Below are 144,179 nucleotides of genomic sequence, written 5' to 3' on the forward strand. Positions count from 1 at the left end.
AGCCTGATTAAAATGTGGTTGACGATAAATCGAATTTGGCGATTGGGTCTCCTCCCTCTTCAGAATCCCTTTAAGTAGGGCAGAATACCAGAAACTTTTACTTTCCACACAGAATTAATTGGACTCAAAAAACCCTGCGGATCAAAAATTTTATGTACCATAGCCAAAATATTACGTTTACTTATCTCATTATCCATTGAATAATTAAGATTACATTTCAATGTATTGTTATCCAAATCCCATAAGATTCCAAAAAGAGAAGTTATATCTGAACTACGGGAAATACAATGACCTGGAACATTACTTTCCAAACCCCGTAGGTTAAAACATCCCCGAGCCATTACTTCTGTAGCCTTAACTATAAAATTTTCTTGCTGTTTGATATCGTGAACCCCAGTGACACAATTGTCAACATAAAACGAATGCTTTAATTTTTGGGTCACATCGTCAAACTCGGCAGAGGAATTATCCAAGAGATGCTCTATCGATGCAGAGAGTTGGAACGGAGATGAACAAATGCCGAACACCACTCTGCAGTGTCTGTAAATCATAGGTTCTTCAAGAGTTGGAAGCAAATAATCTCTATGTTCTGGGATAATACTCAGCTGAAGAAATGCTTTTTCTATGTCCGATGATAAACCAACAGAATACAATCTAAACCTGTCAATTGTATCAGGTATGAGTTCAATTAAGTTCGGCCCTCTATTTAAACAATCATTTAGGGACGGTTGATTTCTCTCTCGGGTTGAAGCGTCGAACACCGGCCTTACCTTCATTGTCTGGCTAGTATGCTTTATAACAGGTCTATGGGGCAAGTAATAACTCAAATTATCAATTTCAGTTTCAGGAACATTTTCTATTATTTTGAGGTCTTCCATTGCTTGAAAACTACCTTATAGTCATCTAACTGATTTTCCTCATTAATTCGTTGACACATTCTTTGATGCCTTTTAAAACTTATTGTTAGGTAACAGTATTTCAGATTTAAAGGGTAGTGGAAATTCATATCGGCCATCAGGAAGAACCTTTAAATTCTCTTTAAATTGCTTAACGGTGTCAGAGTGAGCAAGTTTACGTTTAACATCTTCAGTTGGATCTGTTATACCAATGGCATCTAAATTCCAGAGTTCGGTTACGTTAAGATTAGCACAATGCAACGAAACTACATTATTGCACAAATTATTTTGTAGTAATGCTGGAATAGTAGCTGAAGTAGGTTCTTTGGATAAGCTGTTTACTTTACCAATCACAGTGTATCCGAATTTAGTCTCAACTACAGTTACACCAGAGTTCAGTTTCAAAGAAATGCCAGTAATAATGTCCCCATTGGCATCTGCTCCTAAAAGCAACTCAATGTCATATTCTTTAGCTTGCAAATCAGACAAGGTAATATTTCTTTCTTTTAATACTTTTAGGGTATTTGGATCATCTACTTTTGGAACACATCCACATATTTTGTTTTGAGAAAGTACTTCAAATTTATGGTCATAAGTGCCCTCAAAATTTCTTAAATTAACATCAAACACTAAATGGGAATGAGGACTTGTCTCTCTACCCCCAAACAAACCGTGGATAATGGTTTGTTTCGATTAAGGACGCAGCTGCAAAAACGCGATAACCCTTTCTGAAAGATAAGATTTCTGAGAACCACTGTCCAAAATCGTACGAACTGTAAGTTGTCTACCCTCAAAAACTATTTTTAAAACAAGTGTTTGCAAATACACATTTTCATTAACAGTTGACTGATTAGACAATGCATGGCTTGAAATAACAGTACTGTCAGTTTCATTTGGTTTTACAGGTTCGCCATTTGAGCACATAATGGTATAGTGAAATTTAGCACATGTTAAACATTTTACTTTATTTTTGCATGCCCGTGAACTATGTCTAACTCGTAGGCAGCGAAAACAGGCGCGCTTTTGCACCAAAAGCTTTCGTTTATCTTCTAAAGACATTTTTGAGCAGAAAAACATTCGGCAGAATTGTGGGATTTCTCACAAGAAATATAACGTAAATTTCGCCTACCTATATTGTCTTGAACATTTACCAAGGCAGCAGCTGTAGAGCAACCCGGATCATCACAATGTGGACGCGAATGTGCAGAACGTGAAGCTCCCAACCCGGTACGAGCGAGCTTAATCATTTCCTCACTTTGCACTTCCTTTCGAAGAAAGCACAAAAGTTTATCCAATGAACGCGCACTATCTTGCTGTGACGCAGTATCTTCCATCGAGCGGCTTCTTTCCCACGCACGAAGAACAGTCTCGGGTAAACAGGACTCAACAAGTGGTTCCAAAAATTCTGCAAATTTTTCCTTAGTTCTACCGACGCTCTCGAGTGCCACAAGCTTCCTCTCAAGTAAATCATAAAGTTCAGCTAAATCTACTTTAATCCTACCAGCAGCATTTTTCATTACTATGGAAAGTAGATCCCGTACATAAATTTGAACCAGAAGTTCATCTCTCCCTAAGCGTTCTTTAAGTTGTGCAATCACCTTTGAATAGTTTTCTTTAGTTGGCGGAAAACTTGTTACGAGTCTTGACGTTTTAGAATCTGGTACCACACATTGTAACAGATACTGAAATTTGTCTTCATCCGCAATAGAGTTATCTATGAGGATTTTCTCAAACTGGGACCAAAAAGCAAGAAAGTCTTTCGGTTCTCCACTAAATTTCCTCAATTCAAGTTTCGGAAGCTTGAATTTCCTTTTTTGCTTGGTTGTTGTTCCTTCCGTAACCGAATCTTCTTTGCATTTTCTAACAGCGAACAGATCAAGCAGAACTTGTCACGGTACTCTTCTGCTTTCAAAAAATCTTTGGAATATCCATCTTAAAGGGCATCATCACTTAGCAACAAATTCGAAACTTCTTCTTGAGTTGTTTCCAAACGTGTGATTTTGTCTTGAATCTGCCGAAACAACGTACTGACTTCGTCACTTCCTAAACTTTTGTTTTCGATCTTCTGAGCTATATCGTTGCAGCATACCGTAAACGGTGTTCTCAGCAACTTTCGTTTTGCTTTCAAGACTTTTATATCCATATTTCATCAAAAATATAAAGCAGCGGACGCCAAATTTACTATGTTGCAACTCTCAGGGCTACAACGTGCAGGTTACAAATTAAATAATCACAGCAAGGATTATTAATATAAAGATTTAATATGGATATCTCACACAAGCTGAAAACTTTACATTACTCTAACTAGTGCATACATATAACTGAGTGAAAAGGGAATTTCCTCGCTTAGTTCGCAGTTAAGGGAAAAAATAAGAATAATAAAAAATAGTCCAATCAGATGCGGCGCTCCTTCTGTCCACTTCGCACAGCCGTTACGTAATCGTCTGTCTGCAGCAGCCGTCTCCAACACCATGTTTTAGGTTATCTTGTGCATTTTTTTTTTACACTGTATTGTAATAATTTGTTAGGATACACTCAAAAAAGACGGTTTTGAAATAAGTAAATAAAAATGCTGTTATTTATTAACATAAAAATGTCTTTACAGTTTGAGAAGGAGAGGAATGAAAGAAATGAAAAGATTTGGAAATATAAATAATTCACTAACAAAAGTAAATGTAATTTAGCAAATTAAAAGACATAAAAAATTATTTTTCCTTAAAACTATAAATATTTCACAGCTTCCAAACATTACGCAAATGTATTTTTTATTCATTTAAAATACTATGTAATAAAATGAACAGCAGATCAAAAGCCACAGAAAAAATTTAAATCTCAAAACTTTGTAAATTAAAAAAATTACAATTTTGCTGCAACATTACAGATAACGAATAATTTTCACATATTTATATGTTATCTATAGCAATAATTATAATATTTACATCATTTAATAATATTTACATTATTACTTATATGTGGATGCATAGTAAATAATATATTTACAAATAAAAGCCATCCATATAATGTTTCACAAAAGCGTAAAATCAATAAATTTGCCAACGAAAACCTCAAAACAACTATACATAGAACAACAATCATTTCTGTCTAAATTAGCAAATACTGTGCAAGTTGTACTAGTATACTGAAGCAATAATTAATCGCAATTGATAATTTATTTTGAAAAATTATGAAGTATTATCAAATAATAAGGAAACAGCAAAAAGATTAATAAATTTAAATGTAAAAGATACATTATTGAAAATATATTTGAATTCCATCATATTTAGTACACTGTTTTTAAAACATAATATAATGTCATTTATATAACACTCATATCTTTTCATCACGTATTCTTGACTTTTTTAAGTTTCCTTTCATCGATTTTTGTATACATATTATTTTGAAGAACTTTAGTATAATTGTTTAAACAAATATTTGAAATAGTGCTCATTATTTTTTTTAATTTGCTAGAAAAAGGTATTCCACACATTAAACAAGTTTCATGAACATCAAACATGTTAATGTTTTGTAGTTTTGTACATATATCTCGGTAAGTTTGACCAGTAAAGAATGTTGTTTTTGTTTAGAATTTAGAAATAAAATTTCGTAATCAGGAGATAAAAGTTTCTGAAATATTAAGAAACACACTGTCACAACAAATACAATACTTGAAGCTGGAAGTTTTAAACCACCTCGGTTAATAAGGCTTAAATAGTTTCTGTACATCACTTCATTGCTATCTGCGTGCATTTCATGATTTTCATTATCGCAAATCAAACTCTTATCATTAAAAAATAATGACTTGCATGAAAGACAGTCAATTTTCAGTTTAAACCAACGAGATAGTATACTGGTAGAGAGCGTATTGCAACCTTCAACCGGTTCCAACATTAGTGTCACGTGAGTGCTGCGCGAATTCCGAAAGTCCGGAAATAATTTACATTGCTTTCTATGGGACGAAAGACTGCTGCTCTGCTTGGTCACATAAAATTTAAGTAAAAATGGTTATTCGCTGCAGCGCCTACGGATGTAAAGAAAGTTTCGTGAAAGGAGGACTTGTAACCTTTCATAGGTAAGTTAAAACTGCATGATGTATTATTTTATTTTCAGTACTTTTGTCATTTTACTATCTCTGTTGAATTGGTTGGAAAGTTTCAGCCATATTATATAATATATGTATATGACATTTTCAGCATGTATTATTAGCATCAAAATGTATTAAATACTGTGACACTATTTACTGGAATCACTCTTTAAAAATAATTGAATGTTATATGTTTTTTCCGTGTATTCCGTTGAAATAGAAAGCTGCGCCAATTGGCGTTAACTTTTTTTCGCCAAGTCGTACGCGTTTTTATTTCATAAACAATTACTGCCTGCGATAAAAAAATAAAAATGCTATTATTAGCATTAAATTATTGAGAAAAGATTGTGCGATATGTTTACTTTGTTAAAAAAAAGCTGAAGATCTTGATTCATGCAACATTGAACATAAACAGTTAAACAGCATTATTTTAAAAAACAGATTACTTTTATAAAGCTCAATGTTTATCATTATTTTCTATAAAATCAATTAAAACAAAAAATAACCTGGATTATAATTCTGTCTCATCTACGATGCTGTTAGAAATTTATTGTAATTGAAAAAATGTGATGTGAAAAACTTACCATATTTTAAATAGTATTTAAAAAAAAAAGGAGAGTGAGAGAATTTTTAACTGTAATATCATTTTGATCCTAATAATAAAAACTGAGTTGAAGTTTGTTATCGTTTGATACATATTCAATATAAAATATTTGTTATAGTTAATAAGTATTGATCCCCGCCATGACATACAAATGAATGTGGAAATCAGTAATTAAGATTGCATTATTTTGTCCCAGTAATATAATCTCAAGAAAAGAGAGTGCATTATTTTGTTCCAGTAATATAATCTCAAGAAAAGAGAGGCAATCAATGGCATAAATACATATAATACAATGTGATTTTCTTTTTCTCTTTAGGATGCAATGCATTAAAATTAAACGAGATTTTTTTTACCTTCTCAAATATTATAACAGTAGTGCAATTAATTTTTTAACGTTATTCAAAATTAAAGTTTCCATCTCAATTTTTTATTATTTATTTTAGATTTTCTTCCTAAAATTATTTAACCTAAACATCTTAAACAATGGTGCAAATAATTTAAAGCGATTATTAAAAATATATATAAAATATTCAGGAAAAAAGGGGTTAAGTTATATCTAAATAAAACTGTAAAAAATCGAACAACCTAATTCGAGGCCGTTATCTGCTGACTGCTAGCAGACGGAAATAAAAAGCACTACCTGCCATATCAAAAGCGGGCCAAACTGGCGATGAACAGCCTAAGCTATCACTCCCCAAGAGCGCCAAGAGCATTAGTCACGTGGTATATGTTGGAGACACCCTAGCAGACGAATTCTCTGTGGGTGAGCCGTCTACCTGTTATATGAAGTCGTTGGTTTAAACACGCAGTAGCCGGACACATATGTTAGGACTTCAGCTTCAGCATTATTCACTGAATCAATATCAATATCAATTTGTATTTCTATAAATGGAGAACAGTCAATTTCTTCAAAAGGTTGTACTGCACAGACATCAGATATCAACATTCTTAACTGAATTTTTCCATATCTGTTGGAAAGTAAATGAAGAATCGATTTTATTCGCAATTTTCTCTCGGATTGAAGAATTTCTTGCACAGATACAAGATAAGATCCTCCCGACATTTGCCGATATGGGAAGAAAACCTAGATTCTAGATTATCTGTCTGAAATTTAGCTGTAAATATATATTTTGTGCCTCTGAACAAAAGATGTTTGATTATGAGAACCATTGTGGATGTTGTGTGAGTTAACGCAAAGAAAGTTTCTTCACTTAAGCTACCACGTCTGGGTTTTTGATTCAGCTTTTTCCATTCTTTCAACCAGTTCGAGAATGTTTCCATGAAAGTTAATTTTTCGTCATTTACTGATAGAAATGGTTCACATTTGTGATTTCGGAGTCTAAATCCTTTCTTCGGATGATTTACGTTCATTATGTCCCACCATTTCTTTATCAGTTTTAAAAATGATCCTGCATCGTCCCAGTTAAGAAAAGGAGAATACTGACTGGCACATATCTGTAAAGCTGTAGAAGTACTTTCATGAAAAATGTTCAGAGCAAGTTGAACATTTTGACGATCAAAGTTTGAAGGGTATAATGTTTTAAAATTTAATCGATGCGCGTATCTTATAATGGATTCTTTTTCAATGCTAAACATTTTCCTCAAGAATGAAAATTTAGGAGAAACTGTCTTGTAAAAATCATTAAAATCGGGGCACACAAAAGTTTTCTCATCATCAGTTTGGTTTATCCAATTATTTCTGATCGACTTTAATAAATGCACAGAATCAAAAAGAAGAAATAAATCCTTTGATTCATTGACTGGATTTTTAATATGCCCAGATGCGAATCCTTTCTAAGTTTCTGAAACATGTTGCGATTCATTCGGTTATTATCTGATATAATGCACAAAACATTAAAACTTGCATCTTCTAATAACTGCAGAACTTTTAAAATCAAACTATGAAGATCCATTGCAGTCATTTTACTCACTGGTACTAATGCAATGATGTCATGAAGGATTGAACAGACGTTGCTTCAACACCTTCAAAATTTTCAGCATAACCAATTAATGCTTTTCCTTTATATGTCACCTTTTTTTTCACATGAACTTCATCAATCAATAGATTCACCAGTTTTTCATGTTCCAGTAGTTTTTTAGCTTTACCTTTTACATATCTGCTATTAGCTTCACTACTTGTCGATCCATCAAACTTTAACAGGCCAAGGATTTTTCGGAGATGATCAATGGATGGAAGGCAGATTAGTTGACTGTCATAAAGGCAACAATAACAAGCAGCTGATTTGCTATATAATGAGTATGCAAAGACCAAAATGTCACTACTATACCTCCTAGCTATTTTACTTTTATTGCACATTATCATTTGTTCTAAAATAAAATGTTCTGTTCCGTAAGTAAGATTCTCAGGTGATTTTTCTTCAATATGTGCTTCCCAGTTATATACTGATAAGTCATAGTTCGATTTTTTAATGTCTTTAACTACCATTCCTTTGGCATAATTATAAATGCTTTCATATTCACTCCATAAAGTAAGTTTATTATTCTAATTTAATGTATTTTTAAATACTTCCATTCCAATAACTTCATCTCCTAGATAAACTGCTATATCCATATGAAGCGATACAAAGATACTTTTCTCAATTTTAGGATGTGGATGAAAACTGAGCAATAAAATATAAATACTATCAACAGATTTCTGTAAAATAATATTTGACGTATCTGAAATATTTAATTTATTCGGTAACATAGAAGAAAAATCCTCAAATGATGCTAATTTGTTCTTTCTCAAAAATTCATTAAAAATATGCTTCTCCATCTTAGCTCTTTTTTCCTCCCTGCTCATCCTCTGAGGTGTTGGACTTTCAGATAAGTATTTAGGACAGCCAGAAAAAATGCATGGGTAAGCATCGCTATTTAATTTAGGATGCCCTCAACACATCTGAATAAAAGTACCTTCGTTTGTTGGTAAATAATCATAGCGAATAATATCATCTTTTCGAAAATGTTTTTCACACACAACGCTGCGATCACTTGGAATAAAATTTTTCCTTGTAATTTTTTTGATCCATAAGTCTCATTTTACTGTATCTTTTGGAAATTTGAATACTGATACATATTCATTGGTGCCATCGTAATTGGATTTGCATGCTGGAACGCAACATCGTGCAGGCATGATGAAGACAGCTCTACATAGACGTCGATCGTTATTCTTGTTAAAAAATAAGTTAACTAGTAATCTCAATTTAAAAACGAAAATATCCTTAACAACATTACTTAAATTTAGCAATAAAAAAGACACGAATAATAATAATTAAAAAAAATAATAATTAAAAAAAAAACAGAACGCAATCAACGTAATAAGAAGTCTTCGTTTGCAGTGTCCACACAATGCAGTGCGAAGGGTGAAAGTTCAGACGCCTTACGTGACGTCAAATCACGTGATTCTGAAGCTGGCCAGGCCATCTAATCTCGAAGGCCATGGTTAGTCACTTAACGCTAAAAGACTGCGAAGCTATCAAGGGCCTAAGTACGGCCGAGCGTAACAATAGCTTAAGAGAGAGTAGCCTAAAAAGGCGGACGCGTACAGACAGAATAACTAATAACTCTCTCGTTAAGACGGAAGAACTTCGCGATTTAAATACCGCTCCTCCTCATTATGTATTCAGACGTGATTCTAAAACTACGTTCTGGCCGGAAGTAATAAGTTGAAGTTAAGAATTTGACAGGAAAGAAGTTTAACTCAAAATTTAACTGTTAATAAAATTAACATAATCCTTACAACTCTTCTCCCTAAACATTTTTAAAAAGTGCATGTTACAGGATTACGTGGATGATGAAAAATATATTTTACTTAAACCATCTTGTAATTGAAACATAAAAGATAAGTAGCAAATATCAGGGGCATCGAAAGAAGTATACAAATTTATACCATTATATTAGTAGTTATAAAGAAATTGAGCTTTAAAGTGTGTTATATTTATGCGATATTCTGACATTTTAAATATATCTTAAGGTATTTATTATTTTTTACATATAACATAAACATTTTGCTAAATTCTATATTTTTCTCGTTCAGTAGCTTAGAATTTTATAAAACGAATTCATAATCAAAATGGCTGTTGCAAGTTACTGAAAAATAACTAAGATGTGATTTTTACGTAAATGCCACTAACCTATACAAACTGCTATTACCCATTCAACAATGAATGTTTCTTTTATACCCCGCTTTTCGATTCGTGTGGAACTGTCGTGAGTAGAAGTACCGCTAGCAACATGCTTTGGATGTAAAATAAAATACACCCGCTTTAGAGACCAAAGCTCGGCAATACTACATCAGATACAGTGCGGGGATGGCGTTTCCTTTTATTCTTACCTCTATGACTACTCTATAGGGTTAAGGTCAGGTGATCAGACTGACCAATCCATGCGCCGAATATCCTCACTTTCCAGGTTGTCGCATTTTCTATGATAGAATTCCAATTTATGGTCTTAAACAAATTATTTGATCCAACAAAACTGGTTAAAGTTCGGAGTATAGTGACAGGTCCACTCCTTCGAGCGATGAACTGTCTGAAGGCTCGCTTGAAACTTTCAGTTGAGAAAGATGTGACCAGCTCTAAGTGAATTGCTCTATATATCGCGCAGGTAAAAATGTTTTCTGACCTCCTTTTAAATTTAAGGGGCCCGTCAGATCAATACCAATAATCTAAAAAATTAAGGCATCCCTTATTCTGTCTTCAAGTAGTGGCGCTTGAAGAGTCTTACATGAATCAGAATCGAATCTTCGACATCACACCCGTTTTCGGATAACCGTATTATCTTCCTATTCTTTATAATCCAATACTTTCACATAATTTGTATGAACATGAAAGTCTAAGTCACTCCAACGTGACTTAGCCTTTCATGTTCAGATTTGATATATCCTAATACTAACGGGGGGGAAGTGAAATTGGGTAACGAAAGTCAGCATCATCGTCTCTCTGACAGATACGTGTCTTCACTTTATAAGGTATTTACTCCCGCCTTCTTGGCATGCCTTCGTAGTGTGGTGATCTGCACGCTGGACGCGTATTCCAGAAGTCCGCGGTTCGATTCCCAGCGAAGGCGTTGCTAATTTTTCATCTTGCCTGCTTTCAAAAATACCTAATGTCCCTGTTTGGGCTCAACTGTAAAGACATTAGGTTTTAATTGGAAGCAAGAAAGATGAAGAATGAGCAACCGCCTTCGTCGGGAATCGAAACGCGGACCTCTGGAATACGCGCTTAGCGGGCAGACCATCACACCCCGAAGGCATGCCAAGAAGGCAGGAGAAATACCTTATAACTTTTATAAAGCCATTGGAGTCCATGATAGGTTGTAGTGCACGTATTATTTTATCTTTCAACCCTTCAAAAGATTCTTGTGGATCAGTCGGAAAAGCATTGTCTCACCTCTTTTTATTTCTTCTACTGAAATTCTGCCATGAGTTCTTTCAGATGATTGTACCGTTGCTTTTTTAATGAAGCTAAAGATCCAAGAGACGACTTTTATGATCTTTTCAAAACTTGAAATTTTGTCAAAAAGGTTAAATTTACCTGTATTCGTGTTATTGCTGGCTGAAAACAGAGTTCTTTTCTCTCTCTCCATTTACTATGTCTAAGTCAGGATATTCTCCATCTGAAATGGACCACTCTTCTGGGGCCCCCGACAGATCCAATCTTGTCCTTTACACCATTTGGACTTTTCTCAATTCGTTACACAGCAACCACGAGATGGCAAATCTGCAGAGTTGAACGTTCCAGGATTGTGATGCTAGTGATCTGGATTACTCAATTTTCGAATCTCATTCCCTCGATCGGCTACAAAAGGGGACTAATTTCCTTTCTGCTTTATACAAAGAGGGCATTTGTAGAAATCTGTCCAGTAAGAAAAAATGGAACTTCTTTTAGTTTCAAGTCTTTTCTTATTGTATGAGATGGTCTAGCTCCCATAGTATAAGCGAGTATCTCTAGCTGAGGCATGGTTAGTGTTTTTACAGGAGCAATTCTAGCTCTGGTTTTTATCAATTGACAAGTGACGCTACCCTTACACCTGTGTCTAAGTAAAATGCAAATGGCATAAGCATCCCTGCTTGCGTCCGAAAATACATACAAAGTAGAACTTTCGTCTATTTTGGGAAGCAGTCTGGGAATTTTGATGTCTTCCAAATATACTCATGTTTATAACTTAAGGATAATGACAGCTCTGGCAAATAAAGGTTCAGAAACAAAACAAACGTGGCTTATTCATAAAGCCCATTTATTAAACAAAAGATAAAGAACAAAAAAATGATGTATGCATGATACCATTAAAAAAAATTACGATTTTTGCTTCCGAGAGCAATTACTAAAAAATATCTTCTTACAAAAACTTTACATTGCATGGTTTGTATAATGGTTAATACATTGTATATCTCCCAAACGATTAAATACAGTCCGTACAACGCCTAGTCATGGCTGAGTATCAAAATTATAGAACTGATCCTGGGGAAGATTACTCCACTCAGCAAGCAATGCTCTCCGAAGTTCCGGTGCATTTGTAGGAGATGCTTGAAGGGCTGCAATTCGTCGGCCGAGCATATGTCCCACATATTATTTTACTTTATATTAATACTTTGTATTACCACATAAAAGATTTTCATATAAATGTATCGTCAAACAAGTCCCATTTCAATCCCAATAGTGACATGACTTCTTTAGAGTCTTCATCAGAAAAGTTCAGAATTGAAGCTTGATTTTGAAGTCTATTATGTTTCCAACCTCTCAAGTCAAATTTTGCAGTGGCCATTATTTCTCTAGATCCCTCGATAATTGAGTTCAGTTCTTCAACTAATTCCACGCTCCCTTCACAGTTATCCACACACAGCGCTTTCTTTAGCTCTGAAGCTATTTCCTGACGCTCTTTTGGTACATTTTCCAAGTAGTAGTAAATCGTGGCAGCGAGTAAAAAGGGGCTTGCATTTACGCCAAATACAATCCTTCGGTGCCGAAATATAGTCATCTTTTCAGGCTGTCCTTTCTCCCACCATAGAAAACGGAGAAAATCTCTATCACACCTATTTGCAAAAACGCTGTTCTTATATCGTAAACTACCCCATACTTTCCTCCTCGAAATTTCGTCAAAATATTTTTAATTAATTTAGGATAATTTGGTTCCTTTTCCAGGCAGTCGTTTAGAGATACCAAATTTTTCTCCTTTGCAGATGCGTCGAATACTGGTCAAATTTTGGTACTCAAAATTTTCTCGAAAAACTGTTCTATACGGAGGATAATGCCCTTTAATCGTTTCTGCCTTTAAAATATCGATAAGTTCAATAATTCCCTCTTCTAACCAATCCTTTAAAACAGTTTCATCGGCTTTTAAGGAATTCTTGGTCTGAAGGGTTCTCACGCAAGACTTCACACTCTTTCTGCAAGGATTCTATTATCTGGCAACGTAGGATGAATTTCAACCCATGGAAATGACACCTGGTACCTTCCCGCCTCATCTATTTCTAAAGTACGGATAAAATAATTTTCTGTAGCTTTATCTATTTCTTATTTTGTTTGGAAAACAGCTGGTTCAGTTATTCCGATAGAATCAAGAGACCACAAGTCACAAATTTTTCTCTCACTAATGTGTAAGGATAAAAGAACTTCATTAAAATTCTTTCCCTTACCCTCCTTCTTCCTAATACTGTCCAGCCAAGGTGTGTATTCATTGCTACTAAACTCTCCGTTATGTGTTTTATTTTCCCTGTAAAGTGTTTTCCGGTATAAACTGCTCCTACAATCATGTATATTCCATTAGGGTTTTTGCCCCAAGTAAACAGGAATTCTCATTAATAGTTACATCACTCGGAAAAACTTTGTAACCTTTTCAGTTTCTTTATGCAATCTCTATCCCCCAATTTTGGAATATGCGAACATATAGTTTTTTTTTTTTTACTCATAACTTCCATTTCACATGTGAATCCCGTTTCTGGATTACTTAAATTAATTACATATTTATTCTGATTTTCTCTTTTTTCTATCCCTCCAAAAACCCCATGTGTCATACTTTCCTCACCTAAAGGTTTTAGTTTTCATTTCTCCGCAAGAAATGCACTGATGTATGATCTGCTACTTCCGGTAGCTGGAATTATGTATATAAAATTGCTTTCACCATTTGTCACAATTAAAGTTTGCAAGATTTCATTTTCATAAGATCAATAATTCGTTAAACCCTTATTTTCAATCCATTCTTCCTAATTTCCCCCATTTCTTTTTTAAAACATATTATATTGTCGTGTCCTTGTTTACATGATTCGCATCTTATTCTAGTACTGCAGTTAATGCTGAAGTGTCGTGGATGCAAACAGCGACAAAATATTAATTTCATTTTGCCTTTCTCTCTTGTTTCCATCAGCAGTCCACAAAGATGCTTCATTACACGTTATACACTCGTGATCAGATGAGTCGTAGAAAACTCATGGAGTCCCCCCCCGCAAACTCATATTCGTTTATTTTGCAGTAGTGTGTTTCGTAATATGTCTGGTTTCACTCAGTTTGTTATGTCTCTCTGTCGCCAGAGAGATCTTTAGTTGTAGCATCGATAATGTACCTTCCCGCGCAATTAGTTGTTAAGAAAGAAATTCAATCAATCAAATTTCGAACTGTTTTATTATATTCCAAAACTAAATCTGAGGGCGATGTTTTAAGTAATATAGGTGTTAATAAAGCTCCATATGTTTCTGAGGTTATATTGTAGTGGCCCAGTTATTGCATGAGAAATAATTATTTTTTATTTCATATATTTGTTCATGTGTTTAATTATTTTATAAAATTAACTTTAATATTTTGTTAATATTCATATTTATATTTCTTTTATGCTGAATGGCAATAAGTAGTTCATATTTATATTTAAATTTCTTTATGCTGAATGGCAACTAGTTCTAGTTCTGATTCATGATTGCTAGGTTTTGGTTTCAAAACGTTGCTCGTAGCGTCGCATTTCGATAGCTGGAAAATAAAGTGCAATAACTTAGCTATTTGTTTATAATTCATGCTGTTACTAGTCTTAAATTAATTTTAAATATTAGTAGCCAAGGCTACATCGTGGTGACCCTGATTAATTTTCGAAATGTCAACAAATGACTCTTCTGAAACTGCTATGAAAGATACGATGCAGTCACCGGAGCTTCATAAGGTGAGTGTAAAAATACCTCCTTTTTGGATTGATAAACCGGAAATATGGTTTTTTCAAGTTGAAGCTCAGTTCAAAATTAGTAATATCGTTTCAGAAGAAACGAAATTTAATTATTTAGTTTCACAGCTTGAACCTAAGTTCGTCGAAAATATTTGGGACATTGTAACGAACGATAGTGCCACAAAATATTCGGATGCTAAAATTAGGTTATTACATTTATTCAAAGAAAGTGAAAATGTACGGATTAAACGTTTGATTACTGGTATCGAACTTGGAGACATGAAACCAAGCCAACTTTTGCAGAAGTTGAGATCAGTTGCTACTACAGATGTGTCTGAAAATCTAATCTAAACTTTATGGCTGGAGAAGCTACCTGACTCCATCAAAAATATATTATTAGTTAGTGATGAAGATGTAACCAAGTTAGCGTCTATGGCAGATAAAATTAGTGATATGAATCGGAAACCAGAAGTATTTAGTACTAATGCTCCTTCCGTTCCCGCAAATGATTTGTTGCAAAGAATTACCTTTCTTGAACAAAAAATTGATCAAATAACCATTCGCTCAAGACGCAGGGACTCCGATTTACGTAATTCACGTTCACGATCTCGAAGCCGATCTCGTAAACGATATGACCCTACTGGCAAATTTTGTTTTTATCACTTTCGTTTTGGAGCAAAATGCATTTCAGAGAAATGCAAGCCTCTGTGTGCTTGGGTAAAAAACGATTTCAAAAACCAGGAAAACTCGAATCTGCAGTAGGTTCAGCGGCAAACGCTGCTGCAGAAAATATGAAGGATTGTCGCAAATTTCGTTTATTCGTTCGTGACCGAAGATCAAATTTGCACTTTCTTATTGATAGCGGAGCTGACGTAAGCATAATTCCTGCTACTTCACAGAATAAATGTAAAACTGAATATAAACTGTATGCAGCTAATGGCACAGATATTTCCACTTATGGCATAAAAACGCTAACTCTTGATTTGGGATTACGTCGTGATTTTCAGTTTCCATTCATAATTGCTGATGTCACAAAAGGTATTTTAGGAGCTGACTTTCTTCACAAATATAAATTGCTCATCGATATAAATAAGAAAAAATTAATTGATGGCGTAACACAGCTTTGTGTCCAGTGTGATGTCGCTGCTATTTCCAGTGATTACTCAGTAACCACATTAAATAAATCCATAAAAATTTTCGATTTACTGTCGAAATATCCCGAAATTTCTAAACCTAACCTTTTTCCTACACAAATTAAACATGGTGTTACACATTTTATTACGACTGATGGTCAACCCGTTTATTCAAAGGCACGACAGCTCGATCCAAAACGCTTAGCTATAGCTAAAGAGGAATTTAAATTTATGCTTGACAATGGCATAATTCGTCCATCAAACTCCCAGTGGTCAAGCCCCTTGCACCTTGTTACGAAAAAGGATGGTTCATATCGTCCTTGCGGAGACTACCGACGATTGAATGCGCAGACGATACCTGATCGATACCCAATTCCTCGCATTGAAGATTTTCATCATATTTTAAGAGGTACAAATATTTTTTCTAAAATTGATTTATTCAAAGCTTATTTTCAAATTCCCATTGCAGAAGAAGACAAATGTAAAACGGCTATCATCACTCCTTTCGGTTTATACGAATTTAATGTAATGAGTTTCGGTTTAAAAAATGCTCCTGCAACGTTCCAAAGATTTATTCATGAAGTCTTTAGAGGATTAGAATTCGTTTTTCCCTATTTAGACGATATACTCATTGCATCCAGTACCCATGAAGAACATGAAAATCACCTTAAATTAGTTTTCGAAAGATTACATACATTTGGGTTAAGAATTAATGTTTCAAAATCTGTCTTTGCTGTTCCCCAAATCGAGTTTCTAGGCTACCTAATTACACCTAAGGGTTCCCGTCCTTTGCCAGAAAGAGTTCAAGCTATTACTAACTACAAACGACCAGAAACAATTCATGAACTTAGAACTTTTCTTGGAATACTTAACTTTTATCGTCGTTATATAAAGGATGCAGCGAAGAATCAAGCATTGTTACATGCGTATCTCAAGGGAGCTAAAAAGAGGGACAAATGTAAAATCGAATGGACTGAAGAAGCTGAAAAACAGTTTGAAACGTGCAAGAATGACCTGGTGAACACGGCACTGTTGTCTTTTCCCAATTCTGAATTACCTCTGGCGTTATTTACAGATGCTTCAGATATGGCGATTGGCTCAGTGTTGCAACAATATGAAAACTCCTCGTGGAAGCCAATAGCATTTTTTTCTAAAAAATTAAGTGATACTCAGCAAAAATATAGCACCTATGATAGAGAACTATTAAGCATATATCTTTCAGTTAGACACTTTAAACATTATCTAGAAGGAAGAGTATTTACAATTTATACAGATCACAAGCCCTTAATATTCGCCTTTCGTCAAAAACTTGACAAAGCAACACCTAGACAGGCTCGCCAACTTCTATACATCTCCCAGTTTTCGACTGATATCAAATATGTCAAAGGTGAGAATAATATTGTGGCAGATACATTATCTAGAGTTAATGAAATTTCATCGATAGATTATGATAAAATAGCTGATGAACAAACTCAAGATGAAGAACTGAAGAGTTTGCAAACCACTACTTCCTTGAATTTCAAGCAATGTTCTCTACCTTCGGGGAAATATTTGTGGTGTGATACATCAACTAAACATGTTCGGCCGTATATTCCTCAGGCTTTCCGACAACACGTCTTTCAACGAATTCATGGTTTATCACATCCAGGAATAAAATCGACTATGAAACTAATGACATCAAAATTCATTTGACCTAACATAAAAAAAGATGTACAGTTGTGGACAAGAACCTGCATTCCTTGCCAAAAAGCTAAAATCAGTCGGCACACCAAAACAAAATTAGGTGAGTTTGAAGTACCACCAGGAAGATTTTCTGTCATCCATATCGATCTCATAGGACCACTTCCACCATCTAAAGGGAATATTTATTGTCTTACTTGCATAGATAGATTTTCGAATTGGATGGAAGCAATTCCTTTAGACAATATTTCCGCTGAGAACGTCGCAAAAGCCTTTTATAGCAACTGGATTGCGCGTTTCGGAACACCAAGTAAACTCATTAGTGATCGTGGATCCCAATTTAAAAGTGATACATTACGAGCTTTGTCCAAAATCTGTGGCATCAATTTACAACACACTACTGCCTACCACCCCTCGTGTAATGGCAAAGTTGAGCGCCTTCATCGAACATTAAAAACAGCATTAAAAGCCCACAACAACATATCTTGGACGGACACGTTACCAACAGTACTTTTGGGTTTGCGTACTGCTATTCAAGAAGATACCAATCATTCTATTGCACAAGTAGTTTATGGCCAGAGTCTCAGACTTCCTGGAGAGTTTTTCAGCGAACCAAGTATCCAGACAGCATCGGAGACTTTTGCTAATAAACTCCAGAAACAGATGGAAGTTGTTGGACCGAGACTAATTCGTAAAAATTCATCTGAAGAGATATTTGTCCATAAAGACTTAAAAACTTGTTCTCATGTGTTTCAGCGAATAGATCGGGTAAAAAAACCTTTGGAACCTCCTTATGAAGGACCATTTCCTGTTATTGATCGCAAGGACAAATATTTTACTACTAGCATAAAAGGAAAACATGTTAATGTATCCCTGGATCGCTTGAAACCAGCATATATTTTAGCTGAGGAAAATTCTCAGTTGATACAACCTGACTACACTAATTTGCAGAGACCGGACTCAAATTCGGATGTGAATCAAAAACATTCTCGCACAGGCAGAACTATACGTTTACCTGTTAGATTCAAGGACTGACTAAATTATTTTGATAGTGGTTAACACTGCAATACTAGTTACTACCTATTTCTCCATCTTCGTAACGTAACTTAGTTACTGGTGGGGGAGTAGTGTAGTGGCCCAGTTATTGCATGAGAAATAATTATTTTTTATTTCATATATTTGTTCATGTGTTTAATTATTTTATAAAATTAACTTTAATATTTTGTTAATATTCATATTTATATTTCTTTTATGCTGAATGGCAATAAGTAGTTCATATTTATATTTAAATTTCTTTATGCTGAATGGCAACTAGTTCTAGTTCTGATTCATGATTGCTAGGTTTTGGTTTCAAAACGTTGCTCGTAGCGTCGCATTTCGATAGCTGGAAAATAAAGTGCAATAACTTAGCTATTTGTTTATAATTCATGCTGTTACTAGTCTTAAATTAATTTTAAACATTAGTAGCCAAGGCTACAATATTTAATGATTCAAGACATTGGATATGTTTCTGTGTATAACTCAATAACTTGATGGAGTTTTGAATGTCATTAGAATCCTTTAAAGATCTTATTTTCAGTAATTTATGTATATGGGCGTTTATCAACATATCTTTATTTCCAAATCTTTCTGCGACAAGTTTTACTGAAGTTTCACAATTTTCTTCGGTTAGGTCGAAACCGTCAATTGTGTTATAAGTAGTACCGCCCAAAAGGGATTTCAGATAATTAAATTTACTTATAGTGTCAAGCGTTTTATTTTGGTGTATGGCTGATGAAAGTGTTCCAAAATGTTAGCCATTCACAGCTTCCGCCATAAAATTTCGGAATAGTAAGTTTAGAAAGCTTCAGATTTTGATTTTCAATTTTAACGTTTTCTGTCATATTTTCACTTAGCTGTTCAGCGCTTTCTAACAAACTTAATTGTTTTTGTTCTGTATTAATTTCTTTGAATTATTTGTTAGCTTTGTATTTAAATGTAGTTATTCCTTCACAAGCTTCGTCAGCACCGCTAATTCCTGGTCTAGATCTTTTGTTCTTATTATTTTTTTATATCGGTATTTATTATTATTATTATTATTATTATTCGTTTGATTTTTCATTTAGGAGTTCTAAGTAAATTTCTAGTTCCTCTGTGTTCACTTCTGTTTTTAATAATTTAGTTTCGATTCGGCCAATTACTACTTTTGTAACGGCAGACCTTATGTGGCCGCGTTTCCTTTTCAATGTATCGATTGTTTCCGTTATTATTCAATATTCAATAATTCAACAATTATCATTAATTTACTTATTATTTATGATTATGTATTATCTATATCACTGATATCAATTTCGACAGTTTCAATAGTTACTTTAAGGAAAAAGAGCAGAGTTTGGCAGTCCCTGTTCGGACACCATGTTAAAATTTTATCAACTTTTTACGAGTTAAAATTTAGTTCTCTAATAGGATAAGTAAAAATTCACTTATCTTCTAAAGGACTGCCCTGGAACATGTTCATTTTCCTTTTGAACGTCCATTCCTTTTAGTCTATACTAAATTCCATTCATTGCCGACCCCTAATATAATTTTTTTAGAAATTTATTATTAACATAGTATGAAATATGTTTACAAGTTAATCAATACAAGCATTATGTTTCAGATATATACGAAGGCGGTCTATCGTTTCGACTAATATTAGATGAATCACTCGTTCAAGTAAGTACTTTTCTCTCTTCCGCCAGAGGGCGCCCGCGGTTCCTGCGTTATTAGTAGGCAAATGCGGCACAAGTAATCGTCAACCAGCTGAGCCCTATGTATATGAGCGTTGTTCTCCATTAACAGGAACCCCGGATCAAGTGCGCCCCTGAAAAGTCGGAACATAAGTCTCTAAGATCTCATCTCTATATCTAACAGCAGTCAGGGAGCCTTTATCAAAAGCATGCAGGGGTATGCGCCCGTCCAATAATGCCTCCCTAAACCACTACACCTCCATCATTGTAATGATCCTTTCCCTGATGAAAGAGGGATAGTATAATGTTCCACGCTCTTTCCAGATACAGGCACGCCGAGAATCGGTGTCCAGGCTGAATCGCGACCTATTTGTAAAAGGCACAGTACTCCATTGAAGTCTGGTCCAAGGTATACGTAGTCTAAATCATGCTAAACGTCTTTCTAGTGTGCTGCAGAGAGCAGGTCTTCTGGAATGCATCCCTATTTCATGAAGGCATCGGCCAACCGTGAAACTCAAGTTACAATGGCAGCATAAAACACACATGCGAGCTGTAAAGCTGTAACAGTCCTGTATGGCCCCACTGAAGGTGCCAAATAATAATCTTCATTCGTCTCTTAGTCGATATGAATTCAATGTTCTGAAACTGTTTCCGCAAATTGAAGACGACACTTGGCATTACATTGAGCTCTGTACCCACCTGCGTTTGTGATTAGCCTGCCTCCAATCTACTGACAGTTCTCCATCTCATTCCATCATATATACATTTGTGGCTACTTATTTTACCTTATAAAATTTACCCAACTTTTGTGAAAAGGGCGAATGTCATGGAGTACCGGCATGCAGATCGCCGGAACCTCCTCGTGCGCTGATATCCCTTCTAGAGTCACAACTTCACAGACACGCATATGTACACTTAAGTATTTAATTCTGAATGTTTGCAGAATTCTTCGCTAGCCCAACCTTTGGTTCAATACTTTTCATAAAAATTGACATAATTTGTAAATTCTCTTAATTTTACCGGCAAGTGTATATATGAATAAATACAAAGCAGTTGAAAAAACTTATTCAGTTGCACGCTGATAGCAGCATTAAGTAATAATGCAAAATAAAAAAATTTTTAAATACGTTTCAAATTCATCATAGAATCCATTCGGAATAAAACGCATGCAAAATCCAAAAAGCCAGAAGCACAGTGGCAAACTGCAATATATATAAAGAAAGCAAACACACGCTTTGTAATGAAGCAGACACACACTATACTGAAGCAAACTTAGCTCTAATTGATAGTGTAGAAATATTGATGCTGTAGAACGTTGATACATAACGAGGGGAAACTTGGCAGCCGAAGCAGATCAAATACTCATCTTTATTTTAAAAAGCATACTGTGGCCACAAACAACTTGTCACACTACTGGTACCTATTTGAACATACTTATATTTTTTATAGTCAAAAAACATCAGAACTAGAAATTTAAGTACAGCGGACTAAAATTCTTCAAAATATGATCTTTCAGCATCAACACAGCGCTGCCAGTGCGTCTTCCACTGCTCGTAGCCCTTCTGGAAGGCCTCGGGCGTCATGCTGTCAAGGGCTCTCGTCGAAGCCTGCTGGATGCCGTCGATAGAGTGGAATTGCTTCCCTTTTAGGCCTGTTTTAATTCGGGGGAAGAAGAAAATGTCACTTGGAGCCAAGTCGGGGCTGTAGGGTGGCTGCGGCAGTGTTGTCACGTTCAACTTGACCAAAACTTCGGCAGCTGCGCACGACGTGTGAGCAGGCGCGTTGTCGTGGTGGAGAATCCAATCGCCCTTGATCACCAGACGGACGTGACGGACTCGATCGGCGGAGCACTCCAGTGTAAAAGTCATCTGTGACAGTCTGTCCATGAGCAACAAACGCCTTGTGAATCCCTCCTTTACAATAAAAAAAAAAAAAACGCGACTTGCTCATGCGAGCTTTCTTGGGCTTCGGCGAGGAAGCAGTTTGCCATTCTGAGCTTTGACACTTCGACTCAGGATTGTACTCGTAGACCCAGGTCTTATCACCAGTAACCACTTTCTCCCGAAGGCTCGGGTCAACATTCAACCGCTGGAGCATTTCCTGGCAAACAGTCATGTACCGTTTCTTCTGATCCACCGACAAAACTTTTGGCAGCAGTTTGCCACACACTTTTCGTATCATCAAATTCTCTGTCACAATCCTCCACATCGTACTCTGACAGAGTCCCAGTTCATAGGCAATTAATCTAGTACTAAGACGACGGTCACTGTTTAAAAGTTCCCGCACTCTCTCCACATTTTGATCCGTTCGGCTTCATGATGGCCTCCCAGAGCGGTCGTCGTCTTCAACATTCCCGCGATCATCTTTAAAACGTTTGTGCCATATGAAAACCATTGCACGGGACATGGCTTCTTCCTTAAAGGCCTCTTGAATCATACCGAGAGTCTCCGTGGCGGTTTTGTTTAGTCGCACGCAAAACTTAATTGCATAACGTTGCTCCAAGTGCTGCTCCATTTTCGCCTCTCCCACTTTTCGATCGAGGTCAATAACACGCACTCACGCTGCAAGCGATGCGCACTTTCCAGGGTTCCGGAGGCAGCTGCCGCAGCGTCAGTTCGTTCCCTGAGACCCAGTCTTGAAACTTCTGATTCACATCGTGTATTAGTGTGCTTCACTTTTTTATGCAGGTAAAATATTTCAAACTTTTTTCCCCTTAAATTTTCTGTACCTTAGTTACATTACCGATCTTAAAAATTAATTTTAGCACTGATATGCATACTGGAAAGAACTTTGTTCACAGCATATATAAACTGTGAATAAATTCAAGTAATTGTACAATTTCTCTTTTGCGAAAAGTGAATTTTTATTGCATCATTCTGATATCATCAAACTCAGAAAACTTCAACTCAGAGACTCTCATCAAACTCAGAGACAATTTCTGGCCGTTTAATTGGTAGGCAATTAATATTTATTTTGCATTTTGAGTATTTTACCACAAAGATCTGAATTCTTTAACCTCTTATGCTTATTTAATAATATTAACTTATTTAATAAGTTAATTTTCTGCTTATTTTATTAATTTTCTTAAAAGCAGAATTTCAAGAATTAAGTGTTACAAGAATGTAATTAAAAAAATTCTCTAATTTTTAAAACTAACATAAAGAAAAAAATCATCGTTGAAAAATAAGATTCTGAAAGAAAAGAAATGCTTCATCTTTACAAAGCTCTTATCCCATTTATTAAATGCAACCTGATTACATCATAATGTAATAGATGAAATTTGACATGCAAATTTTCCAAGAGAAACTATGCAAATGATTAAAAAACCATGCCAGTAGCTGAATAGTATGGAAAATGTACATCAGAAAAGATATATCAAGGACAAAGTTTAAAGTAAAAATTTGACAGTTGAAGTATCGAATTTTAAAGGATTCTAAAATATTCCAAGAAATTTGTGAAAACAAACACAAAATATCACTGAAGGGAAGGTGATTTCTCCAGACTTAATTTTAACAACAAAAACAGAAAGACTTGCTATGATACAAATGCATAGAAGACCAACTTCAACATTTCAGATATTATGAAATTATTAATTTCATAAAATTTTCAGAAATTACGAGCAGTAATGTCCAAACTGACTACACTTGAAATATCAACAACTTGGAGTTATTATTTTTGAACTGCTGAAGTCCAGCACATTTGTATATGAAAACATGGCTTGATATATTGTGATCAACATGTTGGTTACTATGGTCAAAGTATAAAAGAATGCATTTTTTAAATTATAATAAGGTCAAAATAGAGCATAGAAATTGCCAAATGACAGACAGATGTCACCATGTAAAAGCTGAAGTCACCAAATAGTTTTCATTTATACCACCCATATACAAAGAACGTACTTTCTGTATTTTAGAAAGAAGGACTTGACTAACTAGTCAATGAAACTGAATTCAAGATGAACTTGATTTTTCATGCCAAAAACTTTGCTGTGTTTTAAATCCTTATGAATGTTCTGTTTTAGAAAGTACTCATTTATTAAATCTGTTTAGCCATTTTATCATGAAAATCAGTAAAAGACAAAAGTTAATTTGTTAGACTGTTATGACCAACTCCCAAAAATGAGTCAATTGAATGCTGCTCTTAGTTAAATTTTTCTCACAGCTTTTTGGGCGAAATTTCGAAGAATCATGACGATATTATTTGCAGATCAAAGCAAAAACCAAAATGTAAATGCAAACAGTGGGAAATATCACAATGTTGGTAAAATATTGATTGTGAAACATTGATTTGCAACTGTTCATGAAAATGATGTGGTACAAAGCTACAGAATTCACTGTAAAACATAAGGGCTATTCATTACAATTAGGGGTTTAATATAAGCCAAGTATTTTCTGGAATCATTATGAATAGTTTAAAATGGAACTTTTACGCAACAAATGAAAACAAACCACTACTAATAACTTTTTTCTTTAACTAAAATGCTTTGCAAAGATTTATATAGTTCTGGTTACATTTACATTAAGCAGCATCTACAATAATCTTTCAAAAAAAAAAAAAAAAAAAAAAAAAAAAAAACGAAATGATTGTAATACATCTACAAAATCATGTTCTAAATTAGTATTAAATTATTCTTTTCAAACACAATGTTTCTATCGATTAAATAATTATATAATTCTTTACTTTAAATTCAAAAAACTAAAAATATACAAAATAACACATTATTAGTTCTTTATTTTATTTTTCCTCTTCAACTTAGAAAATTGGGTATGTATATTTTCCTATCTTAAAAGGTCATGGGGAATAAATCACCAATGAAATTACAAAAACACACATTATTATCTTAGAATATATTTATTAGTCTGAATGATACAAAATTACAAACTTAAAAAGGGAAAAAAGTGTACAAAAATATAAAATATATATTTAAATAGGCACAATTCTTATTTCTTGAATTAAGTGTTTTAACTCAAGTAGTAATCTTGAGTCAACAGCATAATTAACTTAATTTTCCAGCATGACAGCTATGCCTTGACCACCTCCAATGCAGGCTGATCCTATGGCATATTTTGCTTTCCTTGCCCTGCATAAGGTTAAAAACAAAATGTAAGTAACTGTTGCATTAGTAAAAAAAGATTTGGAGGAGGTTGGAGCAGATTTCAAATGAAGTTTTTATATATGCAACCAACTAATCAATATTACTGGTTAAATTGCATACAATAACTCAAGATACACAAAACGTTTAGTTCACAGTACAAAAATAATCATTAATATTTTAAAATAAAGATGCTAATATAAGGTGATGAATATGCATGAAGTAAAAGACTATGCTTGACTCAAAAATTTTACAATATTGTATAGCTACTAAAACAGTTACACGATGAGTGAAAAGTCATGCACAGTATAAGTAACTAAATTTAATTCACTGGTTTAAAGCACAAACTACAAGACATACAATACTTGTTGCAATACAATAGCAAACCATATCTTTAAACATATGCTCAAAATCGCAGTTGTGCTCAATAATGTATGCACATGCGCTTTTTGTCATGGTTGAGGCCATATTCTGTGCAGCATATGTACACTGATGATGTTAACTGCCATTGTAAAAGATTCCCTTTTTTAGTCCTCAAATGTATGGGGATTATCTGTACAGACTTCTCCTTTCAGGTACCCATGGAAAAAAAAAAAAAAAAATCCACACACCACATGTCAAGAGAATATGAGGGTCATAATCCTTTAATCCTTTTGAAATGTTACTGTTGCCAAAAAGAAAACATAAGAATGGCATACTTTCTTGGATGTTTAAGAAGTGGCTCTGTTGCTAGAACCAATACTCATGTTCATCGATTCAAGAAATAAACTGCGTAATAATGTCTTGGTACATTGCATTGTTTATTTCAAATACTGTTAAGAATAAAAATTCATTACTTTAGGAAAAAATGACATATCTGCCAAGTAATACACACAGAACTTAACTACTAAATAGAGTTAGACGACAAGTCAAGTATGCAGATTATTAGTATTCCTATGCTGTCCTCTAATGACAGACAATACTATTATATCAACTGCAATTAAATTTATAAAAAGATATTTACTCGATATGTGTGAATTTCTATCTCTCTATAGATATACGTAGCGTATTCAGAAACTAAGTACCATTTCATTCTAGCGCCGTCGCAGCGCTGTGGTAGGTGTCTCGCGCATGCGCACTAGTCTTTCTTGTTCACTGATTTTCAATTGTCACCATTCTGGTTGCTCTATGTTGTGTTTTCAGTTTGCTGTGCACATTCAAAATGTTTAAGACAATTAGTTCTCCCGCTGACTGCGAGATTCGTGCTGTGATTAAATTTTTTAACACGAGGAATGTTAAACTGGCCGAAATTTATAGTCAAGTGACAGAAGTTTACGGTGAATATGCGATAAGTGATGGAATGGTGAGAAAGTGGGTAAGAATGTTTAATGCAGGTCGAACAAATGTCCACGCCAAGGCTCGGAGTGGTCGGCCTTCTGTTGTCTCCGATGATTTGGTAAGGAAAGTGGATGAAGCAATTCATGAGAACAGACGGTTCACAATGACAACTCTTTCAGAGGCATTTCCACAAATTTCACGTACTGTTTTGTTCGAAATTGGGTCTGACCGCTTGAATTATTGCAAACTGTGTTCCCAATGCGTTCCAAAAATGCTCACTGATGTTCACAAAACAAAGCGACTTGGTAGTGCCCTGACATTTCTCACGCGGTACAGTGATGAGGGAGAAAACTTTTTAAACCAAATTGTGACAGGTGATGAAACTTGGGTGTGTCATTTCACACCAGAATCGAAACAACAATCGATCGAGTGGAGACACACTCATTCTCCGAAAAAACAAATGTTCAAAGTGACAATGTCATTACAAAAAATCATGTGCACTGTCTTCTGGGATAGGAAAGGCTTTGCTTACTGAATTTCTTCCCAGAGGTGAAACCATTAATGCGGCACGATATTGTGAGACTTTAAAAAAACTAAGGCGTGCCGTTCAAAACAAACGAAGAGGAATGCTCAGTAAAGGAATTGTGTTGCTCCATGACAATGCTCGGCCCCATACTGCTGGTGTCACTCAATCGTTAATTTGACAGTTTCATTGGGAGCAGCTCGATCACCCGCTGTACAGCCCGGACTTGGCGCCGTCCGATTATCATTTGTTCCTGAACAAGAAGCGTGAGCTTGGTGGCAAGCACTTTGGATCTGACGATGACACAAAAAATGCTGTGGAGTCGTGGTTATCGAAACTGGCAGGAAGTTTCTTTGACGATGGTATACAAAAACTGGTCACCCGCTATGACAAGTGTTTGATCATTGGCAGAAACTATGTTGAAAAATAGTTTAAGACATGTATTTTCATGTAAAAATAAAATTGGATTCGAAAAAATTGTTTTACTATTTTTTTTTTTTCAAAACGGTACTTAGTTTCCGAATACGCCTCGTATATCTCCAACAGTCAAACTGTATATATTAACATTTTAAGCACTCAGCCAATTCTGCTGAACTTTCTGCATTGTAGCACTGCTACATACTACAACATAATAGTCCAACCAAGACTAATATCATTATATGAATATTTTGAAAATGATCTATTTATTAAAAAAATCTACTTACTAATAACAGCTATAAACATGAGTTTAAAAAAAGTGGAATATTTGACAAAAAGAAAAATCAGAAAAGCAATAACAAATAGTTTAGGTTAGTTGATTTTAATTAAGGCAAAACATGTGAGGGATATCTGTCTAGGAAGAGACGCCCTTATGAAGGGTTTTCTAAAGGAAACTGGCTTCTATTCACATTACATTTGGGGACACCAGAAGAATGCCCATGAAGCCAGTCTCTATAGGATCTGAACCTGGGTCAAACTTACTATGTTCAGTGATCTTTCCACTCATACACTGATAGGTCATTTTCGAAGGAATAGTGTTACAATATCCGCTATGAAAGTAATAATATTTTGTTACAACTGGGACGGAAATAGTACTTATCTCTACTTTACAAGTTTCAAAAAGCTTTACTAATATAACTGTTGTATTATTGCATTACATTATGTTCATTATTATAAATAAAATAATCATTCTTGTCTTGTATTTCCGATCATTTTCAGCTATAAATTCAGTTCCACTTTTTTTTATAATCTTATAAATTTTAAATATAAAGTTATTTAAATTTAAAATTTTAATTTTAACATATTACTTCTTGCTTTTCATACCATAAACAGTTTACAAACATGACGTATTAATACAGTACAAAGTCCGAAATCCGGACTCGGCGAATCCAGATTTGGGATTTTTCTGGATATTAGATCATCAATTTAAACCTGGTAAGATGGCATGCAGAAATTATACAATTAAAAACATGAAATCATAATTTATGAAATAAAGAATAATTATGAACTAAAGCAGGGCTGTCCAACTGGCAGCCCACAGGCAGTATATGGCCCATCAAATTATTTTTACGGCCTACAAGTACATTTTACTATGAATAAATTTATGTTACTAAATTATTATTATTAATATTAAAATTATTTTATTATGTGAAAATTTAAATCTAATTTGAATTTAAAGTAGGTAACTATTTAGTTTGCGTAACTTCACTTAACCTGGCTGAATACAGCAGCAATCCATTTGTCTGATGATGGTTGGCTCAACGTTGGCGCCACATATTATATTTGTGGTTGGTTGTTTATCTATGGTTGGCTCATGTGATGAGCACACTACCCTGTGCTAGTTGGCTGATTCATGCAATCGTGCGAGTGCAGTCTTGTCTAGAATTTGTTCAGGGGTGACTGTGTTATAATATTATTAATTTAATTTCATATTTATTTATTAATTAAAATAATTATTGAATATGAGTTCTACTAATAAAAGAAAAACAGACCTTGAAAATTGAGAATTTCAAGATCGCTGGGAGATAGATTATTTATTTATTCTGAACAAGAATGGTAAACCACAGTGTTTGGAATGTTTACAAATCATAGCTGTGTGTAAAGAATATAACTTGAAGTGCCATTATCTTTCCATGCATGAAAAAAGTATCATTCGTACACGCGAGACATGAAAATACCACTAGTAAAGAAATGAAAAAGCACCTGGATCATCAAACGATTTAATTTAATCAAGAACCAAAATTTCAAGAAGCATCTGTAGCTGCATCGTTTGAAGTTTGTTTAGAAATAGTAAAGGCAAAGAAACCATTTTTGGATGGAAAGTTCATTAAAAAATGTGACATAAAAATGGCTCAAGCATTTAATGACAACGAAATGGTAAGGAAACTTCAAACAGTATCATTTTCTCACCAGACTGTAAGCCGACATGTAAACGAGACTAGCATGCATGTCACTATTAAATTAGAAAACCTAATCAATAGTTGCTGATATTTTTCGGTAGCTTTGGATGAAAGCACAGACATTTCCGATACAAGTCAAATGCTTATCTTTATAACAACTGTAAATGAAAACTATAATTATTCAGAACTTTTAAAATTACAATCATTAAACGGAACAACAAAAGGTGGAGATATTTACAAACAATTAAAATGTTCAGTAGAGCAGTATGGCAAATTTGACAAGTGCTATTGTAACCGACGGTGCTAGAGCGATGACGGGCAAAAATATTGGGTTCGCGGGACTTTTTCAAAAAAAGGATTAACATGTTGTATGTTACACTGTATTATCCATCAGGAGGTATGTGGTTTATCCCTAACACTAAAAGAAGTAATATACAAATTACTAATTAAATTCACGGCGGAAATCGTTCTCTTACACACCGAAAATTTTAAACATTTTTGGATGAATTGAAAAGTGAGTATGGAGATCTGCTTTTACATAGTAACACTCGTTGGTTAAGTGCTGGAAAGTGCTCGAGAAGATTCCTTACACTTCGAAAAGAAGTTCATCTTTTTCTCACAGAAATTGCCATCAATGAAAATTTAACAGCAAATTTAGTTGATAAAAATTTTATTTATTCACATGCTTTCCTAACAGACATTACACAATTTAAATATTTTTGTTAAAAAATTTTATCAACTTTGTACTATTAAAATTTTTTGATCATTAAATAGATAAGTGAAAGTTCACTTACCTTCTAAATAGGGCTGCCCTGAACTGCCTTCTTTCCTTCTTGTCGATATCCGTCTCTATGATGAACTTCGATTCACTTCGAAACACAGTTATAAACTTTTTAAGAAATTTTAATTCGTATGAAAGATATCTACAAAATATTTACAAGTTATAATGATTACAAGCATAATTTATACGGAGACGGTCTATCGTTATACATCTGTTAGACGCGTCAGCCGTTCAACTGACTACTTTTAGTCTCTTTCGCCAGAGGGCGTTCGTGCAAGTAAAGTTCTAGTAAGCAAACACGACACTCCCACCTTGAGGTCCAGTATCAACAGAGGATGGACCTCAACTGACCTGTAGTTCAAGTCTTTTGAGATTTCGTCATACGTCGAGTTCTGTACCTCACTAGCATATCTGACTCAGGTGTAAAGTTGAGCTCAAGAGGTATGAGGTTCTTAGTAGGTCTTATAATCTCCCCTTGTGCAGTTTTCAGTTTCACTAATCTAATGTATCCGTCGTGGGATGGAAAAATTTCCACGATTCTAGCTAAGGGCCAGTTTATCCTTTTTTCGTTGTTGGACACAATTACAAGATCACCAACTTTCACAGAAGATGGTTCGCGGATGAATTTTGAGCTTTGTTTTAGTTGCCCTAAATATTCTGATCGAAATCTTTTTCGTAAATCTTTTCTCAATTTGGCTCTGTAAAGGTATCTTTTATTGATGGATTTAGAATCCAAAAGATCTAATTCAGGAACTCCAGTCTCTGGAATTTCTGTTAGAAACATTGCTGGGGTGAGAGCTCTTAAATCCTTTGCGTCTTCTGACAAATACGTGAGAGGACGGTTGTTCATAATGCTCTCGCAGTCACAAATGATTGTCAACAATTCTTCGTAGTTCAGAGAAGATTTTCCTAGTACCTTTCGAAGAATTCTCTTTAGTACTCCAATTAATCTTTCCCACCACCCTCCCCACCATGGCGAGGAAGGGGGAATAAATTTCCATTCAATTTTCTTAACTGTTGCGTTTTCTAAGATAGAATTCCAATCTATGGTCTTAAACAAATTATTTGATCCAACAAAATTGGTTCCACTGTCGGAGTATACAGTGACAGGTCTACCCCTTCGAGCGATGAATCGCCTGAATGCGTGCAGAAAACTTTCGGTTGATAGAGATGAGACTAGCTCTAAGTGAACTGCTCTATATATTGCGCAAGTAAAAATGACGATCCATGTTTTTTGGCCTCCTTTTAAAATTAAGGGACCCGTCAAATCAACACCAAAAATCTCAAAAATTAAAGCATCTCTTATTCTGTCTTCAGGTAGTGGCGCTTGAGGAATCTTATATGAATCAGAGTCGAACCTTCGACATCGTACACAGTTTTGGATAACCTTGCGTACGGTCTTCCTACTCTTTATGATCCAATATTTTTCATGCAAAGCGCACATAACGAATTGTACTCCAGCGTGACTTAGCGTTTCATGTTCAGATTTGATCAGTTTTAATACTAATGGATGTTCTGAGGGAAGTAAAACTGGGTAACGAAAGTCAGCATCATCGTCTCTCTGAAAGATACGTGTCTTCACTTTTATAAGGCCATTGGAGTCCATGATAGGTTCTAGAGCACGTATTCTTTTATCTTTTCATCCTTCGAAAGATTCTCGTTGGATCAGTCGGAAAACCACTGTTTCAGCTCCTTTTAGTTCTTCGACTGAAATTCTCCCATAAGTTCTTTCAGATGGTGGTGTGGTAGCATTTTTAATGAATCTAAAGATCCAAGATACGACCTTTATGATCTTTTCGAATTTTGAAATATTGTCAAAAAGGTTAAATTTATCTGTATTCGTGTTATTGCTTGCTGAAACCACAGTTCGTTTTCTCTCTCCATTTACTATATCGAAGTCAGGATGTTCTCCATCTGCAATAGGCCACTCTTCTGGAGGTCGATAAATCCAATCTGGTCCTTTCCACCATTCGGATTTCCTCAATTCTTTTGCAGCTCCTTTTAGTTCTTCGACTGAAATTCTCCCATAAGTTCTTTCAGATGGTGGTGTGGTAGCATTTTTAATGAATCTAAAGATCCAAGATACGACCTTTATGATCTTTTCGAATTTTGAAATATTGTCAAAAAGGTTAAATTTATCTGTATTCGTGTTATTGCTTGCTGAAACCACAGTTCGTTTTCTCTCTCCATTTACTATATCGAAGTCAGGATGTTCTCCATCTGCAATAGGCCACTCTTCTGGAGGTCGATAAATCCAATCTGGTCCTTTCCACCATTCGGATTTCCTCAATTCTTTTGCAGAGCAACCGCGTGATGGCAAATCCGAAGGATTAAACTTTCCGGGAATGTGATGCCAGTGATCTGGGTTACTCAATTTTCGAATCTCATTTACTCGATTGGCTACAAAAGTGGACTAATTTCCTTTCTGCTTTATACAAAGAGGGCATTTGTAGAAATCTGTCCAGTAAGAAAAAATGGAACTTCTTTTAGTTTCAAGTCTTTTCTTATTGTATGAGATGGTCTAGCTCCAATAGTGCAAGCGAGTATCTCTAGTCGAGGTATGGTGAGTGCTTTTAGCGGAGCAACTCTTGCTTTAGATTGTATCAATTGACAGGTGACTCCACTCTCACCACTGTGTCTAAGGAAAATGCAGGTCGCATACGCGTCCTTGCTTGCGTCCGAAAATACATGCAGAGTGGTACTTTCGCCTATTTTGGGAAGCAATCTAGGAATTTTGATGTCTTTCAAATATTTTAACTGAGATGACCATGTGAAAAATTTCCTTGCTAGATCATTCGGCAGATTAGTATCCCAGTTAATTTTCTGTTTCCAGCACTCTTGCAGAATCAATTTAGGCATGAGAGTAACTGGACTAGTAAACCCAATTGGGTCAAAGATTTTACTCAATTCGGAAAGAACAGATCTTTTGCTCAATATAGGGTTTTCTTCATATTTTACGTGACAAGACAAAGTATCATCAAACAAGTTCCATTTCAATCCCAATACTGACACAACATCTTCATAATCTTTATCAGAAAGGTTTAGAATTGAAGTTTCATTTTTAAGTCTATTATGTTTCCAACCTCTTAGGTCAAATTTTGCAGTAGCCATTATTTCTCTAGATCCTTTGATAAATGAGTTTAATTCTTCAATTGATTCCACGCTCGCTACGCAGTTATCCACATACATGGCTTTCTTTAGCTTTGAAGCTATTTCCTGATGATGTTTTGGTACATTTTCCAAATGGAAGTTAATTGTGGCAGCGAGTAAAAAGGGGCTGGCGTTTACGCCGAATACAACCCTTCGGTGCCGATATATAGTCAGTTTTTCAGGCTGTCCTTTCTCCCACCATAGGAACCGGAGAAAATCTCGATCCGCTGGGTTCACACCTATCTGAAGAAATGCTCTTTTTATATCCGAAATTACTCCATACTTTCCCTCTCGAAATTTTGTCAAAATTTTGGGGATCAATTCAAGATAATTAGGACCCTTTTCCAAGCAGTCGTTCAGAGACACCGAATTTTTCTCCTTTGCAGATGCGTCGAACACTGGTCGAATTTTCCCGAAACACGGGTCTATGTGGCAGATAATGCCCTTTGATCTTTTCTGCCTCCAAAATATAGACAGGTTCAATTATTCCCTCTTCTACCCAATCCTTTAAAACAGTTTCGTAGGCTTCTAAGGAATTCTTTGTCTGAAGGGTTTTCACGCAAGACTTCAGACGCTTTTCTGCAAGGATTCTATTATCCGGCAACTCAGGATGAATTTGAAGCCATGGCAGTGATACCTGATACCTTCCAGTGTCATCTCTTTCTAAAGTACGGATGAAATAATTTTCTGTAGCCTTTTCTATTTCTTGTTTTGTTTGAGAAAGAGCTGGTTCAGTTATTCCGATAGAATCAAGAGACCACAAGTCACAAATTTTTCTGTCACTAATGTGTAGTGATAAAAGAATTTCATTAAAATTCTTTCCCTTTACCTTCGTTCTCCCTAATATAGTCCAACCAAGGTGTGTATTCATCGCTACTAAACTCTCCGTTACGTGTTTTACTTCCCCTGTAAAGAGTTTTCCGACATAATCTGCTCCTACAAGCACGTGTATTTCGTTAAGGTGTTTTTCAAATAAACAAGAATTCTCATTAGTTACATCACTGGGAAAAATTTTGTAACCTCTAAGTTTCTTTAAGCATTCCCTATCCTCCAATTTTGGAATATGTGAGCATACGGTTTTTTGGCTCAAAACTTCCATTTCGCATGTGAATCCTGTTTCTGGATTATTTAACTTAATCAGATACTTGTTGTGATTTTCCCTTTTTTCTATTCCTCCAAAAAGCCCATGAGTCACACTTTCCTGACCTAAAGATTTTAGTTTTAATTTCTCCACAAGAAATGTGCTGATATATGATCTGCTACTTCCGGTATCCAGAATTATTCGTATAAAATTGCTTTCACCATCTCCGTAAACATTGGCAATTAAAGTTTGCAAGATTACACTTTCATAGGATGAATTATTCATTAAGGCCTTATTTTCAATTTGTTCTTCCTTAATTTCTCCGTTTTCGTTTTTAAAACACATTATAGTGGCATGCCGTTGTTTACATAATTCACACCTTATTCTAGAAGTGCAATTAAAACTAAGATGCCGTGGGTGTAAACAGCGATAACAGATCCCTTTCGCTTTGCATTTCTCCCTTTTTTTCTCAATAGACCATAAAGATGCTTGTTTACACGTTATAGACTCGTGATCAGAAGAGTCGCAGAAAACACATGGTGTTTGTCCTCCCCGCAAACTTGCGTTCGTCAACTCCGAAGCTGTGTGTTTTGCAATAGGTCTGGTTTCACTCAGTTTGTTATGCTTTTGCGGCGCCGCCTTTGGCTGGACCGTCTGGAATGTACGTTCCCGCGCAACTAATTGCTCAGAAAGAAATTCCACTAGGTGACTCAAATCGTAATTTGATTTCCGAACTGTTTTATTATACTCCAAAACCAAATCTGCGGGCAATGTTTTAAGCAAAATAGGCGTTAATAGAGCTCCATATGTTTCTGAGGTCATATTTAATGATTCAAGACATCGAATATGTTTCTGTATATAATTGAATAACTTACGGAAATTTTGAATGTCATTAGAATTCTTTAGAGGTCTTATTTTCAGTAATTTATCTATATGGGCGTTTATCAGTACATCTTTATTTCCAAATCTTTCTGTGAGGAGTTTAACTGAAGTTTCGTAATTTTCTTCGGTTAAATCGAAACCGTCAATGGTGTTATAAGCAGTGCCTCCCAAAAAGGATTTCAAATAATTAAATTTGCTTATAGCGTCAAGCGTTTTATTTTGATGTATGGCTGATGAAAAAGTGTTCCAAAATGTCAGCCATTCGCAGCTCTCGCCATAAAACTTCGGAATCGTAAGTTTAGGAAGCTTCACATTATGACTTTCGATTTTAACGTTTTCTATAATACTTTCACTTAACTGTTCAGTGCTTTGTAACACATTAAATTTTTGTTGTTTTATATTAATTTCTTTCAATTTTTTGTTAGCCTTGTATTTAAATGTAGTTATTCTTTCACGATATTCGTCAACACCGTTTAATTCCTGGTCAAGATAATTTATGTCTATTAATTTTTCTATATTGGCATCTATTTGTTTTAACTCGTTCGATTTTTCATTTAAGAGTTCTAAGGAAATTTCTAGTTCCTCTGCATTCACTTCTGTTTTTGGTAATTCAGTTTCGATTCGGCCAATTAATTTTGTAACGGCAGCCCTTATGTGGCCGCGTTTCCTTTTCAATGTATCGATGAATTCCGTCATTGTTTAATATTCAATAATTCAACAACTATCAGCAATTCACTAATTATTTATGCTTATGTATTATCTATATAACTGATATCAATTTAGACAGATTCAATAGTTAGGAAAACCGCAGTTACTGGCAGTCCCTGTTCGGGCGCCATGTTAAAAAATTTTATCAACTTTGTACTATTAAAATTTTTTGATCATTAAATAGATAAGTGAAAGTTCACTTACCTTCTAAATAGGGCTGCCCTGAACTGCCTTCTTTCCTTCTTGTCGATATCCGTCTCTATGATGAACTTCGATTCACTTCGAAACACAGTTATAAACTTTTTAAGAAATTTTAATTTGTATGAAAGATATCTACAAAATATTTACAAGTTATAATGATTACAAGCATAATTTATACGGAGACGGTCTATCGTTATACATCTGTTAGACGCGTCAGCCGTTCAACTGACTACTTTTAGTCTCTTTCGCCAGAGGGCGTTCGTGGAAGTAAAGTTCTAGTAAGCAAACGCGACAATTTTGAATAAATCCTTGCAAGGACAAGATCAGAATGTGTGTTGCCTTTAAGAATATGTTATTTTATTTAGAAACAAATTAAAATTGTTAAGGTTTAATTTGGAGCAAAATAATTTATTTCATTTTGAATCTTGCAAAGAGATCTATAAAGAAATGAAGGAATGTAATATAGAAGCGAATTTTAAAATATTTTTACCAAAATTGGATATGCTAATTACAGATTTCAATGAAAGATTTTCTCAATTTGATGATCTTAAACAATCTATAATTTATTTTGTGATCCAATTAATATTGATATCAACTCCGTTGATCTTAAATATCAAACAGAATTATTCGAGGCTGACCCATTTTTTACATCTCGTGGAGTAACTGGAATAGAAACATTCAAAATTGAGAGATTTTTGGACTTCAAATTGTATCAATGTTCGGAAGTACATATATCTGAGAGCATGCATACTCCGATATGAAATATACAAAGTCAAAATATAGAAACAATTTGAAAGATTCCACTCTTGAAGATATAATTAGACTTGCCACAACAAATATTGATGTGGACATAAAAGATATTGCTGCTAAACAATTAAGGCCACAATATTCTCATTAATATATTATGAATATTTTAAAGTTTTCTTCTTAGTATAAATAAAATATTTTTTTATTAACATAAACTGACTTTTCATTTATCAAATTTCTTGGCCCCTGAAATGTTTGGTAAAGAAAATATGGCCCACGGGCTATGATAAGTTGGACAGCGCTGATCTAAAGGGTATCAAAATTTACAAAAAAAAGCTTAATATTTTATTGTTAGCTTAATATTTACTTTATTAAACATTTCTTTCAATGTAAGTTGTTTAAGTTGCTTCCACAAAAAATTCAAAACATTCCTTTTTTTTTCTTATGTCATATACAGTTCACTTTCCAATGTTATCCACTCCATCAGTGCATATTGAGCCAATCACATTCATTGGTAATTGATATTTAGTAAAAAAATCTTTGATGCGATTGAAAACATCAACTCCTCTCGTATTCACCTCCAGTGGCTCACAAAATAGAAATTCTTCTATCACCTCTTTTTCCTTCACATACCTGACAGATACCAAAAGTTGGCTACAATTATCAACATCATTTGACTCATCCAGCTGCATGCGTATTTTTAGTGGACTGATTTTTTTGTCTTCAATTACTTGCATTAAAACATCTTCACCGAGATCTTGTATTCGCGATCGTATAATATCATTCAATAATGGAATCTGTTGGATTTTATTATGTGCTTCTGAATCTAAAACAGTTTTAGCAATAATTAAAGCAGAAGGTTTAATCAACTCTTCAGCGATCGTGTGATGTTTCTTTTCTTTTCTTTTTTTTTTTTTTTTTTTTTTTTTTTTTGCACATAAATATGCCACTTGATATGACGCTTCTAATAAAGGTTTCTGAATTGCTGGTCCGCACAATTTGAGGATAGTTCCACTGGTATCAAACCGAGCCTTCTTTGACTTCAAGCTGTTCATGCTATGTGCTTTTTCACCACCATGCAGATTGTTGAAATGCTCTAATAACTTTGATGGTTTGAGATTCCTGTTTGAAAATATCTTGGAACGCAAGATGGATTGCAGTCGTTGCGTGCCATCATTTTCGGTTGTGTAGGTAAATCCATAACCGGCATACTTGTTGTTCCATTCTCGTTTTTTTGACATAGTGGGGTTCACTATAATCGATTTAATTATTTAGAAATAATGTAATATTATATATATAATGTTCTTACATTTGTAATATCACTGAATCCTATTTGGCTTGAATGGGCAATTAAGAATGTATTAGACTCAAGAGGTTTCTGGACAAGTCAGAATACACAATACACATGTCGCAGACACAATAGTTGACTCAACTTGACTCAACCTAACACTGGAGCAGTAGATGCAGATATAAATCTGTGAATCCGTACATTCCATTGGAGTAGCACACATTGAACTCAGCGCACGCGCAAGCTGGTATAACGTTCTCTGCTTGTATTCCCACAAAGTTTTTTTTCTTTTCTCTGTCACCTAGCTGCCTGTTCGCGTTCATTTGTAGCATTTCATGCCTTTTCGTAGCGTAGTGTATACGCCCATCGGAACCGGCTCTTTCCTGTGTCTTTTGCTGATAAGTGAGCTAGGTGCTACCAATTTTTATGAGCTTCAATATTGGAGACACTATTGCAGATTTCAAATATTTTATTATAAGAAATTTAATAAATGATATTTAATAATTTTTATGGTTAGGTAGTGGCTTCTCCCGCACCCCCAAAAATACATTCCCGCACCCCTGCTTAAGAACCACTGGTCTGGAGAAAAATGGGTTTTAACAGCATATCTGCATTCTCCCCCCCCCCCCATTTTCTATTGCTAAAATGAAAAATTTTTCAGAAATTTTTGCTGCCAGTAAGAGGTCTGGATATCGGACATTTGGATTTCGAACTTTGTACTGTATTCTAGTCTCTCATTTACAAACGATATTGGGGTTTAAAATCTTTGCATAAATATAACTAAGAAGATATATGGAGCTTACCGTAATTCATACGTAAGATTTGCAAGAATTCTAGCACCAGATGCACCTACAGGGTGACCTAATGCAATAGCACCGCCATTAACATTAGTTTTACTGGGATCTAAATTCAATTCCTTTTGAACTGCTAGAAACTGAGACGCAAAGGCTTCATTTACCTACAAATGTAAAAAAAACATAAAACATAATGAAGAAAATTTATTTTAACACTTACCATAGTCAAAATATAAATAATGAAATACATATTATATTGAATAATTACTAACTTTCAGTCCAATAAAAAAACCCCAAGTTCCATTATCCCAGAAAATTCCAAATTGTGAGGACGCATTGAAAGAAGAATGTACACATTCTTCATGTGCTGTTGGAGTACGCAAAACAAAAAAATATGTGCGATTTCAAAGATATTGTTTGTAAAACTTCAAATTGTGATCGCACATTGTCTTCAATTTATTAGCAATGCTAAATCACCATTGCATGGAAGAAATTTATTATTTTTATATGAAACAATTGGAATACCTTCTACTGCACTGTGTTAAGTAAGTTCAAGCAACCCAAGTAGCACAGCAACATCGTAACGACGTTGCAAACTCGTTGCAGCTGTCATTGCAAAATGTCGTCTTTAAGACGCCCAGATGTCCGTGATATCCTGCAGCTTTATAAAAAGTTGTTTAGTTATAGACTCTCACTGAGAAAGATTTTTTTGCCAAATAATAGACATTGCCATTGGCAAAGGTTAACAAAACTGATTCAACTCATTTGGAAAAAAGTGGTTGCATATCACTTAAATAATTTACAAAAGTAACAGGATGTTTATAAAGAATGATGTAAAATTAGGGACTTCAATTATTATTAAAGAACATAATATGCCAATTTACAACCGGTTACTGTGAAGAACACTACATGTTTTTCCAGGAGCTGACAACAAAATACGAGTAGTAAATATGAAGACAAAATATGGCATATTAAAAAGTATAACTGCTATTTGCATTTTTCCATTAGAGGAAGATGTTGGAAAATCTCGGCTCTGTTTAACTTAAGCTTATAAGGAGTCTTAAACTCTTGTCTGATTAATGATAACTGCTTTTCTGACAAGGTTCAAGTAAAAGCATCACAAGCAGTAATGCCATGAGATTTTTATTCATATAAGGATTGTAGAAGCAAGCTGTTATTTGAGGTCAGAAACGGCAGTAAAGGAGCCAAGGTGAGCAAAAAAGGTTACCAAGATAGCAATGCCAAGTTGAAGTAAAGTCTCCCACAGTACTAAGTAGAGACAACAAGAATCATACAGCTTAATAATCCTCATTTTTAGGATTGAATTCATAAAAAGCCCAAGATCCGAAGAAACCACTCACTACTTACCTTCTACATAATTTCCTTCTGACAGTATAATTCTTAGCATATTCATACAGCCTGTAAAAATTAAGGTAATGAAATTTTGTTTCCTCAGAATTTTAACAGGTAGCAATACTTACCTACAATTAAGATGATTTATGACTTAGAATCTTAATATCCATAATTTAGAATAAATCAGTTTTTAAAAATGATTTTAAAAGCAGCGTTAATTTTCATTTAAATGCTCTCATTTCTTTATACCTACAAACATGATTTGATACTAAGAAAGAAATTTCACTTCTTATGAAACATGCAATGCAATGCAGCCTTTTAATACTCAGTTCATCAATATACACAATATTTGCTTCCGAGTTTTAAGGTGCAGCTGGAGGTAATTCCAAATTACAGAAATAGATTCAAATACTTTAAAAATTTTGCACATATTTTAAATTTAAAATAGCAACCATATTATAAAATGTCAAAGCATTTTAATCAATATTATTTTATGGATTTGTGTCATGATTGTCAGGTTGGCAATGATTTATATTTCACATAATTTATTTAAAAATATCTTTTTTATTTTCTATAAACATGACTTTATATACAGAAATATTTACATAAGTTTAAAGAATATAACTGAAATGACATGTTTAAACATCTCTGAAATTAGGTGTTCTTAACACCTTACCAAAATTATATTAGTCTCACTAAACTCACACTCGGATGCAACCACCCTACCAAAGTTGTCCACACAACTCCAACCTTTCACCTGCCAGTCTGTTTTCCACAGCTGGCTCTTCACTGCAATAAAGAAGCAACCGTTTGGCTGACTATGGAGATACATAACACCCTCCAGTAATATTGTGCTATGCCAAAGTGAAGCAGAATCTGACAAATGAACCAGCAAGTTCACAAACTAAATAATAACACTTAGTAATTAATACACTCACAAGCACTTAAATTTTCTCATACTGAAACAAAGTACTTAAATGATATATAAATACTCCTAGAATAATATTTGCCTAATATCATTACTTATTCTTAAAACTAAACAAAATCAATAAACAAGAAATATATATATGATGCAACAACACACTTTTGAAATAAATGCAATAACCATTCACTTCAATCAATAAATAGATGTTTTGTTACAATACCAGACTCCTGTAAATAAAACGTATATATGCAACAATACTCAAAAACACCAAAGGAAAAACACTAATTTTTTCAAAACGGATGGAAAATAGCTCTCATACAAATCCAGAACAAAAGAAAAATAATTAATGCAAAACAATTAAGTTTAAAGTATGTTAGTTCATACCTGGTTCACACTCAGTTCATTCACCAACTAGTCTAGAAATACTATCAGGTTTTTTTTTTTTTTTTTTTTTTTGTTTTTTTTTTGTTTTTTGTGCATCAGGACAACGAAAAACATGAATGCTTTAATGTTGAAGTACCATTCCCTATCTCTGTAGTTTAGTAGAATGAAGTGTGGACTTTTGAACACGTAACAATGGGTTATGGTCAGTGATCAACTCGATATTTCATCCAAATACCCAACACTGAAATTTTTTTAATAAAAACACAATGGGCATGCGGATCAGCAAGTGGACCAGTTCTGCTGATCTTTTGAAAGTTTTTGACTGGCAAGGCTAATGGAATACAAATTGCCTTTGCTATCCCTTTATGATAAGAATGCACCAACTCCATAGGAACTAGCGTCATACTGGATGGTGCATGATTTCTTCGGATCTAGAGCGAAAACTTTAACTGCTTTATATAGTCAATATCTGAGATCCTGAAATGATGTTTCCTCAATATCAGTTCATGGGATTATCTGTGGAATCTTATTTTTAGCAAGCTCTGTCAACAGGTGAGCTATTTCTGCATAATACTTTATGTAATTATGATAATACTTAAACAGGCCTAATGCAACCTTCAGAGCAGTCTTAATTTTAGGACTTCCTATGATTTAGATGGCTTATAACTTTTCAGGATCACGCTGATGTCTTCCAACTCCTATTATAAGTCTTAAATATTTTCTCTCTGAATGTGCAAAAACACAGTTTCTTACATTCACTGTAACTATGAGATAATGTAGTTAGAGCGGTATCTTCCTATAATTTTGATGGCTTATAACTTTTCAGGGTCAGGCTGATTATATGTCAAAATATTTTATCTCTGAATGTGCATAAAACATATTTCCTTGCATTTGAGATCACTTTATGTAGTTAGCATAGCATCTAAATGTTTCAGATGAGAACTCTAGTCGAGTGAAAAGATAGCTATATCATCAAATAGGCTTTGCAAAAATCATTTTGTTCTTTTACTGCATTATTCCTGTCTTTGGAAAGTAGCAGCTATATTTTTCAATTCAAAAGGCATCACTTTCTTACATTATTGGGAATGATGTGTGTTGAATAATGCTCAATCATAACTTTCTCCTTCCAAAGCTATCTTCCAGTAACCTTTTAAAACATCTAGGCAAGTGATAATATTCGCTTGCCCAATTTGATTAGATCAGTCAAACTCTAAAACGGAAAATCAACAGGCTTGGTTACTGTATTCAATAATTTGAAAAATGACGCACAACTGCACATTTCCACCTTTCTTGGTCACACATCCTACTGGGCATGCTATTTTAACTTCATTTAGTTCAATGAGACCAAAGTTCTCTAATTCTTCAATCTGCTTATCTACTTCAGATTTTGAAGATTCAGAGGTCTTATAAATATATGTCTTTTCCCTTTCACCTGCAGGTAACAAAGGCTGGTATTCACCAACACTGGTATTTGGATTTTACTAGACAACAGCACAATGTGCTTGACTAAAAGCTTATATAATTCCCTATGTTTATTTTCTTAATATCCATCTCGATCTCACTTTTAGTTTCTGTACAGTTCATCTTATTTGGAATCAGATAAACATCTCCAAACTAAGAATCATTCTCAAAAATTACTTCTATAGACTGTGCTAGAATGTGAAGTCTTCTTATTTTGTTAACATGAACATGTCAGACAATGCCTTTTGGTAATTTAACTTAATACGAATGGGGATTCACTCTTTTAATAATTTCCTAGCATACACCTGTCCACCTAGCATACAGCCTGTGATTTGAATCTGGGATGAGTAAATAGGCATGTTTTCCAATTTTGAAATTTTTTGGTGCTGAACTTAAGTTAAAATATTCAGCATATTTTGTTTACCACTTGCAATTAACTTGGCTTGGTCAGCTGCTTACTCTAATCTTATTTTTAAATACTGTAAGTAATCTACTGCTGATTTGCTTAAACTGGGTGGTACAGGTATTTCTCCTAGTCAAGACTATTTCAATACTGCTTAGGGACCTCTGGGTTTGTCTTCTATACATCAGCTGAAATGGTGAGATTCTGATGCAGTTTGGTACTTCCCAGTTAGCAAAGAGTAAGTACAAGATGTGCTTATCACAGTTCTAACGATCAGTCTTGATGACATGATGTAACATTTGCTTGAGGAACTGGTTTCATCTTTCCATCAATTCTTTTGAAGGGCTGTAAGCAGGTGTGGAGAATCTAGGGTGAGAACCTAGTCTTTTCTGAAATTCTTTAGTTAATTTTGAAACAAAGTTGCTTCCATTGTCACTTGCTGTTGGGAATTCCTGTTCTCACAAAAATCTCTAAAAGTGCATCACAAGTGCCTTTTGCTGTCAGTTTCTCAGTGGGATTGCTTCTGGCCATCAGGAATATTGATGATCTATTAGGCATAACACATATTTATGCTTTCTAGCAGAAGGAAGTTCAATAGATCCAATATGTCGATATTCACTACTTTGAAAGGTAACTCTGGTCTTCTGACCGGTGTGATGGGAATCTTCTCAAATCACTTTTCTGGCTCTTCAGCTGAAAATTTTTGCAAGAAGTTTCAACATCTGCTAATAGGGGCAAAAAAAAATTAATACTGCACCCTCTTTGTTTTCCTTGTTCAAAGATGTGCTCCAGAAATGGAACTATGCACTAATTCCAACACCTGTGTTCTACTAATAGGAAGTACCAACTGGAAAACAGTCTGCCCCAATACTTTTTTCCTATGAAAGATGATCAATTAAAAAAAGTTAACCTTTTTTTTTTTTTTTTTTTTTCTTTTTTTTTCAGCTAACTTCCATACCTCTCTTAGTGATGGTCAATTCAACTGCTCTCACTGTAGGTTTACAACTGCACTTTCCTCCTCTTCAGTTTTCTCCTCCAAAAGTATTGGCGGGAGTGATCATTATGTTCTCCTTTGTTAGCATTTTGGCGAACATACTCATCAAATTTTCTTTGGAATTATTTCTTTCTGAAACAGTGGAGTTTGATTCTTCTCCTGCAGGATTAATCAACAGTTTATGTTAACACATTTAGCTTATCAGTTGCTGCAATTAATGCATACATAAAATAAATTATTTCCAAAATTCTTATAAATAGGTAAATGGGAAACTTTTGCTTTAATTGGCTGTCCGAAAGCAGGAGTTAGTATGAATTTACTTTCTTCTTCATCTTCTAAATTTGGAATGAGTTACAAATGTACAATTGTTACTTGCATTATGGAATCTATGATAGCTTCAATTTTCGCAGAGTTGATAAAAATATCTACTTTTTTACAATGATTGGATGTTACTTTCTTCGAATTTGGGACGTAGATGGGATGAGTCTACTTTACCAACTATGGCTTCTCTTGGTTTTCTATTTGAATTTCTAGAGAGTTCTGGGATCATCCTTTTCCTTCGTCTTTACTGTAGTTTTGTTCTTTCTTTTTTGACCTAGGCAATCTCTTGTGATATGTTGATAGCTATGACAAATATAACATTTTCATCACATGAAAAATCCTTCTTGTTTTCAGTAGTCTCTTCTCATATATATTTATTTTGTATACATGCTATATCCATGAATCTCAGCATTCGTTTAGTTTAATTTTGAATTTCACCACAAGACTTTCATTTCACTGCGAAACAAATATATTTTTTAACTAATTCTTGTAGCTTTAAACATATATTTCCTTCATGTATTGCAATGTGTGCTGCTATTTTTCTATATAAAGCTTGAAATAATTTATCAGAAATAATTAATTCCTCGATTTCTCCTGATTTACAGAAACAGTCCCATGTGGCTGGCAATCATGAAGCAAATTACAATAAGTTTTGCCAGAATAACTTTCAGCTCTTCTAAAATTTTCTAAGTATGCTTCAGGAGTGGATTGGTATTTCTTTAGAATAAGAGTTTTTACTTTTCCGTTATGCTGGATACCTTCCTTTACGTAGCAGAGGATATTTGATGCTTTTCCTCCAATTGGTTTCAATAATGTTTCCACTTTGAATTCTGGAACTTTCTTGTGTTTAAATCCTCCTTCAATAGAAATGAAAAATATATTCCATCTTTTGCTCTCTTCAGACTGGTATAAGTCAGTGTTTCTACTCTTTTGATCAGCTTGTCGAAGGAAATTTCGGTTTCTCGGCTGGTGTTTCGAACTGAAGGTGTTAAGACTTCTACTTCCTCCATTTTTCAAATTAAAATTAATTGATTATTAATTTGATTTCATGTTCTCTTTCTATTCTCAATCTCTTTTCTTCCATTTGTGTTCTTTTGATTTCTTCTCTTCTTCTATTCTAATTTTCTATTTTTTCATTTTTTTCTGTTCTCCACTGTAAAAAATCAGAATTTCTTTCAGAAAGCCAGCACCTTCAATGTATTCCTTGCTATTCTGAACTTTGTGTTTCAGATCTGCCAGTTTCAAATCTGTAGTTGCTTCTTCTCCAGTTTCCAATACAACAGTTACCAGATACTCTTTCTTCACATTTTTGAACATTTTATTTTTGTTTAAAATTTTCAAACTTTAAAATTAAATAATTCTTATGCTCCCTATTCTGACTCGGAAATATAAACTTCTTACAATTGTGAGGCATATCCACTTCTGTTTTACCACTATGAGCCCTGGTTCTTATCTTTGAGACAGCATGTTGTCAGGTTGACAATATTTTACATAAATCTGCTGTTATGATTTTTTTCTATAAACATGGCTTTATATATAGAAATATTAACATAAATTTAAAGAATATAATTGAAATGACAGGTTTAAAGCTCTTTAAAATCATACCAAAATTATAACAGTCTCACCGGCTGAAAACTTAATTCAAAATCTGGTGAAACCCCCTACCAAAGTTCTCCAGACAACTCCAACCTTTCAACTGTCGATCTGCCTTCCCTGCCTGCTCTTTGCGACGAAAAGAAGGCAGTTCAATGGCTGACCACAGAGAGGTACATGACAAAATGAGTGCATCAACTTTGCTCTTATTCAAAATTATTTTTTGAAAAATATGGAATTCTACATTCTGAAGATTTGTCAGGCATCATAGATAAAATAAAGATATTATGAAAGTTCCAAGTTCTTAGCTGCAAAATCATTCAAGTTACATGAGTTTTTACAATTGTTTAATTTTTCCCCACAAGTATATTTAAAACAAAATACACTTTTAGATTTTTAATTGCAAACCGCTTAAAACTTGTTTTGTTCTCATTCATAAACTATTCCATACAAATTCATGCTAAATCAGCCACATTCAGAGAGGGCCCCCAAGAAACAAAATTTGGCACTCAGATTGTCTCAACACAATCATATGCATTCTGATACAGTTTATTCATCTCAACGACAAAAATTTGACTTCCATCAAATTTAATGTTGAAATGAATTTTTACCAGCATTTTGTACATATTGCCGCAAATTTTGCATTTTGATAGATAGTTTTAGTAGAATTATAACTAAAATTGTTGTATTTTCTGTATAATATAGCATGAGACCAATTTGAAAAGAAAGCTATGCCAGAAAAAAAATTACAGGAGCATGTTCATTTAACATTGAGTAAATGGGTACCTCTGTAATATGTATTGAAGCTGAACAAACGTAACAACTGCTACGTTAGCTGTAACCATAATTCCATACTCTTATTGCTTTCCAGTAATTTCGAGAAGCAGAAAGTACTAGAAATATCTTGCGGCTGATTGAAAACTTTTTAAGGTCAAAGAGAGAGCACCTGCTCTCAGTTGTTTAGTTAGCTGCTGTTGTTATTGTTGCGAGTTCAGCGAGAGATCAGATTAGCTTTCTCTTTAGATGCGCTTTGCATTGCATAGTGTTAAACATTGTTAGTATTTTAAAGTATAACTACTGATTATACTGATTCATGCTGCTAACACATGTATGAATATTTCTGTGGAAAATGCCCTAGTTCTGAAATATTTCCTTTGATAAAAATAAATTTTTATTTACCTATTATCGGACCAGTGCATTCAATTTATTATGAACCTGTACGCACAAAACACTCTTTGGTGGCAGCTGTGGAATTTAATGCCAGTGACAAGAGAGATGAAAGAACAATTAAGACAGCTTGTGACTGCCTAAATTCTAAAAAAAAAAAAAAATTCATAAAAATTTCTAAAAAAAGATAGAAGGTCATGAAAGATAGTGGCCAAGCATCCTTTACAGATGATAGGAAAGCAGGCTAGGAATGCATTAAAGAAGCCATTCAAGAAAGATGGAAGGGGGTCGTCAACTATGTCAAAGAGAGAGATTAAAGCAAGCCAAGAATCCGTCAAAAAGGAGATGAAAACTCTACAAGAAAAGATTGAAGCAGATCAAGAGGAAATGAAAAGAGAAATTACCTGCATAAACAAACTTGAGGCTATGGAAGACAGAACAGATGCTGTTGAAAATAAAGTTTGACACACTGAAGAAAGAGTTTCTTCTGTAAAAGAACAAAGAGAAGAGAGAGTTCCTGCTGTGGAGCAACGAATTGAAGGAAAAGCTTTGGCTGTCCAACAACAAATTAAAGAAAGAGTTTCTGCCATCCAAGGACAAGGTTATCCACATATGATGGGAAGACCTCTTGGCAAGTATATGAGACACAATTTTCTATAGTGGCAGAAGTGAATACTTGGGATCCACAAGCTAAGGTCTGTCATTTCGCCACTTCATTGAGAGCAGATGCAACAGATATCTTTCAGACCCTTCCCAAAAACCAAATCCTAGACTTTGAAGCTCTTTCTGATGTGTTGGAGCTGTACTCTATCGAGAAATGTTAAAAAATTTTAGCAAGCTTAAGTTGAAATCCAGAGAACAGAAGCCCACGGAAAGATTCCAATGGCTCTTCACAGATATTTAAAGGTTGTCTCAGCTCGCCTTTTTGGACTGCCGAACAGGAACAAGGGAATTTCTGTCTCTGCAGTACTTCACCGATGGCATCCGGGATACTGAAATACGGAATGCTCTACAAATGGTGGATGTCAGGATTTAAAAAGCACTTTGGAGTACGCCATGAAATTTGAGGCAGCCCAGCAAGCAACTCGTAGAGACCAACACCCGATCAGAGCTGCTCAAGTCCAACAGCCAATGGATCAAGTGACAGCTCGTTTAGTTGATTTAACCAGATACGTGGATTTTTGATATGGAATAGGAGTAAGAAGAAACTGACTCTAAAGTGTTAGAAATATGCTGAAGGCCACATACAAAGGAAATGCAGAAAATCTCAAGGCTCAGAAAATAAAACCTTTCCCTAGCAACAATGCAGGAAACAAATTAATGGCCATATCACAGAGTGGAGTTTGAAGGATAATGAGAAACCCCATTTTAAAGTGCATCCAATTTCTGCAGTGAGTCACAGCAATAATGGACTCCTCAATCATAGAATTCAATCTAGAATCACATAGGAAAGCAAATCATTGTGCAGCAGAGATATCTGCAGAGCAGCAAGTTGCTGACATAATGACTATTTCTCTGTTTAAACTGAAGCTGTTGATTCTTTGAGAAAATATGGTACTCTTGGGACTTTTTCCTTCTAGTTTATTATTATATCTGTTCTTTTCTTAATTATTGACAAGGAGAAGTGTTAAATTATGCTAAAAAATAAAAGCGAATAATAATAATGAATAATTTGGTTAATAAATTCTGGCAACAGTGAGTGTTGTTGTCATTAGGAGATCGCTTTTTGTTATACTGTTGTTCCAAAGAGGTAGCTCTCCTAGTTGATGATTCTAATTAAAACTTATATTATTTGCTCTGCTATTTGTTTTTTGTTTTAGTTCTAGAAACATTTTTTACAGCTAAACTTATTCTGGTAGCAAACAATGTCATGAGAAAATGATTTGCTTTTCTGCACAAAAAGTGCATTCGATGTGCCATTGGTTAAAGTGGGTCTAAACCGAGTTAAATTCTTCTGCACCATGCCAAAAGTCCTTTCAGTGGTGCATTGCTGTGAGATACTAATAAAATAATCAACATTACTTTACTCAGTTCCCCAAATCTAAAGCTAATTTTCATCTTATAATCTCGAAATGTTGTGCCATGTTACATCAGAACCATCACAGATTTTGAAATGAAAGCTCTTTGAGGAGCAGCAAGAACTTCAAAATCAGTGAACTGATCAAGTGCAAATTCAATTTTCAATTGGTTAACATCAACAAATAGGTTTTTGAACAATGAAACCATGCAGTGAACAAAAAATGAACCCCATCTCTCAAAAAAACATAGATTATTACTTCTGCATGCTTCATAATTTCATTGCTGATGAGCATTTCCTCCAGGAATGTAGTCACTGCCAAAATTTCATTGTGCTAGAATTAAAACTAGCTTATCTGAGAAGCTCGAAGTTTCTTTTCCAGTATATAAGCTCTAGTCTTAGCACTAGTTATTACATCCAGATTATGTTTCTGGTTTTTTCTTTGATGGAAGTCCACATTAAAAATGGATGCATCATCAGCTGTGATCTTAGAGTGGTATAGGTTTAACAAATCCTGCTAATAAGGTTGGTTTATGCGATTACGGCAAAGCCTCGAGGGCTATCTGCCTAAGGAGAGGTATGCCTTTGTGAAGTACTTTCCAAGGGAAACTGGCTCTTATACACATTACGCATGGGGAAAACCATAAAAACACCTATGCAGCCAGCCCATTCACAGGATTCGAACCTCAGACCGAACTACTAGTGTTCAACAACTCTATCACTCAGCCGCTGGTGGGCATAAAACTTGCTAATAATAAATCTGTGAAATGAGTAATAAGTTTTCTCAGGAGAATGTATTTGGGAAGCTTCCTCTAATGAAACACATTAGTGGAAACAAAACAATGATGGTTATTACCAAAGAACAGACAATAATGTTGACATGCAGGTTATTTTACATGTGAACTATTAATTTTAAGAAACTGTGAATAGGAAAAATCAGCAATTTCATTATAAAAGAAATGTTCTATAGTTTTAAACTGTTTATATGACCAATTCTCTAATGCAGTTAAGAAGTTACTGTTACATAAGACTGATATACTGATAAGGGGAAAATATAACTGAAAATAAAACACACATCTCGAAACAGTTCTCACCATGTTTACTGCTACACAGCTTGCATTATTCAAGCTGCAGATCCCTCAGTAAGTACTTTGGGTCAGTCAAGAGCCTGACTTTTCTTTTAGTTGATATCAATTCATTTAGACAAGAAATTCAAAATAAAATTACTGAAATAAACATGGGGGCATCTAATATATCACAGGAGGAAAAAATATTTTGTAAAAATACAGCAGTGCAGGTGTTAAAATATTATAACATGCAAAAACTATGCTTAAGAAATTCACTGAATTTCCTCATCATGAATGTTCATGGTAACTGCCAGTAAACCACACAGAAGATGCATCGCACACACTTTGCAAATGCACAAACTTACATCAATTAAATCCACATCATTTAGTTTGACTCCAGTATTTTCACACAGCTTCCTAATTGCATCAGCTGGTCCAATACCCATGATAGCAGGATCAACACCTGCAAACAGACACATATAAAAATATATAAAATATATTTCAAATTTTATTCTTCCATACATTTATCAATAACTTTTGGTTTATCCTGCCCCTTGAGGAATACACTGACAGAAAATAAAATTCCAACACCTAAAAAGATTTGTCCTAGATAAATGAAATTTGACAGATGTGTCTGCACATCTATTCAAATTTCGTGCCAGATGAATAAGTTTAGTGCTAGTAGAAGCACTATTAACCACTTGCGCTACGACTAAACTTCACAGTTGCGGTGCCATGCACTACAATATAACAAGCGGTAAAGTGTTTCATTTACGGCGCTCCACGTCTGCGAGTGCAATCCAGAGCTGTAACTCGAGAAATAAACAATCTCGTTGTTAGGCGACGTGTGCACGTTATTTTCATTTTTGCACGCGGTTGGAGACAAAAGCATCTCAACATGTGTGGCATGTCATTTTAGTGCAAGTGGTTAACATGGAAATCACATTTCCTTTAAGTACACGATGTAAACTTTATGTTCTTAACTCACTTTCTGGATTGCATTCTGTGAGCAAGATTTGAGTCAAGAATGCCTTTAAGGAGATGATGAAGAAGGCACTATCAGCAGCTTAACCAAGTTTCAATGAGATCGTATAATAATAATAAGGGTATCAGAAGGCAATGACATTGCAAAAAGACTTGGTAGGAATGTATCTCACTATGCATGCATTTTGGCATCAGTGGTCAAAAAGAAGGTACTGTCTCGAGAAGGCCAGGATCCAGCCACACACATGCGATCATTCAAACGAAAGGCTGTCATATTAGCCACATGTCTACCATATGTTGAACTGCATCTCTAATAGATATTCAAGCTTTTGTGAAAGAATTCATTTTCTCATGAAATGCATCACAACCCACTGTCTCCCAACTAATCACTAGTCCTTAACTAACATAATTTATGATTTATTTGCAATATAAGTATACAAAAAGATTACCAGACATAAAACACGCGGTAAGTAATCTAACAGTTATGTATTAAAAAAGTCCTCAAATATTACAATCATATTTGTTTCTTAAATTAAAACTAATAGCAAGCAGTTCATCCTTATGATAGGTTTGAATTCTAGAGAATTAAAATCCTGATATGCTGAATAATATCTTATTCAAATTTAAATAATTTTAAATGACGCTAACAACATGCTGGAAGCCTGACTTTAAATAAATTACACAGTGCCTCACATACATAACTGAAGCCTTCAATAAAAGAATTTCATTCTCATCATGATTTGGAAACCTTTCTAGATATATGCAGTACAATTTCTAGATATATACAAAATACACTAAACCAAAAAAAGTTTCTTTTAGCATATATGTTAAAAACATCGCTGTTCTGCACAGTCCCAACAATAAATGGCACATTTAATACAATCCCTCTGTTTTTAACTTGTTTCTAATTTCCTGTACTTTAAAAGTACATATTCTTGTTTTAGATTTTGATTTAATAACTGCAGACATAATTGCAGCAAATGAATTTAAATGACAAATTATATTCATAATAGCTCATAACATTATTTTTACTACCAGATCCATTCATAAATACAGTGCAATTTCAAATATTTTAACTAGTTCACTGTTTGCCCTCAAAAAGACTCATCTACTTGAAATGCATCTTCATCCATTAGTAATTGCAGAATCTTGTCAGAGTGATATGTGGGCTGGACCGTAACCCCCCCCCCCCCGAGATAGATTTGTTGCACCAGGTTTTTCCAGTCCCCCAAAATAAGTCAAAACTTAAAAGAGGTGATTCATGGCTTTTATCTTCACAGTGGGGTCGAATCAGGAAAGCAAAGACGGGGGATCATTATCTCCGAGTTGATACTCCCGCAATACATCTTGCGAGATCCACAACTTTCTCACTTTCATTAACGAACAAAGGTGTTTGAAAGTTTTAAATGATATTCAAATCACAAGAACTGCTTGAGGATCTACTTTATGTATTATTCTCTGAACTATGAATTCCATTGAAATGTTATACCTAATAATACATACTTCATTTTTTCACCTTAACTGCCCAGATGGAAATATTATTTGGTTCAAATTTAATTTAAATTTTGAATGCTATTTTGTCAAAGTTATCCTTCATTCTTCAAAATCTAAATTATTAATATTTCACATTTTAATTGATACTGTTTTTCATGTTTTAAATGTATCAGAATTTTTTTTAAGAAACGACAGTAATACAAGAAATTCCCTTCCTTCCTAAATGGGTAATTATATTTTGCATAAAACATTTTGAAAAGTATATAATTTTTTTTATTTCTATACATTTTAACCCTTTGCAGCACAGCGTGCATGGTCTGGGCACACATAAAAATTTCCTTCTGTACGCACAGAAAAATTGAATAAAAAAGGATTTAGAGGTTACTATAGGTTACTCTGAACCTTCTTTACTTATAATACATGGCAGCTCAACACAAACCAGTCCATATATTTTAGCCATGTTTAGTTTTTTAAGACCCTCGTGTTTCAAAGAAATCTTCTAGATTTTTTTTATGGTATATAAGGAATTGTTTAAAAAGAAATTTCTATGTTATTTTTTTGGCTGTATGCTAATCTCCTTATTCTATATTAGTTTTATATTTTTATCTTGAAATCTTGCCTAAAATTGAACGGCGAACCTGAAGTGTTCCTAGACCAGGCACACCAAGGCTTTAGGACAACTGAGGAACTGTATTCTTTGTTTCTCCGCATCTCATCAGTCAATTCATTGACAACAGAAAGGTGGATCCACATCTGTGTTTCATTTCCTGTTTTTCTCTTTCTTCTTTTCTCTCTCTCTCTTTTTATTTATTTATTTATTTTTTGGAGGGGAGGTATGGTTATTAACACCCCCCCAGTGTTTAGTCCCCAAGCAAATATTTTATCGACCCATGTGGTGGAAATCAAGGGATGAAAGGCTGAGTCGACACTGCCCAGCCCGGGAATCGAACTCCGGACCTGTGATGCTACAGCATGATGCACTAGACACCATGTCACCGGGCCTCAATTGCAGATATACTATTAGTTTATTTTTTGTATTTTTATTTTCCAAATGGATCATAGAGGGTGCTTCATTTCTGAAGCATTGAAAGTGCTACACAAATTGCTTCAGATAGTAAATCTGATATGGATCCCGGTACATGTGTAAACATACATTACTAGGCTGTGCTTTTTCAAAGGTGGTGTCATTTTCTTCAAAAAGTACCACCATGGAAAAAATAGACTAAAGTGTGATTACGAAATCTAAATAATGTAAATATCATATACCCAAGTTACTTTTTTTCCATGCATACACGTAACCATCATATAACCAAAAAAGGGCTTTTTAGGGGAAGGTGTAGAGTAGCTGGTCTCCGTGTGGCAGCCTTAGGTAATGCTAATTCTGCTACGGTATTCAGAACCTAGTGTTTTTTAATCGTAGGCAAAATCTCTTACTCTTTTACAGACTTCCCAGCAATTCTCGCTTCATTGCTTCAGACTCTCTTTTCGAAGCTCTATTCAATCAGTGTGCCCGCTTCGGGCACACACACAGAATTGAAACTATAAATGCTATCTTCACAAAATTTTACTTGTGTACTCCTCTAGGCCTATAATTAGACTGCCTACCTTTTTTTTATCCAAATTCCAACTTTAAAATGTAGCATGCCAGAAAGAGAAGCATGCTACATAAAAATCAACCTTTTTCAAAGACGTCTCGCCCTTCAAGTTTTTTCAATATTTCATATTCCAAATGAAGTTACTGAAAATAATAGACTGACGGAGTAGCGGACTACTTTGGCTTTGTTATGATCATATCTGCAAATTTTAAATCCTTCTTTTTTATACGAAGGATTAAGTGGATTAAAAATATATATAAACTTTATGTACACTGCTCGACATTGAAAATGCAACACCAAGAAGGAATGGTCAGAAAGTGATGAAATTTGGAAATAAGAAAGAGACAGCAAGCAGCAATAAGTGATCTTTATTTTAAAATGATAGTCAGACTACACAGTGAGAACGGCGTCGGCTCAGTAGGATGTAGCACCACTGCGGACAGCGATGCACGAAGAAACACGTCTAGGCATAGAGTCAATAAGAGTGTGCTTGGTGTCCTGAGGATGGCTCTCCATTTCCTTTCAACCATTTGCCACAGTTCGTCTTCTGAACAAGGCAGTGGCAGAGTCTGCAAACGGCATCCAATCACATCCCACACATGTTCGATTGGTGACAGGTCAGGACAGTATGGTGGCCAGGGAAGCACCTGTATACCTTGCAGAGCATGTTGGCAGATGCGAGTGCTGCGTGGTTGGGCATTATCCTGCTGAAAAATTGCATTATGCAGCCCCTGAAGGGATTCCCACCAGCCGCAGTACATTATCCAAGCATCGTTGGGCTGTCATAGTACCCTGAATATGAACAAGAGGTTACCAGGAATCATAGGCAATAATGCCCCAAACCATTATGGTATGTTGTTGCGCAGTGGGGCAATCCCCAGTTACTGCCGGATTAGATGTGTCTCCACTTCAATGCCACACACGTATTCGCCTGCTGTCACTGGATAAACAGAAGCGTGACTCATCTGAGAACACGATGTTTCGCCATTCTGTAATCCACATTGCTCCAGTCAAGCACCATTATAAACGTTGGCATCTATGCTGTGGGGTCAATGGCAGTTTTCTTAATGGACGTCGTAAGTGCAGGCCACATTCAACCAATCGACGGGAAATGGTTCTCGTCGACACAGGAACATCCAGGGTAGCTTGCACATGCTGCAGAATCACGTACAAGTGACTTGTGGGACCGCCACAGCTTGTCGGACGATGTGGCGATCCACGCGTGCTGACATCACTCTGGCTGCAACTGCACCCCTCCTTCTTCCCACATTTTTTTGTTCTAAACATGTTCGCCATAGCCGATGCACCGTGCTCGCATCCATGTGGATATCAGCTGCGATTTGACGTAAGGACCAACCCGCCCTTCTCAGTCCGATCACCATACCCTTCGTAAAATCATCTATCTGCTGGAAACGCCTTCGTTGACGGTGGCCTGGCATTTTGTCCTATTACACATATCCTCCGGGACAAAAACCAACTTTCTTCGACAATTCATTTGGCAGAAATAACAACACGAATATAGCCCATTCTGTACGTTCCTTCCCTTATATCTTACTTCCTCTGCGTCAAAGAGCTGCGCATTTCACATCATTTGCATAACTCAGTGACGTGCGTCTACTCTCAAATTTGCATAAATTTCTGACTACTCCTTCTTGGTGTTGCATTTTCAATGTCGAGCAGTGTATTTAAACAACAATGAAATAGCTTTACAAGCTTTATAAATAGTAAATATTTTATTATAAATTCTGCAAAGAACAGAAATATTCCCGAGTTTCGATAAAGTACACGAACAATGCATCCCACTAAACGAAAGATACATTGGATCATATAAAAATTCTCCGTGTTTTTTTGCCATTAGATGGTGTTGATGCCTATATATCTGGCAACACTCACCTGTCTCAAACGAGTATGTGCTTAAAAGGTAACATTCAGCTTCCATTGTTTGTGAAAATAGTTTTCTAATTCGTTGCTTGTGTAAAAGGTTATATTGATTAGAAAATGAGTGAAATATCTGAAGAAATACATTGGGATGCTTTTTTACTATAAGAAAAGTAAAAAGGCTGCAAGTACGGTGAGAACGAAAGGCCCGAGAGTGGTTTGCTCGATTCCGTTCCGGAAATTTTGATATTAAAATGCACCTCACTCGGCAATTCACTGAAAAAGTCTATGACATTTTGCAACTGGTGGAGCAAGACCGGCATGAAAGCTGTCAGGAAATAGCAGAGGCACTAAACATCAACCACACTTCAGTTTGGAATCATTTGAAAAGAGCAGGTTACGAAAAGAAGCTCAATGTTTGGGTGCCACACAAATTGCAACCTGGCAAAACCATCAATTTGGCCCTATACTGTGCCCAACTCAACCATTTGAATGAAGCAATATAGAAAGAGCAACCAGAATTGGCATAAAGAAAGGCAGTTGTGTTCCATCGTTGACAATGTACAGCCACACACACCTTTGATAATTTGGAACAAATTACTTTTAACGGAACTTGGTTAGGAACTTTTAATGCATCCACCATATAGCTCGAACCTTGCACCGTCTGACTACCATTTCCTTTGGTCTCTGCAAAACTCTCTTGATGTTAAAAAGTTGGCTGACCAAAGAGCCGCTGAAAATCACTCGCCAGAGTTTTTCAACGATAAACCACAGAAATTCTACAAATGGAATTATGAAGCTACCTGAAAAATGGCAAGAGATCATAGATAATAGTCGTTAATATGTACTTGACTAAAACTGATTTTCAATAAAGAAAATTTTTGTTCAAAAATGTACCCAAAAAGCGTGAAGACTTTTTATATGACCCAATATATTGTAAAGTCACGTGTAATGTAAATATGAGTCAGTTTTCATTAGAAAATAATCTATGAAATTGCCTCTCCTTTCAGGGAAACTATGGTGTACTTTGTCATATTCAATAGCCTAACCTAAAGAATGTCTAAAAAATTTTCTATATTAATTTTAATTTCTTCAGGAATTTCTTGGTTTTACTGTTTGAATGAAGAGTTACGATTTTACTTTGAGTACTCAATTTTTTTACACGTTATTTTACTATTTTTACTTCCTTGTTTAAAGTAAAGGAAGTACTATAGTCACAAAAAAATTTGGGGTACAATATTTCAACAAAAATATCCTGACCACTCCTGAAACCATCTGGCCCATTTTTTTGTGTAGCATCTGTACATACAGTTAGAAAAAAAGGATTCTTTTCTCTGAAATGGATTAATGGATTCATACAGGAATTTTTTTCACGAGGTCTGTACATATGTAGGTATGTACCTCAACTCAAAAATGATTAGCTGTAGAACTTTATAAAGTCTTATACATGGGACTGCTATTATAGTAGTGCGCACCTCCCTTTTTTACTGAAATCAGCCATACGAATACATACCATCACCACTTTACCTTGCTTTTGGCAACCGTTGATCATAGTCATATTTCTAATTACAGAAGTGTTTTAAATGACAAAAATATTGATATTTTGACTAAGTGATTTTTTAAATCTCTTTTTTATGTATGGATGACGGAATCTAACTTTTAATGCGATCTCCCAATACCTAGTCTTATATTCACATTTCACATAATTAAAACTTTATTTGTTGTAGAAAAAGTACAATAAACTTAAGAAAAAAACTATAAATTTAATAATTGCAATTTTAAATATTAACCTTAAATATCTAAGCTAAAGAAATACTTTTCTCATGAGAGAAAATAAAGATATAATTAAATATGTAAAAATATAACAAATAATTCAAACATTGTTTTTACAGTGCATCAAGAAAATAATAAAACAATATCCAAGGCTGTTTCCAATACACAATACAGTACAAAGTCCATAATCCGGACTCATCAAGACTTCGGCCATTCCCGATTAGGGGTTTTTCCGGATTATAGATCATCAATTTAAATCTGGTAAGATGGCATGCACAAATGATGCAATTAAAAATATGAAATCGTAATTTATGAAATAAAGAACAATTATGATCTAAAGGGTATCAAAATTTACAAAAAAGCTTAATATTTATTTCTTTACTTTATTAAAAAATTTTTTCAATGTAAGTTGTTTAAGATGCTTCTACAAAAAATTCAAAAAGTTCCTTTTTCTTGTGTCATATATAGTGGACTTTTCAATGCCATACTTCTCGCATAATTTTGAGATGGCTATGCCTTTATCCATTTTTTGCAGTAATTCCACTTTTTGTTTAATGGACATTGAAACATGCTTTCGCTTTGTTAATCCTATGGCAGCTCCAGAATTGGAAACTCTTTTTGACATAATCGAAAGTTCAAGCTTAATTTTTATAAAATTGTTCTAACAATCTAGAAGATTAAGGAACAGCACAATCTGCAACATTAACTGAAATGCCTTAAGATAATTTTAGCCTAGCTTATACCGTCCGTTATACATTAAACGCGCATGCATAAACGCATAGACGCATGCATAAAAGCATAGGCGCATGCGTAAATGCATTTATACATGCGCATAAAATTTGTAGCTTTGAGGTCCGGATTATGGACATCCAGATTACAGACTTAGTACTGTACTAACATTATAGCTAATGCACTTATTTTTACTTCAAGGAACAAAGCTTTTACTTGACAATTAAAAATTGCATTTACATTACATTATAATAGATCGCAATGTAAAAGCAAACTGTAATATATTGAAACAGATTTTAGTCTTTTGGCTATGAGATTGAAAAATCCAAGAATACATAGGATCAGATGAGAAGGATACGAGTTTTGAACAATACTTTTTATTATGATCTCATTCTCCTGAAAAAAACATTATATATATGTGTGTGTATTATGTAAGATACTACTTTTAATTTGGCATTTTTCAAGCAGCTATAGTTTTGTCATTTGTAAAATGATCTATGATATATTGCCCTTACTATAAATTGATATATCATGATAAAATATACCATAGATTTGTAAAATGATCTATGATATATTGCGCTTCTTATTTATATATTTAAGAAAAAGTGTCTTTTTGTTTCAAATGCCCTAAAACTACATTGATATCTATGCTTGCTGATATGAATAGATTTCTAGTGACAATGTATATCTTCCAGTTATGTCCAAGAAGTAGGGTCAAAGTGAAAAATATCTGCTCTAATCCACCAATCTGTGTTTTATGGTCCTTGATACGGTATAATGATTCAGTGTCCTTGAGAGTGACTAGCATGCGGTCAAGTTGACCTGAACAGGTCTTCACAGCTGGTGAAAGGGGGAAAGAAATATTCTGAGGCCAGTTTCAGGCACAAAAATTTTACCTTTGGAGAAGAAAAATGCTTGAAACTATTTTAGTTTTGCAGGATGCTGAACTGGATAAACATGTCTCATTAACTAATTAATCTCATTAATTACTTTTTTAAAGCATATAAAAGAAAACTGTATTCTTCACAAAATGTTAATGGTAATTTTTAATCAACTAAGTGATATTCACCTATTGTTATACAAAGAATTACATATTAAGTAATACATCGCTTAAAATCATTTTAAATCATTATAAGGGAGTAAAGCTTACCAACATAACTATAACCCATGATTCTGGACAGAGGAGTAAGTTTATTTTCTTTTATTGAATCTTCACTAGCTAAAACAATAGCAGCAGCTCCATCACAAATACCCTATTTCAGATCAATAAAAATTTTTTTATTTTTTTAAATAGTAAGAATACAAAGGTATATTCTAATTTAATTCTATATCTGAATACATACTGATGCATTACCAGCTGTTACAGTTCCTCCTTGTTTAAAGACTGGTTTTAATTTAGCAAGTCCTTCAATTGTTGAGTCATGTCTGGGATGCTCATCTGTATCAAACGAAACTTCCTTTCCCTTAACTTTCACAGGTATTGATATGAGTTCAGATTTGAATCGCCCATTATCATGAGCTAGATTAAAAAAATTGCAGTTCAAGGATAAATATATCATTTTAAAAGGAGAAAGAGTATTTAGCTTTAAGTGAAATCAGTTAAAGTATCAAGATTTACTTAAAACTAAACATACTCATTAAAAAAACTTGCATATACTATGTGAAAATCTATGTCACATAAACTACATGAAAAAATGCATGCAGATTCCCATTCACATTCACAGGCAGACCATATGGAGATTGATTATTTATTAACCAAGACAGTGATTTTCCTAATTAGAGAAGTGCCTTAACAGAGAACTTTCCGCAAGCATATTGCTATTATGTTACATGCATTACATTATGCACATGCAGAACACCACAAAAAACTCATGTATCCACTTCATTCAGTTGCTATGAAGTAAATGCATTATAAGTGTTCTATAGCTTCCATTTGGTCAGCAATAAGCATAATATGCAGAATAGAAAAATTAAACAATATTCCATCTATTATTCAGATTTGTTTCATGTATATTGAATGCTATATCAGAACATCAGTTTTAACATAACATAAATATAAGTAAAAATTTCAGTTATTTTCTTCTGATATATTCTAAATATTAGAAATTCTCACATTATTAAGCAAACAGTTATGTTTATTAGTAATTTGATTATTATGTAGACACGCTGTCAATGTCATCACTGCAGGACTATTTAAAATTGCTTCGATATGATTCATTTCTTTCTGCTTATATTCAATAACGCTCATAAAACTTTGTTGCTTGTTAATGTGTTAAAGTTACACTGAAAGATCTCACTGGAACACAGACTTAAAATTATAACATGAAAATAAATAATTCCTATAATTTTCATTGAGATACTTAAAAATTTTCAAATCTTCTTAAGACATTATAAAGCTAAATTTAAATTTTTGCTTAATAATATTGTCAACATCATTAAAGTTTCCATAAGTAGCATTAACAAACAAATTAAAGATACTTTTCAGAATTTAGGTGATTAGCTTTTATCAGATAATGTACCATATGTTGAAATTAGGTTTCATTACATAATGTATCAAATTTTGAAAATAAATTTAAAATTTTCTCTTTCTAAGCACAATTTTTATGCAAAATGATAGAGATATTTACAAAAATCTGCCTTCTATTTTACTTAGTCCCCTCCCCAAGTACTCCTATTAAAACACTGGTTATTAGTAAATGGTATATCACATGTGAAAGATATAAAAAGACTTTGCTAATTGAAATAACTGACACGTACATTTGCAGTTAACCAGTTCCCAGTTTTGCCCGAACGCCGTTCAGGTACTTGGAAATGGCACTTTTTCCTGAGCGCCTCTCGGGCAACATTTTTTTCTACTCTAATACACTGATTTGCACGAATTTTTTGCTTGTTTAGTGTGTAATGTTTCTAACAGTTGGCGTTAGTAATCCAGTAAAGTTAGAGTTGCAAAACAACTGGTTTCAAGGTTTGGTTTTACTGAATTCTTTTATGCAAGTAAAGGCATGAAATTTCTTTTCACTAGCTCAGTGTTCAGCTACTGCGAATACTATTTCTTTTAAATTTGGAGCTAAAATAAAAGAAGAAATGAATGATAATGAGCAGCTTACAGCTGAAGATAACTCTGATATTGATTCAGATAGTGAATCTGAAATTTCACTAAATGATTCTGGATGTAATGATAGTTTGTTGTCCGACTTCTCTAGTGATGTAATAACAATAAAACATTTTAAATTCTGACATCTATTTTTGTAAAGTGTTCTTTCCAGTTCGCTTGTTTGAAAAAGTCAACTTCAAGGAAAAATTATTTTTTACGATTAAAATAAAAATTAGCATAAATCAATAAATTCAACACTTATAATAGTTCTCTGACTGCTGATTTGGGTTTAATGAATTTCTTCATAAAAAGGTTTATAAAAAATATGCTTATTTTTTGTCATAACATGATGGAAAAAAGAAACTTAATGTCCTTAGCTAATCTTTGTAATAAATAATGGATTTATCTTATAAATGAAAGTAATAAATATTATAACATACATTTTTTATTATATTCACCTGACTTGCCTGCTAATATTCATTTTTACCTGTAAATTTGATTGTTATGCATTATTAATCACATTGCTCAAGAGATATGACTATTACTAATGCTAACTAGATTTATCACTAACTGTAACATACACCACACATTCCAGCACATAAGGCTCACCTATAATTTGAAACTACAATTTAATTTTTCAGGTATATTTGCTGTATAATGTATCACCTTTTTATCACTTTATATCACTTTTTTAACAAGGATACCTGAAAGATACTTATGTAATGCTTTTATCTTTTGGAGGTCATTCAATTTGAAAAATTTTTCCAGGCTTTTAAACAATGATACACTGAATTCACAAATGAAAGGAATACAACATGGAGGCACAATGATTGAAGGAGAAAATAATTATGCAAAGAAGGTAGGTTGTATTCAATGAAGTTAAACATAAGAATTTTATTTAGGGTTTTGAGAAAAAGAGAGATAATTTGGGACAAGAATGCACTTCCAACCTGAATGAATTCGCAGAATTAAGAGTCAGATATTTTCTCTTTCCGTAGTTCTTTGAAGGTATGATTTGGAAGAGTATATAGAAAGCTTTAGTAAACTGCATTTGCTCTGGTTGAAATACAGTTGGTCTAGTGTTCCTTTTAGTATTAAATATGGCTTCTGCCAAATGAAACAAACACAGAGCTGGTTTCAAATGCAGTCATTCAACTTGAGACAGAAAATGGAAATTCTCCTGGTGTTAGTGAAAGCTTCACATATGAGTGGAATAAAAATGAAATTACAATAATTCACATGCCAAAGAATAAATGCTTTTTGCACAAAGGAGTAACAAAATGGTCTATCATAGCAGAAATTGTTGCAAATTGGGCCCTAAAAATCACCAGAATGGATTAATTGTAACAAGAAACAGCATATATTTACTTCCATTAAAATGGGCAAAAAAAAAGAATGTAAACAAAGTGAAAACCTTAAAACAACTTTGAATTGATGTAGTCAACTTATAGCATGGAATAACTTAGTTCTATGAGAAGAAACAAAAGTTTCACAAAGGCATCCCGAAAATTTGGAGAATAAATTGGCAAGTTTAAAAAAGTATGTTATTCACCTAGGAAGGCAGACAAAATTACTCACAGATTCGAGATATGAATGAAACTCCAGTAATGTCTGATATGACAGAAAATAAAACAACTCATGTGAAAGGAACAAAACATTCACATAAAAACAAGTCACAAAAAATCTGTCCTCACCATAGCACTTTCCTGCTTAGTGAATGGTATAAAATTAAAACCAATGGCATTATTAAAAGAAAGATGATGCCTAAATGTAATTTTCCAAGTGTTTTTTTTTTTTTTTTTTTTTTTTTTTTTTTTTTTTTTCCCCATTCAGGTTCACGAGAAATGACGGATGGATGAAAACTGTGAGAAATTGTGGATAAGAAATATTTGACAAAAGAATCCAGATAGTCTTTTAGTTTGAGACACGTTCAGATTCCATCTAATCGATAATATGAAGAAAATGTTGAAAGTGTGTAATACAGAAGTAGTAGTTATTCCAAGTGGCTTAACCTCATTAATTCAGCCTTCAGATGTATGTATCAATAAACCATTCAAAGAAAATTTAAAATGACAGTGGAATAAGTGGATGTTAGAAAGTGAAAAAAAAATTACAAAAGGAGGCCAAATGCATTATGCCAGACTAGAAACTGTGTGAATGGATAACAAAAGCATGGAATGAAATATAACCTGACATAATTCAAAAGTAATTTTAAAAATGTGGTATACCTGACAATCTAGATGGAATGGAAGATGATTATTTAGTTATGGTTCAGAGTAACAGTGATGGTGAAGGTGAAACAGAATGTGATGATGTGTGTAAAATTATTAATGGAAGATGAATATGACAAACTTTTTATATTATCAGAAATTAATGGGTTGAAACATAAGTAATGACCATTTATGTTGTGTTTAAAATTACGTGGTAAAAATAAAATGTATTGCCATAATGTTTTGTGCTATTTGAAAGAGAATCTTTCCCTCTACAAAATAAGTGGCGTATTTGATTTTTTTTTTTTTTGTGTGTGTGAGCTAATTTTTTGTTATTTATCAGATCATTAATGGAGTGTCAAGTCGGCAAAAATAAGCATTTTCGACACCCACCTTCCTTTTGCGTTTAATCAAGGCTCCAATGCTGCAGAAGCTGCCTGAAAATGTATGAAGGTGCATTTCCTCAACGAACTGCAAGAAATTGGTTTACCAAATTCAAAAATGGAAATTTCGACTTTGAAGGCACTGCTTGTTCCAGATGGCCAAATGAGTTTGATGAATAGCGTTTAAATCAATGTCTACATGCAGCCAAATGACTATAGTTTGACATCTTGGGTCTATGGGGGAAGTCCAAAAACTCGGATATTCTTGACTAATTTGTTTTTTGTCGTTAAAATAAAAAATTTTAAACTGAAAAAACAGCCATTAAGCATGTTTAAATAATAAAAATTTTAATAAAGAAATAACAATTTTAAGCTCTTAAGGTATGCTACTTGTTTTAAATAAACAGCATTTAAGTAAATGTAGAAATCTAATTTTTGCATGTTCCTCTTTGCCTTAATTTTAAATCTATCATTTTTATATTTGGTGTATAACTTGCACCGTTAAATTATGGTCTTATTTTTCATATTCAAAGCGTGCATTATACATCAGAATATAGGTTATATAGCCTGTAGTTTTAAAGGTTATAATCTATCATCTACACTGGAAAAAAATTTGGGACACTTAGTAAACTCTGATCACAGGAAGTTTGCAGGTTTTTCAGTATAATATTTTGACAGATATACCATGACTTAAACAAACTCTTGAATATCTTTCCGAAAGCATTCTCATTCCAGCACTTGTAGTTCATAACATAAAGTTCACTAATAACTTCAAACTGAAAAGCTCTTTAAAATGCTCTACTTTTCCTAAATTCTGAATCATGCAACTCCCACAAAACACAACTGATCCTGCACGGATTTAAAAAAAAAAAAAGCAGCTAGTAGGAAAAATCCTCTAAACCTGACACAGGAAGAGAGAGAGTGTGTGCGTGCATGTGTGATTATGGCAAAGCCTCAAGGGCTATCCTCACAGGAAGGGAGAGGGAAGTTTTGTGCACAGAAAAGCTGAAAAATAATGACTTTCAGCTTCAAACTCTTTTAAAAAAGTACTAATTATGAATACTTCAAGTTTTGAAAAATAATCGCTACATAAAGTAAAATATTTTAAATAAAAATTTACTTCTGCATTGAAAATGAATGCATTTCTGCATAAATGCATTTTTCATACTTTTCAAATTTAAATGAGGAAGAAAGTATAATATTCAGTTTTTGCTGAATACACTCAGGAAAACCTCAGAAAATTAGAAAAACTACAATAATAATAATAATAAAAAAAAAACATAAAAGGAAAAAATATTCAAACCAAATACCTGAACTTACCTTGCTTCCATTGTTTCTGAGATTTTAAAGCAAATTCATCACATTCTTCTCTAGAAATTTTGTATTTTACTGCCAAGTTTTCAGCAGTTATAGCCATGGGCATGTCCACATATGTATCATACACAGAACTCCACAACATATCTTCAAACTAAAATAGAATAAAGTACAAATAGCATATTAAGCAAAACATTATATATATGTGTGATACAGAGTCTGAGATCCGAACTCGTTGGGACATTGATTCCAGACTTGGGATTTTCTGCATATTACATCATTAGTTTAAATCTAGGTAGATGGCATATAGACATTATAAAATTAAAAATATGAAACAGTGGTGTAAGAAATAATGGAGTATTTACCCACAAAAAAGACTAATTATTTATTTGTTTCCTTTATTACACATTTCTTTCAATGTAAATTGTTGACACTGCTTCGTCTTTTGGACTAATACTTTCTCTTTAATTCTACTGGTAGACATAATTTCTTGTTCAGTTACAAAGCTCCGTTGTTTAAGCCTTGTAACTGCCACGTCCAGAATTCCCACAACTGTCATGCAGAAAGTTTTCATTCTCAAAAACCTCTCTGTCAGTTTCTTCAATATTAGTAGCAATATATTCAGGATTTAGGAACCATATTACTGATTTTGTTGTAGATAAGTTGACTGATGATTGTGGCTTTATCATCACAATGAAAAACTTCTATTATATCATCATTTATTACCACTTCTCGACATTTTCTTTCACAAATTCTATTAAAACGAAAATTGTTGAGAATTCCTCTTTGTTTGCAATATCTGAAAACCTTCATATTCACAACTATCATGATAAAGCTCAACAAGAACCTGTTATACGCTACTGGCGATGTATTATGAGACTGGCGACTAAAGACACATTGTTCTACTCAATTTTTGTCCTTTTTTCTATTGTACAATGATGAATTTTAAACCCGAATTATATTACTTTATTTACTGTACTTACAACAATCTCATGCATAAAGCTTATCAGAGTTCTGTATAAATAAATTCTAGCATATGCTTAAGATTTATCCAGGCCAGTTTGCCGTTAAGCACCTCCCTAAATTTTGCCACACTAGCTCTGCTGCCAGCCTAGGGCTCATTTAAATAACAAATCAGTTATTCTCAATTCAAACAGCATTAAATGTATCCTTTCCCTATGCGTATCATTTACATCTATTTTTTGCATATAGAAAGAAATTTCTCTTAAATTTCTCCTCATCAACACACAACACTTTGCAGCACAGTTAGCTGAAATCAGCATAAAAGTTTACCATACTATTTGGTATTCATTTGCTAATATTTAAAAATCACTGTACAAGTCATTCTTCAAGCTGCTATGTGTTGATAGTCATGCAGTGATGAAAGCAAAAATAATGATGCACCTAGTTGGCATCAGGGATATAAATTATTTAGTAGGTGTAAAATCAAGAATGTTTTGATGTAGAATTTTTCGGTTTGAGATGTATGTCAAGAAAAAAAGCAACAGCCAAATTATTGATCATACAAATTTATGCTAATAATTTATTGTTTATTCAATAGAACAGGGGTTTTCAAAGTGTGCGTGACTGCGCCCTGTTCTTGAACCATTAAAAAAAGTTGTGATCTTTATTAAATATTGCAATAAATTGATGAATCTATATTGATATTTCACAAAATGAAAAATTCTTATTAAACAAGAAAACAAATAGTAACGATAGTTCAGATCCGAGTGATAAGGCTTTGAAACTGGTGTAGAATAAAAGAGGCAAAAATGTCATAACTACAAGGAAAGTTACTCTGATTTTGCTTTTACTTCGCTAAATGTAAATAATGATCAAATACAACGATGACAGATGTATGCACTCAGGTAAACTAAAGCTTGAGACCATTCACATTTACTTGGTCCACAAATCTCGCATTTTTTTTTTTGTTGGAAGTCACAAGATTTACAAAAGCAAGGCAGTGTATTCATGAAACAAGTGTCAGTTCCGAGTAACTAACAGCTAGCATCTTTCGAGGTAGGTCACAGAGTGATGAAGTGCAGAAAACCGCACACTATCACAGAAGAACCGCTATCGGTAAATTTAATTTTGAGAGGCAACACGGATTTCAGATTGGCAGCTTTTCGGTACTTGACTGTATTACATTAAGCTTTCAAGCCATTTGTGTAATTGTACAGCATACTTACTACTTCACAACAGTACTTATATTACAGTCAAAATGCCTGTGCTCTCTATCAGACTATTCAGCCAATAGTTGTCACCACACTTAAAGGCAAGCCACAGTCTGGAATGTGTTTTATCACTAAACCCCTCATAACTAACAAATACATTATGCTTGCCATTGCCTTGTTTCAAGTATTTCCTTTGTTTAACCTTAATTATCATCTTTTAAGAATCAAATTGATGATCTAAATTTTGGTAATTTCCGAAACCCTGAATTGCCAAATTGCTGATGATACTATATCTCAGACGAAGTACTAAACATTCTATTCTGAACTTTGCACGCAAACGTGAAACACTTTATATCTGCAGTTTTGTTTATACACTTGATTACCCCTAAAAGTTTCATATTGATTGCCATTGAGAGATCCACTAGCTTCCTTTATTAGACAGCCCTTTTCATTGTCATTGAGAGAATCTAAAAAATTTTCACCAGATATGTAAAAAAATGCAAAATATATGTTTGCCATACGATTATAGCATCTCTAACCCTGATCATTAGCTTTGGAGTTCACCCAATTAAAATAAGCCATTTGAAATCGCCATCTGAAAAATATTAATAAAATATTACTTCCAAAAATTTGAGCATAATGGCATGAAAACTTTCATATTTAACTTATTAAAGCATTGTAGACACAAAACTAACTGGACCTTTTGCTCTACAGAGACCGTATACTAAAAGTAAAGAGTTTGTATTTAAACAACCCTCCCGTTCCTAACGCTGAAACTCTTTCCAAAGAATTCTGTAGTTTGAGAAACTTATGTAACTGGAATACATGTTTGGAATCAGTATTTAAGAAAATAAATTTTTTTGTCTTAAATACTGATTCCAAACTGACCCTGATTACTTTAAATACTGATTCCTATGATTAGATAAGCATAAAATGTTCGACTGTTCATAAAATGTCTGTTTGGTTGTAAATAAAAACTGTATAGCTACAAATTTTTTTATTTACATCTGACATCTTTTATTTACATCAATACAAGTTGTACTTTCAACACTGATATTTCGACACAATCACTACATAAATTCAAGCACTTGTCATAATGTTTCACCAACTTATAAATCTCTTTCTGCATAAAATTTTGCAGCTGAGATTTCAACTAAACTGTCACAGCAATTTGATGATCCTCATTGACAGTGAAGTGCTGCCCCCTAAGCCAATCCTTCAAATGAATGTATAGATTAAACCCTTTAGCACCAGATGTGCCATAAAGCATCGGCTGAAAACGTTACCTCATGGCTGGGTACGACGTATATGATTCATCATTTAAATTAATTCTGTGCTCAAGTGTAACATATATTACTTTTGAGAAAAAACATTTAATTAGTCCTTTTTGTTGCCACTAGACGTAACTGTATGTCTGTAATAACGAAATTTACTGAAAATGAAATACGTTGACCTTCATTCCTTTGCAATTTTCTTCTATTTTTGGTATTTTGTTTCGGAATCAAAGCAAGATTCGTGGGTGTTGAGCAGTGTCATGGCTGTAATGGCTCTTTAATTGTGTTAGTTGATATAAACAAATACACATGTTCATGATGCTTCAGAACACTACTTTGGGGGCGATGTAGCGGGGTAGATGTTTTGTCATTTTACAGATTTTATTTCTCTTACATTTCTTCAGGTGTAAAGACAGATATTTTGTATCATTCAGTGAAGCATTTTTTACACCTAAATGACAAAATGAAAATGCTCTTTAACAGAAGAGTATACACGAATGATAAATAAGTCTTTCTGACACTGATAACAGTGATGATACTTTTGCAGAGTTGTAATGTGATAATTGCAACAATTCTAATACAGTCATATATATATATATATATATTTGAAGCAAGTCAATGCTTTTTTTTTTAAGAAAGAGATTTTAAATAATTATTTTTATGAATGTGTAAAATAAAACCTGTGACTGGGTTATTTTTGCATATATATTTATTTGACTCGAGTCAAAAATTATATTGTTCTAGAACTGATTATTTTATAAAATTTTTATGGAAAGTATAATTAGAAAGTTTTGAAATTAATTCCGAGAACTAATTGAACATATCAAAAACTGGAATAATTGGACTACAAATTTAAAATTCTGCAATTTTTTTTTTTTTTTTTTTTTTTTTTTTTTCAAAATTAGGTTCAGCAATGCAAATTGCCAATCCTCACAAGACAGTATACCATCCTGAGAAAGCGGTTCAGTGAGTGAGATGCTTGTCACAAATGGCTTAAAATCAACCTCCACATATGACACAAGCCTAATTGCTAGTCTCTATTCTATTAAAAAAATTCTGTGCTAGGAAATAAAGTCTAAAGCAGAATTCATTTGATTTGTTTTGTTGATCTCTGTGAGAATTTTCAAGATTCACCAAGCAAAATATTTGCAGCATTCCAATTTTTAAGTGAAAATTTCATACAAAAAAGTGCAAGAAAAGTTTAGAATTTTTTTAAATTTTAAAGTTCCAAGATTGTGAATTAGTGGTTCTCAATATATTAGACAGGATCATCCATCACTATTGAAGTGCTACCACTCCTAGGCTCATCATAAATGTCTGTTCATCCTGCTTTGAAAAATCTGATCCCATGATGCCTTGTTGTCCGAGATGTATATACTACATAATTCCTGATGAATGGCTGCCACTGACAGATTTTTTTTTTCCCTGATGAAATCTTATCACTCCATATACCTCGCATCTGGTAAAGTTTCATTGCTATTGTCCATTTTATGACATTATAACCAGCAGATGCACACTAGTATGATGCTTTCACTAGTCCTGCTGGAAGCTTATCACGGTTTATGCGAAAGTGGCACTCCAATCACTACTACTACCACCATGCCACAACAGCGGTTACTTTTCGAGTTCCCCTTGTATTTACAGGGGGTTTTTTTTCCTGATTAACCACCATCTGAAAAATTTCACACGGCAATGTATTGTGTCCCCAAAATTTATTTATGTGCTACACTCCGTGCATGCTAAGTAGATGAAAATTCAACAGTTTTTCTGATTAGTGTTTCTGTGGCATTTGAATACATTTTATTTCTTCATAAGAAAACTTAATGTGACTGTAGAGTTTCCCAGCTGATGGAAAGAAACTGTTGTATTTCTTCAGAAGTATAGCATTTTGTTACCAATAAAGAATGCAAAAATTAACATTCCATGAAGTACTTAAAAGATTGAATTTTTATTGATTGAAATTTGTGCACCATGCCAAATTTGAGCAATTCTCTGATTTTTTTTGAATGAACACAGATTGCTGTGCACATAGGGAGAACGACAACATATGCAGTGTCAAGTTGCACACAATGCCAAGTCTGTGCAATTCTTAAATGTTTTTTCAAGCTAAAAAAGATCACTACAAATATGAAAAAAAAAAAAAAAAAAAAAAAAAAAAAAAAAAAAGATGAGTGTTTAATTCTAAACGTTTCAATGTTTCTTGCATGAATTTAGTTAATTGGTTGCCATTTTATGCAATTCTTAGTCTGATGCCCTGTTTGAAAATGGCTGTTGTATTTTGCAACTTAACTTGCCAAAGGATTAGTTGCCAATGTTTGACAAATTTTGAGGAGGTGGGAGCAGATAATCAAAGTATCATGTAATGCTTCTTAAATGAGTAAATAAAATACAAAAAATTAAGATAAAAAATAACAGTAATAAACATTGCACACATAAAAAAAACACATAAGACTAAAGAGCAGACATTAAAAAAAAATTGGCATTCAGCACTGCAAAAACACTTTTCTTCTATAATGCATACAATGCTACATTAAAATAAGTATCTAAACATTTACATACAGCCTGTTCAGCATTTAATTTACCATTCTGCAGTACCACAAAAGTGCTCAATAGATTGGGTACACCTGGTGTCCGAACCAATGAAGTGAAAAGAATGTTACTGTGAAACATTCCCAATCCCCTACCATAAATTCACAGCAGTTAAAAAAATAATAATACATAAATAAATGCGATTAGATAAAAAAAAATCATGTTTGCATGACTAGTGATTATACAGACAATTATCACCAGAAAAGAAGCAAAAACAAATTGGCTATGCTCGGTGCAAAGAAAATAGCCAAAATGAAAAAAGTGCCAATTGGTATGTATGACTTTAATGAAAAAGATCCCAAATCATTATCAATACCATAAATTCCAATAAATATATTTTTTTAAACACTCAACTAGTATTTGTAGTGAAGGAACATATTTTTTTGCTTACTTTGTTTTCAATATATAATATACTGTTTCACATATAAAAGAAAAGGAGGACACATGCAATTTCCTTCTTCCCCTTAACCCTTTCACGTGCGCAATATTATTTTTATAATTTTTTTAACTAAAAACTCTAGAAATTGAATTTTATGATCCTAGAGACAAATAATATATGAATTTAAAAAAATCTACTCTTACCTATTGTTTTGTGGGTGGTGGTCGCACTGTGAAACCACCACACAGACTTTGAAACATACCTAGGAAGCAGGGAAAAATAAACTTACCTTTCTCCGTGTGCGTTTCCAATAAATGAGGAAATTTACGAATTAAAAAAAATGCATGTAAGAACTGCATAATATATATATATATATTACATTATTTTACAAACTAAATTGTCAGAAAAATTTAAAAAAGTAAACATTTATGTAATCGTTCTATAGCAATGAAAGTATAAGTACCTACATAATAAGGACGTTTGGCTATATGGATTTAAAAAACTGAGTAAAATAAGGCAGTGGTTTTTTTTTTTTTTTTTTTTTAAATTTTATTTTAAAGAAGAAATATTTTTTGCGACACTGTTCAAAGCATGTTTTGTCTTTTTGGTACATGCACAGACCCACATTGCACATTTCACACATGTATCTTCTATAATGTTTCTTCCTTGTGCTACAAAATGTACACTGACTGGATCTAAATTTCACTGGTATATGTCCAGCGTTATTTAGTTTCTTTTCATTTGGCATGTGAAATTTGTGGTTTTTTTATGTTAATGGGGAGAGCTTGGTCTTTTTGGCTTTGGTATGGATCATTCGTTTCCCATTCATACTTATTTTATTAGTATTTCGTCTCAAAATATTCAGAATATTTTTAATTTAAATAAAACTTTACACGATTTCTATTTTTAATTACAGCAAAGTATATTTACATTAAATTTAAACCACAGGAAATAATTTATAAAATCACAATTCTAGCTTGGGGAGCAAGTGTGTTGAGGTGATAGAAAAGTCTCTGGAAAAGAAAGACCTTTTTATGGGCAGGTGCATGTATTGTTTAGTAATAAAATAACTCTGTGATTTCAAAACATCTTATCTATATCTGGGTAAAAATAAACATTTCTATTTGAGAAGCAAGCAAACACCATTGTGAAGAGCAGTGGTTTCAAGGCACGACCACTGAACCTCTAGAGCTTTGTGACACAATGCTCTAGTGGGGCAGTGGTCGCGCCCTGAAACCACAAAGCAAATGCCATACATATAAAGGGTTTTTTTTTATATATGCAGTTTAATTATTGCTATTTTTTACTGTTTATGATAGAAATCATGATGCGCAATGAATAACTTTTGAAATTTAAAGTTGTTTATATTAATTAAAGAAAGCTATTTTGTCTCATTGAAAACGAATTTGAAAAGGCAACTCCAATTTGAAGAACTAAGACCTAAAACATGTCTGATTCTGTAGTCATTTTGTGTTATTTAGAGGTAAAAGATCAGTAATCAATTGATTTTCACTCAAAAATTTTGGAAGGAAGAGAAGAAAAAAATTTGAAAATTAGTGGTTTCAGGGTGCGACCACCGCGCGTTAGAGGGTAAAGGTTATTATATATATCAATATTTTACCATCATTAATACATATCAAAATTTTTCCTTGAAAGAAATGATTCTGCAAATGGCAAACTTTAACTTATCTTGATAAATATTACTACAAAAGTTATTATACTGTTTATTACAAATAAGAAAACATGCATTAAACTCTTATTTTATCCATCAAAGGAGATAAATTTAAGTTATAACATGGTTCCACAGCATTGATGATGTGAAATCCTTTTTAATATATTTTTTTATGATTATCACTACAAATAATTAAATCACAGTTTTAAAGCAAATTACTATACCTTATAATCAGTTCCAAATTTTGTACCAAATCTAATGTCTCGCACACAGTAAGGAACTTGGCTCATACTTTCTGCACCTCCAGCCAACACAATTTCAGCCTCTCGTAAACATATTTCCTACACATATGAGGGGGAAAATGTCATATATATATAAATTTGGAAAATTTAATACACATACAAAAAAATTATGTTTGAAAGCAAATAATGCTCGTTTGGAGACATTACACACAAACATGCACTTTTTGCTAAATATAAACTAAATATAACAACATATGTTATTCCTATTTTGTAAATGAAAAGGAACACATGAAATTCAAATTCTGCATATAAATCAAAATGGAACCTTACATATATTGGAATCACAACATAAAATGTTGCTAGGTTCAGTGAGATATATGGAAGGATGAAGGGAAGGCTTGTTGCAACATGGTTTGTAACAATTTCTAGTGTTTTTCTAAGTTTGAAGCTAGTTTTATGCTAACTAGTGCACCTTTGGTCAAATCCTCCTCCAAGAAACCCAACTCAAGAACTGAATGGGAAAAGGCCAAAATTATCACCAAACCATGGTATAAAGTCTTACCAATGGTTTTGCAACTCATTTCGTACAGGTTCTTCTGTTTCTCTTTTCTTCTCTTCCAAACTAAAATTTTAATTAAAAAGCCATCTCTAAAAATGAATCTCTATCAATGAAGTCACATTCTCTAGAGAAGCAGTGATCAGTGAGTTAAAGCAATCATACTGGATGACTTCAAACACTGCTACAAAGAATGCAAGCTATGTATCCGGTGGTTATTCTTATTCAACAATTATTTCAAAGCTGATAGCATTTTTAGTTTAAGAGATTTTTTTCAACAGTCTCATTACTTTTCAGCCATATCTCGTATTATATATCTATACGTGCAATGTTCAACAATAAAATTCTAGAACTGCTGCTATTTTCTCAATATTAACAACAAAAAATATTATATATGTCAAATTACAGCTATGTCTTACTTTCATTGAAGATGGTTTTGGTTTGGTTTATTAGATTATGGCAAAGCACTCGAGAGCTATCTGCCTTAAGGGAGGGATGCCTTCGTGGAGGACTTTTTAAGGGAAACTGGCTCGTATGCACGTTACACATGAGGAAAACCACGAAAATACCCATGCAGCCAGCCCGTTCACGGGATTCGAACCTCGGACCGAACTACCAGTGTTCAGTGATGTTACTGCTCGCCTGCTGGTGGGCTCTCTTTCATTGAAGAACATGTAAAGGTATGGGAAAATGAAGTTCTGAAGTTCAGTAAGTAAATGCTGAAGGAAAATAAATCTGAACATTATTTTTCAAGTTTTGAAAAGCTTGGAAATTATATTAAAAAAAAAAAAAAAAGAAAGAAAGAAAGAAATGAAGAAAAATTTTATATACACACAAAATGTTTCACATGTATATGTTATGCTATTTCACAGAGTAATGCAACACTCTTCTGTATTTATGTGCCATGCATATAAAAGATGTCTTTATCACTATGTCCTCCTAAAACTTCTTGTATCATTTATGTGAATGTAATGTTACTGATGTAATAATTTATGCAAAGTAATATTACTGATACATTTTGGACATAAACATTACTGAATCTGCAATGAATTTCAATATCCTTCTGACCTTCAGCTTGAAGAAATCTATAACAGAAAGTTCTTGCACTTGTCAGGAGCCTTTATTTAATTAGCTATCTTTACACACAACCCCTGCACGTAAAAATAGATGAAATGAAGACTTGATATAGCACAAGTCATAACACGTGTTGTAAAATTAAATATACTTAAATTTTTCACCTCAAGTTTTATTTCATGTTCTTTAATACTTAATTAAAAACAGCCCTTATTAAAAAAAAATAAGATTCTACTTACTTGACAGCCAGTTACAACTGCTTGAAAACCGGAACCACATAACCGATTGACCGTGAGACATGGTACAGCATTTGGCATGCCACTACGTAAAGCTATATGACGGGTAATGTATATTCCATCCTTGGAACTAAACTAAAATATCAATATTAAAGAATAAAATTACATTAAAAAGCTAAATTACATATTAATGAAAGCAGCAGTACCTAATAAGTTATAATGTAAATTATAGCTTTTACTGTATTTTATTTCATACTACACCTTTTTTTGTTTCATACTTAAATTAACATACTTCGACTTTTAAAAAACCTTTTTTATGAATTCATATAAGCATTATTTTCCTTTGATTCTGATGCTTATGTGTATCAGAAGCAGCAAGCTAAGTAATTAAATATAAAAAAGCACTTGATGGTTTCTCTGCAAAATGGTACGGGTAACTTCTGAGCCGGTTTCTACACACAACTGTCTCTTATTTATGTACCACCTATACATAAGAACAGAAATGGATGGTGGAAGAATAACTAGTAGTTTGCTGCTTTAACCACTAAATCATTCGTAGGCCTGAGGCATCTTTGATTTGGACATTCAACCATTTCTGGCACACTACCTTTTAAAGTTGGAGTTTTGATTAAAAAAAAAGTAGGCAGTCTAATTACGCCTAGAGGAGTACATAAGTAAAATTTTGTGAAGATAGCACTTATCGCTTTAATTCTGTGGGTGTGCCCAAATTGGGCACACTGATTGAATAGAGCTTCAAAAAGAGTGCTGAAACGAGCATTGTTGTCAATGAACTCATCGATGAGATGCGGAGAAACAAAGATTACAGACTCTTAGTTGTCCTAGATTATCGGTGAACCTGGTCTGGGCACACCTAGAGTTCGCCGTTTGATTTTAGGCAAGATTTCAAGGTAAAAATTTAAAACTATTACAGAATAAGAAGATTAGTGTACAGCCAAAAAAAAAACATATAAATTTCTTTTTAAGCAATTCCTTTTATACCCTAAAAAAAATTTGGAAGATTTCTTTGAAAAATCAGGGTCTTCAAAAACTAAACATGGCTAAAATATATGGACTGGTTTGTGTTCAGCTGCCATCTACTATAAATAGAGAAGGTTCAGAGTAACTTATAGCAACCTATAAATGCTTTTTCATTCAATTTTTCTGTGCGTATAGAAGGAAATTTTTAGGTGTGTCCAGACTGGACACACTGCGTCGCAAAGAGTTAATTATAGCAATACCTGACACCTGAACTTATCTATTCAACAAATAAGAAATTATCAAAATTGCATGGCATGGCAAAGTTCAATAAGGGTTCATAGAAACATTTTAGTTAAAAAAATAGGCACCTATAAGCACTTTTCAATCACATTTTAAGGGGAAAAAAATAAGTACCTGTCTTATTACATTATACACAACCGCATAACCTTAAAAGAAAAATTATACTAGTAATTTAAAATATGAGAAATTCAGTATTTATTAAGAAAGAATGAGCATTACTAAACCACGAAAAACAATTACATTCTTTTTTTATTTTTTATTTTTTTATTTTAAATAACAGTTCAATTTACAGAACTAGTTTACAATGAGAGAAAAAAAAAATCTACGCAGAACTAAATTATATTACAAGATTTAATGATGAAATTTCAGTTCAAAATACAGAAAATAAATAATAATAATAAGCCATATTTATTATATTTGCTTGGCACCTAAAAATAAATAAAATTTATTTTTCGACTCATATTAATATTTAAATAATTTAACTTAAATCAAAATTCTAAACATTTTCTAAATTTTCATTGTATAACAGTTTTACCTTAACAGATATTGCAAGCAAAGTAATTTAAGTAAAAATAAGTAAAAAAAAATAACTTTTCTGAAATCAGAAGACAGAAAATTGCTTGATGCAGTCATCTTTTAACAGTAAAAGCTTAACTAACCGGCATACTCGCAAATTGCCGAATATCTGAAAATTCCAAATAGTCCAGCATAACTGGTAAAAGAGGAAAGGCGGTCAGCCGTTCTTTAGATTTTTCAGCTTAATAATGCTTTTGACATTTCGATATGTGCATCATATAAGAAGGTAGTCCAATGAAACTGAAAAATAATCTGCTTAGCAAGCATAGTAAAACTCTTATCTCTGGGAAATATTGCAGACGTTATTGCACAATATGCATGCCTTCATTCTTTTGCATGTGCTATCACGCAATCGGAATCAATAGCTGCCAATATTTGAAGAATAAATAACTAAATAAAGGAAAACGCCCCTTTGCTTGGTCTAGTTTTTCACCATCATGCACCCATGTGGCATATTTATCATTGAGCAGGACACGTCGCGAGAGAGATTTACCAATCTGGAGTGTTTTTCATTCTAATTTTGAACAGCCTGCTTTAAATTTCCGGAATAGAATCATTCTTCACTTGGGTTGATAGGATGCAGAACTTTTAGTCTTATTCAATCCAGGTTAGAAAGTTACCACAAAAGAAAAGTCCGTTGCTTACTTTGCTGCGAACTGTAACGGTTTCAATATTTGAGATTTTGCAGAGAAAGGGGAGAACACACAACTTCTGTACTGTATAATGAATGCATTGGCGAAAAAAAATATTTTGACTATTCGATTACTGTCACTTTTTTTATGCCATTCCAAATATTATTCCTTAGAAAGGTTATCTGTGTTAAAACACACCTACCCATTTTTTAAGTTTCAAATATATTATTACAAATATTCATACCTGTGCTCATAATATAAGCATGCTGATCATAGTAAACACTGATATGAACTGACCACGTGGAACGAGAAAGTAAATTATTAAAATCTTAATAGAAATTCAAACGTGTGTAGTATTGGGTGGGAACAAAAGAAACAGAATTTAGCAGAATTTTCTACCACTTTCCCAATTCTTTGATCAATAGAACGATGTGCACCTGTCTGTACTCTTGTGCACCAAAGGTTATGTTAATGCAGAGAAAGGGGCGAAAAGCTATTTCCGGGAGTATGATTCACCAGCTGACTTTCCATATAAGGAAGAAAAGTTGTTTATTTAGTTTTGGCTTTGGCTCGGGGAAAAATGTGTTCATTTAAAAAAAACACTAGAAGCAAAAAAATAAGCACTGAAAACAAACAAAAAAAAATAAGTGCCTTAGAGAAAAAGTAACCATGTATAGGGGCTTTTATATTTTATTTTCAAATATAAGGACTTATAAGCACTTATAAGGACCACTACAAACCCTGTCAATTGTACAATAAGAAGGAAATGACAGCAAGATTATTGCAACCATATGCAATGGCATAATAAAAGGCAAGTCTAAAAGATTCAATTGACAGAAAGGTCCAATTAATTTCCTATAGAATAAAAAATTTTCCCTTTATAAAATCAAATCTAAGAAGAATTTAGACTACTACCAGATTAAGGTACCAGCAGTAAACTGCTTTGAGGATATTCTCTAGATATATTTTCTAGTCTGTTTATTGCTCAGTATCAAGTCCTGCATCAAAACAGCTTATATACAGAGGCAATTAAAAGGCAACAGTAAGTGATGCTAACTATTTAAAGCCTCATCAAAACTCCATACTACAAAATAAAAATGAGTGCAATTTACTTGCTACTGAATACAAAAGCACAATGCTACCCAGATATTTGTGCAGATGATATGTAAATAATACAAATATGAGCAAATCATGAAGGAAAGCATGTTCAGCGTTACACATATAACTAGATTAAATGTACAGCTGATAATTATCAAATATTAATCACGCTTGAATGATATCATTTAGACTAGCTCTTTAAGTTCTTTTGATTAAACATCCCCTTTCTGAGGAATGTTTCCCTTCTCAGCATTCTTGTCAAGTTTCGTTAGCACCCCCTCAGCCTTGAAGTAATGATACATCAGATACCTTCTAAATGCAATGTGAATACTGGCTGAAAAATTATTAAACATAAATTTTTATTTACTTGTTGCACTTCATCAATAATTAATCAAAAATCATCATCAATACAGAAACAGAACGGTAATGATTCAAGCCTTCTCAAAGCATTTGCAGACCGGACAAACCACTGACAAATTCCAATCATGCAATACAGAAACAGAACGGTAACGATTCAAGCCTTCTCAAAGCATTTGCAGACCGGACAAACCACTGACAAATTCCAACTGTAGCATACACTAGAGTGCACGTGCGTGCGTGTGTGTATACAGGGTATATCAGTACAGGTGAATGCACGGCCCTGACACCAGGACGGCTTTATATGGCAAATCGGGTGTTGCCTGGTACCCGCACCTATCTAGAACAACATAACCCTTGCGTTCCCACGAGGGCTCCATCGGGAATTTATTAATCAGTACAGTGTTGACAAACTTTCAGAAGAGATACAGTACACCTAGATGATGGGAAATCACATAGGAATGCATGGTCGGAAACGCTTTCCTGGCGCTGTAGTCATGACACAAAAAGCAAAAAAGGAACGACACAAACATTGAGACTGTAAGGATTATGTTAATTTCTTTAACAGTTAAGTTTTGAGTTAAAGTTCCTTTCCTGTCTTCTTGAATTTCAACTTACACCTGCCTGGCTGGAAAGCTGGAAGTTCCGAGATACCCAATATTTGAGCAGTTTTGTTTTATTAGGATGGGATAAAATAAGTGAAAATTTCTTTGTTTCTTTATTTTACATACCAAGTTCAATTTATGTCATTTTGTTGTAAGTTGCTAAATATTTTGAAAAAAGAAAAGTTAATTTGCAAATAGCAAGAACTTAGTTGTAAATAGCTTGTAAGGAAAAAGATTTTTGTGTTCGCAATTTAGCGAGAAAGTAGCAGTAAATTTTTGTTAAGAACTCGCAAGTTGCGAGAATTCAATTAACATCTTTTAATCAGAAAGACTCTTTGAATAGTGAAATCTGTTAACTTAAAGTTAAGATTTCATGAAAAAATGGTAAATTGTAATTAAGCAACTATGACTTTTGATGTAAAGTGAATTTAAATGTGATGTGTAAATATCTGAAAATTTTTATGTTCGAAGTAGAAATGTTAACTGTGTTAAAATGTTGTAAATTTAAACCTATACAAAAGATAAATTTTGGGCCAACGTACAAAGGAATTTGTGAAAGAATTGAATGTTTTAGAATATATATGTGTGCTTAATGTTAAGCTTGTGAGTTTAATGTTTAGGTGCTTAATGTTAGGCACGTAGTACATTAGGAAAGTGTTTGTATAGGGAGTCTTGAGGTCTAGTATGTCAAATGTAACAATGTTAGACGATGATTAGCGGTATTTTTTGTTTTGTACATAATATGAGTACCCTAAATGCATTCAGAACACTTTCTGGAGAGCATTGGGGGAAGAGAAGTTTAAGTATGAATGAAATTGTGTGAGGGCCAAATGATGCCAGTAAAGGAGGCAATTGTAAGGAATATGGAAATTTTTATAAAAGACAACACTAATACTGTTTCCTTCCAGATAAGTTGGAAGGACCAAAAATAAATAATGGAATTAAATGCAAGAAGAAGCCGATGATTGTACCAAAACGCAATTGCAAATTGGTAAAATTTTGTCAATTTCTAGTTTTAGTCTAGCTTTAGAATTGCTATTAAGTTGGGTCTAAATACAAAAAGATGTAAAAAAGTTTATAAAGTGAAAACTAGTTAATGCAAAGAGTTAGAAGTGCTACATTTAACATTAGAAAGCTTTTAGACTTTAAAATCTTAAAGTTGTTTAGAAATCTTATTTGTCGACTATTTAAAGTCTACTCAGGACCACTGTAAGAATTATGATGATTTCTTTATAAGGTGTTTCTCCCGCCTTCCTAGTGTGCCTTCGTGGTATAGTGGTTCTGCATGATGGGCCGGTATTCCAGAGGTTTGTGGTTCAATTCCCGATGAAGGTGTTGCTAATTTTTCATCTTGCCTCCTTCCCCCCCCCAAAAAAAAAAAAAAAAAAAAAAAAACTAATGTCTCTACAGTGGCACCCGAACCATAAGGGTGCTGGATGATGTATTTGGCAATTGGGTCCCCTAAAAACCCCAGTTGCCCTTTAAAAGGGGAGTATATAAAGTGTTTCTCCCGCATTCCTAGTGTGCCTTCATGGTGTAGTGGTTCTGCATGCTGGGCTGGTATTCCAGAGGTCTGTGGTTTGATTCCCGACGAAGGTGTTGCTAATTTTTCATCTTGCCTGCTTCAAAAAAAAATACCTAATGTCTCTACATCTTTAACAGTTAAGCTTTGAGTTAAAGTTCCTTTTCTGTCTTCCTGAATTTCAACTTACGACTTGCAGCCAGAACGTACTTTAGAATCACGTTTAAATGCAAATGAGGAGACTATTTAACCGTGAAGTTCTACTGACTTCGTGATAGAGAACCAGTGATTCTGGCTGGCACACGTCCGCCTTTTTAGGCTACTCTAAGCTATTACTAAGCTCGGCCGTACTTAGGCCTTTGATAGCTTCGCCGTTATTCAGCATTAAGGGGCCAACTCGGTTAGAATTTTGATAGCTTCGGCTATATCCTTTTAGTGAAGATTAGTTAAGTTAATTTCTTAGTTTTTGAGTTGAAACCCGAGTGGCAGCTTTATTGTAAAATTCCAAGACGGAGTTCTGTTAAACTTTAATTTGGAATAACAAAGGGTCTTCAACCCTTCTCAAGCTTTATTTAGTCTTGCGAATTCAAGCGATAAGTCGCTTACCAGTTCTTAAGATTCTTCAACCTTAACTGTAACTTAAAATTACACAGCACAGAATCTTACAAGACAAAACTTGTTTTATTATGTTTAGTACAGCAAAAACCTACAAATACGAACAAAAACAAACAATGATCATCATTAAAGAAGGTTTACGAAATTACAACCATGGATCATGATGCAGGCCTCACATCTCCACATGGAAGATCTGCATCACGAACGAAAGATAAATGACGCGTGGTTCCTGCATCACAGTCCAAGTTGTAATTTCGAACACATTCTTTGATGATCATCTCTGTCTCTTTATGTTGTTTTCTCTTTGTTTTTGTTGTATTCCAAATAATAAACATGTTTTCTCACCCCATTCGTGTCCTTCCTTTCTTGACTTTTGTGTCGTCACCAACACAGCAGGAAAGCATTTCCGACCATGCATTTCCATGCATGACTATGCGATTTCCCATCATCTAGGTGTACATGCTGCTTGCACATATATCACTGGATATCACATTTGTACATTTCTAGTCATGTTTTCAGAATATTAGTCAGTCAGTTAATAATTCCATCCCCTTCACTTAAAAAAAAAAAAAATCGAACTTGGATCAACATATGTAACAGATCAACTGACATGACTTGCTTTAACACTTGTAAATAAGTGTGACTGCAATATTTATATAATCAAATTAATGTTTAAATGTTTGCTTCACAAGATTTAGGGAACCAAATTTTCCAAGCATGCTCTTATCCAAACACTTGCTTCTCAATGCTTCCTTAGCCTCCCTTAGATCAGCGATGCCGCCTAGATCTCCTCAGCATCTATACAAGGAAATTAACATTTAGAAGACCAGAAATGGTGACTGATTAGTAGATTCAAGAGAGGTCAAAGCTAAATGTTTCCACAGTGTGATCTGAAGAATCTAGAACTGCATTTTGAGCACAAGAACAATTACTGATCTTTCTGGTCAAAGTTTGCCACATGTGAAAATCATTATTTACCACTTTTGGCATAAAAATATTTCTATGGAATTTGCCTTACTATCTCTCAGCAGCTACTGCTACTTCAATAACCTCTAAACATTACTTGTGAATGCAGAACCTACATACTTTTCTATGGTTAGAGTACCTCTGTCACAGATACAGAGCTCAACGCAGCCATTTTTTCATCATTCCTCTTCACAAAAATAAACATTTAACATAGAAATAAAATTCTTTTATTGATGTACAACACTAGGGTGCACATTTCAGATTCTTTCCAAAAATACACCCAGAATCACTATTCAGACTTAATCTAGTCATCTTTATCTTGATGAAGACACCACCATCTTAAATACTCTCCTATGGAAGGTACAGTCAAAAGTCTTTAATCCGGACTCGTCAGGACTTTGTCGATTCCGGAATATCGGTTTTTCCGGATTCTAGATCATCAGTTTAAATCTGGTAAGATAGCATGCAAAAATTATAAAATTAAAAATATGAAACCATAATTTATGAAATAAAGAGCAATTATTATCTAAAGGGTATCAAAATTTACAGGGGAAAAAAAACTTAATATTTATTTGTTTACTTTATTAAACATTTCTTTCAACACGCGCATAGTCGAAATTAGAAAATTGCAACCAGAAAACTATTTGATGTATATTCGTGATATTTATAATGACGAGGAATTTTATTTAAATCATACCAAAGACGGAGTACATCGAGATGAAATACCACATTTAATAAGGAATTATAAGCCGAATAAAATAAAAAATCTGCCCTGAAGATAAGGATAGTGCTGACAGATCAACTTCCAGTTAATTGCGTGCCGCGACGTCCCCCCCCCCCCCGCAGAGCAGCGTGAAATTGATAAACATATTTCGGGATGGTTAGAGAATCAAAGGATATGCCTTTATCCATTTTTTGCAGCAATTCCACTTTTTGTTTGATGGACATCGAAACATGCTTTCGCTCTGTAGATCCTTTAGTAGCTCCAGAATCGGAAATTCTTTTTGACATAATCAAAAGTTCAGGCTTACTTTTATAAAGTTGCTCTAACAGTCTGCAAAAAATAATAAGCCGGATTCAAATAGAAGATTAAGGAACAACGCAATCTGCAACATTAACTGAAATAGATAATTAGATAATTTTAGCTTAGCTTAGCTTATACCGTCCGTTATACATTTAACGTGCATGCGTAAACATATTATGCGCATGCATAAAGGTACGTAGCGTATTCGGAAACTAAGTACCGTTTCATTCTAGCGACGTCGCAGCGCTGTGGTAGGCGTCCCGCACATGCGCACTAGTCTTTCTTGTTCACTGACTTTTAATTGTCGCCATTTTGGTTGCTCTATGTTGTGTTTTCAGTTTGCTGTGCACATTCAAAATCTTTAAGGCAATTAGTTCTCCCACTGACTGCGAGATTCGTGCCGTGATTAAATTTTTGAACGCGAGCAATGTTAAACCGGCCGAAATTTATCATCAAGTGACAGAAGTTTACGGTGAATACGTGATAAGTAATGGAATGGTGAGAAAGTAGGTATGAATGTTTAATGCAGGTCAAACAAATGTCCACGCCGAGGCTCGGAGTGGTCGGCCTTCTGTTGTCACCAATGATTTGGTAAGGAAAGTTGATGAAGCAATTCATGAGAACAGACGCTTCACAATGACAACTCTTTCAGAGGCATTTCCACAAATTTCACGTACTGTTTTGTTCGAAATTGTGTCTGACTGCTTGAATTATCGCAAACTGTGGTCCCGATGGGTTCCAAAAATGCTCACTGATGTTCACAAAACAAAGCGACTTGGTAGTGACCTGACATTTCTCACACGGTACAGTGATGAGAGAGAAAACTTTTTAAACCAAATTGTGACAGGTGATGAAACTTGGGTGTGTCATTTCACACCAGAATCGAAACAACAATCGATGGAGAGGAGACACACTCATTCTCCGAAAAAACAAAAGTTCAAAGTGACAATGTCATCACAAAAAATCATGTGCACTGTCTTCTGGGATAGGAAAGGCGTTTTGCTTACTGAATTTCTTCCCAGAGGTGAAACCATTAATGCGGCACGATATTGTGAGACTTTAACAAAACTAAGGCGTGCCGTTCAAAACAAATGAAGAGGAATGCTCAGTAAAGGAATTGTGTTGCTCCATGACAATGCTCGGCCCCATACTGCTGGTGTCACTCAATCGTTAATTTGAGTTTCATTGGGAGCAGTTCGATCACCCGCCGTACAGCCCGGACTTGGCGCCGTCCGACTATCACTTGTTCCTGCACATGAAGCGCAAGCTTGGTGGCAAGCGCTTTGGATCTGACGATGACACGAAAAATGCTGTTCAGTCGTGGTTATCTAAACTGGCCCGAAGTTTCTTTGACAATGGTATACAAAAACTGGTCACCCACTATGACAAGTGTTTGATCACTGGCAGAAACTATGTTGAAAAATAGTTTAAGACATGTATTTTCATGTAAAAATAAAATTGGATTCGAAAAAATTGTTTTGCTATTTTTTTTCAAAACGGTACTTAGTTTCCGAATACCCCTCGTATTATGTACATGCGTTAACGCATTATGCGTTGACACATGCGCAGAAGGTTTGTAGCTTTGAGGTCTGGATTGTAGATCATTCCGGATTATGGATGTCCGAATTAAAGACTTTTGACTGTATAAAGGAAACAGGCTATGGCTCGGTGCTTTTTTCACATCACGAAAATGCTTATGAAAAATTTGGTAAATAACAGAATTGCTTATTTGAATATTAGCAGCAGCTAATGGAACTCGGCAGTTGAATCAACTATCTAGGAAATGGTTTCTCCATGCCAGCAGCAATAACAGGGTTGCCACTCAAACAGGAGAATGAAATTCCCTGACTTTTCCAGGTTTTCCAGGTATGTTTCGAGAAAATTCCAGTCTATTCGCATAATGTACGTTGGCTGTGTACTGTGTAGCAAATTTACTTAATTATTCAATAAATCCCAGAGGACATTTATTCTTAATTATTCTTGGTATACTTTGTTTGATAATTTTGTTTACTTTTCCACTTAAGAAACTTAATAAAATTTAAGATATATACATTGGATAACAATTGTACGTTTTATTTAATTATTACTCATGATCATCACCAGTTCAACACTAGGCTAATCCGGTTCTTATAAATCACAACGCAACGCTAAAAGTTAGGTTAGATTTCAGGTAAATTTAATTTGTGAGGTGTCTTCTTAAAAGGCACCTTAACACTTGAAAACGCAAATATAATTATAATAGGAGTTGTTTTCTCCACTGAAGATTGAGATTAGAATCTGCCCAATCTGGAATAAATAAGGCTTTTTTTTTTGCAGACATTCTGCAGCTAAATGAAAGAAAGAAATCTATTTAATGATATTTTTTTACTAAATTGAGGTATTTATATTTATTTCACAGCATACACAAAAAAAAATATATATATATATGTGCATTATATTTCGTGATGTCATCATACTGCTAGAATTAATTTCAGGATTATGCCAGAGAAAATTTCCCGAAATTTGGAAATATTACTTACAAATGATAAATAAATTTAGAGAGAAGAAGCAACATTAAATGATATGAATAATATAAAAATAAAGATAATTACTTAAAAGTTGAATTAGAATAATCAACGATATTTTAGCGAATATAGTTACCCCAGATGACTGATTACTATTTTTTTATGTCACTGCAAAATGACAAGGTATTTATTAAAAAGAAAAGAAACAAAAAAAGATTTTGCGGTAAAATCCTAGTATACGGTACGGTCTTCGCATGATTTTGAAAATTGTCGCCAAGAAATGATTTTGAAAATTGTCGCCAAAATGACCCATTCACTGCTCATCACCATGTCGCCAAATCCCGCTGTACCATACATGGAGATTATTTTAACCAAAGAATGTCATGTACAGAAGAAAAGGTTCCATACACATAAATGCTATTATGCCGCTAGAAAGCGGAGGGAAAATTTGCCAAGGGAACCTGGCGGCCAGAATTTCCCTCTCCGCGTTGTGTACAGGATATTGAGAAACGCGTGTTAAGAAGAAACGTTCTTTGACAAAAAAGAAAACTTCGAAAATCCGTTTCTAGATTATTGAGAAAAATCCAAGAAGAAACGTTTTATCAAAGAACGTTTTTTCTTGGATTTTTCGCAATAATTTTAAAAACGGATTTTCGTAGTTTTTTTTCCCCCCCTCAAAATAACTAATCCATGAATTAATTTACTTGCACCAAAAAATACTGTCTTTTCCTTTAGAGTTTAAAGAAATTTTAAACAATATTCATTTTATGAACTCTTGATAACGTGACCTTCGAACTTCAACACCGGTTTCGAGCTTTGGCAACAGATATATCGCGCATGCACAGCTGTTTCCCTCTATGATGGAACGGAGCCACATCTGTTGCAGAGAGGTTTTCCTTCTTTACAATACATATTTTTTTATTCTAACCTTCATGGTACCGTATACTAGGATTAAACCCATTTTGTTTTATACGAGAACAGGTATTTTCTTTAGTTCATGCACTGCACATGCGATTCTCGAGGTTACTGGAAACCAAAAGTTGCGGAAAACTTGCTTTGCCTTTCTATTAAAGACTATCAGATTGGAGCTGCGAAAATTGGCTCTATGCCAGCTGCCCGAATGACACTCACGTGATACACAATTCGCCAAAAAAGTAATCTCTTCCGACATCGGTGCAAAACTCACCGTTTTTGGCGGGATCGTTGTATGAAATTCCCTGACTTAGATTTTGACTAAAACACTTAAATTCCCTGACTTTTCCCTGAATTTTTTGGTCAATTTCCGAATTCCCTGACTTTTTCCGGTTTTCCAGGTAGCGTGGCAACCCTGAATAAATGGTCTTCAGATGCTGTAATTATCCTTGGACAGCTTTGGGTAATTATGTATTAGCGCAACCTCCTTGGCACAGTTTGATTTTTTACAGAACAAAAAGAATGATGACTTATGATTGCAAAATATTACTTATGTTTATTTATATATTTGACATGAAAATCGATTAATAAACCTATTTGCAATCAGGTTTCTCTTTCTTTTGTTCTGGTGGAAATTTTGAGGCCACTACTTTAAGAATAGATTTAAAGCAATTGTTCCCTTTAACGATTCTGCGGCAAACATGGTACATTTGCATAAATTAAACAATAATTTCTTCCACTGAAGGCAAATCCCAAAAATGGATGTTTTGAAATTGAATTCAAGGAGGAAATATTACAACTGGTCTATAAAAACCATTAGAATTAGTAAAAAGACAAAAGGAAACAAATGAAAATGGCGACATTGTTACCTAAGTTGCTAGAATTTGGTACAATATGAAAATCTGGTGACTAAGGCAGCTGCATTATTTAAAAGTACCCAGATTTGGCTGGCAAAGATGATTGTTATTATCTAGTGATGTTGATTAGTTAAAGAAACTCTGGTGCAAAAAATTCCCACTGCTCCTACAGGTAATTAGATTTTGTATTAATCTGATTGAGAATAATCAAATTAAGCAGGACGTGGGAAAATAGTGTCATAGAAAAATAAGATGAGATACGAGATACAATGTTTTCAGTCCAAAAATACAGGTTACTAAATATTAAACAAAAGTTTCTTATAGCACTTCAAACAGCCCGAATGAAAAATCCAGGAAAACACTATGCAAGGTGTATATTTATTTTACTAATAGTTATTTTAATTTACTAGCTTTTTCTGTCATCTCGTTTCTCTCGCATGAATGAGTTAGGATAACTAGAGAGTTTTTAAATTGAAGTAACGAAAATGTTAGAGCATGTTTTGCTACTGAGTGCACATATTGTTGTTTCTACCAGCTGTTTGAATTCTAAATCTCAGCTTTGCATTCTTGACAACAAAGTTTAAAATCATGCTGGTATAGGTTTCCGAGTCAACCTGCTTTAATTAATTTGTCTAGTTTTGAACTACAGCTTATTTTTAAATTTAGTTTAGTTTACTGTTGTCTTTAGTTTCATCACCACAAGTGAATGGTGGATTTGTAAATATAAAAACTGTGCCATCTGTAAATAACTAAGTTCAGTAAAAGGGTCTTTTACACCCTTCCCCTGTTGCATTCATCTTCTAGTCTTACTGATAAGTCGCTAACAGACTTTCAAGTAAGTCTATAGCAATTTACGCTACACAAGAAAACTAATTCTTACAAATATACTTAAACATTATACAGTATAAAATCTGAAATCTAGACATCCAATATCCAGAATTATCTGATATCCAGTCTATCAGACAAAAAAAAAAGTTTTAAAGTCTTAGAAAAGGAAAATATAATAATAATAACAAAAGGGCATATGTGCCATAAAAAGCAATTTTTTCCTGACTAATTGAGATTCCTGTACATCATTTTCAAACACCTGCAAGCTAGGAAATCGCACTGGGGCCAATGATAAAAGATTGGCATTATCCACAAGCACACTTTTAACCTTTGAGTGTTTGTGGAGGAGGTGTTAATACTTTTCTATCTGACCTAAACAAGTCATAGTAGTTTTCCTTTTGCTGGTACAACAGTGGGAAAGAGAGAAAGAATTAGATACCGAAGAACTTAAGTTAACCTAGCCAATTATGCTCCTTCTTAACTTTTCAATTTGTATTGCAGCTATCTTATCAAAATTAAAGTCTGAATTTTCAATTATGTAAAAAGAGTTTCTAATTTTGGAGATGTTGAAAAAACTGCAAAGCAAAAGTATATTTGGTACTGGTCTTCTACAGAGGCACTGGTGATGAGAGTAAATGATACTGGCACGATCAGGGTTTGAAAAATTGTGATTTCAGAACTAAGAAAAAAAAAAACTTTTTTTGTATAGTTTTCGATTGCTATAAAAGGTAAATTTTCCAGTTAATGGAATTTGTAAAGAAGTGAGATGATATAACAGGTATTTTCATTACAATGACAACAGGCATTTTTATTACAATGACAATGTCCCAGTCAGCAATCAATAAACTGATGGCAAAGTCTGTAGTATGGTTTTAAATTCAAAAAATATTGCTACCAATAATGAAGCAAATAATGAAAAAGTTTTTGAAAATGAAAAGATTTCGACTGACAGTTTAGAGGGCACTGCAGTTACAGAACTCAAACTATAGAACTTTACAACTGAACAAGAAATTATGTCCATCAATAAAATTAAAGAGGAAGAATTGGTGGAAAAAAAAAAAGGCCAGCTTAAACCATTTGTGTTGAAAATATATTTAAAAAAAAATACTAGACATTTTTTGCAAACTTTTGTCTCCCTTAAGATCATAAATACTTTATCATTTCATACATAACTATTTTATATTTTCAGTTTTAGAATTTCTACATGTCATCTTACTAAATTTAAACCAATGATCTAAAATCCATAATTACAAATGTCTCGGCAATTCTGCCTTTGTACTGTACAACAAATATATTTATATTACATAAAATGAATTTATATATACAAGGGAAAGTCAAAAAGTAAAGGAACTTTTGTAATTTCTCGAACTAGGTTCTGGCAACCCTGCCACTAATTTAGTGTGCCCCTGCCGCCGATTTAATGCAGTCTGCAACAAAGTGTCACTCTCATTGCCATGTTAGCAGTTTTATTGTGTCAGACCGTTAAACATGGTAGTTCCACTGTCGATCTGTACCAAGGAAGAAATGAGGGCTGGAATTAAAGTTTTGTTTGCGGAAGGTGTTAAATCTGCAGAAATTATTCATTGAATGAAAGTTTGGTGTAGTAACAGCTGTTTATTGCGAAGCAAAATCTACGAATACATAGAGCGCTTCAAACAGGAAAAAACTTCTTCATCTGATAACGAAAGATCGAGAAGCCCACTGAAGTCAATGACTGAGAACAATTTGAAAGTCAGTGACAGCATACTGATAGAAAACAGACGAATCACAGTGGATGAAATTGCCAATTCTTTACATATCAGTCATGGTTCCGCACATTCTAACTTAAACTAAATTTTTAAAAAGTGTGTGTGTGTGCAAGGTGGGTCCCGAAAGAACTGTCAGTGCATCATAAGGATCAAAGGTTGAGAATCTCTGGGAAACATTTGGCCAGTTATTGTCATGAGGGTGATGGAATTTTACAGCAAATCATTACTGTAGATGAAATTTGAATGCATCATCTCGAACCGGAAAATAAGGCTGCAAGCACAGTTTAGAAACACCCATCATCATCAGAAGTTAAGAAATTTAAACATCAACCATCAGCTGACACAAACTATTCTGGGACATGGAAGGTGTAGTAGCCATTCATTTTACCCCAAGAGGTAAAATTGTTAACAGTGGGAACTATTGCAATGCGTTGCAAACTAAACTAAAATCTGCAATCACATCCAAATGTCATGGAAAACTTTGAAAAGTTGTCATCCTATAGCAAAATAATACTCGGCTGCATTCTGCCAAATGGCTGGCTGGCTGAAACAATAAAAAAGATGAGATTCAAAGTGTTGGAGCACCAGCCATAAAGTCCAGGCCTGTCTCTATGCAACTTTGGACCCTTGAAAAATGCTAAGGGGAAGAAGATTTTCCCCTGATGAAGAAATCATTGATTTGGTGTAAAAGTGGTTACACATGCAACCAAAAAACTTTTTTCCAATGGAATAAAGAAACCTGTGAAACATTGGGCAAAGTATGTTGAAGTCTAGGGAGGTTATGGAGATTTCAGTTTTCTATCATTAGAATAAATATTACTTTTCTAAAAAGGTCCTTTTACTTTTTGGCTTTCCTTCATACAAGCATATTTCCACAAGTTAACAGGATTACCATAAATTTACCTGATTCACGCAACCAAACGTTACTGAATTCACTTGCTCTGGTTTCACTTTGGCATTTTCAAGAGCAGCAATGCTCGCTAAGACACCAAGGTGAGTAGCTGTAAAATCTTTCAGTTTGCCACCAAATGTTCCAAATGGTGTTCTTTTAGCACCAACAATAAAAACACCTGTTTCCGTAAAGAAAATTTAACTTGAACACTCATCAGTACTGAAATGACAACATTGAAAACGTACACAATAAAACAAATATTAATAGACACGCCATACAGTATAAATAGACTTTTCTGAATTTATTTAAACAAAATGCCCTTCACTAACAAAACCTAATCTAAAAATAAAATTATGTAAGATATTTAAATTATTTTGAAAACGTAAATTTTGTCATCTTACCTCTTAACAGGGCAGTCATATTTAAGATTTATTCAACTGCAAAATGCTACAGAAAAATGCAAACAAAAGCTATTAATATACAATAGCAATAGAACAATTTTTAGACGAATTCATACTCACTTCAAAAGTAAAATTTTAACAGAAAAATTTTATTACTTATATGCATATAATTAATAAAATAACATGATTATTATCAGATGTTTTGCATTCAAGATCCAAAGGCAAGTCTTAGGTCTGTTTTCTGCATTTCACGTTGCTACATTACTCCCCATTCAAGTGCTTTCAGCATGATATGTGAATGCCATAAAAATCCTATTGTGCTGACAAATGAGTATAGGCATGTACAAACCCTATGCTGTGATATAATAATTCATACCAATAAAAGAGAACAGTGATTATGCCTGGGTCAACACTGCAATACCTACTATCAGCAATGCAAGAGCACTATTCTGATGGCACCATCTATCATATGCAGCATACATCATAACTTCGGTATTGCTTACCAATTCATTACTTAACTCATCACGACCCCAAGGGGTTACAGGACTTGCAGCAGGGGGGTTGCCAAATATTTTAGCAGTTTTGATATTTCTTTAACTTATTATAATAATTTTACAATTACCAAATATTTTTACACAATGTATCTGAAAACAGATAAAGATAAGACACATTTCGATGCACTCTTTTTATAATATAAACGTTCATTTTCCTTGTTTTGCATGTGATGCTGTCATTTCGTCTGTTACTTATTTAAAATTTTCACATTGTTCTGTCTTAAAATTAGAAATTAAAGTTAATGACCTAAAACTGCAATAGTATATTACAGTACAGGTGAAAAAGTTCACAGTTTCACTCACGCGTGTCAGATTTGTGCAATACTTATGGGGTCTCACAAAATTTTTGTAAATATGGGGTCCTGGGGGTTGCGAAAAAAATCTCAGTGATAAAATGGAGTTGCAACTGAAAAAAGTTTAAGAAACCCTGCTCTAAGATCTTGGAAGCGTTTTTCTGCATTCAAGATCCACAAGCAGGTGGGGATCTGTTTTTTGCAGTCTGTGTGTTATTACAAATTTTAGAGACAATTATTTTCAGGAACAAATAATTTGTTATGAAATAACTCGTATAAAACTAAATAGTGTTAATACTTCAACTGTTGCAGACAGTTTTAATACTTTAGGTTATCTGAATATGGCAAGGCACACAAAAGCTATCTCCCAGGGAAAGAGATGCTTTATGAAGGACCTGGTAAGAGAAATTGGCTTGTATTTATTCTACACATGAAGAAGAGCATGAAGACAAACCATCCAGTCAGTCAGTAGGCCTGCGTTTGAATCCAGGTTAATTCTAACAGTATTCAGCAGTCTTAACCACACAGCCACTTGTTAATAAATCAGAGGAGATGGACACCAACTAGTACAATCCAGTAGCAAGTTGGTGAAAAAATATAGATTAGAGAAAATCATAAAAACATAATTTAAATTTTTGAAAGGGCATACCTTGAAATATATAATACATATAAGGATAAATTATCCTTTATCGTAGTTAAGCCAGCTATCCATTTTCAATGCTACAGAGGCTGTTCACACATTTTTTAGACGATTTTGGTAAGCAATAATAAAAACTCGTTTGCTGCAAAAAAGTAATTGCAATTGTACTATGTTTTTAAAAGTCAAAATTATCGTCTGTGGCTTGAAAATTTTGTTTTTATTCAAAATGGCAAATTTAACAAAGCAGTGGTTTGAAAACTACATTTACGCTCTTTCCGAAGAGAAATATGCATACTCTGTTATCCCAAAACGATGTGAGAGTCATGGTTTTGTGATATCTAAAGCGTCGATAGGTAATATCATCAACAAGAAAGGAAAAAAAACATCAAATTGGAGCCTCAAGTGGGACAAAAGTTCCAAACAAGTATCCAAGGAAAAAACGGACATCTTCGACTATTGCAAAGGTACGTTGTTTAATGTCAAAAGAAAATCCCCCTAGCCAAAGGACACTTGCAAAATCATTAAAATGCTCGGTGTTCACTGTAAACAAAATGATAAACGTTCATTTAAATTTTAAGAAAGCAAAAAAACTAAATGTGCATCGTCTTCTTCCAAAGCATATCGCTCAATGTAGGACACGCTGCAGAATTCTATATGAGAAACACTTATCCAAAGAAAAATGGAAAACAATTGTCACAATAGATGAAGCATGGGTGTATTTAAATGATTGTAACAAAAAAAGAGCCATTTATTATCATAAACGGGGAGACAAAAATTTAAGTACGTGGTTCAAAGAATCAAAAGAAAGTTTTTCTAAGGGATTCATAATTGTTGCTGGTTTTTCTTATAATGGCAAGTTAAAAATAAAAAGTGCAAAAAATTTCAAGATTAACTCCAAATACTATCAGGAACATATTTTATCGCCAATTTTTCTGAATGAAATGCCATCGCTTTACCCATAGTGCCTTCAATCTGTGAGACTCTATCAGGACAAAGCTAGCAGTCACACACCAAAATCCACTGTAAATTTCCTACAAGAAATGGAACAAAGAACTGGTATCAAGGCCATACCCTTCACTGATATCCCTACTAAATCTCCCGATGTGTCACCTATGGATTTTTGTGCTTTTAGACTTTTGAAAACTGCATTATCCAAACGTTGTCCCAAAACCCTAACAGGACTCTGGAAAGCTGTTCGGGAGGAATGGTATAGAATACCTCTTCTGCCACTTCAAAAGGTATTATTATCCTGGAAATTACGGTGTCGAAAGATAGTTAAGAATAAGGGATGTCAAATAGAACATTTAAAACACAAGAATTTTATGTAATTTAGTTTTGTGAATACAATATACATCGTCTAAAAATTGTGTGAACAGCCTCTGTACAACAATGGATAAGCCACTTTCTGCATTAATAAAATATCCAATCTTGAAAACTGTTCATCTGTGCATTAATTCAGGTTCTAAGAGAGATCTCATTAACTGGGCAACCCAACTCTATTCACATTGAGAAGAGAAATTACATTCACAATTATTAAGATTACAGGAAGTGAAAATGCGATGCCTTGGGTTCATACAGTCCAATCCAAAGACCTCTTTATTTTTGAAAAATATTATATACCCATCTTACTTCTTTAAATAACAAATAGACTAAATAATAGTTATGCAACATAGGCCATATAAAACAGTCATTAGGATGGGAACTAGCTGGCGGTGTTCAGTAAAATTCAAGAAAATGCCATCAGCAGTGTTGACAACAGAAATTCAGGATAAAGTGACCAATGCTAAGCATTATTTTCTTCCCGCTATTCTGAAGGGCACTCAGAAAAGTAGATTTACTGATATTGATCATGCAGGCCATCAAATGGCAGTTTTTTTTCATTCCCAGAGATAGTAGCACCTTACAATCTTACCTCTCCCATGACAGCCATCTCAATAATAAGCTTCACACTTCAACCCTTATAATTTGTGGCATGCACGCTTTGATTTTCACTTTCATTCAGTGCTACTTAAAATGGAGGAACTAAAGAAACAGTGTGTTGAAGATAAACAACAATTTCAGTCCAAGAGCCAGGAAAGTTACTTTTTTATGGAATATAATAGAAAAGTTTTGAAGGAGTATAATGTAAATAGACACTATACCAGCTTGCATAAATCAAAATATGACCAAAAGCAAGGAAGTGCCAGTTAAAATTATTAAACACAGACAGATATGTGTTTAATAATTTTAAACTGAAACTAACTACACAGAGGAACGTCTTTCAGCAACTACCAAACACTGCTGGTTTTAAACATCTTATGAGGTACGTTTAGAGCTAGTTAAAATTAAGAGTCTTTTTAGGAATGGTAAGCTCATTAAAAAATATGCTGCAAAAATATTTTCATTCAAAGACAATAAGACAGCTAAAAATTTTGAAAGAGTCTCCTTGTCTCGTCACATAGTAAGTAGAAGAATTAATAAAATGGGTAGTAAAATTTCAAATAATTTCAAGGAAAATTTCGAAAAATGTGTATTTTACCCTCTCTAGCTCTAGATGAAAGCACAGATCTAGCTGACATCAGCCAGCTCTCTTTCTCTGTCAGAACAATAAATGGAAATTTGAAATTCATGAACTGTTGGAATTAAAATCATTAGAAACCAACACCAAAGGTATTGACAATATTTAACAAAATTTTTAGTGGGGGCATAAAGTCATTTCTAACTAAGGAGGTTTTGGGAGGTGCTCTGACATTAAACAGATGAAGCTCAAGCAAAGGATCACAGAAATGGGTTATTAAGACTGCATAAACAAAAAGGCACACACATTTCTTGTTTTTCCGCTGCATTATTCACCAGGAGGATCTCTGTGGAAAAATTATAAGGCTTAGTGAGACAATGAGAACTGTTGTAAATATTGTAAATTTAACAGAGGGAGGCAATAGAGCCTAAAGACACAGAGCATTTATTACATCGCTGGACAATTCGGAAGCTGAGAATGGTGGCATTTCATTGTACTGTGAAGTGCACTGGCTAAGTGCTGGAAATTTCCTGCAAAAGGATTCTTGTTTTTCTCAAAAAGAAAACATTCGGCATGAGTATCAAGAAAAACTGAAAGAAAATTTTTAAGTAATCTTGCTTTCCTGACCAATTTAACATTCCATCTAAATGCTTTAAACCCGAAACTACCAGGCAGAAAACAAAATACCTCCCAGTTGTGTGGACATAAAAAAACTTGATGTACTGCAAACTGCACTGAAGGCAAATAATACAGTACACTTTCTATCTTGTCAGCAGCTGAAAGAAGAAAATTACACAAATTTTAGTATGCTGCATGATACCAAGAAAATGTTCCAGGTGAGATACCACGATTTTGACTCTCTAAAACCTAAACCTGCACTGTTAATTAACCTCATGCAGATTGAAGTGAGTGAGGTGCCATGTGACCTTCAAATGGAAATTTGCAATCTCCAGGCATACCCATTCTACCAGACTAAAAAGTGTGAGGTCCCTGAAAATTTCTGGAAACTGATTCCAAAAGAAAGTCTCCCAAACTGCTTAAATTCTCTCTACAAATGTTATCACTGATTGGAAGTACATATATGGGTGAAACTGCTTTTTCTGCTCTCAAACAAATTAAAACAAAAATGAGAGATCTCATTGAAAGTGCTTAACTAAAGGACGGGGAATCTTGAACTGAATGCTTTCCCCCCTTTAAGAAATCACCTCCTATTTGCAACAAAGATTATTGTGTGTAGTTTAATGGATTCTCAGAGGGGTGCATCTATGTCGCAAAAGGAAGACCTTAGAAAGAGATAAGAGGTTAAAACCCCAGGGACGTTAAATTTGACATTTCACCCCACTTTTCAGCCTGGAAAATGGGGGAAAAAGACATGGCTACTAAAGTGAACAATCCCGTCTTTTCAAAGACCTATGGCCACTATAATAGCCATCCTGTCTTCAAAAGGTTAACTGGAATTGAGCCTGAGACTTTGCTTTATTAAAGTTACAGTGGATATTGATAAACTCATATCAGAAAAGGAGTGCCAATCTCACACTGATTTCTCGACTGTAAAATAAAGTTTTAAACTAGTGAGTTATATGCAATTCATTTTCTTTCTTTAATGTCTCTGGCCCTCACTTGCTATACTGAAGTTTGACTGGCATTCAGGTAACTAAAAGTTGGACCACACTGGCTTGGGTAATAGACACTGTAAATGAAGACACAAAATCATTTGATGACCTTTGAAAAATGTCATAGATAAAAATGTTATACTTTGTCATGAAGTAAAAGTTTTAGTTCAGTTAACTAGCTGTTTAAATTGAATTCTGATATTTATTTATGCAATTCAGTGCTATTTAATAGTTAATTTAATCACTCATTTAGGCAGTAAAACAGTTCTTAGAATTTTTAAATCCTATTTTTGAGATCTCTACAGTTTACACACAGTGTGGTTAGCCAAATCCTACAGCAAAAATATTTCACAATAACAGATAGTAATACTTTATGATACAATCAAAAATTATCATTTCATTAACATAGGTAACTCAAACAAAAAATGCTAGACTAATACATATACCTGAAAAATATAGAAAACAAAAAGTAGAGTCATCTTATTATAGTCAACTGTGAAGCTTACATTTTCAGTTATTCAATTTTTCTATTCACAAATAGATATTTTAGTCATACCATACACTATTTGATTTATTTATGCTATTACATACAGTCTTTAACTGGAAGGAAAACACTGAAAACATTTATTCATTATTTTAGCAGATTCTGCTAAATTAATTAGCTCTTAAATAGTAAAATTTGTTTCTGATTAATATTTTAATTTTTCCTTAGTAAAAAGAAACAATTCTTCAAAGAAATTTGCAGTTGGTTTCTTATTTTATTCTTATTTGTTGTCACTATTTGAAATATTTTCATTAGTGCTGATAAATCAGGAAGATATAATGCAGCTTTAATCAATATTATTAGATTGTGAAAAATTTGTTTTTCAACATTTTTCATTTCAAAAGCTTTATTCTCTAAAACCATGAATTTTTTAGCATTCTACAGTCCTCAACAGGTGTCCCACTCTGTCAAAATCTTCGTAGCTTTTCCCACCAATAAAGCATGAAACATCCATAGTCAGTGGCATTATATTGTAAAAACTGTTTAATTTACACATTTACAGTTTCAACGTCATCAAACTTTTTAGCACGCCAGCAGTAAAACTAGTAGTTCAACCTGGGTTCTAATCCCCATAAAAAGGAAGGCTGCATGGGAAATTCAATGGTCCCCTCACCTGCATAGCATGAATAAGAGCCTCTAAAACATCCTCCACAAAGGCATCCTTCTCCTCAAACAGAAAACTTCTTGTACTTTATACCATAATTTAAATAAGCTTAATCCAAACATCTGAATGCAGGATTTTTGAAATTTAGTTGTTTGAAAACTTGAATGAGAACTCTATAGATTTAAAAAAAAATAAAAAAAAATTCAGGTGGATTTATATTTCCTGCTGGTGTCAAAATATTTAATTAATATTCTGATTTAATTTTTTACTGATAAAATTTGAAGGTGTATTCATTGCCTTTGTAATCTTTTTTACATACATTTTTTACTGTTGTTATTACTCAGAAGAAAGAAAATACTAGATCTGGTGGTAAGCATACTAGAACACTAAAAATATATAGAAAGCACTAGCTGTGATTACAGTATTCATATAGTACTTTAAGTTTTGATATTTATGACTTATATTGAACTAATATTAACATAAAGTGAAGTAAAATCTTAATATAAAACTTCAAGGTAAAATGAATAGAAAGGTTACTTTTAAATTAATATCAAGAGTTATCTAAAATTTCAGAACAGTGCTAATTTTACTTAGAAAAATCAAAGACTTATAAAAAGTATAACATTCAATCTACAAATTATGAGTTATCATTACACAAAGACTTTATCTAAAACAGAATATTTTAGAACTGTCTGCATTTTGCAATGAAAATGAGCATAACCAAAAATTAAAAACAAATGCCAAACATTGCATTTACAATATGTCACCATTAAAATAAGTAAGTATTTTCATAATTTTAAGCGTGTATAATAAATAAATACAAAATAATATTCCTTAGAAAGCCATTTATGAAAACTGCTATTTTGTGACAGTGTTTTGCAGTCACAAATTTTTACAGTACCTCTTGCTTTTTTCTTCCGTTACAAACTTTTGGTTTAATCCTAGTATCCGGTGCACACGGGATTTGGCTACTTTATGATGAGCAGTAAAAACGGGACATATACGATGAGTAGTAAACAGGTCATTCAAAGAATATATATTGTGTATATACACTATAGTGTATAGTATATACTATGTATATAGCGTATAGTATATATAGAGAGAGAGAGACGTTCTTTGGATCACGTTTGGTGTTGGCGATAATTTTCAAAATTGCGCCAAGGCTGCACCGTATACTAGGATTTTACCAAACTTTTAAACATTTTATATTAGATTGCAAATTTTCAGTACGAAGTCAAAATTTACAGCAACGTGTTATTTTATAATAGCAAAACCAAGTTGCATTTTGCTCTGAAAATATAGCAAGCTGCTAAAAATATGTAATAAAATTATATGCTGGGCTTCGTAATACCATTATATAATAAAGTTATACACTGTTTATTCTGACCAAATAACATTCAAATTTTGCAACATAATAAAATCAGTATTAAACATTTAATTACATAATCGGTAATAGAAATAATTATGTAATAATAAGGCTGAGAATAGATATGTTTTAAAAGTCATGTTACATTAAAAAAAAGGGGGGAAGGAGTAAACATTGACAATGCATTACTCAGTACCTCCTGCAATACACTATAACTTATGCGCTGATTCTGAAAATGTCGCCAAGTTGGCAAACCAACCTCAAAGAAAAGAGAGTACCTAGAAGGAAAAATCTCAGCCAGTTCCAATGCTATCCCAATTATGTTTAGTAATAGAGTAATGGACGTAATTAAGGATAAAATATTTGATAACTACAGCCGAACCATATTCACAGAAAGACAAACATCGGTCGTCAACCAGTTCTGCTTCAAATCAACCAAAAATCCGCTTCAACATCCATAAGCAAGAAAAAAAAAAAAAAAAAATGGCGACTGAAAACATTTTAAAAGCACAAAATAATGAAATACTAGAATGAATGCAATTCAAAAACAGCACAAGTTAATTCATCATACACAAAAACACATAATTAAACAATAATTACTGTTTTAATGGAGAAATTTTCATGAAAGAAAAAGTATGTTTCTTCCAACGGAATTTTGTGATTTATATTTCAGATATGTGACAGAAAATATGTACCTTATGATTTCTGTCAGTCATAAGACCATACCATTACGGTTAACGGGGCAATCTTCGCTCTTATCTTGGGAAAAGATGAAGTACCAAATTGTTTAGTTCGAAGCAAATTTGCAAAGGAATATCGCAATGTGGGACTTCATTATTTCCAATACATTTTTAAAAATTTCCTTGGAATATTTTAATATAAATTTATGGAACTAATTTCATTCATGTTCATTCCTTCCACTTTTTAAAATATAGTCTGTTATGCATCCGGAAGAATGCTATGAATGTGCTAAAGCCTACCCCTGAAATAGACCCAAGAATGCAGGTATCTTTTGCTATTTAGAAATTGCTAATCATTCTTAAAATTTAACAGGCGTCAGATCAAATGGTTATAGATATGATTGTTTTATTCTATATTGTCGGTGACATTCTAAAAACTCAGAACAGACTATTAGAAACAGGACTGACGCTAGGTTTTTTTGCCATCAAGTGCAATCTTTACGGTTCACGAATTCTGCCACCCGGTTCCTGCCCCAGGTGTAGAAAAAAATATATGTATTACAGTTAGCAGTAACAAACTACTCAACTTCACCTACTTTAGCAAATACTTGGCTACCAAGGAGGTTAGAATAGAACCTCCTTGTTGGCTACACTCAGGAATTCAAATATGTAGTTCTAGGTAAGTTAAATTAAAACTTGCTATTTACTAGCTGTATTATTATTATATTTTGATGATTGTATATAGTTTATTTTAGGTTTACATGCATAATTCGTGTACGGGAAGTTTTCAATAGGCAAGAGTTTCTAAATTACTTTGGTTTTCTACTCTTAGTTGCCAATTAATTAATTAATATTTTACTTGCTAAATTTCTCAAAATTCCTACTAGTTTAAATTTCGTTTTTGTAATTCACAGCATTTGGTTTTGAATTTTACTTTTACCCTTGCCTATATGGATGACAAAGCCCGAATTGAGTTGAAGAGTTAGGTTTGGAGGCAACTTTCCCTTGATAAGTCTGTGTCTCCTGCCTCGTCGTCGAAGGTCGTCATTTAAGTTGAAGCATCCGAAAGCAGCGCTTTCGCTTTCTTCACATCTGATGAGAGTATCTGGTAAGGAGAGGGGGGCCCGTTCGACTGGTTTCAGTGGCGGGAAAGTAGAACTGTTGTTTCGCGGATTATGTAAAGGGGGTGAAAACCGTGGCCTTCGAGAAACAAGGCCCTACAGCCGTGGCCTTCGAGAAACAGCCGTGTTTCTCGAAGGCCACGTGAAAACCCGGTTGATTCTGTTAGTGCGGGCGCTTGGTTCAATGACCCTAATAGCTAAGCTCTTCTGCTGGTTGCTGAGGGGGTTAGTATATACGCTGAGTATTTGTGCTTAGAATTGGAGGGGCGATTTCTTAAAGAGGCAATTAGCTGATTATTGTGGTTTCTGACTTTATTGAAGAAGTTAGCTAGCGGTTTATTATATAATCGTTAATGGGCTTCACTTTGAGATCTTCATGAATATTTACATTCGGGAGGAACCAGGCTGCGTCAGTGATTTCTCTTAAAGTTTTATTTTGAATGACTTAAAGTTGTTTTAAATTTGTCTTTGCGGCATGACCCCAGATTTCACATGCGTAGAGTAATGCAGGTCTTAAAACTTGGTTATAAAGAATGATTTTGTTTCTTAAGGAATGATTGCTTCTTCTTCCTAGGAGGGGACGCATATTGACCCTGGTATAATTGAGTTTTTGTTTTGTTGCTTTGAATTGCTGGTGAAAAGTGAGTTTATTGTCAAATATTATTCCAAGGTATTTTGCTTCGTTTTTCCATTCTATTTCTTCTTCGAAAATGATAGCTTTGGGAGGTCTTTTATTAGAGTTGCCTTTTCTAAATAAAACTGCTTTGGACTTTTGGGTATTAATTACGATTCGCCATTTGGTGAGCCAGTCTTCAAGTGATTTAGATAGTTTTGTAGTTGCAGCCAGACATTAGTTAAGGTGGAGGCGTAAGTTAAAATAGCTGTATCATCTGCGAAAAGCGCTATTGTGATAGATGGATTTCTTGGAATATCGTGAGTATATCTATTATAAAAATATGGGGAAAGTGCTGATCGTTGAGGTGTACCTGAAATTATACTTCTTCTAGAGGAGAGACTGCTATTAATTTTGACCGAGAAGGTTCTGTTATCTAGGTAGGAGGCGACAAGTCGGATGACGTGGTCCGGGAAATTTAATTTGATGAGTTTGAATATAAGGCCTTTGTGCCATACCCTGTCGAACGCTTTTGCGACATCCAGGAATATGGCACCTGTGGGCAGTTTGGTGTTGAATCCATCCGTGATATAGTTGATGACTCTTAGTAATTGATGTGTGGTGCTATGTTTTTCTCTGAAGCCAAATTGTTCGTCAGGCAGGTAGTTGAAGAAATGAATTTTTTGCTGAATATTGTACAATATGATACGGTCAGCTATTTTTGCAAGGTTGTTCAGTAGACTAATGGGACGGCAATTTTCTGGGAAAGCCGGATTGGAATTAGGTTTTGGGAAGACAACAATAATTGCGTGTTTCCAAATTTTAGGATAATAAGACAGTTTCATGATGCTGTTGATAACTTTAGTGAGAGAGGTGATGGCGTTGATGGGAAGATTCTTCAAAGCAATATTTGTGATTCCATCGTACCCTGGGGCTTTTTTCTTTTTCTGATAATTGATAAATTCCACTACGATGATAGGATTTGTGAGGAAAGTAAAGTTGCGAGGTCCAGGGGTATTGAGAAAATTGTTAACGAGGCTATTGACTTCATTTATTGTGTCTTCATCATACGGGTCTGGATTATGAGTCAATGTTTCTTGCAAAGTGTCTGCGATGGCGTTTGCTTTGTCTTGGTTGCAATATACTACGCCGGAGCTGGTGTGAAGATTAGGGATTTGTTTATAACTATTTTTTTTAGCTTTCTAGTGATTTTGTAAAGACTATTGTCTTCTGTAGATAAGTCATTTAAATAATTTTTCCATCTGTCTTGCTTGAAATTTGCGGTTTCTTTTAATTTCGTTTTGGATCCTGTTGAGTTGGTTTTTAATATTGGGGTCTCCAGTGTTTTTCCAGATTTTTCGAATCCTGTTTTTTCTTCTAATCTTTTCCTTGATTTCCCTGGGAAGCGGCATATAATTATTTTTGATAGTAATGTTATTGGTAGCTAGATTGATGACATGTTGAATATTTTGGGTGAATTTATCAATTTCTTCTTCTATTTGGGATTCCTTTTCAATTGCTGGGTTGCCTGGTAGAGGTTAAAATTTCGGAGAACTTTGGCCAATTTGTAATTCCCACACAGCGTCCCAAAGTCGGGGAGTGTGCATTAGTGGATATTTCAAGCATGATCGGGCTGTGGTCGGATGCTAAGGCTGGAATGGCAGAGATGGTGCAGCTTGGAGTTAGGTTACGGGAAAGAAAAAAGTAGAGTGGCTATTGTACCCGTAATGGATGGGCTCATCGGTGGCATGTATGTTAAAATTTCTATTTTGAATGAGGTTGAAAATGTCCCTGCCTATTTTATTAGATGAGTTACGATTCCATAGTCTATGTTAGGCATTGAAGTCGCCTCCCACTATTGCAGTAGAGTTTGTAGGAAGTAGAATTCTAGTTCTGTCATGTCCGGGTTATTTTTTGGTGGGATGTAAATATTAGAGATGATATATCTTTGATTGTTGAATTTCACAATTATTCACTTATACAATTATTCACTTATACAATTTGAGGTTCGAATCCTGCGAACGGGCTGGCTGCATGGGTGTTTTCGTGGTTTTCCCCATGTGTAACGTGTATACGAGCCAGTTTCCCTTAGAAAGTCCTCCACGAAGGCACCCCTCCCCTTAGGCAGATAGCCCTAGTGTGCTTTGCCGTAATTAAATACACCACACCACACTACCACTTATACAATTTAATTTGGTCTTAGAAATTCCTTAAAAAATGTTTTGAGATTAATTTTTGGAATATTTTATATTTTTTCATGTTTTTAGATACGTGCACTTAATTTACATATGCTCTTAGAATTTAAATGATATTGTAAATTAGTTCCCAAGAATAATTAATTTTATTTTTATTTTTGCAATTAAAATTTCTTAATTAAATTTTTAATTTATATTAGCTTTATACGAATAGAAAATATTTGTCAAATTCATATATATATATGTATGTGTGTGAGTGTGTGTTATATATATATATGTGTGTGTGTGTGTGTGTGTGTGTTATATATATATATATAAATTTAACAAACATTCTCTATCCGTACAAAGCAAATTTAAAGTTAGTTAAAATGTAAATTTTAAATAATGAAATTTTAATTGCATACAAATAAATGATTAATTATTGCTGCGAACTAATTTACAATCTCATTTAAAGTCTGAGAGCATATGTAAATTAAGTCAAGTATCTAAAACCATGAATAAATATATAGTATTCCAAAGAATAATTGTTGAGCAGGCAAGAGACAGATGTTATCAAGGGGAAGTTTCCCGTCATCCATATAGGCATGGGTATAGTAATATTCAAACCAAAAGTAAATCAAATTTAGTGAATTACTGAAAAGATAAAATAAAAGGAATTTTGAGAAATTTAGAAAGTAAATTAAGAATCAAAAAATTAAATGTAAGTTGCCAATCTAAAAAGAGTAGAAAACCAAAGTAATTTAGACACCTTTGCCTATTTGAAAATTTCTCCGACACGAATTATGCATGTAAATTAGTTCCCAGGAATAATTAATTTTATTTTTATTTTTGCAATTAAAATTTCTTAATTAAATTTTTAATTCATATTTAATTTATATTAAATTTTTAATTTATATTAATTTTAATTTATATTAATTAATATTTTAATTTATATTTTAATTTATATTATTTATTTTAATTTATATTATTTAATTTATATTAATTTATATTAATATATATCAAAAATAAACTATATATAATCTATAAAAAATACTCACATAATACTAAAAAGGCCAGTAAATAGTAAGTTTTAATTTAACTAGCCTTTTATACATTTGTATTTTGGAGAAATTTAATTTAACTTTACTTTTATTTATTCTTATGATATATTTGTGTGTGTGCGGGCGCGTGAATGTACATTTACATCTAAGATGATATGTTTTGTGATTTAACCTACAGTTGCGTAATTTTTTTATTTCCTTTCTATTAGTTTTGTTTAAAATGTGTTATATTTTTACTCAGTAGTAAATCTCTCTTTAATGCATTATTCCATAAGTTTGCACCTTATTGATATTTACAATACATAGTTTACCTGTTGTTACGTGATAGGTAAAATTCATGAATAATAAACTATTAATATAATCATCAGTTGCTAAAAATTAAAAAAAATTGATGGTGGAAGTCACGCATACTTTTTGGCAAGTGTACTTAATGGGTATTTTAATTCTCAAGATCAATGAATTAAGGCCATGCTTTACCGGAGCATCCACATCAAAGACAGCAATAACTACTCAAATAAAGGTAAGGAATAATTCGTTTGCTTTCTTATTTGCATGATATAGGCTTCTGGCTATTCATTTATCAGATGAGCAACTCCTTGATTGAATTTTAGTGAAAATAATTTATTTGGGGTTTTCCTGTTTCCTATATGAAGTAGGAGTGCATTCTTTTAATTTTAAAGTGTAATTTTTAAACTATTGTCTATATTAATGTAATTAATTTAATATTTTGATGAGTAATTTGTAAATTTTATGTTTTTAATTAAAATGTATTTCGCTCTACTTTTATTTTAATTTATTGTGAATGAAAATGTAATATATTAACAAATAAATTTTAAAAATATACAGTATATATTCAAATTATTCACATCTTAAATGCTACGTTCATCTTAAATTGCTTTGAGTTTTAAAAAATATTTAAGTAGTTTTAATTATACTGATATGAATGTCAATATCCAGTAGATTTTAGAATCTCCCGTGTAATTCAAGTTAAATTCCTGTATAATTTTCAGTTAAATTAAATTCTTGTAAGTTTTCTCAAGCATAACTTATAACTAGTTACCAGATTTTTTATATGGCTTGCTTTAAGATATTACATCAATTCTGTATATTTGTTATTCAGATTTAAAAACCGCATAAATAGGAAATTTCTTGTACTGCAATTTCTTTCACTGGATATGTTTATAAATTTACAGTACTGTTACATATTCACTGCTGGCCACCGTAAATGCTACACCCTGAAGGAAGCATGCAAATAACATGAAATTTACAACATGCATTAGCGGAGATGAGATCTTAAAATGAGAATTTCAGCACAGACGCACATCACGAGCGCCTGTGGCACCACTTCAAAGCGCTATTTAAGGCTTGGATTTTTCGACGATTTCAAGTTTGGCAATTGTGTTTTTCTTGCGGTTTATTCAAAAAAAGATCAATTATGCTTCGTAGTAAACAGCGATCATCGTTTGATCAAGTATTCGAGTTCGACAGAGGAAGGAGGGTGGCCTACCGAGAGTGTGGATTGTCTTTCAGGGAAATCGGTAGTCGTGTTGGACGAAACTAAACAACTGTAATGCGGATATGTGACCGTTGGATGCAGGAGTGTACGACGGACCGACGTGTTCGATCGCATCTACCCGATCTACCTCAGTGCACCACTTCACGTGATGACAGGAACATTGTGCGCATGGCAGTGACGGATCGCTCAGTTACATCACGAACCATAGCACAGCACATTCAATCTGTAACGCATCATCCAGTGTCTTCGCGTACCATTCGACGCCGTTTACAGCAGAATGGTCTGTCCGCAAGACGTCCATTGCTTCGTCTACCCTTGACGCAGAACCACAGACGTCACCGCCGCCAATGGTGCGATGAATGAAGAATGTGGACGGCAGAATGGAATGAAATTGTCTTTACTGACGAATCACGCTTCTGTCTGCAACATCATGATGGTCGGATTCGAGTCTGGAGACACCGTGGAGAAAGGATGCTGAACAGCTGCGTTATACACCGCTACACTGGTCCTGCACCGGGTATTGTGGTATGGAGCGGTATTGGATATCACTCTCGCACTCCTCTAGTACGCATTGCCGGTACATTAAAGAGCCAGCGCTACATCTCCGAGGTGTTGGAGCCAGTTGTCCTTCCTTACCTTCAGGGCTTGCCCACAGCCATATTTCAACAGGATAATGCGCGACCACACGTGGCATGCATTGTCCAATGGTTCTTCGTCAATCGACAGATTGAATTGCTTACCTGGCCGGCTCGCTCTCCGGATCCTTCGCCGATAGAAAACATGTGGTCCACGGTTGCTGAACGATTGACCCAGATTGCATCCCAAGCTACTACACCAGATCAACTTTGATGTGTGAAAGCTGCTTGGTCTGTTGTACTCCAAGAACACATCCAAAGTCTCTTTGAATCAATGCCGAGGCGTGTGGCAGCGGTGATCTCCATCAATGGCGGCTACACTGGCTACTAATTCTGGAAGGAACCACACTTCACAGAAGTCTATAAATTTAATCATTTAATACTTGATCAACATGTTATCTACTAAATAAATTTTGTTGTGATAACTCTTGTCTTTCTTGGTGTTGCAATTTGGGTGGCCAGCAGTGTATATGTTATTTGTTCTGGTCGTTTCACCAAATGGATAAAATTTCCAAATAGTTTTCAACCAAAAAAATTAGGATTCAATCGAAAGTTTGGATTCCCTGGTGTCATCGGAGCTGTAGATGGTTGGTTTCTTCGCTTATGGCTAAGCATTCGAAGGCTACCTGCCTAAAGGGAGGATTACCTTCGTGGAGGACTTTCTAAAGGAAACTGGCTTGTATACACGTTACACATGGGTCCATGCAGCCAGCCCGTTCACGGGATTCGAACCTCAGCCCGAACTACCAGTGTTCAGCGATTTAACCGTTCGGTCTCACTGCAAGTGGTACCCATGTATCTATAACTGCACCTAATGACACGGAAGAATTCCAAGGGTGCATTTATATAAAAAGAAAATCTTTGCATTCGCTTAAAGTGCAGTTGGTATATAACTTTTGTTACAGTTTTATATAATATATATATATACACACTCAGTTCCAAAAGTTAAGCACGGAGAGGAAAATGCTAATTTCCGGAAGTCAAACAGAATTGAAGAGGATGCGATTCGCTGCAGAGATAGATGGAAGTATGCAAATATGTTAGGTAACAGCCAATCGCGCTTTCATGTCAAGAAATGTGCAAAAAGGCAGTCTTATAAGAAGGCAGCTTTATGAAGGGTTACAGAAGTTGATTGTAAGTGCTGATAGAAGGTGTTTAAAACTTTCGTACAATTTGTTTTCAAGACATACGTGTTTCTATGACTTCCAGAAGAAGAATGGAAGATTCTGAGCGCAGGCGTGCTGTGGATTGAAGCAGGACATTCGATCACACTGAAGCAGGACATTCGATTACATTGAAGCAGGACATTCGATCACAGATGTTGCTCTTTTCTTCAGCGTTCATCATTCTGTAATTTCATATTTATGGAAACAATTCCAAACCACGCAGACATTTGTCCGAAGGCCCTTAGCCGGTCGCCCAAGGGTTACAAACCCCACGAAAGATCGATATATTGCTATTGTAGCCAAGCGGAATCGCAGAGCGACCTCCACACGTGTGATATCTATGGTTACAGCGTCCATTGGTAAGGCGATATCTGCAACTACTGTACGCCGAAGATTACATATGAGTGGAATGTACGCCCGGGTACCTCGACTTTGTGTTCCTCTATTCGTCCAATCAAGAGGAAGCACGATTACAGTGGTGCCGGAAAGCATATTTCACAAATGCACATCTGTGTAGCCACCGAGGGAGTGGTTTCTAGGATGGACCAATGGGCATCCAGTAATATTTCTGTCATGTCACATGACCTTTCGCCTGCTTTAAGATTTAAGCAAAAGGGTTGAAAATATTCTGCAATGCAATTTTCTGTACAAAATAATTAAAGCATCGTCGATTTCTTCTGAAACTTTTCATTGTAAAATTGGATCAAATATAAGCAATTGTGAAGATTTCACTACCTCGTTGAAGGAATTAGAAATAAATACAAACAAATGCTGGATACTCTGCAAAAATATTCATGTGAAATATTATTTAATAAATGGTAAATAAGATGAAGAAAGAAATATGTAATAACACTTGTCGTGCGGTTGTCGCGCGCACCTACTCAGCAATGTTGCCCGCTGTCTGGTTTTGATCTCTTTTCCCCTGCAGGGCGATATATCGGTCATCAGTCACCATTGTTATTCTTGGCTGACCATCACCACCTCTTTTGCAGCTGTACCTGTCGTCTGGACGGCTTTCCAAGCTCGCGTAACAGCACTTTTATCATTTCCAAACTCTTGAGTGACAGACGTTAAACTACGCCCTTCCTCAAGCTTGCCACATTCCACCACGTGTAAAGGCGTCCTGATGTTTTCTTGTAGACATACTGCACAAACAATTTCACTTTCACTTGCACAACAATGCCTGGAAATGCGCCTTAGTTTCCTCTTTTTATGCTGCCTTGCACTGCAAGCTGACTCCTCGTGTTTTGCGTGACCTGACGTACCCTTTGATGTCATGGTGCTGATATTTGCATATGCATCACCTTTCTACTGATTAGGTTTTCACGGTACCTTTAGCAAAAAGCCCTTTGAACTATTTCATGGTTGTATGTTGAAAATGAATTTGTTGCTTTAGTTCGGCACACTAATGTGTTGTAACTAAATTCAAAATTGATATTAAACGTGAATTTTAGCATAATAAAAGAGATTGATAAAGCATAAAAAAGGGGAAAGAATGGATTTCAAGGAAGTAAAACAGATCAAATCAACAGAGAGATTTATTGACATTGAACACTGGCATGTTTTTCGAGTAGATGAATAAGATCCATTCATCACAAGAAAAATAATGAGAAAGATAAGTTCTAAGGCGATTTGAGGAAAAATATGATACTTAATCGAAAATAGTCCATTGCTCGAAAAGATAAGACTGCTGATCATTTGTATTCGATCTGGCTATGAATCCCGGCGAACGGGGCGCATATTTCACAAGGGCACATCTGTGTAGCCGCCGAGGGAGTGGCTTCTAGGATGGACCAATTGGGCATCCAGTAGTATTTTTTTCGCGTGCTTTAAGATTTAAACAAGATGGTTGAAAATATTCTGCCACGCAATTTTCTGTACAAAATAATTAAAGTATCGTCGATTTCTTCTGAAAATTTTCATTGCGAAGTTAGATCAAATATAAGCAATTGTGAAGATTTCACTACCTGGTTGAAAGAATTTGAAATAAATGCAAACACATGTTGGATACTCCACAAAAATATCCATGTGAAATATTACTTAATAAGTGGTAAATAAGATGAAGAAACAAATATGTGATAAACATCTGAGACCAAATGCTATCTTTACATAAAACTATGCATATGAGAAAAATACTTATACCAATTATATATGTAAATAGAAGTCAGTGATTTTTATTGCGGTCTATATGAACAAGATATTATAATAACCAATACAGAATTTTATTCAAAGCGAACTTTACTAATTTGGATTCGTATATATTTCGTGTATCAAATTTCATATTTAATAACTGCTCACTCTTACATGTACTGTCTACACAAGAAATACTCATAAAACTGGACGAATTTATCTTATTCACAACGAACATATTCAATTTACTCACGTATTAACTTTTAATGTTAACAATGGATATTATCAGATCATACGCAATATTATTCTGAATCTTACACTTTCAAATCAAACACTTTCAAAAATCAAAAGAATGCAAGCACTGAAATAAGAAACACTAGATTCATTGTAACACTTCCAGTCCTTCTCAGCAGAATTTTAAAAAAAACTGTACACTTGAATTCTCTTAATCCACTGGTGTTAGTAAATGCATAATATTCGAGGCTAATTGTAGCTCGAGTTATTTTCTCAATGTAATGAGCAATGATATGCCGTGAACATCAATCTAAATATTAACGCGTGATAAAAATAACGAAAGTGAAATGTCAGCAATTAATGAAATTCATAAAACGAAAGCACTACAAGATTTTCTACTATTACGCCATACATTTATAACTGCGAAACAAATGCAAATTAAAACGTAAACAACATACGCTCACAGGCTTGAAGATTTAGCGTCACAAGAGCAATAGGAGCTCATTGGTTCATTTTCGAAACCCCTCCCTCAGTGGCTACGCTGATGTGCACTGTGAAATATGCTGCCGGGAACATGTCAATTGGAATGTGTCTGACTGGGGCAATGTCATGTTTACTGATGAGTCAAGATTTGCTCTGGAGCCAGATGACAAGCGTATAAGGATATGGCGTGAACAACAAACACGCAATCAGTCCCAAAACATCACCGAACATCACGCATTCCGAGGTGGAAGCATTATGGTGTGGGCAGGGATTTCATTAGGATACCGCACCGACCTGCACATCTTTATAAACGGGGTTCTTTGACGGCTGTCCGGTATCGAGATGAAGTCCCAAAACCCATTGGTGAGATTGTACGCTGCAGCAGTTGGCCCTACTTTTGTTTTAATGGACGATAACGCACGTCCCCATAGAGCTGACATCGTCGATGACTACCTGGAGAATGAAGGGATTGCGCGTATGGCGTGGCCAGCATATTCGCCCGACCTTAATCCCATAGAAAATCTTTGGGATGCTCTCGGCCGTGCTTGTATCTTCACGTTTCCCATCTCCAGCCACTCTTATTGAGCTGGAAACTGCTCTACAAGAAGAATGGAGATTGCCTAATTCTGCGGTGGTTGACCACCTAAGTGAAAGCATGGTCACAAGGTGTAAACTTTGTATACAGATGAGGGGGGATCACATACCCTATTAATGTCCTTTTTCTTTCATTTTATGCTGTTTATTTTCACTTTATACATAATTCTGTTTAAGTCTCCAGTATGCCATTATCTGATAACTTACAAAACTTTAATATTGTTTTCATTTCTGTATATATTTATTGATTTTGTTTTATGCATAAATATATATGCTACTTTCCTGACGAATTTCGTGTCAGTCAAGGCAGTATTTGTTGATTTTTGTTGCATTTTACATCTTCGTGCCTCAATCTTTTGGAAGTGAGTGTATATATATATATATGTGTGTGTGTGTGTGTATGTGTGTGATAAAAAACACTTAGAAATAATGAAAAAAAATTAGGGCATTCCTTCAGTATTTTCACAGAAAAATGAACTTGATTTTTAAATTTCAATAGAATTTTCAATTTGAATTTGTTGTTAAAAATGATATTTACAAATTTTTTTATTTAAAAAAATTATTTATATCATATTCTATGATTTTTTCCACTATTGCATTTCCCTTGTTTCGCTAATTTTGTAATGCTTGTTTCTAAAAAGGCTTTTCTCTTAAAAGGGGGGATATTAAGATAAAAAAGATGTAAATCAAAAGTATAATTTAAACTAATGGTAAAACATTAATTCTCCCTCTCTGTTTCAAAAATCGTAATAACTTCTCATGATTGCGTCATTTATAGACCTTTCCTTTTGGCGTGGCCTGCGCAGCTCATGGACCTTATAAGAGATAGACTAACCCAGTGGGCGGGCGCGCGTCACCGACATACCGGCAAGAAAGAGTACACTGAAACCTATGGTGTTTGTATCACATAACTCTTTTTAATTATTAAATGTGATACTTTGTATAGTGATGAGATTATGAAAGCCACAGTTTTTTACAAATATGATTTAATATATCTCATTAAAGCAATTTTTACTGCATTTCGCGCATTTTTTTCAAGCGTAATTCTTGTACAAATATCTTTACTTTGATAAAACGGTAAAAACTCTAAGCACAAAATTTATGAACTTAATTTTGGGTACAAATAACGTAAAATCAAATAAGATTGATAGTACGTGATGCTTTGAAATAAATAATGTAAAATTAAACAAGATCTGATAATTTTTTTTTTTTTTTAATTTAATGGCCATTTTCAGGCAGTGATTTTCAAAACTATAATAACATTACAAAACAATCATTATTTGATTATATCATCATTAACTTATTAACATTAAAGTGGAATATTTATTTTAGTAATTTATAAAATTCGAAGCATAAAATTTTCTGAGTGTAATGAAAGGGGATAAAAAACGAGAAAATAAAATCTAGAAGCACTCAGATTTTTATATTACGCCCAAAAGGAACCGTTTTTTAACGTTTTGTGCGTTACCTATAATTATTCTTCGCCCGTAAACAATTTGAAAACAGCATATCTTTAGAATTTCCGCACTGGAGATAAAGCTGTTATTTTCCGTATAGTGCTCGCTCTGAACTCGTTGAGTTTGTTAATCAAAAATTCGTTAAAGTCTAACAAAATATAAAACAGATTAAAACAAATTCGAAATTCGGCCGTCCAGATGCCCATGTTCGGGTGGAGGATTACATTATTCAAAATTTGATGGCTCTAGATACTGTCGTTTTTGTCACAGTGCGAGAAACATACATGCATTCATGCAGATTCTTCATTATTTAATTTCTTTAAATATAATACAGGGCGATAATATTTGTTAACAACAATTTGCAAGGAGACACGGGCATTTATAGTGAAACAGCGCAAAATGCCGCTTCGAGCTAATAAATTAAATTAACAGTAAATAATAAAAATCTTAGGCAGAACTAAAAATAAATTAAAAAAAATAATCACTATAAAATACAAGCAAAATTAATTACTACGGTTAAATACAATTTTAATATTAGAATTAAATACATAAAAATTTTTAAGGAATCAAACGTGTTTATCACTATGATGTATTATGAAATATATTTGAAATAAAATTCCTTTATAGAAATTATGCTATAATACTCATCTATAATTTTAAAAAAGCAGCACGATTAAGAATTTAAAAAAAAAACTTTCAAAAATTCGTTTTTAAATATTTTAGTACTTTTTACTTATTCACACAATAAAAAGCATAAAAATTGCAAGAGAAAATTGTTTGTTTGAAATTTTCTATTAGTTCAGATTTAAAATATTATTTTCTAAAGGAAGTAGTTACATAGGAAGAGCTAAAAAAATATCCAGCCCTGAAAGCATGCAATAGCTTTATAATTATTTGGAACGTTAATTGTGCTTGATAAATATGCTAATTTTTTTTAATCAATCTCAATGTTAAAAATAAAAATATGTAGAAATTCTAATTTGTGAAATGAGGCGCTACAACCAGCTTTTTCTTGACAATTATACACGCTGCAATAGGCAACCATTGTTAAATTTCTGCAAGTCGTCCCTACTCCTCCGGGTGTGATCAAGGTGACAGCCGGGAACGCCTCAGACGAGGGAGAAAACCCATTTGGGTTAGTCTATTTCTTATAAGGTCCATGGCGCAGCGCTGATGACGTAATGATTGTGAACTCAAACTTTTAACTCAAACCAAAACCTTTCTCTTCGTGTCCTTCCACCTTCGGTAACTACGCACTTCAGCTTTTGCCTCTGTGCTGCTTAGACGCTGTTTCAGTCTGCTCTGTACCTATTGCAACAATATCAAAAATGTAAATGTTCTTGAATAGTGCCAAGTGATTGTAGCCACAAACGTCAACTGGAAAATAAAATAAAAATGGAAGTAAAGCTGCCTCGACTTCAAATTTTTTTAAATATTATGAAGTCAACATATTAGCATACTACACAATCAGAATTCTTATTCTTCAATATGGATCTATTACGCATCAACAGTGTTCCCGCTTTTCCTTTCTTTGTACTCTATTATATCATATACACTATTTTGCAAAAAAATCGAAGAAGCAAGAAGGATTTTTGCGATCGTGACTAAATTTGGTTTACAAAAACATCTTGATCGAACATGCAAATTATCAAAGTTTCAAGGCATATGAACAGGAATTGCCATCATAGCGCGCATTTCTAGTGAGCAATTCGCATTCAAAAACAGTAACAGAGGCTGAAAATTTATCTTTTTTTGTTGCTGCCATTGTTATTCCGTAAAGAAGCAACTAAAGATGTCATTACGACGATATGGAAGAACGTACAGACAACTAAACGACTTCGAATGTGATCGCATTGTAGAGTTGCGTAAAGCTGGGTGGTCATACCGAGCAATAGGCCACCACCTGCAGCGTACAGACACTGCTGTGCAAGATGTTGGCAGCAAAGGTTGCTACAAGGAAATTGCCGACGAAATGAAGGCTCTGAAAGGCCAAGAAGCACAAATGCGAGGCAAGATAGGATGATTGTTCGCCAGGCCCGAACCGCCCTAACGGTATCATTGTCGACCATTCAACGCACTACAGCCACGTCTATACCTCCCGTGGTACCGTCCACCATCTCACGGCGCTTGTCTCAGGCAGGGTTACGCTCACAGAGGCCTTTAAGACGTTTGCCTTTGACCCCACAACATCGGCGGAGTCGTCTGGAGTGGTGTCGCAGTCGATCATCAGGGCTGCCATTTGACTGGCATCGTATAGTGTTCAGCGATGAATCCCACTTCACTCTTGAAGCAGACGACCACCGTGTTCGTGCCTGAAGAGGACGGGGCCAGCGGTCCCAATCAGCCTTTGTTTTACAAAGGCATACAGCCATAATCCCTAGTGTGATGGTGTGACGCGCTATTTCTTATGAAAGCAGGTCATCTTTAGTCATCCTTCGTAAATCTTTAATAGCTCAACGATATGTTGATGCCATCCTGCGGCCGGTTGCATTACCCTTCATGGCACGTCATCCTGGGTCCATTTTACAACAAGATAATGCCAGGCCACATACCGCTAGCATATCTCTGGATTGTCTCCGTGCGGTTAATACTCTTCCTTGGCCAGCAAGGTCGCCACACCTTTCACCAATCGAGTATGTCTGGGACACGGTAAGCCGCCAGATTCTAGCACCATATCGCAGATCTGGAGTGTCAACTGATGAATGCTTGTCAAAATGTGTCGCAGGATGACATTAGGAACCTCTACCACACCTTGCCTCTACGAATTCAAGAATGAATTGCCGCAAGTGCGGTTCGACCAACTACTAATTTGAACACTCAACAGGTGATAGTGAGCTGTGAACAGGTACTATGACCTTGATTTTTTAATCATTTTATTATGTGTGTATGAGCTATACATATATTCAATTTCATGAAAAACAACCACTTCCTTCATGGTGCTTCAATTATTTTGCAAAAGAGTGTATATATATAGAGAGAGCTGCGTGTGCATTTACATGCATATGTTTTATGATTAAACCGACAGTTACAACTTTTTTTTATTTCTCTTTCTATTACTTTCGTTAAAAAATTTTTATATTTTTACTCACTAGTAAATCTTTCTTTAATGCATCATTCCAAACGTTTGCCGCTTATTGATATCTACAATATATAATTTACCCGTAGTTAGATGATAAGTATAATTCATGAATAAATAAAATCATTGATATAATCATCAGTAGCTAAAAATTAAAAAAAAAAAAAAATTTGATTCAATTTCATACGGTGTGTTAAGTACGCATACGCAATGCTATACTTCAATTATTTGATTTATGACATTGTTGCATAACCTTTTAAGATAAAAAAACTATTTTTAACATAAAATTCCTGTTAACAAACAGTTTAACCTTTAGAAAAGATAGGTAACCTTTTAGAAAATTTTTCTCCACAATCTGTAGTTTCGGAAAGGCCAGTTCCCTTCTACGTTTTAAAATATCCATGAACTCTTCCCATTTCTTTTTTCTGTTCTCTTTATTAAATGTGCTCTCAATTTTAACGGATATTTTTCGAAAAATGTCGCCATTAACTCCAACTGGTTGATAGTTGAAGTTTTTGCTACAGCCATCCTCAGTGATAAGCACCTGCGAAACCAAGGAGGTTAGAATAGAAGAATGGAGGGTTCGCAGTTTCCTCCACTATCGGGGAATGAAACTCCACCGAACAAACGGCGTCCATGTTTGTAACTTCAAAACATTGCATTACGGCAGTGAAACGTACGTGTTTTTAAGCTGTTCCATGCATGTACTTTCCACTAAAAATATGTAAAATTTATAATGAAATATTTCGCTATTGTTAGTTTTTTGTTTTAAAGTTATAAAGATGATATCCGTAATTTACTACGTATAGAATTTCTTACTACGTATAGAAAATCATTACGAAATAGTTCAAAATCTAAATGCATGTGCATTTAAAGCTTTAAAAAATAATGTTTCTGCATATTTCAAGAATTTGTTTTTAGGTTTTATTAGTAACCTGTTGGGTGTACTTTCCAGTTTTTGCTTGAAAAAGTGATATTTCTGATTTATTCACAATATTGTAATTTATTCAAGAATCATTTAAAATATATTTAACCTGAAATTAATAGCAGATAATTATCTAAAAAAATGTAACAGGTTGCATTTTTTTAAATGAAAGTTTTACATAGATTCTTTCCACAACCAACAACCTTATAACAACAAGAAAATAAATATTAATAAAATAAAAGATTTATGTGAATTCAGTTTATGCGCGTTTCATATTTATGAATCTTAAAGAAATTGCCTTGAATAAAGATGAATTACAGAAATATACCTATACCTATATTTTTGGACACATCTTTCCACATGTTCAGTTGTGTAAATATTTTACTTACTTTTATCGCTATACTGCCCACAAATTTGTAAATTTATGCAAAAAAATTTTTTTTTAACAGAAAAGTTAGTTTATCTTGATCAAATACACAAATTATGTTCTTAACAATTCAAAAAACTTTAAAAAATGAATAATAATTATTACATAAAGAAAAGCATTACTTTATTTAACACCTTTACAATTCCTAAAAATAGTAACAATTGGTGTCTTACTTTTCATGAAAATTATCAAACTAATTACCTAAAACGTTCAAATTATACAGTTTAAATCCTAGTATATATCATTGTATGTTAAGGAACAAAGATTCCAGCTATAAACAGAAACATTAAAATGTATTTAACATATTTTGATTATTATTAAGTCCTTTTTTTCACATCTGGAAAGAAAACAATATGATATCGTGATATTTTTTACCATAGTTATCAAATTACATCATAAAAAAAAAAAAAAAAAAAAAAAAAAAAAAAAAAAAAAAAAGAGAGAGAGAGAAAATCAATACTTACGCCTAAAATGTAATCCCAGGAATCTTTTTCGAAAATCTGTTTGTGCATCCATATACAACACAAGCTGACATGCTTCAAAAAGAAAAGGAAAAAGATATTGCAATTACAGACTTCCTTGCACAAGTCACAGCGATAACAGGAACATGGCTGCCAAGCTTCCTCTTTCTATTCTAACCTCCTTGTGCGAAAAAGTATTTTTGATAACAAACTACCCCGTTCCCCTGAGCTTCGAGCAATGTAGAGGTGAGACAGACTGGTTGCAATAAACGTCACTTCCGCAAGGAATTTCCACTTCATTTTTCGCCGACGGAATTTGAAGGCGTCAGACTGCTGTCGAGTGGAAATAGAATCCCGACTTGTTTTCCGATATCGATATGGACCCATGTCCAGACTAGACGTCTTAGTTTATGTACTAAGATCGGCATTTGCTATTATAACACCTATAGTTCTGACAGAGCCACCAACATTACGTTGTGGTGATTATTTGCACTCTCTTGAAATATATCATCACGTTAAGGTGGTGAATATTTTGTTGTTTAATTTCATTAATTTAAAATCAACACCAAGAACATAAAAAATAACTGTGAAAACGTACAATTTTTGCTTTGTGTATTCTCAAATCAAAACTGTATGAGCAACAACCATGATTAAGAAAGTGTATGTAGAACCGAATTCAAAATTATAACACCAAAATAATAAGTAAAGCTAGTTTCATTCATCATATTGTATTATAGAAATAAGACAAAGCTATTTCTCTAGGGAGACATAGAAATTCAACTCCTATCTGAAATTACTAAATAAGTTAACAATAAGTTAGATAATCATTTTTATTTTTAATTAACATATTTACTCAATTAATTAATAATTAGTTGGCGATGGCTAATAACATGGGGTTGGCACTGGCTGCAAATTTACGCCATCTCCTAGGGTAAGGGAAAGATTGGGAAAGTTTAAAGAATTGTACCTGCTGTCTGTAAACATCCTCTTCTAGTCGTCACTGTCTCACTGCGACTGTCAATTGTATCTCACTGTCTGTAGACCGTTTCCAAAATACTGGATAGTGAGATGTTCGGAAACAGAGACGGTACTCCTCCAGTTTAAGGCTGACATCAGTGCAGGTTATTTCGGTGTATAAGACAGCATCTCTTACGGGAAGATCATCTGGTGTTCGTCTGCGATCCATCAAATCTAAGTACGGTGGAGCGACAGCTTCGGCGAAACCCGGCCACGGGACTTCACGATGAGGGTCCATCAATGGCGACAGGAACAAGGAGCTTGTAGTTTACTCCTTATCAGGCATATGAAGAAGCGGCTTACTAGGTATCTGCCTTCACTAGTTGGCACCCCAAAAGCAGGAGTTTAATTATGTTGGAAAACTGTTAGTGCGAAAACAAATTCGCATCAGCCATTCTTACAATACTTGAGTCAGCTGGCTCAGACGTTTTTCCACAATTCACGGCTCTAACGAGCATGCAAGGGCTTTTAAATTAGAAAACTTCCACATTCCCAAAAACTCCCCAAAAGAGATGAGAAAAATCTACAACCACGCTAAGAACTAAACCGTATAAAAATTTCTAATTTTTTCCAATAACAACTCAATCTTTAAAATTTTCACGCCAGAAAACTCGGCAAGGCAAGTAACCCTCTTCACGGGTAGATTCCCCTTTCGGAAAATGGGTGGGAGAAAACATGCATCACCTGTCAAAAGGCAACTTTGCAAGCTTCAAAACTGCGCTTCAAAGTGAAAAATTCGAAGTCAGGAAATCTGCGCCATTTCTGCTAAAAATATATGTTTAATGTGAATATCTTTTCAAGCAATTAAGCTAGGCGAAAAAATATAATTTTACCAGAAAAGCACAAATTTCCTGTACAAAAGAATATAAATTTCAGTTAGTTTAATCCATAATTTATATTTTTAAATTGAGATAATACTCCAGAAATACTTGAAACAAGTTTCTTTAACACAGAATCAAACCCAAGAGACCTAATTTGAGTTTTCCAAAATTAACCGGGCCCACCAGCGGCCGAGCGGTAAAATCGTTGAATACTGGTAGTTCGGTCTGAGGTTCGAATCCCGCGAACAGGCTGGCTGCATGGGCGTTTTTGTGGTTTCCCCCTTTTGTGTAACGTGTATACAAGCTAGTTTCCCTTATCGAGTCCTCCATGAAGGCATCCCTCCCCTTAGGCAGATAGCCCTAGTGTGCTTTGCCGTATTTCTCAATACACAAATACACCAAAATTAACCATAGTTTAAAAAAAAGGTGACTAACTATTATTAACTTTACTTAATAAAATAAGTACTAGCAAACACACAAATCGATTAAATCCTTAATTAATATTACTAATAAGGTGTGTATCTGAAATTTAGGATACACATTGAGTAATCATTTTGTAGGGATTTATATTTATTTTTACTAATAATTTAAATTTTAGTTCAGACTTTCCTATAAGCCTTCATTCCCTTAATTGTCAGTGCCAGAAGAGTTAAATTTGGTAGCGCGCGTGACGAAAATGCAAATTCTACTTTGAGGAGGAAAGTTTAATTACCGAGGTTTTAGAAGGAGAGAGAGAGAGTTGGGCTCGAGCAGCCGTTTCTGCCTTAGGTACAATAACTGATTCAAGGGGCTTAAATACATTTATCGGCTGCCACTAGTTATAGATGGGGTCGAAGTTTCCTGTTACTCCTGTATCCAGCTAGAGGTTAAACCACCTGGACACTACATTTGGCGCCCGAAGTTATACGAACCAGAAAAAAATGGCCAACGAACAAGTATCTCCACAGGGCTCAGAAGTAATAGACCCAATGGTGACCTCCCCGTTAGATGGATGTGGCTTCCTAATACAGACGATGAGGGCGGCAATTAAACCAGCAATGGTATTTGATGGCAAGAACTCCGTAACTTCATTTTTGGAAGTCTTCGAGACACACTTCCAATTGTATCCAGTACCAGAAAGGCAGAAAGTAGCTATTGCTTCAAATGCTCTCCGAGGACAGGCGGAAGCTTGGTGGAAAGCAATTGGGAAATTTCTATTTGGCGAAGTTGGATCACTCACCTATACCTTCAACAATTTCAAAGAGGCACTCCTAAAAGCGTTCCCGATAGTTAAAGATCGTGCCAAGCTTTAAGCCGAATTATATAGACTATCAACGGAGGATTGACGAATTAACCGAATTTATCCTACGAAAAACCAAGCTTGTGAATATGCTATACGGTAGGAAACCTGACAATGAAATTATCGAAATCATACTGCCAAGATTATAACCCTCCGTTCAAGACTTCGTGGAACTTCGTAATCCGCAAACGCTGCAAGAATTATTCGAATTAGCAGTAAAATTTCAGAATCGGCGGATAGCAGAAGCCCAGAGATATAATCAGAATTTTTCCCGAAAGCCGACTTCGGAAAGAAATAAGTACTACAGAGAAAAAATGTTTTCAGCTAAGCCGTCAACGAGCAACAATGATAAGGATGACGCCAAAACCCGCCAGCGTAACCAGAAAACAGCAAGACAAAAAACGCCTTTAAACGAATAGAGAGGTTTGAGAATTTGAGAGTTCAAACTCCTGAAGCATCAAAAAATCCCTCTAAAGTGTATATGAATACTGTGGTAGTGAAAATTTCTCAATTGCCTATAATACAGGTCCTTTTAAATAATGTTCCCGTAGAAGCACTCCTAGATACCGGTGCAGAAGGAAATTTTCTAAATCAAAACTTTTATTATAAATACTTCAGAAAAGTTAGATTATTTAAAAATAATACGACGGAAATAATAACCGCTCAAGGGAAAATGTGCGAATGTATCGGCAAACTCTCGCTTAATGTGCAAGTTAAGGATGAAAATCTTAAACTATTATTTTACGTAGTGAAATACTTGCAGAACAAAGTCATTCTAGGAACACAATTCCATAGGGCCGCAAATGCAAGAATTGATTTTTCAGCTAATTCAGTTACGTTGGATATGGATTCAAGGGTTGTGAAAGATGCTGAGAAGATTCCAGAAATCGACCTACACCATTTAAAGGAAGATGAAAGAGCCAAGCTTCAAGAATTGGTAAGTGAGTTTTCATCATTATTTTCTGATAAGCCTGGGAACACACAGATAGTAACTCATTCTATTGAACTAAAATCTAATGAACCTTGTAAAGCCAAGCCGTACTGGTATGACAAAGAGAAAGAGTCTATCATTGAGAAACATATACAAGAGATGTTAAAAAATAAAATTATAACCTCATAAATAGTGAATATGCAAGCCCTGTTGTGCTCTGCAGAAAAAAGAACAATTTACCCCTTACGGATCCCAAAGCATATCGCTATAGATTATAGAAAACTTAATAGTTTAACAAAATTTCCGGTTTATCCTTTACCTGTGATTGAGGAGATTATTAGGAAAATAAAATCTACAAAATTTATGACTATTCTTGATCTCCCTTCCGGATACTTTCAAACTGCCATGAAACCGGAAGACGCGAATAAAACTGCTTTTATTACTAAAACAGGCACTTATGCGTTTCTACGTATGCCTTTCGGACTATGCGGGGCACCTTCAACTTTTCAACGTGCCATGGATATTATTTTACGTCCTGTTCTTGGGAAATCCACTTTAATTTATTTAGATGATATCATCATAACAAGCAGTACTATTGATGAACATATAAAAGACCTTCACGAAGTTTTTTCATTATTGAAAGAAGCAGGATTAACTGCAAATGCATCAAAATGTAAATTTGCAACCAAAGAATTAAAATATCTAGGTTACAAAATTTCAGCTAAAGGCATTGAGACTGAGGATTCCAAAATAAAAGCTATTAAAAATTACCCTGCACCAAATACGGCAAAGAAGCTTTCATCTTTTCTTGGACTATTATTATCGTACGTTTATTCAAAACTTCGCTAACATTGTTGAACCTTTACTAGTGTTAAAACGAAAAAAATCTCTAAGTTTGTTTGGACAGCTGAGGCAAACACAGCCTTCGAACAATTGAAAGCAGCTTTAATTAACGCCCCGGTGTTAAAATTTGTTAAAATTTCCGGAGGGCGATGATAATTTGGAGATTGCGGCCGACGCTTCAGATTATGCCGTGGGTGCAGTGCTAATGCAAAATAGGCATCCCCTGGTATTTTTTAGTAAAACTTTAAATACCACACAGCGGAATTACACGGCGACCGAACGAGAAACATTAGCCATGTTAATGGCAGTTCAGAAGTTTCGGGTATATTTCGGAAAAGCACCCGTCACTGTGTATTCAGACCATGCTGCCGTAGGCTAACCATTCTGAAAGAGTTGCACGACATCCCGACAGCTGGGCACCTCGGTGTAAGGAAAACTGTGCACAGAGTACGCGAGGCAGTGTATTTTCCGCAACTACAGAAAGTAGTAACTGCTTACGTCAGGTCCTGTAAATTATGACAGCTAATTAACTACGTTAATTATAGCTCAGCCGGATACCTAAATAGTATTCGCGCGACTTTTCCTAATGAAATTATCGGAATAGATCTTCTTGGCCGTTTTCCCCAAAGTGACTTAAATAAAAATCTATATCTTTTAGTAACTGCTGACCATTTATCTAAATGGATAGAAATTGTTCTGTTAAAGCGAGCATCGGCTACATTAGTCGCATATGCGTTTTTCCACAGGTATATTTTAAAATATGGTGCACCTTTAAAAGTAATAAGTGACAATTGTAGGCAATTTGTAATTAAAATTTTTGAGGATTTATGTAAAGGGTTGGACATACGGCATATGAAAATGGTCCCTTACAGGCCACAATCTAACATCGCGGAAAGAGTGAACAAGAATATAGTTAAAATAATTAGAAGCTATGTTAAAAACTATCACAAGCGCTGGAATAGCTACATCGACGAGCTAGCATATGCTTTGAGAACAGCCAAGCATGACACAACGGGAAAGACGCCCGCTGAATTATTTCTGGGTAGAAAGATTCTAACCTAACTCGATAAATTATTTTTCGTCCAAGAAAGGGAACCTGAATTTAAGCAGGCGAACATCCAAAAACTAATTGATGAAGCGCTGAAAAATTCAGATGTAGCAAGAGAGTGGCAAAAAGTATATTACGATAGTATACGCCGCGAAGCAGATTTCAAAGTGGGGGATAAGGTTCTAAAAAGAAAATTCACCCTGTCTAGTGCTCCAGAAAATTTTGTGTCGAAGTTTGCACATAAGTTTGAAGGACCTTATATAGTACAACAGATTGTCGGGGCAGTTATTTATATCTCTTCAGATTCAGGCGAAAGAATAAAGGCTTGCCCGGATGCGTAATGGCAGACCGCACATTGAGTTGAACAGTGTTAAGCGGATTTCGCTTACTGAGCATGCTTGATGGTGTACCTTTGGCGCGAGGAGAAATATTGGCGACTAAGCAACCCTACGGTAGCTTATTCGTGATCTCTATGGCTGTCAAGTGCCAAGTTCGAATCATCGTATGAGTAAATGAGTGTCTACTATGAATTAAGTATAAATCTTACTCTGAACTACTTAGTATGCTTATGCACTAATTTTTGCATTTTCTTAATTCATATATTTAATTAGCATTATTACAAAATTAAATAATGTCTGTAATAATTGTAATTGAAACAACTGTATTTGAAATTTCACATCTTTCATAATAACCACAATTGCCTAGTACATATTCATTAGCAAAGCATACAATTAAATGCTTCACAGTATTATTAACTGTAACTCAGACATTTACTTACATCTTAACATTCCACTTCCAGAAACAACAGTCAAAATTTTTCAGCTGCCATTCACTGTGTCAATGCTTAAAATTAAAATAATTTTATAAAAATCTTTAAAATGATGATTCAAGTATTTAAAAATCTTAGATCATAACTTGGTCATACACACAAAATATTTTATTATTTTTATACCAATGAAATGATATGTTGTTCAGTGCTGACTGAATTATTTAACAACACAAGAGTGTCAATGGTTGTGAAATCACATCATAATAATAAGAAAATTTATAAAAAATTAAATAAGGGGTTATTGTATTTAAATTTTACTAAGAATGATTATCTACTAACTGTAATTCATATATTCATCTCTGGTACACACTTTCCACAAATTATCTTTGGCTACTATAGTCTGTATAGTCAGCTTGACAGATACAAGTAAATGAGGATTGACAGTCATAATTGTTATCTTGCCGGCATACAGACTTTTCACTGCAGAAATATACAATTTTATGAAGGAATAATTTGCAATAATATATAGCGCGCATGAAAACAATCCAAGCATACTTTGTAATATTTAAGTGCAATGTTATGTAATCATTGACGAAAAATTACGTACATCAAAATGTACTTTATTGTTGTCTTTAATATTACTTTAGGATTATTAAAAATTATCATCAACTCCTACATGCTGTACAATCATCTGCCTTTTAAAAATAGAACTTGTTACATTTAATATTTAACCAGGTTTCCCTATTGAATAGATATTTGATAATATAACGAGTTAAGTAAATTTAAACAAATTATATTTTATTTTTACCAATTATTTACAGTTATACCACAATTCATTACATTGCGAGTTAATTACATTATTTTATATCATAATAACTTCAACCAAAACATTTCAGCATATTTTGAGATAAAAAAACCCAAGTACCTTGCATCAGTTTTAGCTGTGATAAAATTACGCTGTAAATACTAATAGTTTTCTTTATGAAGTTTCTTGAAAATGATGTTTCTTTTCGAAAGAATTAGAACAGTAAGGAAATAAATCATTCTTTAAAACTTTTTTCTTAATGTTACATTATATAGAAATTTAGGAAATGTTTAAAAAAAGTTAATGAACTGTATGTGTGTTAAGAAAGATGATACTGTGACATAATACATAAACATAGTTGCACTTGTAAATAATATATCAAATTTACTGAAATGGGAAAATATATACATAACTGAAAGCAATCTTCCAATAAATAGCATTAGGTATTAAGCTCTTGCGCTATCGACTGGGGCATTTGTATTTACGTTGACTTCCTTTACCCATTTTTTGCACTCTTCAAACGAATTTATACTTAATCGTATCATTCAGGTTTCCAGTTGTCGGAGCAGTACAGCAAAAAAATCGTATTTTATACAGTCAAACATTATACGTTTAGATTACATTCTAGGAAGATTTAAACGCCAGATTTGTTTACTATCAGATGGCGGTACATCTACCATATACCGTATTTATCTTCTTTTCAAATCGCGCCAACATAGTAATTACGCCAAATTTTTTTCTGGGCATGCGCAGTATGCGACATTCATTTAACACTGTTCAACTCAATGTGCGGTCTGCCATTACGCTGCCCGGATCAGTTAAAAAATTATTATGACCGGAAAATGTGTGTGATTATGGCAAAGTCTCGAGGGCTATCTACCTAAGGGGAGGGATGCCTTCATGGAGGACTTGGTTTAATCCTAGTATCCGGTGCACACGGGATTTGGCTACTTTTGGCGACTTTTATGATGAGCAGTAAAAACGGGACATATACGATAAGTAGTAAACGGGTATTCAAAGAATATATATAGTTATACATAGTGTATACTATGTATATAGTGATAGTATACTATCACTATATATACATAGACGTTCTTTTGGTAATTTTTGGTGTTGGCGATAATTTTCAAAATCGCGCTAAGGCTGCACCGTATACTAGGATTTTACCCCGAAATCTAAAAATAAAAAGTCGTCTGAGATTTCCATGGCAACTTAAATAGTTTTCTTTCTCTTGATTTGAAATTATTGTAAGAAGAATTTTAAGAAAATGTTTAAGGCTTGAGTGTTTTGGAATCCAATTTACACCATCTTTATTACTAAAACTAACGTCAGTAACTCTCTGGAAAATCTAGATGTATGGAAACTATAAGTATTTACACTATGGTATAAATGCGACATAAAAAGCTTAGGTAAAATCCTAGTATACGGTGCAGCCTTGGCGCGATTTTGAAAATTATCGCCAACATCAAAAACGACTCAAAGAACGTCTATGTATATACTATCACTACATACATAGTATATACTATGTATAACTATATATATTCTTTGAATGACCCGTTTACTACTCATCGTATATGTTTCGTTTTTACTGCTCATCATAAAGTCGCCAAAAGTAGCCAAATCCCGTATGCACCGGATACTAGGATTAAACCAAGGATTTTTTAAGGAAAACTGGCTGGTATACACGTTACACATGGGGAAAACCACGAAAACGTCCATGCAGCCAGCCCGTTCGCGGGATTCGAACCTCGGACAGAACTACCAGTGTTCAGCGATTTTACCGCTCGGCCGCTGTGGGCCCATGACCGGAAAGATTTTTGATGTGTTGAATAGTTTTTTGCAGGATTTCGAGACAGAAGAGGCAGCAGTAACAACTGCGGTTTCAGTTCCAGCAGCGCTTCCACCCCCGGAGAAGAAGAGGAGAACAGATGAAGTAAGGCCGGAAGCAACTCGAAGTGTGCCACAGAAAAGAACGCTAAGACAGATGGAAGCTCCAGCAAGGAAGAAAGTTAAGAATACAGAGTCTGCCCGAAGAAAGGCTCCAGCCAAAAACAAAGATGGCCGTGCCAGGACAAGGTCTCGCAGCAGACAACAACGGAAGACAGCAAAGCCGTGGTTTACCGAAAGATCGGCAAGACCACCTCGGAGTAGAATAAAGAGACCTGCCGTGGCGCAAGGCTCGCAACACGGTCCGAAGCAACTAAGAATGTCCATGCAACAGTCTTCTGGTTTATTAGATTACGGCAAAGCACTCGAGGTCTATCTGCCTTAAGGGAGGGATGCCTTCGTGGAGGACTTTCTAAGGGAAACTGGCTCGTATACACATTACACATAGGGAAAACCACGAAAACACCCATGCAGCCAGCCCGTTCGGGGGATTCGAACCTCGGACCGAACTACCAGTGTTCAGCGACGTTACCGCTCGGCCGCTGCTGGGCTGAAGGAGAGAGAGTGAGTTGGGCTCGAGGAGCCGTTTCTGCCGTAGGTACAATAACTGATTCAAGTGGCTTAAATACATTTATCGGCTGCCACTAGTTATAGAGCGGGTCGAAGTTTCCTGTTACTCCTGTATCCAGCTAGAGGTTAAACCACCTGGACACTTCAATTTCTAAAAATTACATTTCTTCAACACCTTACAACCAGAGTCAGAAAATATTGATTTATAAAACTTTCCCAGAAAGAGGGTAGCCCACCAGCGGCCGAGCGGTAAAGTCGCTGAACACTGGTAGTTCGGTCCGAGGTTCGAATCCCGCGAACGTGCTGGCTGCATGGGTGTTTTCGTGGTTTTCCCCATGCGTAACGTGTATACGAGCCAGTTTCCCTTAGAAAGTCCTCCACGAAAGGCATCCCTCCTCTTAGGCAGATAGCCCTAGTGTGCTTTGCCATAAATAAATACACCAAACACCAAACCAAACCAGAAAGAGGGGTAAACTTTAAACAAAAACTTATTAAATTAACAAACCAAACTAGTGTAACAAACAGTACAAATATAACCAGATAACTAATTTCAAGTTTTTAGACAAAAAAAAAAAAAATAAATAAAATAAAATAAAAGTTAAAAGCCAAACTTCAAAGAAACAATAATACATAACAACTAATCCAAGATGTGGAAATATTCCTCAACTTGGTCAAGCGCTCTATCTCTCGCTATCCAACAGCAATACCACAGCTTTGAACTATAGAAGCCACAGCTATTAACCTTAGTTCCAGCGCATCACTTTTGTTTCTACCTACATAGCTCCCAGTCGTCGGCCACATTATGTTTCTTCCGACCTGGATGTTTTACTGTCTTTCAACAATGGGATGATCATATTTGGAGATGCAAAGGAGCGACACAGCGCATAAAACTGCTACAATTCCAACGCCTCAGAAAACAGAGTATTTAATTTAGCATAGTCTGCCAGAATAGGAAAAGCAACTCCGTCCACAGTAACACGGTATAATGCTGGTTCCACAAGAAATGTTGATTTGTTTTTGCTCAGAAATGCCAGTTCTACAGTGGATATTTCTCTCCTGGATGATTTATTATCAGACAAAAATTCGGTTTTGATCTACCTGAATATCAACTTTTATAGTCCGTCAGAAAATATAGCCGTTGTTACTAATTGGCAAAATTTTACCAAAGTTCTAATCAACACCCAGTACATGCTTCTAACAGTAAACTCGGGGGAATAATATTGATAGATTGGTTAAGGATTTCGCCGATGAAATGATCTGGGCTTATGAAAAATACTCTACCAAACTCCCCAGGCCTACAGTACGAAAGACAATTAACTAAAAAAACTCATTCAACAACAGAGGTTTTACGAGGTATTATATAGCCTTCTATCATTTTATGGCACACAAATTTAAGCCTAAAAAAAAATAACAGTAGGTACTATCCCGATAGACACTGGTTATCATAAATTAAGGAAAAATCACAAAAATGATGATTACTCAAAAAGTTACACGTAGAATTTAATGAAACTAATCCACAGTATGTAACACATAGTAAGGTATAAAATAACATGAAAAGAAATTACTATACAATTGTGGTCTTATAGAAATTAAGAATTTAGCATATGTACATAATGAACAAACCGGATGTGTCAGTCTGGTATAGAAAAAATGTTTTTAGTATGGAGAATTTCTCCTAGAAGCTATACAACAGCGATGTGCGATGCTGTCAATTATACAGTCTATCAGTTTGTAGGAAATGAAATCCATTGCTCTCGTAAAGCAGTTGCAAGCGGTCTGAAAAGGAAGCTTGAAAGCAGTTATGTGTCTTCCTAAAGCAGCCCAAACATGCTCGATAGGATTCAGGTCCGGTGACCGAGCTGGCCACTCCATGCGCTGAATTGTTTCCGGCTGAAGATAATCATCCACGATGCGAGCTCTGTGCGGTCTAGCGTTGTCATCCAATAGCAGGAAATTATCATCTATTGTCCAGCATAAGAGCGCGTACGACATCAAGCAAGTCATCTCCATACGCCTGAGTAATCATGTGGTTCCACGTGGAAAGACACGGAGGTCTGTACATCCATCTTAAGAGATACCACCCCAAACCCAGACACTGCCTCATCCCTATGCGTAACTTTCAAGTACGGTTTGATGGATGATAACAGGTTCCAGGTTCTCTCCGAACCAAATAAAACTTAGCATCGCTTGAATTCATCCGTAAAGAAAACAGTCCTCCATTAATCAGCTGTCCAATGGACATGTGTTGCGAAACGCCTGTAGAGGGTGACCCATCTTCCTTTTTCTTGGAGTTGGAATGTTTTGAAAGGAAGTCGCCGGTCCTAGTAATTACCGGCAAAAGAATGTTATGCTCTATTTCAGCAACTTGTAAATAAATTAGTTGTTTTTGTATTTTTTAGACTGAGCCTTTTATCTCCTTTACATAAAAACCTGAACCACCGAAAGAACTTAAAGTGACGTTGATAATAGTTACAAAAACTTATTGGATTAGTTTTACATGGTGCATTGTTAAGGGAATATCCGGGATTACTAGACCATAACGTTTTGGATTACTAAATCATGCCTGCGAGGAAATAAAAGGTAGGCCCTCATTTTGTATTTATTGTTGATGCTTGGGTGCAATTCTGTTGTATAGTATTAAACAAATGGCAGAGTTAGAACTTGCAAAGGCTAAACGAAAACAGTTCGAAAATTAACAACCCAGTTAATTAATCAAATTGACGCCAAATTAAAGTCAGGAGAAGAGCTTGATGAGCAGGATATAAGAGACGATTACAAACTCTTAATAGAAAGAAATAACCAACTGAACGCTCTACAGTGAAATCAAAACTTCCATTGCAGTTGATGAAATGAAAAAAAAAGGTTATGGCGAGTCAGTAATATAAAGCAAAATGTTTAAAATACTCAACTAGAATATTACGTTGTAATGTTGCGCGCTTCCAACCTGCACGCAACAATAGTGGTGACTGCTGAGAACTGGAAAGTAGACAAAGTCTTGAGAAGGGTTTAAATCCCTTTTTATTCAACTTTAGAAATTACAAATGCGTGCTCTTGACGCTCACAAACTACGCCGACCCGGCGGTAAAATAAAAAAAGAAACTGAAAAGAGATAATAACAAGTGACTAACTACGAGGCTCTCTAAACGTAACTAACCTCACCGCGTTCTAAGATACCGCTGATAATTCAGCAAACTTCTGAATATTACGTTGAAAGATTAACAAACTGCCGAGGCAAGCACACAGGCCGAAACGCGTGGTTCTTCAATTTCTAACTAGCCACCTCCACGCTCGTGAAGCAAGAAAGCACACTTTCGAACTCGTTTCCCTTCTATTTAACTCAGATTGCTTCCGCTGACAATTTGAATCCTTGCGCGTTCTACTAAAATTTACATACTCTGGCATTGGCAATTCCAGGGGAAAGTAAGGCTTGACAGGAAAGATAGTTTAAACTTAAAATAAATGTTTGTTAAAATAAATATAAACCCTACATTTGCCGCTGCCAGAATTTGGTAAACTTGGAAGCAGGTCCTAGAAACGACCTGTCGAAACGTTTCCACAATTCTGAACTAAATTTTAAGAGCCTCGTTTACTTAAAAAAAAATCTGTTATCTCACAAAAGGTAGAATAAATTTTTGTAGATGCTTATTTAATTCTCTCTTCTTACAGCAACTTTTCCTGGACATCAGCAATCAATCTGTTCTCTTCCTTCCAGCATCTGGAAGGAATAAGTATCAGTATCTTTCTAAATACATTATAATTTACACTTTCTTTACAATGAATAAGTTTTAGTTTTTGAAGGATTTATTTTCCTTAGTTACTGCTTAATTAACATTCATTCAAGTATTCAACCATGAATTTAACTTTACCCTGGCTCTCCACCATGTGTGGTGTCAAACGGGAATATTCGTGTTTTAGTATTGCAACACTTTCCCTAACCACAATGATTTGTTAGAATTCAACGACCAAATAGACACACCTTACTCGACATTTTACAACTCGATGAGCTACTTTAACATTCTTAAAATTCAAGTGTAGGTGGAGAACCCTACAAAACACATTCATTCTAAATTCCCCCTCATTCATCTTTAGACAATCAGGCTTTCGCTCTAAAGCATGATTTTACCTACAGTTTAATACTTAAATTTGAATTCATTGCTTTTGAGCATTTACTTTTAGCATCTAAAATTTTATGCTTCTAGACAAAATTCTACTTTTACATAACTTTCAAGTATTTACGTATATTTACAAAATTCTCATACATATGATTTTTACAATTTACCATAAAATGAATAAGAGAAAAATAAATTTTTACTTTACTCATTCTTCGCCAAGCTGGCGGCACTGAAACTAAAGTTCTTATTAATACAAGAATACGAAGTTATTTTTATCTTCGGCCAAATTTTGGCTTTAACATAACAGAATTAGTCTTTCGACCAAACAGAAACTGCTTGTTCTTAGATTTTATACTTAAAGAAAATAATACTTTTGCCTTAGCTAAATAAAGTAAAACAAAACTAAGTCTCAACCGAGACACATTGACTTCCGTCGAAACATAGAACTTCGTATTTACGCATAACATTTCGGAACAAAAGAAAAAAATGTTATAGAAGATTTTAACTTATCTTTGAGTTTTCGATGATTGGAACTCCGACATCCTCTAGTGGCAGAACTGCTCCCACGTTATAGGTTTCATCGACGTCAGTCTTCTCCTTAGAGTCCTCCGAGTGTCGTCCACGTTGCTTTTTCCTTTTCGCCCTCTGCATGCTGGCCTCTTGGAGTGGTAGTCGTCGGGTTGCTGTCTTTTCCGTTTTTCCCCTGGACGGCTGGTCTTGGCGTCCTCCGGTCTGGAGTCATTCTTGAATTTCTTCTGTTGTTGCTGGTCTTTTCGTTCCTCCTGCTGTCTTTTTATTTTCGGGAACGACGGCCTTGTTTGCACCTGACTCTCTGGCCCTCAGAGCGTTCTCCTTGATGTATAATTTCTACTGCGATACGTTGTAGGTGGTGTTTTCCTCTTTACCAAGGTTTCTTTACGCGGTGGCTTTGCGTTCTTGATTTTCTTAAATGCTGGAGTCTGAAAGTTTTCGTTTTTTCTTTTCGGTACCGTCGCCTGGGTTGTAGAAGGGCTAGGTCTCTCTTCAGTTCTCTGCTTCTTGGGTGGTGGAACGGGTGACGTTATTTCTGGACCTTCTACTTCTTTTACGCTTGAGTCCTGCAAGAAACTTTTAAGGATCTCAAAATCATTTTGATTATAGTATGTTTTCACCTGGTCTGGACTTTACAGATTTCCCCTCTCTCGTTCTTAAGGTACAATACGACTCCCTTGATTTCCTGAATTACATAGGGGCCTTCAAATTTTGGAGCTAACTTTGCAGTAAAATTGTCTGGGGCACTTGATAAAGAAAATTTCCGCTTTAACACTTTATCCTCATCTTTAAAATCTGCTTCACGGCGTTTTCTATCATAATATAACTTTTGTCTATTTCTTGCCGTATCCGAGCTTTTAACCTCCTGGTCAATAAGTGTTTGCACGCCTTTCTGTTTAAATTCTTGCTCTCTTTGTTGCACAAAGAATAATTTATCTAATGGCGTAATTAACTTTCGTCCTAAATAATTCTGCTGGGGTTTTTCCCGTAGTATCGTGATTTGCCGTTCTTAAAGCATAAGCTAACTCATTTATGTAGCCATCCCAGCGCTTGTAATGTGTGCTAACATAACTTCGAATTATTTTTACAATGTTTTTATTAACTCTTTCTGCTATGTTTGCCTGTGGTCTATACGGAACCATTTTGATATGGCGTATGCCAAGTCCAGTGCATATGTTTTCAAATATTTGGCTGACGAATTGTTTACCGTTATCGCTAATGACTTTTATCGGTGCACCGTATTTTAAAATGTATCCGTGTAAGAATGCTTCTGCGACTGTTTTGGCTGACTGTTTAAGTGGAACAATTTCTGTCCAGTTTGAAAAATGATCTACTATTACTAAAAGAAAACGATTTTTATTTAACTCGCTCTAGGAGAAGGGACCAAGAAGATCTATGCCTAAAATTTCATTCGGAAATGTAGCGCGAATGCTATTTAAGTACCCGGCCGGGCTGTAATTAATATCATTTATTAACTGACATTGATTGCAGGACCTGACATACGCAGTTACTATTTTGTATAATTGCGGGAAATATACCGCCTCGCGTAACCTTCTTAAAGTCTTTCTGACCCCTAAATGACCCGCTGTTTTCGCGTCGTGTAATTCCTTCAAAATGCTTAATAGAAGCGAGGCTGGGATGACTGGTTTGTACTCGAGATTTTCGTTTGTTGTTTTCGTATAAAATAATAAATTATATATTATTTCATAGTTTTCTGCTCTATCGATATCTGTGTGCTCAAAGCTTTCTGGGTCTTTCAAATATGCATAGATACTTCCAAATTCAGGATCAGCTTTCAATTCAGCAATAATTGTATCTCTAGAGTCTAAAACTTTTGAAGTCAACACAGCGCATTTAAGTTCATTGCCTTCATCGTCCAATTTTATACGAGAAAGTGCGTCAGCTACATTGTTTTCCTTACCCGGTTTATATTTGATTATTAGATTATATTCTTGGAGTTTTAAAGCCCATCTTATTAACCTGGGCGTTAGGTTTTTTCCCGAGTAAAGTTTACCAACAGCCGCATGATCCGAAAAGACTGTTACTGGCGCTTTGCCGAAATAAACTCGAAATTTGTGTACAGCCATTAATGCGGCTAATGTTTCTCTCTCTGTAGCTGTATAATTCCTTTGTGTATGATTCAACGTTTTACTAAAAAATGCCAAAGGATGGCCATTTTGCATAAGAACCGCACCCACAGCATAGTCCGACGCATCTGCTGCAATTTCCAGGTTTTCTTCCCCCTCCGGGAATTTCAAAACAGGGGCACTGATAAGCGCTTCTTTAACCTTTCGAATGCGGTATTTGCTTCTGCTGTCCACGTGAATTTACTTTTCTTTCTTTTAATTACTAACAAGGGTTCAACAATATTAGCAAAATCTTTTATGAATGACCGATAATAAGAACATAACCCAAGGAAAGAAGAAAGTTTCTTGGCGGTATTGGGAGGTGGGAAATTCTTGATTGCTTTTATTTTTGAATCTTGAGTTTCTATACCTTTTTGCGAAATTTTATAACCCAGATATTTACGTTCTTTAGTTGCGAACTTGCATTTTGAGGCGTTAATTGTAAGACCGGCCTCTTTTAATAATTTAAAAACATCTTCTAGATCTTTAATATGTTGTTCCAACGTACTATTCGTTATAATTATATCATCTAGATAGATTAAAGTCGATTTTCCTAGGACAGGCTTTAGAACAATGTCCATAGCTCTCTGGAATGTTATGGGGCCCACACAACCCAAAGGGCATGCGCAAAAATGCATAAGTGCCCGATTTTGTTATAAACGCGGTTTTATGTATGTCTTCGGGTCTCATAGCTATTTGATAGTAGCCAGACGTTAAGTTCAAAGTAGTCACGTATCTTGTAGATTTAATCTTTCTAATAATTTCCTCTATAACCGGCAAAGGGTAAACTGGGAATTTAGTAATACTATTCAGTTTTCTGTAATCGATAGCAAACATCCAAGCCCTTTTATTCGAAGGAGGAAACTCGTTCTTTTTCCTACATAGTACGACTGGACTCTCGTACTCACTATTTATGGGCGTTATTATTTTGTTCTTTAACATTTCCTGAATATGTTCTTCTATGATTAGCTCTTTCTGTTTATCATAGCGATAAGATTTAGTCCTACAGGGTTTGTCGGCAGTTAACTGTATCTCATGCGTAACTATTTGACAACTACCAGGCCGTTCTGAAAACAAGTTTGAAAAAGTACTCACCACTTACAGGATGGCTTGACTTTCATGGTCATTCAAATGGCTAAGGTCGACTTGCGGTTGTTCCACTGGTTCCACCAGCCTCCGGTCCATCTCCAGCACAATAGAACTGTCCTGAAAATTCAGTTTGGCCTTCGCGGCTTTTAAAAACTCCATACCTAAAATAAGTGGACTTTGCAAATGTTTTACTACAAAAATTAATACTTTAAGGCTTTCATTTTGGACCTATATCTTTAAAGATAGTTTTCCGATACATTGACAAGTTTGTCCTTGTGCTGCTATGATTTTTGTGTTTTTAATTTTAAATAATCGTAACCTATTAAAGTTCTACTTAAAAAAAATATCACTCATAAAATTACCTTCTGCTCCTGTATCGATGAGGGCCTCTACTGGTACATCGCCAACCAGGACTTGTATAGTTGGTAACTGTGAGTTCTTCACGATGACCGTATTTAAGTGTCTTCTTGAGGTTTTTTTTCAAACTTCCGGGGTCTGGACCCTCGCTTTCACAGGCCCCTCTACTCGTTTAACGCTTTCCTTTCAACTTCTGCCTTCTGGGTACGCAGACGGTTGTTTTCGAATTTCCTTTTTGGGCCTTGACCTTCGAGCTTCGATGAGTTAGCTTGATAGCTCTTTCCCCCATAAGAGCGATTTGCATTTCTGGTCTGCTCATTTGAAGATTGCCTTCGGATAATTTGAGAATACGATGCCCCTCTAGCTTTTTTCCGCTATTCTGCGATTTTGAAACTTGACCGCCAATTCGAAGAGCTCCTGCAATGTGCATGGGTTTTTAATTTCGAAGTAGTCTTGAACAGCAGGTAACAATCTTGGTAAGATTATTTCAATAATCTCCGCGTCGGGTTTCTTCCCATACAGCATATCCGTCAGCTTCATTTTTCGCAGAATAAAGTCCGTCAACTCTTCTATATTCCGTTGATAAAAACTATACAGTTCGGCTTCTAGCCTTGCTCGATCTTTCACTATGGGTAATGCCTTTAATAACGATTTTTTGAGATTTTCAAATGTATATGTCTGGCCTCCGAATTCCCCTAATAAAAATTTGCCTATATCCTTCCACCATATCACGGCCTGCCCCCCCAAAAGTCCTGCTATGCTGCCTCAACGTGGCGGGGGTGTCACTGGGCGGAACGGGCGAAGTACGTCGGGAGCATAGCTCCTGGTAGGGCCACCCAAGGCGTGAAGGCTGTTCCAACATGCCCAGCTACTGCATAGCAGGTGAAGAACCCTCAGGGGATTGCCGTCTTGGTGATCGGATATCACACTCCCGCCGCCCCAGTGACCTTCCCTCCTCTCTCTTTCCTATCCTCTTGTCTAGCTCTCTCTCTTATTTTTCTCCCTTGTGGTTTCCTCTACTGGAGGTTGGGGCTCACTGTGAGATGCAGCTACTACTCTTAGTTTCTGTTTCACCATGGTGAGAATACCGCCTATGCGTTTGCCGTGCATGGTGACCCGTAGGGTGGGAAAGGAGGATCCTGGCAGTTGAGGGGCTAGGTACTGTGCCCAACACACTGCTTTGGCCTCTGCTTCTACTTAAAACGGGAGGCACTTAGCTGTCCCCGCTAGTGTCAATCGGCTGGCCACTAGTCCTATTGGTCAGTGGCTAGGGGATAAGCTCTCGGAAGTCTCCGCTTTCGGGAAAGCAGACTGTGGGGCTTCAGTTTGCGTATAGGCCCGGATAGCCCTAACACAGGGATCTGTGTTCCCTTGTTGGGCTCCATGGTGGGTGGGGCGGTCGGGCCCGAAACCTTCTCTCTTTTCAATATGAAAACTTTTACTTCTCCTAACCATACGGATACGAAAAATTCTGGAGCTGCTAAAAGAATTTGTACTTCGACCTTAATTAGCACAAACAAATGTCCAAAGTTCTTAGTTATCACTGGTGAGCTAGAAAATCTATCACCATTCTTCATCCATAAGCATATTGTAGCCTCAGCAGGCGAACCAAAACACATAAAAAAGCTCCGTTCAGGATCTCTGCTCATCGAGACTACATCTGATGAACAATCTTCCTCTCTCCTAAAAATGACCAAATTGGGGGAACATTCTATTACTGTATCCCCACATAAGTCTTTGAACACGTCAAGAGGTGTCATTTCGGAAATAGACTTGATATCAGTCTCTGAGGATGAACTTTCAAAAGAACTCGCCGAGCAAAATGTATGTGGCGTCCGCCGAATAAAAGTCCGTAGAGACGGGCAATTCGTCAACACAAAACATCTTATTCTGACTTTCTCCTCTCCAGAGCTACCGAAAGCCATTAAGGCAGGTTACCTGAATTGCCCCATCAGACCTTACGTGCCGAACCCACTGCGCTGCTTCAAGTGTCAACGGTTTGGCCATGCGAAGGCCGCATGCCGGGGAAACCTGGCATGTGCTCGCTGTTCTGCAGGTGGTCACGAAAGTCAGGATTGTGTAGCTGATCCAAAATGTGCAAACTGCCATGCCAATCATCCAGCATACTCACGAAACTGCCCAAAGTGGAAAGAAGAGAAAGAAATACAGCATATTAAGACTACAAGAAAAATCTCCTATCCTGAGGCTAAGAAACTTTTTAGCACGGGTAAGTCAAAAGCAAATGTCTCCTATGCACAAGCCACTAAATCATATCGGTCAATAAGTACACAAACATCGCATAGCACACAGAAGAAGATACTTGAACCAAAAACAAATGACAAAGAAAAAGTCTTTCTTCTACCTCCTCCGAAGCAGACAATAGAAAGTCGAGAAATAAAAACACAAGAAACAGAGAGTTCAATAAAGAAAATCAAAAGCTCAAAAAAGAGAAGCTCTATTGAAGGGACCTTTTCAGATTTTATCGAATCTGAGATGGAAATAGATGGATGCAGAGATCTCTCGAAAAATGTTCTACCTCACAAAACAAAGAAACAGCATGGAAGCAATAAACATTCCTAATGGCTACTCTCATTTCGTGAAACTGCCGGGGCTTCTATCAGGGTATTGATGACATTAAGCAACTTATTAATAAATATCGACCTATTTGTATAGCGATACAAGAGACTTTCCTCAAACCTGGTAATTTTGCAAAGCTACGTAGATACTCGATGACAAGAAAGGATAAGACTTTCAATGAACGCGCAAGTGGTGGTGTCTGTCTACTCACCTCAATTAATTGCCCTTCGAGTGCTCTCCCTTTGGATACTCCTCTCCAAGCAGTTGCAGTACAGTTGAGCATTCGAACACTGACTACTGTCTGCAGTATTTACATCCCGCCTAATGAGAACATTAATTTAAGAGATTTAGAGGATCTAATTGCCCAACTACCAGCTCCGTTTATTCTAGTCGATGATTTCAATGGACACAATCCCTTGTGGGGTAGTAAAGACACAAACCCACGAGGAAAGCAAATTGAACAGCTACTCCACGACCACTGTCTCTGTATCCTTAACAACGCAGAAAGCACTTATTTTCATCAGCCAACAAGAACCTTCCATTCCATTGACCTTGCTATTGTTTCTCCACAGCTTTTGTCTTTTTGTTTCTTTAATGTCGAGAATTATCTATATAATAGCGATCATTTTCCTATTATCATAAGCATTACAGGAAATAGGAGTGTGTTTATACCTAGAACACCACGCTTTTTGTTGGACAAAGCCGACTGGGACTCTTTCTTACATTATGCTCTTTTTACTGAAGAAATAATAAAGAATGTGCACATTGATCAGGCTGTGAAGATCATTACAGATAAAATTATTCAAGCAGCTGATATATGTATACCAAAAACGTCGGTAAAACAGCCAAAATATCCAAAGCCCTGGTGGAATCCTGAATGCCAGGACGCCATCAGAAAACAAAGGAAAGCTTGGAGCATTTTTCGGCGATATCCTTCAGAATCAAATCTCATAATATTCAAAAGGGCTAAAGCAAAAGCTCGGCAGGTGCGAAAGAAAAGTCAGAAGAATTCTTGGATCTCGTATGTGTCTTCGATTAGCTCTTCAACTTCGAGTAAGAAGGTGTGGGAGAGAGTCCGGAAAGCGTCCGGTATCTACAAAGAGCACACACTTTCCATTTTAAAGACAAATGGTGAAACAGTTACTAGTAGGGAAGGAATTGCCAACGCTATTGGACAGAGTTTCTCAGCCGTCTCACACAGTAGTAACTACCCTCTTGAATTTCTTTCCGCAAAAAAATGCATTGAAAAACAACTAATTAATTTCAACTCTCCCAATACTGAACCATATAATCAGGATTTTACTGTGCTTGAACTGAAAAGAGCTCTGTTGCAGACAAAAAATTCATGTCCTGGTCCAGATGATATTGCCTATCCTATGCTGAAACATCTTCCTTCCAAGTCATTGGCAACCATCCTCTTTCTCTTTAATAGAGTATGGAAGGAACAAGTCTTTCCAAATGCCTGGAAAATAGCTTTTGTCATCTCCATTGTTAAACCGGGAAAAGACCCTACTAATCCGTCGAATTACCGTCCCATCGCCCTAACTAGCTGCCTCTGAAAAATCTTTGAAAAGATGGTCAACACTCGTCTGGTCTATTATTTAGAGACAAATAATTGTATCTCCCCCTTATCAGAACGGTTTTAGAAAAGGAAGAGCAACTATCGATAATATCCTACTCTTAGAAACAGGTATCCGTAGAGCGTTCGTTAGAAGAAATCATTATGTTTCCATTTTCTTTGATATAGAGAAAGCCCATGATACCACCTGGAGATACGGTATCCTTCGTGACCTATATAACAATGGTTTACGAGGAAACATGCCGATATTCATCAAACATTTCCTACAGAATCGGAAGTTTCATGTGAAGATGGGCGATACACTTTCTGACATGTTCCATCAAGAAGAGGACGTTCCGCAAGGAACTGTATTAAGTGTTACATTATTTAGTATAAAAATTAACTCTATTTTAAAACAACTGCCTCCAGAAGTCCAGGGTATGCTCTATGTCGATGACCTGCAAGTCAGTTGCCAGGGAGAAGACCTGAAAGACGTTGAATGTAAACTGCAGACTTCTCTCAATAGAATTGTTAAATGGCCACAGGAAAATGGTTTTAGATTTTCTACTCAAAAGACTGTGTGTGTACATTTCTGTCGAAAGAAAATTCCTCACCCTGACCCCGAACTTTATCTGCAAGACGTGCTGATTCCTGTAGAAAAGGAAATAAAATTCCTAGGAATGATATTTGACTATAAGCTTACGTTCCTCCCCCATATTACTTATCTAAAAAAGAAATGTTTAAAAACTATGAATATTTTGAAAGTACTGTCAAATACTTCTTGGGGTGCTGATCGAAGCTCAATGCTTCTTATATATAGAGCTCTCATTCGTTCGAAACTAGATTATGGATCAATCATTTATGGGTTGGCAAGGCCTTCAGTATTAGCCAAACTTGATCCGATACATCACCATGCACTTCGGATATGCACTGGTGCCTTTAGAACTTCTCCAGTGGAAAGCTTATATGTGGAACGTAACGAGACCTCACTGCGGTTAAGACGTGAAAATCTTTGTTTTAAGCATTATTTCAAAGTCTTATCACATACCGAAAATTCTACGCGGTCAAAATTGCTTAATGACCAATACTCCCGTTTATATCAGGCACGACCATCATGTGTCCCATCTTTCGGCTTGCGGATGAGTGCTTTGGTGGAGGAGTATAATTTGTCTAATATAGATATACAGATAGAGGATTTTTTTGGAATTCCTCCCTGGGAGGATTGGAGAATCCATTCTCTGGATACTTTTCGACACTGGAGTAAATCATAAACTAATGAAATCATCTACAAGCAGATATTTTTTCAACATAGAAACAAATATAGGAAATATATCCCTCTATATACAGACGGATCAAAATCCCAGGATCATGTTGGCGCTGCTTTCGTCACAGAAAAAACAATAGTAGGGGTTCGATTACATACAGTTTGCTCTGTGCTTACTTCTGAGCTTACTGCAATCCATCTGGCTTTGACTTACCTTTCAAAACAAAAGTACATAAAATTTATTATCTACACAGATTCCATGAGTGCCTTAATGTCATTGAAAAATCACGCTCAATGTACTCATCCAGTTGCAATCAGAATCCTGAAGTTGAATCATTCTTTAAAAATTCGGGGATACCAGATTCTATATTCGTGGATCCCTGGACACGTTGC

General features: G+C 34.7%; 1 protein-coding gene across 6 annotated transcripts; it reads right to left on the reverse strand.

Moving 5' to 3' along the window:
• Nucleotides 1-25,078: 25,078 nt before the first annotated feature.
• On the reverse strand, nt 25,079-102,212 carry yip2 (yippee interacting protein 2). Of its 6 annotated transcripts, none has more exons than XM_085809163.1 (11): nt 102,145-102,212; nt 93,339-93,384; nt 92,949-93,115; nt 76,527-76,658; nt 74,640-74,756; nt 66,334-66,481; nt 60,670-60,845; nt 60,477-60,579; nt 51,239-51,336; nt 39,198-39,352; nt 25,079-25,326 (listed from the first exon to the last, which is right to left on the reverse strand). In XM_085809163.1, exons 2-11 carry the CDS (start codon nt 93,355-93,357, stop codon nt 25,248-25,250), a joined length of 1,194 nt encoding a protein of 397 aa, XP_085665289.1. In that variant the 5' UTR covers nt 93,358-93,384; nt 102,145-102,212; the 3' UTR covers nt 25,079-25,247. The 6 variants fall into 6 exon arrangements, with proteins under 6 accessions (XP_085665289.1, XP_085665288.1, XP_085665292.1 ...); XM_085809162.1 differs by having other exon boundaries at nt 102,050-102,159; XM_085809166.1 differs by lacking the exon at nt 102,145-102,212 and adding an exon at nt 101,728-101,804.
• Between the last annotated feature and the right edge of the window lie 41,967 nt (nt 102,213-144,179).

The sequence above is a fragment of the Stegodyphus dumicola genome, chromosome X2, assembly GCF_044657685.1.
Source record: "Stegodyphus dumicola isolate Sdum_Otavi_A_Nest chromosome X2, ASM4465768v1".
NCBI classification, from domain to species: Eukaryota; Metazoa; Arthropoda; class Arachnida; order Araneae; family Eresidae; genus Stegodyphus; species Stegodyphus dumicola.

Bases quoted from the DNA above. Each gene is read 5' to 3' on its own strand.
- yip2 (XM_085809163.1), bottom strand. The intron at 60,846-66,333 runs GTAAGTTCAGGT...TTTTTAATCTAG, and splicing joins TCAGAAACAATGGAAGCAAG to CTCATGATAATGGGCGATTC. The intron at 39,353-51,238 runs GTAAGTTTGTGC...TTACATTTGTAG, and splicing joins ATGATGTGGATTTAATTGAT to GTAAATGAAGCCTTTGCGTC.